Genomic DNA, 144,179 nt, shown 5'->3' on the forward strand with positions numbered 1-144,179 from the left:
TCACTTTGTCATTTTCTCTTCTCAAATGTCACCAGAAAAGACTTGCATGAGCACCCCCCAATACTTTTATTTTTCTTTTATAACCTGTGTCAAAATATGTCACAATACTACATTTATGTGCTTATCATGATTCCCTCCATTAGAATATAAGCTCCAAGACGTCAAAGATTTTATGTCTTGTTAATTGCTGATTCCACAACTTTTAGAAATGTGCCTGGAACTTAGTAATTATTTACTAGGCAAATGATGAATTAAAATTTTTTCCCTACTTGTTTATTTTTGCAGAGCTATATATGCTTTGGCTCCATGAGAGCCCACCAAAAAAAAAAAAAATTATATTTCTAATTGAGTTATCACAGAAGCTGTTGATAACCCTAACATATCTCCTTATACTTCCACTTAATTTTCCCAACAGAACTAAACTCAACATGTCAAAACCAAACTTAGCATTTTACTCATTGAAACAAGTCTTTCTGGCCTTACCATTTCCATTAGAACAATATATTCTCTCAGTAATGTGAATTTAAATATTTAAAGCCTTTCACCTTTTATTCTACTTCGTTACTGTTATTTCTTACATCAACAGATGCCAAATTTTAAATTATTACTTCTGTAAGGATTCTTTGCCTCTTTCTTTCCATTCCCTTTGCCACCACACTAGTTCAGACCTTTTTGTGTAAATTGTTTTAGTCATCTTCTAACCAGTCTCTTGGTCTTTATCTGTGAATGTCTTTTTTTGTTTGTTTGTTTGTTTAATCACATTATTCACTAATAATCACTCTAAATTGTAGCTCTCACACTCAAATCTTTAAATGTCTAACAGTGACCATATAATTTATTGTCCAAACAGGAACACTTTCAAGAGTGAAATAATGTATTATTAATTATATTGGGACAGCAAGTATGGACAGAAATCAACAGGCACAGCAGAGTATATGGTCACCATAACTTCCACAGGGACTGTTGCTTACCTACTCAACAATCATGTTTTTCTTCTTCTTTTTAAGATATTTATTTATTTATTTATTTATTTATTTATCTAAGAGAGAGAACAAAAGCAAGAGAGATCGCAGAGGGCGAGGGAAAAGCAGACTGGCTACTGAGCAGAGAGCCTGACATGGGACTTGACCCCAGCTCCCCTGGTATCATGACCTGAGCTGAAGGCAGCCGCTTAACCAACTGAGATACCCAGCTGCCCCTTTCTTCTTCTGGAAGAAAAACTTTTTTTTTTTTTTTTTTTTTATGGTGTCCACTCCATCAACATGATTCAGTGATATAAATTGAATCATCTTAGCCAATGTGAACATCCCATTCTTTTTGTCAGTAATTGCTTTAGGAAGGAGCTTGTGATCTAATTTTAGCCTATGAAACATGAGAGATAGCTGCTTCAGGGAAAACAATTTCTGGGGGCACCTGGGTGGTTCAGTGGGTTAAGTGCCTTTGGCTCAGGTCATGATATCAGGGTCCTGGGATTGAGCCCCGCATCAGGGTCTTTGCTCATCGGGGAGCCTGCTTCTCTCTCTCTGCCTGTCTCTGTGCCTACTTGTGATCTCTCTCTGTCAAATGAATAAATAAAATCTTTTTTAAAAAAAGATTTCTGAAAGAAGTTTCTATACACATATAAAGACAGTTCTTATCCTTCTGCTGACTGATGTCTTGTCTGTATTTGGTGCCTGGAACAACGGTGGGTAACATTGTCATGAGGTGGCTGATGGCGGACAAAGCTGATGTCCTAGCTTCAGAAGAGAGAAAGATGAAAAGAACTCGATTCTTGATTATGTCTTTGAGACATTGAATCAATCAAACCTGGGGTACCGTGTGTCCAGAAACAGGGTACTCTTCTGCTTATGTGAGATAATAAATTTTTCTTATTGTTTAAATGAATTAAGGCAGAATTTTCAGTCACTTGTATTCTCATTTGATGGAAGTATCTCTCTCTCTTCCTCTCTCTCTCCTTTGTTTTCATGACCTTTCAAACCTTTTGGCCTCCCTCCCCTCTCCCACCCCTGCTTACTATAACCTATTTCAGTACTCTTCACTTTTGAACCAAATGGAAAGACAAAAATCTCTTTTTGAAAATATTTTTTATTTCTCATGACCATGTCTTTCTATAGACTGCCCCACATTTCAGAAATACTCTCTGTTCCATTTCTGCGTGCTAAAATCCTTAGGACCCATTTGTCTTAGATATTATCTCTTCATGAAGGTTTCCTGATGTCTGAACTAGTCTTGTACTTCTCTTTTGGATCTATGTTGCAGTGATTTCATATGTCTTTCATCACCCACATTTGACCCCATCCTATAGTCCTACATACCATTTTAAATCTTCCCCTTATATTTGATCTTCTCTGTAAACTTTCATAAAGCATCTGACACAGGGATTTTGCATATGCAGGAAATAGTTCTTAAATTGAAATTCAAAAAATGTTTCACAATCTGTAGTTATTAGTGAGTTAAGTAATATTTTCTTATAATTTATAAGGTACCATTCTTAGAATAGTTGGGCCTCTGTCCTAAAATCACTATCTCAAAATATAGAATAGGAAAAAACTGAGTACCTACCGATTAACACATTTTTTTAATTGGCTAACCCTTGCTATAAATAATATGGTACTTCTTTTGCACACCCCTGCTCTAGGTAACTAGTTGACCAAAGTGACTATTTTATTGGCAATAGATTTCCACAATATATGTCAGATACTTTATTTCTTTTTAAGATTTAATTTATTTATTTTACACAGAGAGAGAGACCACAAGCAGGCAGAGAGAGAGAAGGAGAAGCAAGCTCCCTGCTGAGCAGAGAGCCCGATGCAGGGGCTCGATCCCATGACCCTGAGATCATGACCTGAGCCAAAGATAGAGGCCCAACCCAATGAGCCACCCAGGCGCCCCGATGTCAGATACTTTAAAGAAAATGGAGCTTTGCCCTATATGACACCAACTTCTTCACTGAATTAAAAGGGATGGAGAAAAATATAGAAACATGTATCAGTTTATGGTTCTACATCTTACTCAGATGAAACGCCTCTAATCTAGCATGTTAATATTTTAAAGAGCCTTGAAATTCCACTATATCTGTTTCAGTTCCTTCATTTGTTTGTTTGTTTGTTTGTTTACAATTAATGCATTATGTTTAGCATTTCATATGCTTAGGTCAGAAATCAGCTTTACAAGACACCAGTTCCTTTATTTTAAAATATTGAATTTAGCAAGAGAGATTGAAAGGCAGGGGGCAGGAAAGGACTCACAGTGAATGAGTGCCTAGTAGGTGCCAGGCCCTATGTGAGGACCTTTGTGTACATTTTCTTATTTTATCCTCAGAATAATCCCCAACCCCATGAGTTAGGTATTTTCACCTTTAATTCACTAATGAGAAATTGGAGGCACAAAATAGTGTCCACAAATCCAGTTGTTAAATGACAGAGCCAGGATTTGAACCCAGGTTAATTGGTTAACTAAACCCAGGTCAACTTCACCAAATATATAGGCAGCTTAATATTTTGGATTAAAAGTCAAAAGCTCTGTATAGCAATATTGAATTTTTAAGAATATAAGTTGAGGAACTCACAAGTTAGTAAAAGAGGCAAATGTTCATAAATAATATACTATCAAGAAAAACCCAGTAAAACCATAGGATTTCAACATTGAAGTGCTAAGGTGTCTGAATTTAGATTCCCCTGAAGGATTTGGGTTGGATATGTTATTTTTAAGGTGAGTACAGAAAGCACAAGTGAAAGAAGGCAAAGAGGGAGACAGGAGAGGGCAAAGCATCTGTAAATGGTGCATTAATAAACAGATACTATGAGCAACTGATGCTTAATCCCACTGGGAACGTCTGAGGAATTGTGTGGAACACACTTCAGAATTACTCTACTAGCAGATGTAGAGGCTGGAGTAGTCACCTCCCCACTCTCTTCCCTCCTTGTTTGAGGATTATCCCTGGGAGGGTGTCAAACTCCCCAATACTTCTGGGCTTCCTTACATTCTAAGCACTAGCACTGGAGAATGCCCTAAGGCAGAGAGAGTCAGAGATGCAACCACTTGAGGCAGGAAACAGACTGCATAGATGCCCTCTGGAACAACACATCCATGTGTGGGAATGTAAAGGGGACAATGTTTAAGGAATACTGCGGGAATCAGGGAGACATCACAGAGGAGATGCCTTCTGAACAGGGCATTGAAGGATGGGTAGAAATTCACTCAGCTACATATGGTGAGGAGGAGAAGCAGGAAGTACAGTTCAGTCTGGGACAATTTCAGTGGACGCTGACCACCCAGTTTAAAATTGCAACCCATCCTTCCACCATTCCTTACCAAAACCCTGACTGCCACCCTGCCCCCACCGTTTTTACTTGTTTTCCACAGTAATTGTTAACACACTATAGAAATTACTCATTTGTTATATTTATTGTTTACTGTCTGTACTACTCACTTCACTGGCATATAAATTCCAGGCAGGCAGGAATGTTTGTCTATTTTGTTCACTAATGTATCCTAAGGGCTTAGAACAGTGCCTAGCACTTCAGAGTTGTTTAATAAATATTTGTTGAATGAAAGAATGAATCTGATCATTCAACTCTTGAGCTCCTGGATGGCTATCTCTAACTTTAATGACAGTGGAGATTCTAAAAAGAGAAGGAAGCATCAGAAAAAAAATTAATGTGTTAAGTGTGGGATCCACTTGAATCCAAGGTACCCATGAGACATCCCAATCATGTTTTCCTACCTTGAGGAAGGGCAAAGGACAGGAATCAAGGCTGGCTTACCACTCTGTGACTTTGCTGTTTAACCTGATATTCAGTATCATACATTTGGTACATTTTCAAGGACTTTTTCCTCAAGAAATTATCTATATTTATAGTATTAATATGCTCTGGTAGGCACAATAATCTCACATTTTTCTGGCTTCATCTATCCTCAAAGGTCTCTAGGCTTCCATGCTAAAAAGTTATTTCTCTTATGGTTTTGCATTTACTTTTTTAAACTGAGAGCATCTGTCACAGAAGTTGATCCTATTTGGCAGCTCCCACTGGCACAGTAGTACCCTTTATATCACTACTAAACTCGGGATCCTGGCTTTCCCTGGGGGCACACTCTTCTGCCCTAGTATGTCACAGGATTCTCCTCTGACTCTAGGTGGAACTATGAGATACAAGAGCTTTAGAAGTGGACACTGTGTTTTGATTGTGTGTCATGTGCAGTCTTGCAAGCAAGATTATCTAACAGCTAGAACTGATAGATATGCTAGTTCTTGGTTGATCAGACAGACATACTAGAGGTTCAGCGATAGCCCATGTCCATTTCTGGCATCAAGCTGATACCTGCCTCACCCCAGCAAAATGAAATTCACTTATATAGCTCACCATAATTTGGAAATTTTCTTAATTAAGTTGCTGTTTACCTTTGTGCTAATGATGAAGAAATGGTTTATTAAGCAAATTAATAGAGGAAACCATTGAGAATGGAATGCTTAAAGTTTAGAACTAATTCGAAGAAGAAATTACTTTCAGGCAAACTCAAGTACTTTGGAAGCACCATTTACATGTAAATACCTGGAATAATAAGCTAATTACGATTGTTTTTATTTATTCATTGTAACTATTTTCCTAAAGCATGCTCTTAAACTACATTTTCATATTCTATCCTCTGGTTTCCTTTAAAATAAAACAAGTGTGTTTTCTTTAATATTCAATAATTTAGATTTGTCACTATTTGTGCTTCCACCCAATTAATGAGGTTTGCCAACAGTAGATTCACCTGTGATGAAACCACATCATCAGATGAAAATGTCAAAAGCTCAATGGTAAATCTCAACCCCAAGCAATTCCAGGTTGTATAGAGTCGTTTGAAAAGAAGGAAGAAGGAGCAGGTGGATTTTATTTAAGCCAACTGCTACAGGGCCCCCTTGTGGACTACAGCCTGGCAGCAGGACCCAGAGCCACGGAAAGCTCTCCTTTGATGGAAGCCTGTGACTTTAGTCGGAGAAGGAGCAAACACATAAAAAGTTACCACCCTTTGATGACCTTTTACAAGTGCCTTCTTGTCTGACCACTGATATTTCCATTGCCTATTTCACACCACCAATTCCAATATCTTTTATCTTAAAAATTACAAGTACTAAAAAGCATCTCTTAGGAATATTGGGTGGCTGTGTTCCTCCCTTCAATTATGGTTCTGCCTCTACTGCAGCCAGAAGTCCTCCCTATTTATCTACTTCACATGAAATTGTTTGAAAAAAGAATTTGAAAAACATGTCTTTAATGTTTTTCCAAGTAATCAGTGTGATGCTTTTAGTTTTTGTGTTTAACTCTATGATATGACTGTATGTAACACTACCCTTTGGTACAGAGATTCAGGGAATGTGTTTTTCTATGAATAGTTTTTCACACCAATTTTTCTTTTCTCACAATTTTTTTTTTTTCTAAAAGGAAATTTACAAAGCAAAGACAGGTGGGAAACAGATATACTGAGGACAATTACTGACTGGGACAGTGGCGAAATTAGAGGAGTGTGAATGGGCCAGGCTTACACAGGGCTGATCAGTTGTGTCTGTGCCCAAATTAGCCCTAGTATCTACTAAACAACTGAACAAAGCAATTTAGTTATTTATGCTTGGCTCAAACTCTTCTCTATTGTTAGACCTCCACACTGACCTGGAGACTCCCAGGTTCTGTTTCTTCAGGAACAGGATTTTCTTTTCTCTGCAGGGTGTGGAGGAAGCAGTAACTGCTCTTCATCTACATTTTCAAACCAGTCTCTCATTTTCATTTACCCCATCCCTTTATCCCTCCTGACATTTTGTGGTAAGTGGTGCTTCTAATTCTTCAGGCATTTCCAGAATGCTATGGCGAAAATAATCATCTTGTTCTCATAGTATTTTTCTCTGTCAGCTCTTAGATTTGACATTTTTCCTTCTATTAAGTGAGATGCTGTTCCACATCCATTTCCATGATCATATGTTATAGCTTAGAGTTACAGACATTATCTAGAATATGTGTTTAGGATATGTGTTTCTGTGTCTTACTCTCCTTGTTGCCTGTGGGTGATTTCCCACAAGGAAAGGGAATTGAAACCTCAAGTTGAGCATTGTTTCTTAGACACACCTGACGTTAAGTGAAACAGGAATGAGGGGAATGGGATTCCGGGAAAAGGGAAGAATATAGTTTCCAAAGCTACTGTAAGGTGTATGTGTGGTAGGTAGAATACTGTCATCCCCATTTTATTTATTTATTTATTTATTTATAAATTTCTCAACTTATTTTTTTCTTTTAATTCCAGTTAACTAACATACAGTGTTATATTAATTTCAGGTGTACAATGTATAATTCAAAACTTCCATACATCTCCCTGTGCTCGTCACTAACAAGTGTACTCCCTAATCCCCATCCACTATTTAACCCATCCTCCCCTCAATCATCAGTTTGTTCCCTATAATTCGGAGTCTGTTTCTTGCTATGTCTCTTCCCCTCTCTCTTTGATTATTTTCCCTTTGGGTTTGTTTGTTTATTTCTTAAATTCCACATATGAGTGAAATCATATAGTTATTTGTCTTTCTCTGACTTACTCACTTAGCATTGTATACTGTAGATCCATGTAGTTGCAAATGACAAGAGTTCATTCTTTTTTATGGCTGAATAATATTTCATTGTGTATATGTACCACATATTCTTTATCCATTCATTAATTGATGGGTACTTGGGCTGCTTCCATATCTTGGCTATTATAAATAATGCTGCTATAAACATAGGGGTGCATGTGTTTCTTTTAATTAGTGTTTTTGTATTCTTTGGATAAACCTGGATCATAAGGTAGTTCTCTTTTTAACTTTTTGAGGAACCTCCATATTGTTTTCCACAATGGCTGCACCAGTTTGCATTCCCACCAACAGTGCGATAGGGTTCCATTTTCTCCACATCCTCGCCAACACTTGCTATTTCTTGAGGTTTTTTTATTTTAGCCATTCTGATGGGCATGAGGTAATATCTCATTGTAGTTTTGATTTGTATTTCCTGCTGAGAAGTGGTGATGAGCATCTTCTCATGTGCCTGCTGACTGTCATTCCCATATCTTAATCCCCAAAATATGATACCTTACATAGCAAAAAGGACTTTGAAGATATGATTAAGTTAAGGATCTTCAGGTGAGGAGATTATCCTAGGTTAGTTAGGTAGGTCTAATCTAATCAGGCGATGGTTAAAAGGTAAAGAAGGGAGAAGGAAGGGGAAGATCAGAGAAGATGACCAGAAGCAGAGATAATCAGGATTTGAAGAAAACATATTGCTGGCTTTGAAGATGGAGGAATGGGCCATAAACCTGGTCTCTAGAAGTTAGAAAAGTCTTGATTCCCCCTTGAGCCTCTAGAAGAAATGTGCCCTGCTGACCCATTTTGAACTTCTGATCTTCAGAAATTGTAAGATGATAAATCTGTGTTATTTTAAGCCATTAAATATGTAATAATTCTTCATGGCAGCACTAGAAAACCAATTATATATACTTACTTATCGAAAAATATAAAAATATATAAATGTCAATTTATATACAATTTATATAAATATATATATAGTTTTCCCATATATATATTTTTCCATATGGAAAAAGAGGGAGGAAAGGTGAGTGTGCAGTGAGGCAGTGAAGTGTCTGGTATATCAAGCTAAGAAATTCAAACTTTATCCTGAATGACAGTAATGATCAGAGATTTGAAACAGAGACAGTAATGATCAGAGATTTGAAACAAAGAGATTTCACAATTAGCTTTGCACTTTAAGTTTTCCAGTAGAACAAAAATTGAGATTGAGGACAAATTGGAAGGGCCAAAACTAGAAGTAAGTTGATTTGGAGACTGTCTCCATAATCCAGTCAATAAATGCTGTGTTTATTAGCTAAAATAGTCGATGAAATGGAGAAAAGGCAATAAGCTGAAGATATACTAAAGAAGTAGAGCAACTTATTAAATACAGAATACTAAATAAAAAGCAAAATTCTAAGTGACTTGCAAATTCTGTGACTGGGAGGATTCTGTTATTTTTCTTGAACATAAAAAGTAGAAAAGAGAGTTTAGATTTGGCAAAGGTACAAGCTTGATTATAGATATTCTGTTTTTGAGGTGCCTTTAAGGTTTATGAGTGGAAAGATACTCAATAGCGGTTGGGTATATGAGAAATGGATTAGGTTTTTCAAAACACAAAGATAGAAAATAAATAATAAGCAGAAAGGAATTATAATGAAGACTAATTTAAAGAAGCTTCCCATTTCTTTTAACCTTATTTATATCCACGACTTTTTCTAACCTTATATACCAACAATTCTAAATTTATAGCTTTAGCTCTAGTCCTTATAATCTAATCTGAGATACCTACTTCACAGTTTTCCGGATAGCACTACCTTGACATTTAAAGGCCTATTAAATCTTATATTTTATCTTCCCGGTTAAGAGAACTACCACTCCTTGGTTTCCAAGCCAGAAACCTCATGTCCTCTTCAACAACTCCTCTTCTGTCACTCATATCAGATCCATCACGAATTCCTGTCTGTTTTACTTCTCTATTATCTCTGGGACCTATTCCATCTACTCTGTCATCACTGCCATTACTTTATTCCTTTTATTCATTAATGCATCTTTTTTCCTCTAATCCTTCCACTGCACTAGCACAGAAGAGACATACTAATATCATTGCTTCAACATGGCTTCTAGCATCAGATCCCTGCAAAACCCCTTTAAGGTAGGAAAGAGACACCTTGCCTTCTCTCATTTTATCAGGGTGCAAATTCCCTTGTAGGAGCCCTACCTTTCCAAGCCCTTTATTGGCCAGAACCAGGTCACATGTTCAATCCTTCGCCACTCACTAAGATAGGGAAATGTTTGGTGCCGACCACTGATGCTTAAGTATATGAACCTAGCATGTGACCTACCAAGTAAAATCAGGCTTCTTTAAAGGAGAAAAATGTGTATAGCTAAGGATCGTGGTTTATAGACAACCAATATCTGTTGCACCCAGAAATCAAGAAACAACAAGACAGTAGCTTTCTTCCAGATTTAAAAATAAGTAAATAAAAGGAAAGAAAAAGAAACACTTAAATACATTGGTTTAACAGTGACATGCATCTCTTTATTTTTAGGAAGGTTCTTTCAACATTCATTCTGAAAAGTTTTTTACACCACTGAAAAACATATGTATTGAATTCTCAGTAATTATATGTATATATATTTATAGAAGTAGAGGGATGGAACAAGATAGGAATACATGTTTTATGTTTAAACATGGGAAAGCACAGGTGCACACAAAGGGGTTGGATCTAAGCTCTTCAGAATAGATACCACACAGTCTCATGTCATTCATCCAAAGGTCATATAAATAATTATTTGATCTCCATACAGCTAGTACTCTTTTCTTACTCATTTTAGAAGCTTTGCCTAACACATTCTGATCTGTGCCTGTGAATAATGCTAACCTTTGCACCTGTAAGGGCAGCACAGCAATTGTGAAACAATGGTCAATGGTGTCCAAATAAAGGATAGATGGGGCCAAATGAAGAGAAGAAATTCTCACAGCCTTTTAAAACTGCAGGTTTCAAAATGCATTGTCTGTATGACACATTCTGAATGTCAGTAGACTCTGTATTATGGTTTCTTTACTTGGCCCTAAGCTGGAGCCCAATTTCTGTTTCTCAGTAATATATTGTCTTGTTAATTATTTTACTTTCATGTAAAACATTGATCATGTTAGATATCCGTGCACATATGTTATAAATAATGATAAATAACTATTATGCCAAAAGGCTTAAGTTTCTTATAGCAAGTTAACCATACAATCAACCAAATGTCCATTACCTACAGTCATTTTTCTTCACGTACATTTCTCTTGGGTCTATTCCAGAATTCATGCTGATAATGAGCTTTTGAATACTGATTCTATATGACACAAGGTCATATTTGAAAGCTTTTTATCAAAATAACTGAAGATGTAATCTTAAATACATCTCATCAATACAGCTGTCTTTAATCTCTGGGGATAAATAGTGACAAATGAGGCTTAGTTTTTGACTTGTTTAGCTGCTGCTGAAACAGAGTGGCTGTTTTAATGGAGCTTTTTAGTGGATAATAGGCATGCCGTAAGCATTCTGAGGTATGATAATGAGCTCTATGTATGGATGCAGGACTATATTTTTCACTGTGTTTCTGCACAAGAAAGTATTTGCAATTTATAAAAGAATCAGAAGTCTATTTACATGGCCACTGGGATGTGTGCTAAATTTCCTTATGCATTTAAATATCCCTATTTTCACACCCACTACAACCATTATTTAGTTTGCAGATTCATTAAACTGTATAATGTGTTCTTATTAACTGCCAAAGAAATCATGTCAAATTAGGTGTGGATTTTTATTACTTAAAAAAACAGCACACAATAATGCAACATCCCTGAAATGTTTGAATGACAAAATGGGTATGAAGAGAAAAAACTTTGGATAAAAATCTTTCATCCTAGCCTTCAAATTAATGTGTTTAATGCTATTGTACTCCAATTACAGGAAAGTACTATCTGTGATTTCAGGATTGGTTCAGTGAAAGCAAATCTAGATTCTCTAATTGCTGAACATATAAATGATTACAACCAGAATACGAGAGCCATGGAATCCTGGACATGGACAAAGAAGTAGGAACTCTTGCTCTTGCAGATATAAATATGGCTGGTATAAAACAAAGAGTAAGCAGAGGTAAAAGTAAAAGCTATGGTTGAATGCTCAGACAATAAAATATTGTAATTTCCTAATAAAGTTAACAATTGGTTTCCTGCAAATAAGATCATGTGAAAACACATACAAGAATGAAAAATTTTATAAGGCTTCATATTTCCCATTATATGTACCCTATAAAGATGGGAGTATGGTTTTTGGAAACAGCATGGACTTTGGTGCAGACAACTCTAGATATAACACTTCTAGCTATGTGGTTGTGAGCAAATTACATATCATCTTTATTCTGTTTTCTTCTTATTAAAATATAGCAAAGTGTGTACTTCTGACTCAACTGATCAGGTGACTTATATTTATAGCCCTTGAAGTCAAGATATTCTGATGGGCCTTCTAAATACTAAAGAAATATGTACTGTATATATGTATGTATGTACATGTCTTTAAAACATTACTGGATTATAAGAAATAAAAAATTTTTAATAGCCAGCCCTAAATTTTTTAAATGGAAAGCCAAAAGGTTGATTGCCTCACTACACATTCCACTATCAGAGCTGCTATCAGATGACTATTCTTTTAGACCAGCTACAAAACATGAGCATATCTAACAATATGTGAAATAGCCATAAAAATATATAAAATGATAAGACATTTTGTGCAATTAAGTGACCATATTAATAGACTAAATAAGAAAACTTATATGATTATCTCAGTAGATGTAGAAAAAAGCATTTGCCGAACTTTAGCATTTAACGAAAAAGCTAGGAATAGAAAGGAATTCCTTTAACAGAATAAACAACATCAAAATATAAACCTATAGCTACCATCATACTTAATGGTGAGAGACTGAATGCTTTTCCTCTAAGATTGAGAAGGCAAGGATGTCCTCCCTTACTACCGCTAATCAACATGGAACTATAAGTACTAATAAGTACAAAAAAAAAAAAAAAAGAAATAGAAGTAATCTACTGGTAGACTGGATAGAAAAAGTGTATTCATAGAAGGCATATTTGTTTATTTAGAAAATTCCAAAGAATCTACAAAAGTATCTCCAATAACTGACTGAACTTACCAAGGTCATAGGATACTAAATCTATATGTAGAAGTCAATTATATTTCAAAATACCAGCAATGATGGGGCAGGTATAGGATAGACATTCCCATTCCAGAAGAAAAAGGGGGGAGAAAGAAAGGGATGATAGATTTCAAGTTAGTCCCAAACACAGCAAGGCAAACTCCATTCAACCTTAAGGCTCAAAAACAATCCTCTTTGGTTTGAAGATCTGCACTCCACAGCCTCACTGGGGCGGCAGTAAGAATTTGGTTGGAAGCCATCTGGCCTGGTAAGGTGGTCACCCAGATGATCTCTGAATATTCTTGGGGTCCTTCTTCTCTTTTCTTGAAGGACAGCACAAGTTCACAGCCAAACAGCTTTATATTCCAGACCTGTAGGGCCTAAGAAGTCCAGCAACTTTCTTTCATTTCATCCCACTTTCTCTATCCTCTTAAATTCAAGCCTGTCGTGTCTTCTGGTGTCATTGCATCCTATTCTTGACTTCTGTTGAGATGACTGATAAGCTCTGTGGCTCATGCCCAAACTTAGTCTCCTTACAAAAAAGAAAAACCTTTGGTGTTCTCATTTTTTGTGATATGGACAGGCTGAGAATTTTCCAAAGCTCCAAGTTCTGATTTCTTTTTGCTAAATAATTCCATCATCATTTTGTCTCTCTCCTGTCATATTTTAATGTAAATAATCAGGAGGAGCCAAGCTGCTCCTTCAATATTTTGCTTAGAAATCTCAGCTAATGGGGCTCCTAGGTCACTCAATGGGTTAAAGCCTTTGCCTTCAGTTCAGGTCATGATCTCAGGGTCCTGGGATCGAGCCCAGCATCGGGCTTTCTGCTCAGTGGGGAGCCGGCTTCCTCCTTTCTCTCTCTGCCTGCCTCTCTGCCTACTTGTGATCTGTCAAATAAATGAATAAAATCTTAAAAAAAAAGAAATCTCAGCTAAAAATCCATTCTTTTCTTTTAATGTGTCTTCTTTTTTTAAATTTATTAATTTTTTTTATTTTTTTATAAACATAATGTATTTTTATCCCCAGGGATACAGGTCTGTGAATCGCCAGGTTTACACACTTCACAGCACTCACCATAGCACATACCCTCCCCAATGTCCATAACCCCATCCCCCTCTCCCGACGTCCCTCCCCCCAGCAACCCTCAGTTTGTTTTGTGAGATTTAGAGTCACTTATGGTTTGTCTCCCTCCTGATCCCATCTTGTTTCATTTATTCTTTTCCTACCCCCAGCCTCCCCCATGTTGCATCTCCACTTCCTCATATCAGGGAGATCATATGATAGTTGTCTTTCTCTGATTAACTTATAAAAATCCATTCTTATGACTTGCAAGTTCTATCTTCCAGAAAACACTAGGACACAAACACAATTCAACCAAGTTTTTGCAACTTTATAATGGAGATTGCCTTTTCTCCATTACTGGACTATGTTCCTTATCTCTGAGACCTCATCAGAATGGCCTTTACCATCTGTATTTCTACCAGCATTCTGTACATGATTATTAATGTATTTTTTAAGATGGAAGTTTTCTCTACAGCTGTCCTCTTTCCATTCTGAGTCCTCAACAAAGTTGCCTTTAAAAATCCTTTTACAGCAATATTGGATTTTGCTAGCATTTACCTCAAAACTCTACTAGCCACTACCCATTATCCACCTCCAAAGCCACTTGCATACTTTTAGGTATTAGTTTCAGTGGAACCCCCCTTTTCAGTACCAATTTCCATCTTAGTTTTAGCTCCCAACATGGGGTATTTACTCCTATGACCTGATGCACACCTAATGACTTCCTAAAGGACCCACCTCTAAATCCCATCATACTGGTGATTAGGAAGTCAACATGAATTTTGAGAGCACAAAAATATTCAATCCATAACACTGCCATAGTACTCTATCATAAAATGTATCAAACTGTACTATTATTGCCTGTTCACTTCTCTGCCTTTCCTGTTGGACTGTGGAATTAGATCTTTGCCATTTTTATGGTTGTATTCCATGCATCTAACACAGTGACTGTAGGCCCCAAATAAATATTTATTGATTGACTGTGGAATTATTGTGTAAAAAAAAAATAAATAAATTTTTTTCTTTTTGTAATAGAGCGTTTTCAATATTTATTAATACCTCTCTAAGGGGTAGCATAGAAAATTTTATTATTTTATATTTTTCCAGTGAATTCACAGTTCTTTTCATTAATTTATAGTTTGTTATAACCTATCCTAAGAGGCAGAGGAAAGAGAAATTACTATCAGCTTATAAATAAGATCATTGAAGTTCAAAGAGGTAATATCTCTTTCAGAAGTTAGTGCTAGCTTTCAGATTGAAATCTCCTAAAAACCAGCATTCAGCACACAAAAATGATTCTTTCAAATGTTCAATATTATGATGGTCTTTCTGTGATGTGGATAGAAAAAGAAGGAGTTCTGTCTTTCTTATAAAGAATTGTATAACAATGTGGAATGTGAATGATGTAATTAGCTAAAACTCATACAGCTATTATTACTGGGGGAAGAAAATGTTCTCATTTTTCCAAAACATAACACACAGACATTAAAAATACCATTTTCAAAAATTCATTTTTTTCTTCTCCCCAGTTCCAAGATGTAGTGAAATATTGAGGAACTGGTGAGTAATTGTTTTATCATTTATTCTAAACTCTATACAGTGGAGTCTACATAAATTCCAGGCTAGTATTCTTATAGCATTTATTTCAGGTTGATGTCAATTTATAGCTACAAGAACATTTAATTGAATCTATTGAAGAAAGGACTTGAAACATTTCTGGAAATAGGAAATTACACCAATATTAGTAAACTGCAAAGAATCAACCTGCAAGTGACTTCAAGATCCGACATACAAATAATTAGTTCCATATTATTAATTTCTAATTCTGTCTTCTGTTTGTAGCTCTAGAAACATTAGACCAATAATGAAAGAAAAAGAAAAATCTCTTACAATCCCACCTCACTACCAAATCCTTTGTTTTCACATTTTGTGTTCTCTTGATCGAAGGAAAACAATTTCATGTGTTTGGAAATATAATGTACACTTTTTCTTTTCACTTGACACTATGTCATAAACATTTTTATATGTTGCTGTTCTTCACAATAATACTTTTTAATGCTGGTTTCTAGTTTACAAATTGATATTTTATCATTTACTGAACCATTTCTCAGTTTTTAGACATTAAACTGCTTTCAAGTTCTCACTGTTATAAATAAGTTAGCAATGAGTACTTTTGCATATGATTTTTACTTTTTTCTTAAAATAATACAAAGTATCAATAATAGCAACAGCAGGTCAAAAAACTTGGCAATTTTCAAAGTTTTTGCTACTTTGTTTTCAAAAGATGACTACAATTTATACTCTCAGAAGTAGGAACTAGTGCCCTAGTTTCAACACAAACTCAGTTGCACATATTTGTTAATGGTTAGAAAAAGATACAGCATTGGATTTTACGTCTTTAATAGTCACACTAGTTTCGTTTCATATGGACTGTTGGTGTGTGGATTCATTATCCCCTTCTAGATTGCTGCTCCCTAATGGAACTCTTAAAACAATGGCAAGTTTATAAGAACAGTTGATAAACCCCTGAGGGGAAAATGATCCCACCCCTAATTAACCCCTTTCCAATTTGCTGGTTCATTCTTCAACTGTGTTTGAGAGAAATTCATTTTACACTTTATCCTTACCACAAAATCACTAACTCAATATTTTCTGGTGCTGGAACATGATATATTTCATTCTGCATTTCATCTTGTGGAGGGAGTAGGGAGTAAGATGAGTTTTTGCAGGTTCCATAATTGTAGAATAGCATAACTATTTCTATTTGACATACAATCTAAGAAATCATGGAAGTAGAATATGAAGAATCATTGCACTGAAGAACACCACTGAATTCATTCATGGTTGTATCCATCTTCAAGGTCACTAGTGAAACTTTGATTCTAAGGGGGTTTTTAAAAGTGTATTAGATGTTGATTTTGTAAAAATAGCTACTATTTACCAAATGCCTACTATGTGATGGACATTTCTATATACCTTATATCTAATTTTCCAAGCAATCCTATGAAATAGGTATTCATTGTCTCCATTCTGCAGGTTAGGAAACTAGGACTTGGAGATGTTAAGGATCTTGGCCATGTCCAGGCAGTAAATACCCAAGCTGAATTTCATATCCAGTGTTGTCTCTCTAACATTTCTGACCTTTCAGTTATATCAAGTCGTTTAAAAGGGTAAATATATTTTCTTCTTGAAACACCAACTTTTTATTATAAATTACGTTTTGACATTTGTATATTTTAATTCAAAACATGATGAAATTATAATCCAAGTAATCAAAACACTCAACCAATGACTACTTCTGCTTATGAACTAATAACAATTTCTTCCCATATAAATTTTCATTTGAATTAAAAAAAAAAACTAGTATGAATAAAAACCACTCTTGGAGCCAGATCTCCTAATGCTCTTTTCTGCCAAACGTACTTTGTGGGTAACAGCCTCATTGACCATTCTTTGAACATGATTTTCACCTTCTTGCTTTTGTACCTTAGCTCGTTTTTCAACTATAAGCCTCCTCTCTAGCTATTAAGGGCACAATCCAAAGAAAATCTTCCTTATAATAGCTTTCTTAATCATGTCAATCAAAATTATGCCTATGTCTTTGGAATAGCTTTACTTCTTTGGTCTATACACTTTTTTTTTTTTTAAGGTGCCCCTGGTCTATACACTTCTACATTATTTATATCCCATGCAAGTATGGAAAGAACATAAGCTTTGAATTTATACAGGTGTGATTCAGTAGTCACCTCTAATCTAAATTATGTCACTTTTTTGAGATCAGTCTATCACTTAACTATTGCTTTGTAACAAATCAATCCAAAATTCAGTGGCATTAAATAAGCATTATTTAAACAATAAGCATTTCTGGGGTACCTGGGTGGCTCAGTCCATTAAGCATCTGCCTTGGAGTCAGGTCATAACCTCAGGGTTCTAGAATCAAGCCTAGCATTGGACTCCATGCTCCATAGGGAGTCTGCTTCTCCTTCTTTCTCACTTTCCCCCACCTCCTGCCCCATGCTCTCTTTCTCTCTCTCCCAAATAAATGGATAAAATTTTTAGGAAAAAAATAAGCATTTCTGAAATTTTTAAGGAAATGAGAACTTTTAAGATTTACTCTTAGCAACTTTCAAATATACAATACAATATTATAAATTATAGTCTTGCTATTGGCTTAGAATCCTATTGCTCTTAAGTCTATGAGTAAGCTAGGTGTTCTTCTAGGCTTAGCTGGGCTTCCTTACACATCTGCAATGAGACTTGCATCAAGGGTGCAGCTTTACTGATCTTGGCTGGGTTCCTTCTCGTGTTTGGTAGTCGAATGGCAGTAAGATGATATAGGACAGCCTCAGTTAGTACAATCGGCTCTTAGGACAACTGGTTCTTTCCACATAATTTGTCATCCTCCAGTAAGCTAGCCTAAGCTAGAAAACCTCACATGGTAGTGAGAATGCTGAGAGAGAGCAAGTAGAAGATTTCTTAGAGCCTGAGCTCAGAAATGACAGTCAATTCTGCTGCATTCTGTTGACCAAAAATTAGTTCAGATTCAAGTCATGGGAAATAGACTCTACTTGATGGGAGGAGCTGCCAAAACCAGCATGATGGGAGGAGCTGCCAAAACCAGCATAATGGGAATATCTGCATTTCAGAGCTATTGCAAAATAAGATATGATTAAGAAGTACTTGACAGGGGCACTTGGGTGGCTCAGTGGGTTAAGCCTCTGCCTTCGGCTCAGGTCATGATCCCAGGGTCCTGGGATGGAGCCCCACATCAGGATCCTGGGTTGGAGCCCCACATCAGGCTCCCTGCTCAGCGGGAAGCCTGTTTCCCACTTTCTCTCTGCCTGCCTCTCTGCCTACTTGTGATCTCTCTCTGTCAAATAAATAAATAAAATCTTAAAAAAAAAGAAGTATTTGACAAATGCTTTGAATATATAAATTCAATATATGCTAAATTATGTGTTCCTTATACATCTTGGTCCCCCATATCCTGCATGTGGTAAGTCTACAAGAAGTACCAAATGAGTGGATTATAGAAATATATAATTTAGAAGACTTTCTGAAAAGTTTTAAAAATATTTTAATAAAAATATGCAATTAAATATACACATTATTGCCTCAAAATTATATTTAATTCCAGTTATGTAAAATATATAGCAAAATAAAAACTGATGCTAAAAGCCATGACAATTTAAACCATTTTTCTTCAAACTCTACTTTCCTAATTTATATTTTTATGTCATATAAAAAGTGGGAATTTTAAAAGGAGGTATTTGATCATTTTCAATAAATAATTTGTGCAGGACCATTATTTTTGGCAATAGATTTTCTTTTATGGAAGAAAAATAGAGTATATAAATTCTGCATCGCATGCTGGGAGAAAATCAGTATGGCTACACACTTCTCATGCTTCAAGGATTTTTACTATAATAGAAATCTACAGGAACATAACACCTTCGAACTTCACTGCCTCAATGTGTCTTAGACAGACATGGTGAGAATGCATTCCTGTGAGTTTTACTTGCTGAAATAAAGCACACATAGGGTTTAGTAGCCAAACAAATGTGCTGACTTTACTTACGATTTTAGAAGCTACCTTTTCTTGCCAAAGAGCCTGGAAACAATAATCTGGAAAAAACCAGTATGTCAATTTTAGAAATGGATAAATTACAGAAAATTGAAATACCTGTGCTTATTTATGTGGTAAAACTCAGAGCCGGAATATGAGTCATACGAATGGATAAAATTTCTCTCATTCAATAAGAGGATAAAATCCTCTACGATAATGAAACCCATAATTTCCCTAATTTATCTCCTCTTATAGGTTCATATGTTTTTACAGAATCCAGAGGTGATAATTCAATATTTCTAACATTTGGTTGGCATCTTATCTTTTATACATGTCAAAGACAATTTTTATACCCATTAAAAAATACACAAACTTGAATATGCTGTATATAATGTTTAAGCTTTTCAAATTAGTGTTTCAAGACTAAGTAGTTCAAAAAACTCAGACAACAATACTGAATACCATAATAAAAACCATGTACTCAGCATCTAGTTTTATCACACTTTCACATTATTCCATATTTGCTTTTGTTACTGTTGGGGTTCTCTCTAAAATCCTTGGTATGTCCATGACCTTTGCTCCTTCTCAGAGGTAGTCTCATTAATTTGATGTTTATCATTTATAGTTAGGTATTCTATTATTTCTACACTTGTATTTCTCTCTAAAAAAACTTATAATTTTGCAGAATTTTAAACTTTACCTAAATAGCATGAATTATAGGTATTATTTTGCAAAGTACTTTGTTGTATTTAACATTATGTTTGTGACTGTCATCCATATTACTATATGTGTTGCTCTGGTTTGTTTATTTTGACTGCTTTATATTTGTATCATTCTATTTCATGACTAAATCACACAATTTGTTTTTTCTTCTGTTGATGGACGCTTTGTTTCTAATTCTTTCCCCTTTCAACCAATGCTGCCATAAAATCTTAAACATTTCTCTTTTTATACACATGGCAGAACTTCTGGAAAAGAAGCTGCTGAATTCTAGGGAATATACACACCTTCGACATCACTAGATATTACCAATTAACAATTCATTCACTGTGGGTGAGAGTTCCCTTTATCCACAGTTGTTTGTTTGTTTGTTTGTTTGTTTGTTTGTTTAAACACCTAAAGTAAGTTACAAGCTTTCTTGTTATCATGTAATGCACTGTGATCCCTTTTTCCTCTTTGACCTCAGGGTGTACTCAACTATGTAACTGTCAGACTTTTTCTTCATCAAGATCATAGATCATCATTACACAGTAGAGAGGAACGATATCAGTTCCTCCACCATGGTTTGCAGCAAGGAAGAGGTTTCATTCTGTGGGAGGAAGAAATCAGGAATGTTGAGTAGGGGCACCTCTCTCTGCTCCCATATGGAGGGAATGTTTGGTTAAAGCCTGACTATCTCCAAGTGAGTCTTCTGCAAAGAAGCATACAAATCTCATAGAACAAGACTTCTGGTATTATGTAGCCTCGGCATCACCGAACATCCTTATCCTCCTACCTTCATATTCTCCTAGAAAGCCTTATATTGGAAATCTCATTTTGTTTTTTGGAATGAGGCACCTTTGGTATGTGTTGTGTTACTGTCCAAGAGTCAGCAAGGTTTGCCTTCTTCCCTCTATCCCCCAGAAAGTGATAAACCTACTTTGCTTACTGCTCTGATTCTGATGTTCTATGTAGCATCAAGTGTGCCTGATAGTATATTAAGACATTAACTTCTTCAATTCCTAATTGCCTCATTTATGGCAGGAGAGGCAATTGGGAATCAGAGGGAAAGTATTTTCGCAACACAGCCAGAAAGTAGCAAACCCTGAAATGTAACTTGGTCTTGCTTCTCAGAAAAGTGCTTTTCTACTGTACATTTCTTCCAGAATGATTCCCCTTGCTTTTGTTTTTCTTCTAAGGTTTTTTTGGCTTGTTTGTTTGTTTGTTTGTTTTGGTTTTTGTATTTTCTAGAGAAAATTGTTTCATATGTATTTCTAGAAATAATATTATATAAACATGAACTTTAGTCTCACCATTACATAGGTCCTCTACATGCAATATTCTGTCATCTGTCAAGTCTTACAAGCCACAGAATTTCAGAGCAAGAAGAGATCCTCAGGAGCCTGGGTGGCTCACTGGGTTAAGCCTCTGCCTTTGGCTCAGGTCATGATCTCATGGTCCTGGGATCTACGGCATTGGGCTCTCCGTTCAGCAGGGAGCCTGCTCCACCCCGCCCCCTCCTGCCTCTCTGCCTACTTGTGATCTCTCTCTGTCAAAAAAAATAAATAAAATTAAAAAAAAAGAAAATCAAATGTCTTTAAAAAAAAAAAAAGGGATCCTCAAAAAGTTCTCTCAACACTCTCAATTTCCAGATATGACAAAGATGAAAAATTAAATATAAAGAGGGTATTTGCCCAGTATTGTCCTGCTAAGACCAGGCAAAGCCACAGTCATAGTAAATTTTCCTCATTGTAACAGTAAAGAATAAAACTAAACTACAAAATCCTACCAAATATAGGTAACAACTATCAAAATATCATTGTTTCTCCAATCAAAGTATCCATTAACAGGAGAATAGATAACTTGGGTATTTATTTAATATTACAATAATTACTGTAATCCACTGGTTTTAATTTCAGTCTAGGCACTTATTAGATGTGTGACCTTGAGCAAATTACTTAATCTCCCCGAGCCTCAGTTTGCCCATCTGTAAATACAGGGAAATAGTTTTAAGGATTAGATGTAATACATGAGAAAACTGAGTACAATATCGGCCAATTTTCAGTACTTGATAAAGCATAGCTATTATTCTGAGTGAATATATAGACTGTGTGCTTCATTATAATAGGAAAAATATTTTCATATTTCATGTGTATTCTATTTGGCTATATATGCATAGTTTCTACATAGGATACTCTATATTCTTTAAATGCATGTGTTTCTCTCTCTCTCTCTCTCTTTTTTTTTTTTAAAGAGTAGCCTCCATGCCCAGTATGGGACCCAACATGGGACTTGAACTCATGACCCTGAGATCAGGAGTCGGAAGTTTACTGGCTGAGCCACCCAGGTGCCCCCTCTCTCCTTTTTTATAAAGGGATCTATCAGATCAATCAGAAATGTGAACTATGTTGACCATGATTGTATATTAGGAGTGGCACCCTAATGGGCCACACCCCAAAATTAATTATGTCCTGGAACAGACAAGCAGTTCAGTGGAAGCATTTGCATCATACACCCAACCGTCCCTTCCCCTGGAGCAGTTAGATTTATATGTGCATTACAGATCAGAAAAAAAGTGACAATGTCTAAAATATGACCTTAGCTATATATTAAAAAATTGTATATTAATATTAAGAATATGTACCTAATACACAAACATATATTTAAATTAGAAGAAAATATGCCAGGATGTTATCATGTACTTTTCTGAATTCCCAGGTTGAATTGTGGTACTTTTATAATAAGAAAATTCATAAAAGAAAAATGAAGGAATGTCTTCTCCCCTTTGTGAATTGTATATATCTGAAACCTAATACATTTTTTTAATTGAAGACAAATCTCCATATGTCCAACTTAGATTGATTTAATACTTTATGTCATGAGTTAGGCTGCTTCTTCATGGTTTTACCTGTGCTGTTCCAGCTGCCTGTATCCCTTTTTCTCCTTTTGCCTCCAACACTCCATTATCACCCTAAAGAAGAAAACTTAACCACGTCTTTGGATACAACCTGTTTCTCCTCCTGAATTAAGATCTTACAAATAATTGGCCTCGCCTATCTTTGTGACCCACTGTGGCTTGAGCATTTATATATTTGTCATGAACCTGAAATAATTTTTTTGCGCCTTTCCAAAGATATGTCTGTACCTTGGGATTACAGACTCTAATTTATCTTTGTTTCCCCAGTATTTAACAGAATGGGTGCTTTGTGAATATTTGTTAAAGATTAGCAGGAAGGAGAAAGGGGGAGAAGGAAGGAAGGAAAGACGGATTGTGTTAAATTGGAAACAGACTATTGTAATGGACAATAGGACTTCTGCCAAGAGAATTCTCTTTAAGAATGGCAGGAATTAGGGGTCCCTAGGTGGCCGCCCAGGTGCCCCAAGATCTATAAGGTTCTAAGTGTCTGCCTTCAGCTCAGGTCATGGCCCCAGGGTCCTGGGATCAAGCCCCGAATTGGGCCCCCTGCTTGGCGGGAGGCCTGCTTCTCCCTCTCCCACTCCCCCTGCATGTGTTCCCTCTCTCACTGTGTCTCTCACTGTCAAATGAATGAATAAAATCTTAAAAAAAAAAAAAAAAAAGAATGGCAGGAATTAGTCTGAAAAGAAACTGGACCCTTTCAGTGTTAAGTTTTTATTTGTATCCATCCTAACCCAGCTATGGTTGTGTCCAGGTCCAGGGAGAATAAAAGAGGCTGTGTATCAATTGAAAGGTCTGTTTCACAAGACTCAGGAATGATTTGGGACTCGAATATTTCTGCTGTGGAATACTTCTTTTTACAACTGAACATAACATACTTCACAAATGCAGTGGTATTAGCATAGCGACCGCAGTAATGCTGGCTTATGCCATCATAGGCCACTGGACATGGTGCCATTAAAAGAAGGACAAAACAGTTTCAGAGGGCACCACCTGGGAAGTCTCCATCGTATTAGTGATCCTGGTAGTGACGTCAGCAAATCTTGAGAGTGGCTGGTATTCTGTAAATAGTGGTGGTAGAGATGGCCTGATTCTAAGCCCACTAAGAGCAATCTCTGCTTAGGGTGGATGTATCTTCTTGGGGCAGGATCTCAGTAGAACAGTTGAGGCATATTTATCTAGTGCTTACTCTATGTAAATCATAGTCCCAAGTTGTTGTTTTTTTTTTTTTAAGATTTTATTTATTTGAGAGAGAGAAAATGAGAGAGAGAGAGAGAACATGAGAGGGGGGGTGGGTCAGAGGAAGAAGCAGACTCCCTGCTGAGCAGGGAGCCCAATGTGGGACTCGATCCTTCCAGAATCATGACCTGAGATGAAGGCAGTCGTTTAACCAACTGAACCACCCAGGCACCCTTAGACCTAAGTTTTTGCAGGTGTTAGACACACACTAGGGAATGGAACAAATGAATATCTATTTTCATGAAGCTGAAATTTGAGGAGGAAAGAGAAAATAAATAGATGAACAAGTAAATAATATAATTTTGGGTATTTATACCTGGAATGCAAAAGAAAGGAATCAAGGATGGTTTTGAAGCATGGTTATGACATTTACTGAAATACAGAAGCATAGGGGTTTCCGTGGGCAAAATCAGGTGTTTGGTTTTGGACAAGTAAATTTTGAGATTCTGACTTAATAATAATGGAAATGTTGATTAAGCAGTTGGGTAAAGGAGTCTCTGGATCTTGATGGATAGGTTGGATCACAGCAATGACTTTCCACGGCAGCAAGCCAGGAATTAGGGATAGGAGCACACTGGTAGTGCAGCCTGGAGCAGTAAATCAAGGCTGACAACCATTGGTCCCCTGGACAGATTTATAGTCCATATATTCCATCTAGAGGCATTCCCATACATATCCAAGGATGGTTACTCTGAAAGGAAAGGAGCTGGAATTGTTGGAGGAGTATGCGGGAGCTTGAAGCAAGCAAGATTTTATGTGATCTCATTGATACCCTCAAATTAGTAAGGTATGGCATGTTCCGGTAATAGATGTACATGCAAAGAGCTGTATAATTGCTAAAGTGTCCCAATGTGATTATATACTTTCACCGTATAATTAATTCACAATTAACATTTATTAATGTCTACAGATTAGTAATGTTATATTAGTGGAGACAGTATGGTACAATAGGAGGGTACTGGATTTGGAGCCAAAGTGAGTAATTCTCCTTTAATGAAGAACTTGCTGCCTCAGCTGCTGGGAGTCCTGTTGGCAGATGGTCTTCAGCTATCACCACCTTCAGGGATTGCTTCAGCCTCAGAGAACCGGGTTTGCTAAATTCATACCCATTCCTGGGGTGGCCCACATCTAAAGTGGAAAGACTGTGGACAGACCACAGATAGAGCTAGGCTTTAGAAGCCCCAACAGTTCTCATACAGGATGTTTGAATCTTCCCCGCCCAGGCATCAGACAATGAATGAAACTTCGAGGTGACCTCAGCCCCAGCCATCAGGTAATTGCATGATCCCAAGTGAGGACGGACTAGCTGAGCCCAGTCAGCCCTCAGAAGAGCAAAATAAATGAGTGTCATTATTTTACGCCACCATTTTAAGGTGGTTTGTTCACAGCTATAAGTAACTGCAATTGTAATTAAGTCATTTTATTTCTTTCAGCCTCACCTTCTCTATCTCTGATATGGGAATAATTTTATTAAAACTTCCCAAACGTATCTCATGAGCATGTTGTGGAAATAACTTTAATAGTATATGTAAACTTGCTTTATAAGCTGTAAGAGGCATTAGAGTTACAATTTATTATAATTATCACCATAAATCATCATTAACTTGGAAGAGAGTGTACAGAATACCAAAAAAGCATGGCTCCTGATTTCAAGGAGCAATGGTATTAGCTTTCAGTTCATTATAATTTATCCTAAGAGCATGAAGAGTTGTGGTGCTATATATGGAAAAATAATTTAAATGTAAATAGAAGGGTCTTAAATGGGAGGGGGAAATGAAAATCAAGAAGTGGGTTTAAAAACAATAGTATAGCTTCCTTATCTGGCTCTTCTATAAAACTCAAATCAGAAGAGTATTTTCTTTTCTTTCTTTCTTTCTTTTTTTTTTTTTTTTAAAGATTTTATATATTTATTTGTCAGTGAGAGGAAGAGAGCACAAGCAGGGGGAGTGGCAGACAGAGGGAGAGGGAGAAGCATGCTCTCTGTTTAACAGGGTACCTGATATGGGACTTTATCCTAGAACCCTAGGGTCATGACCTGAGCCCAAGGCAGACGCTTAACTGGCTGAGCCACCCAGGCACCCGAGAAGAGTATTTTCAAGTGTACTTGTAGAGGTTACAGTTTTGTCCTGTCCAGCCTCAAACATAAAACTTGGCACTTAACAATTTCCTCCTTTGCACTCACTTAACATTGCCTCTATCCTGTCTTTGTTCTCTTCTCCTGTATATTTCAAATGCCTATGTCTTCAATTAGATACAAATGTATTTAAAGAAACATTCCAGAAATATTTCATAGTTATGCTCCAAGACTATCAATCAGAGCACTTTTTAAATAGAAGGTACCTAACACATGTTTATAAAATAAGTGTAAAATCTAAACAGTACAGATATGATTTGAAAGATAATGAAGGATCAATGATTATTTACTACCAACCTTTCTAAAAACTTCATTGCAAATTGAGAATTCAACTACCACTTTAACCAGATTTTTATTTTTTCTTATTTTCTAGATTCCAAGATTTTCCCCCAAGTCTTCATTAATGCAGCCTGCCAATTTTTTTTTTAAGATTTTTTTTTTTTTTTTTTTTGACAGAGAGATCACAAGTGGGCAGAGAAGCAGGCAGAGATGGTGCGGGGTGGCGGGGGGGATGAAGGTGGGAAACAGTCTCCCCGCCGAGCAGAGAGTCCGATGTGGGGCTCAATCCCAGGACCTCGGGATCATGACCCGAGCCCAAGGCAGAGCCTTTAACCCACTGAGCCACCCAGGCACCCCTGCAGCCTGCCAATTATTCCAGTCCTTGCTCCTTTCTGGTAAATTGTGAGTATAAGTAATGTTATTTGGGGTAGAGCATGTTAAATTCTAGTTTTAGACCATTCCAGAACTCATGTTCCCTCTAGAAGGGATCTGTAAGTTTCTTTTTCTTTCTTTCTTTCTTTCTTTTTTTTTTTTTTTAAGATTTCATTATTTATTTTAGACGGGGGTGGGAGGTGGTGGGGGGCTGGAGAGTGAGCAAGGGAGAGGGGCAGAGAGAAAATCTCAAGCAGACTCTGCACTGATAGAGCCTGACACAGGGCTCCATCTCACAGCTATGAGACCGTGACCTGAGCTGAAACCAAGAGTCGGATGCTTAACTGACTGAGCCACCCAGGTGCCCCGACATCTATAAGGTTCTAAGGGAGGGACTTGACTACTTCATTAGACTATCTCCCATAGTGATTATAAGCAGCAGTATCTCTTCCCCCTTCTGACCTATAGTGGATATACAGCATGAACAAGAAAAGAAATAAACCACTGTTGCTTTTTAAGCCTTTGATAATTTTTGTGTGGTTTTGGTTTCGTTTTGTTTCCCTACAGCATAACTTCCTGATAACAATCTTACTGAGAGAGCCCCTAACACTTAATGATCAGAACTGATTGATGGCCTTGGCAAAGCTTGAGGACAGCCTGATCACAGCTCAAATACAATTTCTCTCCTTTCCAGTTCTTTGTCAGCAGGATATAAATTGGTTTAGTAATTCAGCACATAATTTTCAATGCCAACTTGTTACCACAGAGACCACAAGCCAGCACTTCTAGTCATATATACTATTTAGGCTTTCCCAATTCTGTGTAAATGTTATTAAAATAGCCTATTGTGTTTAAAATTATATCTGGAGTTTTCTTAGGGGGTTCCCCAGAGAATACAGTGAGACCAGAGACTGCTATGCAGAAAGTCAATCCGAGAGGGCTGTCCAGATCAACAGTTCCTGTGACCAAGTGCAAAAAACAGAACTGGCCCCAGGGAGTTGCTGAACTGTGATGCAATCACAGCGCCCCTGATGACAGTACAGGAAAATGTTTAGATGACCCCTTATATCTGTTCTGGTTGAAGCAAAGGGTTTTTGTGTCAAAGGGTTTTTGTATCAACCAGCCATTGGATGTGCTGAATCACAGAAGAGGAGGTGTAATCTCAGCTAGGCAGCTTCCTTCAGGGGAGAGCAGTGCCTGGGAAGGGGCTCGGCTCTGCGCTCTTCGCAGCCATAGCTCCTGGCAGCTGAGGGAACTTCTGCCTCTGTCCTGAAGGGTGTTGTGTGTGAGGCAACACATCATCCACGACAAGAGTAATATAAATTCTAATAAAATCACTGGAGCCTGTACCTGGTTATCATCTATGGAAACTGTCACCTCTTAATTTTTGTCCACAATGATCTATCCACTTGGACTGTTGTCTCCTGATCTCCAACTGTCAAAAGCATATTTACCTTTAAGGATTCACCTCAAAAGCCATCTAGGGAAACCATATCAGGAAATGATGCTGTGTTCAGTCCTTTTTTTTTTTTTTTTCCTCTTTTGGACTCTCTTGGCACTCTACACCAGTCCTGAGTGTAGTTTGCTTTGAATGGGGAAAAGGTCCTATAAGTCAATGACCATGAAGCTGCTCCTTAAAGCTGAGGCATAGAGAAACTAAGACGGAAGATGGTGGGAGGGGGATAACATGAGAAATTGATAGAACATTCTAGTGCCATTTGTTTCTCTGGGGACTTGCACAGAAGACCCTAAGTCTGGGAGTCCCAGAGTATCTGCTGTCCCCTGTCATGATTTGTAAGCTAGGTTTTTCTCTCTTTCACCATTTTCTATGGACTGTTTCCCCATTATTCTAAAGCTCCAGTAGAAGACTGTTTAAATGTTGCATTTTTGACCTGGCTTTGTTTCAGAGACTTAAAGGGAGAGCAGTTCATCTCAAGGCTTTCTGTCCCCATTCCTTACTCCTGATGCCATCCCATTCACGGCTGAATCCTGAATGGTGGTTGTGGTTAAGTATTGAGGAATTTTGCAGCGGGTGAGGGAAATGTCCGAGAGTAAGAATCTGAGCTGTCAGGTCTGTTCTTTTCCAAGCACAATGCCTCCCTACAGAGTGAACCTCTGATTATCTGTTTTAATTTTTATTTTGCAGGGAAGTAATTTCTTTATACTTTGAATCAAAATTATTCATATGCATGTTTTATTTCTTCATTAGACCTTAATTTACTTGAGATAAAGAGTAAATTTAGGAAAATCACTAGAAGACTTAATTTTCCCATTGGCAAAATGAGCAGCCGTAATTCTTCAAGGGCTCTTCCATCTGCAGAACTTACTAATTTTGTGTGAGTCAGCCTAAAATGATAGGATGTCACAATTCTAGAAAGGTTGAGAATACCTTATCTCTGGTTTCCATGTTAGTTTGCTGGCAGATATGCTGCCTACATCTTTTTGTTACTGTCAAGTGAAATAACTGCTCTGGAACAGAGGGTGAGAATAACACAAAGAAAGTAAAATAAAGAAATTTCACAACAGCCAATATCAGGAACTCAGGGGCAATTTGACTTAAAACAGCTTGAAATTTTTAAAGAAAAACATAAAATGCAATCTTTTCTCATCTGCTTTCTGTTTCTTCTTTAAACAAGCACACTCTACCTCCCCAAAGATTTTTTCCTAAAAACACATTGCACAGCTTGACCTGTAATTTAAATGACAATTAAGCTTCCAGTTAGAATGTATCTTCATCATAAATCTGCTGTAAATCCTAGTGTTCCCTTAAATTCCCTTACCCTCTTAAACAGCATGACCCGTTTTACTTTTGCTAGACATAAAATGTTGAATTATAGCTTATTTATGAGTTTCATGAATAAGACTAATCCGATTGCCATTTGCAGAGAAATTCTTACCAGGTTATTATACTAAACTCCTAGATCCCATTAACTAATAAAAATATTCAAAATAAAAAATGACTCCAAATTAGTCTAAGCAGAATTGTTGGCAACACTTCTTTGTATAAAAAGATGCCACTGACCAGCATGATGAAGAACATTTCCTCCTGTTGTTCCTGCTCAGCGCTTCTACTTATGCTAAATCCAATCTGCTTTTTATAAACATTTACAAATCTACCTTTCTAGACTGTCATTTATTCTTAGTGGGATATTACTTCTTCACTAAGAATCCACTCCCTGGATTCTTGGTTAAAGGTGTTCAGATTTTATGTTTTTGACCTAACCTTGGGTACCCACTCTAAATCCAAACTTGACTGAGAATGTCCAGCATCTGGTGAAACAGGTCACCTGGGGTTTCAATGACTTGAGGGCTTTGGTAGTCACATGGAAAGGAAAATTACTAGATGCATCAAGACTGCTGTCTATTTCTGGGGCAGTGTAAGATTATTGCAAAAAGTTATGCTTTGATTCTATAAAATAAGAAGATATCCACTAATCTAAGCTCCATAAGGCAGACATTATTGTTGTATTATTCACTGACATTGTAAGTATGTGAGCATTTATTGAATGGATGGCCTTTAGTCCTAGCTTTTCTCTGTGATCAAAGTCTAGTTCTGTGATCCTGCTTTTTCATCTATAAAATGGAGATAATAAAAGAATTCTTGGGGCGCCTGGGTGGCTCAGTCAGTTAAGCATCGGACTCTTCATCTCAGCTCACATCTTGATCTCAGGGTTGTGAGCTCAAGCCCCACCTTGGGCTCCACACTGGGCATGGGTGTACTTAAGAAAAAAAAAAAAATAAATAAATAAATAAATAAATAAATAAATAATTGTTGAGTTACATAAAGTAATTTAGGAAAAGTGTTTGGAACTTGACACAGCACAAGTATACAACCATATTTTAAGCAATAAAATTACATAATAATAATAAGATGACGCAAGGTAAGTCTGAAATAAGATTATTTTAAATCCTTGAAGAGCAGTGATGGGCAAAACTGTTGTTTGAAAGTTGCAAGCCCTGTTTTTTCCCCTAAAATGTGAAGGATTAAACTTTTGGAGTTAAAAAGGCTTTGTTTTTGGAGAATCATCTGAATGGATACTCAGGTTTACACAAATGTAGAGCAATGGTTCTCTGCTAGAATAAAGACTTTAGTATATAGCACCAAGAAGATAAACAGCTTTGCTTAATATTGTATTTTTAATACTGCAGGTAAAATCTGTTTCTCTTAAAAACATTTTATTATGTATGGATCTAGATTATTCTATACTGTACATTATTGCTTGTCCTTATAGAAGTCAAAAAGCAATTTCTTTTTTCCAAGCAGTGACCCATAGAAATTGGAAGAGGAGAACCGGAAATGGTAGAAAAGACTGAGACAGGATTTTCATTGCCCACGGACAGGTTTATAAGGAGAATTAGATCTTGATTGTTGAAGCCCCACATGAGCTCTGCCATGAACGTCCCACAAATTCTACATTTTGAAGGAAAAAAATCCTCCAACTCTTAGAAATGTATTGCTGTTACATTATCCTCTTCTGAAGTCCCTTGGAAAACAAAGAGCAAGAGCCCACCCTTATACGTAGGAGTGAGATTTGGGGAGAATGGAGTAGAGGGAGAGTGGAGACTAAAAGGGAATAGCCAGAGATACCGTATTTTTGATATAGAAACGTGAATATTTTGTAGAACTTGAGAGGGCAGAGACTGGTACTAATACATATTTGTTGAAATCGTAATTTAAGTCAGAATTCAAATAAGAAATACTTGTGACTCTAGAGGACTGAAGAATGATGTAGAGGACTACAGAGAAAATGTTAATTAAAGAGGCAGAGTTTGTGAAATAAAAATCCAAGAATGAAGAATCTGGTTGGATCTAATAAGAACTAATTTAGTAATAAAAGGGAACCAATTGGAGGAAGGTCAAGCAGATGTGTATGGATTTGAAATAAAAAGTAAGATACCATCATGACAAAGAGAACAATGAAATAACAATTTGAGAACAATGAATTATATTTGAGAAAGGGAAGCCAGTAATCATCACCATAAAGGAAGGGTTGTGGCAAAAGAGAAGAAGGGAGATGAGTAACTTTGGCTGTAACCCAGCATGGAAGTGATAAAAGCCAAGGAGAGCTGAAAAACTGAAATTACAAATATGAAACAAGAAGATTTTGGATTTTATGAGTACTGTGTGAAAATACTTTCTTAAGATCTAGTTGGTACCAGACTTCCGTTTTTTAGGAAAAGGTACTTTCTTTGTGGAATGTAAGAATCTGAAAGCAATGCTTGGCAGGTGCAAAACAGAGATCCCTGATGTTCTTCAAGAAATAAGTGAGAATGATGAATGAGAATGATGAGGGAACTGAAGACAAAGCACCAGCTGACATCTTGCAAACCCCCCACCCCCACTCCCAGGTGGGATCTATATGACATTCCTTAGGCACTCCTGGCAGTCCTCAAACTAAGGAAAGGGTAAATAAACAAACAAAAAACCCCTCAAAAACCAAAACTAACAAAAACAAATGGTTAACTAATAGAGATCACAGTCCCACAAGACAAGAGCTTCTATTCATTTACAAATGTCTTAGTGATTTACAAGAAAAAAGAATTCTTATCAATAGCCTAACTTACAGAGATCCAAAGACTCAATTTCCGGGAGCCCTAACATCACCTACTCATCCACAGCAGTGTGGAAAACAAAGGTAGAAGGGAATGTAAATAACATAAAATGTCCTTATAACAAACAGCCCTTGGACAAGGACTAGTGATAGGCAGAGTATAACATTGCTTCAGGAAACTCCCAGCCGTCTTTTTTTTTTTTTTTTTTAATATTTTTATTTATTTATTTATTTGACAGAGATCACAAGCAGGCAGAGAGGCAGGCAGGCATAGAGTGAGAGAGGAGGAAGCAGGTTCCCTGCAGAGCAGAGAGCCCGATGCGGGGCTCGATTCCAGGACCCTGGGATCTTGACCAGAGCCAAAGGCAGAGGCTTCAACCCACCGAGCCACCCAGGCGCCCCCTCCCAGCCGTCTTAATGCTAATGCTTTGCTAGAGGGAATAAACCACCTTAACTTGACAATGGAAAGGTCTCAGTATCTTGTAGGTCCTCTAGAGCATACAAAAGTTCTTTTAAAAACCTCCCTTCTGCCTTAACCTCCCCCTAACTCCCAAGTATATGATCAGACATTCCTCACAACCCCAGTGCAGCAACTCCTTCGGCCCACAGGTCCTGTCCCTGTGCCTTAATAAAACCACCTTTTCGCAGCAAAGAGATCTTAAGAATTCTTTCTTGGTTGCCAGCTCCAAACTTCACCCCACCAACACACCTACATTCAGAAATTACATCAAGAAGATCTCCTCTAATAAGGTTGACTGAACTTCTCTTTATATAGTAATACTGTATAAAATACAATAATAATTATTATATAAACCATATGCCAAGCTCAATGACAACAACAACAAAGACAGAAAATTCTCAGTGCCAAAAACAAACTGGAAAATTGCAGCCCTCTCCCATTTTACCCTTGGTTATATGGCTCAGGAGCCAGTGGCTGCGTTTCCGTGCACAAGTATAAAGTTACCCGGAGCCTCAGTAGAAGGAACTAAGCCTTTGGGTAAAACCTGGAGCCCTAAATAACTGCCAGTCACTGGGACTGGAAGAATTCCCCCTATGAGTCTGGGGAAGAAAAGAAGTTTGTTCTTTGCTTGGGGCTTTGGATAGGGGTTAAAAACAAAAGGTACCTGTGAGAAATAAAAACCCCAGACCTGCAAGATACAAATTTACAATATCTGCATAATTCAGGAACCACAAACTGAGAAATAATCATTCACAAATGCCCTGGGATATTTAAGAGCCAAAAAACCCTGGCAGAAACAAATACATAACTGTTCTGAAGGGACTCTTTCACAACTCAGGGCATAAGAGACTCCCATAAACAAAACAACCCCATCCCAGAACAGTAACCACAGGAGGATATAAATCACTATGAGTAAAACTCAGCAAATGTTGTAAACAGTAGAGTTAGGAATTCAAAAGCTGGAAGTTCCTGAAAGAGAATATAAAGATATTCGATTAAAAAGGCAAAATAATGGAAGTTATGATGAAAGAATATAGGCAGATTTCACAACCAAACAGAACATGTAGTACTGAAAAGTTTTGTCGCTGAAGTGAAAATGAATGGGTCTAACCAGATCCCATAGGTGAATGAATAGTCACCTCCTTTTCTATGCCTTAAATTATGCTCAGCTTTATTTCTTGTCAAACAGGTTATACTTGGTGTAGTCAAAGTGTGCTGCTATGCAATACAGTTATACAATAGGAACTTCCCATCATTATCAATTCATTCCTTTGAACCCCAAATTAATCTCTCAACAAAATGAACCAAGCTTTCCTTATGTCTGCAGGGAAGGTAAAGTCCTTTCATTATTTCTTCTGTCCTAAGTTGCAGGGAGAGATGATTCATCTAGGCCCCAAAAAGAGCTACTTTAGAATTTAAAATTAGAAATGTATGCCCAGGGAAAAACCTTGCTTCCCAGTGCTCTGGAAGAGTGGACCAAATCTTTTTCCTAGGTCCCCCTTTTTATCAGTGCCTTTGTTGGTGCCGCTGCCTTGTACATAAGGACTTAAACCCCACAAGCCTGCCAATCTTGAACCTTCCAAAAGATTTTGATCCATGGTGATGAAACAAGAACAGTACTTTATTTTTACTACTTTTACCCTATGGTTTATCTTTACTTCCAATCTTTCCCTTTCTAAATTAGGGAGTATAAGTGGCTTTGTGCCTTGACCTTCTCCATTTCCCTGTGATCTCAGGAGGCAGTTGTAAGTCAGGCATTAGTTATTTCCTCAAGTTCATCCATACTAATGGAAATTCCTTACTGTTCCTGGCATGCTGGAAGACTAAAACTGATATAGATCTCTCCTTTAATAAGTGATTTTCATTTTAGTAAATACTTTCAGTGGAAGTAGATATGTATATTCTTATAACAACTCAGAAGTGCTCATCCAGCAAAAAGTGCAGCTGCATCTGTTTTAATCCATTTCACGTAATTATATAAGCTAATTATTAATCTATTAAATAAGTGGAAAGGCTAATAGCATCTATTTTCACCCCCAAAGAAACATTTATTTCACAACTTGGTAAAACCCACTTTAGGGTTTGTTGGCAAATTAAAATATTTACTCACAAAGTGATGAAGGGGACACTGTTGAAAATAAATGTATATTAAATGTATATTAAAACTGAATAGACCATTTGCAATGGCATGGGTGGAGCTAGAGAATTATGCTAAGTAAGTCAGAGAAAGATAAATACCACATGCTTTCATTCATATGTGTAATTTAAGAAACAAAACAAGCAAATATAAAAAGAGACAAACCAAGAAACAAACTCTTAACTAGGGAAAAAAATGGATGTTTACCAGAAGAGAGGTGGGTGGGGATATGGGTTAAATAGGTGATGGGGATTCAGGAATGCACTTGTAAGCACTGGGTGCTGTATGGAAGTATTTAATCATTATATTGTACACCTGAAACTAATAAACATTGTATGTTAATGATACTGTAATTCAAATAAAAATTTTAACTAAGGAATTAAATAGAACCAATACATACGAGTTATAGAATGCAGCAGATGCAGGAATCGAAGTAGTCAAAGATAAATACTTAACTAAAAGATGTTAGGCCAGTAACCACTGACAGTACAGAAGGGGTTGGGATATGAGAGTAAATAATTCTTTAGTAAACAAATCAAGACCACCCCGAACTTATTTTATGTTATTAAGTAGAGAAAGAATTTAAAAACATAGGCCCATTCTTGGTAATTCTCAGTAGTCTGACCCCTGTCCAATGCTGCAAAGCCATTGGGGGAGGAGGGAGAAATTTTTAAATAAATGGTTTAAAGTAATATACGGTGTGCAACATCTTTTTATACATTACCTAGGGTGATAGCACCACAGCGCACTCTGAAGCGGTTCTTCCTAAAATTACTGTTACCAGTATGCTCAACCGTGAGTAAATTGGTCAGTTTTGCTTGTTAAGAACAATACACAGTAATAAATGCAGAATCTGTTATTAGTTGTCCTGGATTCTGAACATGAAGAGGAAAGGTATACAGCAATTTAAGGGTACGCGCTTTGGAGCTAAACTGCTTGGGTACAAATCCCAGCTTTTCCACTTACTACTCCAATTAAGCTCGCTCATCTATAAAATGAGAACAGTGTCACGGATTTCAGAGTTGCTGCGGATTTTAAAGCCCTTGGAACCCAGCCTGGCACACAAAGCTCAATAATTAGCTGTCGGGTTTCCAAGGAAATTCTCTTAAAATGTTAGTTCTGCCACTGCTTTATCGAAGTGCGAGGAGGGGGAACACCTATTTGTCCATCTCCTGCTGCCAGCCCCACGCAATTCCTCCTCTGGGATCAGCACAGCTGCGGGGGGCGGCCCAGAGAACTAACGTCCCTCCCCATCGGAAATTTGAGATGAAAAAGCCCGCCAGGGTCCGGAGCCGGGAAGGGCGGGGTCAGAACGCGCCCCACTGTCCTCCCAAGTTCCGCGCCTCTCCAGCCCGGACAAAGCGCAGCCTCCTTTTTTTTGATAAATTTGAGCCAAATCGGGTAAATTCTGAGGCTCCTGGAGTACAACGAAGACACCGGCAACAAATCTTCCACCTCTCTACCTCCACGACTCTTAAAACTACCGCAGTCCCCTCAAAGCCCGCGAGACTCTGCACGGGGCGGGGCCTCCGGGAGAGCCCGAGGCCCAAGGGGCCTAGGATGGGGCGGGGCCGGCGAAGCGCGAGGCCCCGAGGCCGCGGTCCGTGGCTGCCCAAGGAGTGCCGGACGCGGAGCTCACCACACACCACTTGTTCCTTTAGTCCTCGGGCCCCAGCCGTCGCATTCCTGGAGCTGCCCCTGTCGTGACGCTCTTTCCTATCTCCCTGTCACTTTTATTGTACGATGGGAGGGGAAAATGGAGCCTTTAAGTCAGGCATCTCCTAGGCACCGGCCAATGAAATAGGCCGTGGTGGTGGGGTCCTTTGCTCGCGCCGAAATTCAAAGGTATAAATATTTCCGGCCTGGGTGCCGATCGTGGGACGAGTGTTGCAGCCGCTGTGCTAGAGTCTTCTTGGTAGCTCCCGAAACCCGGCAAAGTGGGCCGGCTTTCTGCTCTTGTAACCGAGAGTAGCTTCTAAGGCGCCTCAAGCCCGGACGGCCTGGCGCAGCGGTGAGGCTGGTGCGTGCTCGCGGCAGGTTGGGCCTAGTCTGGCATTCCTTGGCTAGAGAGGAATGTTTGTGTGTTCCTGGGGAGAGCGGGTTTAGCAAGAAGGGACCTCAAACTAAAATCACTCCTAATGGTTTTTCTGACAGCGTGGCTACTTCCTATAGAAGCCTTGGAGAAGGGCAAACAAGTGTTGATAGAGAATCCTGGTAGGGGGAGGGAACAGGCCGAGTGACAACAAGCTGGAGAGTATATGGGATTCATCTCTTTAGTGAATATTGATGACACTCCCCTTTCCCGGCGCCCTGGAGTCAAGCACTATTCGGGCATGAGCGGTGCACGCAGGCAAAGATTCTACAGGAACTTGTATTACGACAGTCTGGATAGACGAATAAATAAATATTGTTTAGTGTCATCTTTAAGTACGATGAAGGAAAAGGTGAGGGGGCGGGGACAGGTGCATTTGTAAATAGGGAAGTCAGGAAAGACCCCATTAAGGTGACGTTTCAACAAAGACTTGATTGTAGTAAGGAGAGCGAGTCAAGTCAGTTTTGGGGAGCAGGACATTATGAGCAAAAGGGGTGGGTTATGAAATAATCAGTTTCTGTTAGAGTATGATAAAGATGGAAGGTAAGCCTAGAAAAATAAGTCGTTGACTTCTCGGTTGAATTAATGGTTAAATTAACTTCCAATTAAGTTGGAAAAGGTGTCTTTACATCAGAGGAAGTAGCTGGGCAAGTGGCTGTTTTATTTCTATTAAGCTGTCATTCTTATGTTTTAGTCATTTACCGATATGATTACAGATTTCTGTCCCACTTGTATATTTCTGTTTTGTACAGAGCTCCTTTGTGGACTGTTTGATTCCTAGCAGTTTACCTGTCCAAGTCCCTAGTGAAAATGCATGTTAAGTCAATCATCCTTGAAGGATTTAAGTCCTATGCTCAGAGGACTGAAGTCAATGGTTTTGACCCCCTCTTCAACGCTATCACTGGTTTAAATGGTAGTGGGAAATCCAACATATTGGACTCCATCTGCTTTTTGCTGGGCATCTCCAACCTGTCTCAGGTAAACTTTATGATTTATGTGAATTAAAAGTTTGGGAGCCTCAAGGGACTCCATATTGAACTTAGAGACTATTGCCAGTATTCTCTTCATTTGCAGTTTTGTTTATGTAAATTATCTTAGACCACAGTCCTTTAGAGGTAGATATTATTACTCCATTTTTCAAATGAAAAAAACAGAAACTTGGGATTGCATAAGGTTTATCCCTTTAAAATGTTGGGAGCAATACTCAAAGTCAGGTGTTCTTTAAGGCAGTCTTCTTCCAGAGTCTGTATTCCTACCCACTCACACTGCATTATAATGCTTTTTCAGGATCAAAAGGAATTGGATGAACACTGAAATTCTTAGATGCTGTCTTCCTAAGTTTTTCAAATGAACTTCAGTTAAGAACTGAGTAGGAAACAATTTGCAGGGGTGGAAAAGTCCTGTGGAGAAAAGCACTCATTTTAGGTGGTTTCCTGTTTTCCTTGCTTTTCTTGCATTTTTCCTTGCTTCTGAATGCAACTATCTGTCCTTGGCTACTTAATGGACACTACAAGGATAGTTTTCCAACAGCAAGAAACCCATTTTTAGTGCCATTTTGTGCAGTAGGGGGTTTTGTAATTGATAAACTTTTCTTTTGTTTTAGGTTCGGGCTTCTAATTTACAAGATTTAGTTTACAAAAATGGGCAGGCTGGTATTACCAAAGCCTCAGTGTCAATCACATTTGATAATTCTGACAAAAAGCAAAGCCCTTTAGGATTTGAGGTTCATGATGAAATTACAGTAACGAGGCAGGTGAGTGGCTTTAAAATATTTGGATATCTAAGAACTTAAGTCCAAGATGTTTTTTGGCAATACATCTTTCGTGGAGAGAGAGTTTATGAGCAGAATTGATCAAATACTGACTTGATTTCTTCTTCTTTTTTTTTTTTTTTTAAAAGATTTTATTTATTTATTTGACACAGAGAGAGATCAGAAGTAGGCAGAGAGAGAGGAGGAAGCAGGCTTCCTGCCTAGCAGAGAGCCCGATGCGAGGCTCGACCCCAGGACCCTGAGTTCATGACCTGAGCCGAAGGAAGAGGCTTAAGCCACTGAGCCACCCAGGTGCCCAACACTCTGTATTTTATTAAATGTTTGCTGTGTGCTGGGCGTTCTTGAAGGCACTGGGAAATACAGAGAGAAGAATGAGAAACATTTTTTAAGGACCTCAGAATACATGGGTGAGATGATTATGCCCATTAGGTGACAATATAAGTTCTATAGTAAAGTATTAACAAGCTGGTATCTCATTGAAGCTCAGTGATTAACTCTTTTTCTTTCTCGAAGTCACAAGTCATGTCTTTATTAACCCCTTTTAGAATCTTGTCAAGGATTGTTATCAAACTGCTTGTTTTTGGGACACCTGGGTGACTTAGTTTGTTAAGCCTCTGACTCTTGATTTTGGCTCAGGTCATGATCTCCTGAATCTCCATGCTGGGCATGAAACCTGCTTAAGATTCTCTCTCTTCCTTTCCCTCTTAAAAAATGAAAAAAAACAAAACTGCTTGTTTTAGTTTTTAGTATCTGACTTCTGTTCTTTGGAAATTATAAAGTGGAGGAAAGGGGCCAACCTATGAGGGTGGAAAAATTTCAGGAAGAGTGATGAGGGATCTAATATGTTTTACACATACTTGGAAACAAAGTCAAAAGTGACCTAGAGATCTAGTCCAATGCAGGGGAGGTTAGGAGGATTGTGCATGGTTATATGACTAGTTAGCAAAAGTCATTGGATTAAGTCCCGACAGTTGACTAATAATCTATATTGTTGTTGACCATCTCATACTTCCTCCATTATTTATTTACTCAGAATTGGTTTTATTTACCATTAGTTGGATAGAACAAACAAGGGAAACATATTTGGGAATTTATCATCTTAGTTCAAAATATGTATGTTCATTTATATATGTATATGTATGTGTAGATATATATATATATATATTTTTTTTTTAATTATGTTAGTCACCATATAGTACATCATTAATTGTTGATGTAGTGTTCCATGATTTATTGTTTGCGTATAACAACCAGTGCTCCATGCAATCCCTGCCCTCTTTAATATAGATCACCAAGCTCACCCATCCCCCCACCCTCCTCCTCTCTAAAACCCTCCATTTGTTTCCCAGAGCCAATAGTCTCTCATGGTTCGTCTTCCACTCTGATTTCTCCCCCTTCCTTTTTCCTTTTTCCTAATATCCTCCATGTTATTCCTTATGTTCCACAAATAAGTGAAACCGTATGATAATTGACTTTGTCTATTTGGCTTATTTCACTTAGCATAATCTCTATTTTTTAAAATACTTCTTTTTTAGGTGGTTATTGGTGGTAGAAATAAATATTTAATCAATGGAGTAAATGCAAACAATACCAGAGTACAAGATCTCTTCTGTTCTGTTGGCCTTAATGTTAACAACCCTCACTTTCTCATCATGCAGGTATTTTGTTTATGGTCTCTATATAAATGATTTTGACATCATTTATTTTTAAGTTATTATAATAGGAGAAGTGCTTATTTTTGGGTTTTCCATTTTTTGTTTTCTATTATACTGGTATTTGGGTACCTGTTAAGAGTTTAGGTTGGTTATATGTACTGGTATGTTCTAACATACACATTTGAAGTTTAAAGAATGTGTAGAAGTAATTTTCCTTGACCTATTTTGTTATTATAAGAATAATGGTCACTATAAAAATTTTTAAGACTATATTGTCATAGTGTATCCTTTTAAAGTACTGGGTTCAAGCATTTTATTATTTCAAATATATGTTAAATTTTAAGTTATTTCTTCCTTAGACACTTATTCAAATGAAAAATAAGTGCTAATATTGTCTTGTCCTTATGTTATCTCACTTGACTCATCCATCTGTCCTCTTAGTCACAGCAAGGCCAATGGCAGGATCCTGAAGCAACCAAAATAACATTGTTTTTACTACATCCCAGCCTCAAAGCTGAAATGAATCTAAATCCTAAGCAATATGATGCCCTGAGGGTTGGGTAGCGGGGTTTGGTTTTGTTTTTTGATAGTGATATTCTGGCATTGAAATAAAAGATGTTACTGTTTTATTTGAGGCCCAGAAGTGTGCAGTATATTTCTAGAAATTATCTTGGAGCACAGCCATTAAAAAAAAAAAATCAAGTGTTCAATAATTATGCCAACACTTATATATTTATATACTTGTTGGAGACTTTTGTATCATTGTCTCAGAAATATGGTCTGAGTTAACTTGGTATTATTTAATAACTGTATATCACTGGTAAGTGAAAAGGTAAATAGCAAAATTCTGGAATTATAAGGTACCTTTGTTCTCAAATGCAATGGAGATAAAAGAAAGAATTAAAAGACTGGTATATTAGGATGGAACAACTTCAGTGCAGATAAACATGTATGCCTTTAGGTGACTCTAATTTATCATTATAGTAACTGCCATTTTATTTTTCAGGGCCGAATTACAAAAGTATTGAATATGAAACCTCCAGAGGTAAGAATACTCTTTATGGACAGTAAAAATTATAATTATAGATATTGGCTTTTTTTTTTTAAAGTCAGTTTTTTAAACATAATCTCTTCCATTTAAATTCTTGGGAACATTACTAAGAGTAATTAGTAAAGAACGTCATGTTTTTTTTTTTTCCCCCACTGTTTGGCACTATGTCACCCCACCTTTTTAAAGCTATGTAACATAACACTTCTGAGCCTTTGTTTCCCCATGTGTAAATTAGAGTCAAAAGTCCTTACTTCAGGTATTTTGAGGATTAAATGAGAAAGTTTAAGAAAAGGCATGGGACATTGTTGAGCAGATTTTTTGTTAATGGAGTTGTAAGTGACATATTAGTTTCAGGTATGCAGCATAGTGATTAAATATATGTAGTCATTGCAAAATGATGGATGTTAAAAAGTCATTTGTCATCCATCACCACAGTTAACAATTTTTTCTTATGATATCTTCAAGAGTTATTCTCTTAGTAACTTTCAAATATACAATGCAGTATTATTAACTACAGTCACCATACTGTACCTTGTATCGCCGGGACTTCTGTAACTGGAAGGTTGTACCTTTGATCACCTGTACCCATTTTGCTCACCTAGTAACCGCTATCTCTGGTAACCACTGATATGTTCTCTGTGAGCTCAGTTTTGTTTTGTTTTGTTTTTTTCTTTTTAGATTCCACTTACAAGTAAGATTATATGGTATTTGTCTTTCTCTAACTTATTTCACTTAGTTTAATGCCCTCAAGTTCCATCCATGTTGTCACAAGTGGCAAGATTGTATTTTTTAATAGCTGAATAATATTCCATTGTACATATATATATTTATATATCATATTTTTTTATCCATTCATCTACCAGTGGACACTTTGTTTCCATGTCTTGATATTAATAAATGAAGGTGCAGATACATTTTCAAGTTAGTGTCTTTGTATTCTTTGGATAAATAACCTAGAAGTGAAGTTGTTGGATTATATATGGTAGTTCTATTTTTAATTTTTTAAGGAACCTTCATAGTTTTCCATACTGACTGCTCCCAATTTACATTCCTACCAATAATATATAATGTTTCCCTTTTCTCCACAGCATCACCAATACTTGTTATTTCTTGTCTCTTTTTTTTTTTTTTAAAGATTTTATTTATTTATTAGAGAGAGAGTGAGAGCAGGAACACAAGCAGGGGTGGGAGAGGGAGAAGCAGGCCTCCCGCGGAGCAGGGAGCCAGATGCCAGGCTCAATTTCAGGACCCTGGGATCATGACCTGAGCCAAAGGCAGATGCTTGAAGACTGGACCACCTAGGCGACCCTCTTGTCTTTGTGTTGATAGCCATTCTAACAGAACTAGTAGCTCATGGTTTTAATTTGCATTTCCCAGATGGTTAGTGATGTTGAGTACCTTTCATATACATATTGGCCATCTGTGTGTCTTTTGTGAAAAATGTTTTTTCCCATACACACGTTCCTTATGTATTTGGGTATTAACCCCTTAGCAGATTGATGACTTACAACTGTTTTCTTCCCATTCTGTAAGTACCCTTTTCATTTTGTTTATGGTTTCCTTTGCTGTGCAGTTTTTCAGATTGATATAATCCCACTTGTTTATTTTTGCCTTTGTTGTCTTTGCTTTTGGTGTTAAATCCAAAAAAATCCTCACTATGAGTAACGTCAAGGAGCTTAACCTGTGTTTTCTTTTAAGAGTTTTGTGTATCCAATATTAAAAGAAATTTGGCTATATCAAGCAGCCTTTCTCAACCAGTGTTCCATCTCAGAGTTAAACCCTACAGAAAAAGAGTTGAGTGAAACTGATTCATTGCATGCAGTGAATTGCTTTAGGGTATGGAATATTAAGACTTAGTTTTAATTTTTTTCTTGGAGCCCCCTTGAAAAGAGTTGATATAAAGGAATGAATAATTTGTACAGGAACAAAGGCTCTGTAGTTACTCTTTTCTACCGAGAAGAACTAAGAAAACTGATAATTGGTATCAGCAGTCTGGTTTGAACAGAGGTCATGCATATCTTCTTTAGATAACATCTTAAGGGAAACTTCTAATTTGAAACCTGCCGAATACTAGAAATCAGTGGTTTCGAGAGAAATAATTCTGTTGAAATAAGGATTGATGGTGAGTAGAAGCTTCTGAAAAAGGAGTGCTGGCAAAATTCTTCCACTTTTAAATTGTAATTGATTAGTGTTTGCCTTTTTCAGGGTGCTTTTCACATGAATTACTTTGTGTAATTCTCAAGTATTGTGAGATATTAAGTACGCTGTGGATGAAGAAACTGGCACAAAAAATTAAGTTACTTGCCTAAATTCTTAAAGTATGTGCCATGGTTGAAATGCTTGCATGTGTTATATCATGCTTCATCCTGGCAAAAAATGACTGAAATCTCTTGGAACAATTTTAATTAGAAACTTCTAAAGTGACAACTGAGTGTTAGTCCTTACTTTTTTAATACTTATTATTATTTTTTTAAAAAAATATTTTATTTATTTGACACAGAAAGACACAGTGAGAGAGGGAACACAAGCAAGGGGAGTGTGAGAGGGAGAAGCAGGCTTCCCGCCGAGCAGGGAGCCTGATGCAGGGCTCGATCCCAGCACCCTGGGACCACAACCCTAGCCAAAGGCAGATGCTTAACCGCTGAGTCACCCAGGCACCCCTATACTTGAAGGTAAAAGAGGAGGGACGAGTACTGGCTTCAATTTTTTTATTTTTAAATTTTTATTTTTAGGTAATTTATATACCCAACATGGGGCTCAAACCCACAACCCCAAGAATCAAGAGTCACATGCTCAGCCGACTGAGCCAGCCAGACACCCCTGGCTTCAATTTTAAAAGAGATTTACTCTGCAACCTCAGTGTAGCATGAAGTTTGATTTCAGGATTGGAGTAAAGGCGAGAAATATTCAATGTTAGGGCTGTGGGTAATACATGTATTTTCTATGTACTTAACTTCCCTAATCCATTTGGGACATAATTTGGTAAGATGCTTAGTGAAGTTAAGACCTTAAATTATATACTTTTTGTAAACTCCAATGAAGTTCTTCATCTTGGATTCTTAAAACATTTATATAATGTTTCTGTCTTTCCAGATTTTGTCCATGATAGAAGAAGCAGCTGGAACCAGGATGTATGAATACAAAAAAATAGCTGCCCAGAAAACTATAGAAAAAAAAGAAGCTAAGCTGAAAGAAATTAAGACGGTGATTAAATTTACATAAAATATTTTTAAAGACGAGAGTAATTGTAGGGTTTCTCTGCTGTAAAGAGGAAATTCCACCTCCCCAGTTTTCCTAGACTTCATGTTTCTTTTCAGTTTTTTTAATGGTACTTTACATATTGAAAAATTTGGTTTTCCTTTGTTTTCCAGATACTTGAAGAAGAGATTACTCCAACAATTCAAAAACTAAAAGAGGTATATACTAAATAGAGAATAGCCACCTAGAACATCTCTCAAAAATGGTGATGTATTCAGTATCATACAAATAGAAATGAAATGTATACACGTCACAGGAATTTTTCTGTGGGATAGATAGGAGTTAAGAGTTGGTACTTAATCATCTGCTTTCTGCTCATAGAGGACATGTCCTTCATATCTATTAATCATAATGATTTTGAAGACTGCTCTTCATAGTTTCAGAAAATGATATGTCAGATTGAAATACGTTGTTGAAGAGAAGTCTAGATTTTCCTGAGTAATTAGAATTGAGGGGAACATTTTCTTGAGGATATCACATACCTAGTAAGTAACCCTATTGGTAGAGTGAATAACTTCTAATATAATAGGGACTATCACTGAAATTACTGCTATCAAGACCAGTGGTAAGTGAAGGGTACTGAAACAGCTGTCCAGATTTTTTCTATTTCTATGAAGTTTGAGTTATACTTTACTGGTGATTTCTTTTCTAGGAAAGATCTTCCTACTTGGAGTACCAAAAAGTAATGAGGGAAATAGAACATTTGAGTCGTTTATATATTGCCTATCAGTTTTTGCTGGCTGAAGATACAAAAGAACGCTCAGCTGAGGAATTAAAAGAAATGCAAGATAAAGTTGTAAAGCTTCAAGAAAAATTGTCTGAGAATGACAAAAAAATACAAGCACTTAGTCGTGAAATAGAAGAGTTGGAAAAAGGAAAAGATAAGGTCAGGCATATACGTAAGAATAAATAATATACTGTGAAGAAATTTTAAACAATATTCACTGGGCATAGTCTTCCATATTGATTTATTAATTTTAATGCATGATAACAAAATAGCTCATAAAAAGTAAGTCTTCTAGAAGTCATATAAGAAAATAATGACATGAGTAAATTGTAAGTACTTTGAATTGGGTGCATTTGATTATAGGAAATTGGAGGTAGACTTCGATCTTTAGAAGATGCGCTTGCAGAAGCTCAGCGAGTTAACACTAAATCTCAAAGTGCCTTTGATCTCAAGAAAAAAAATCTGGCAAGTGAAGAGAACAAACGCAAAGAGCTAGAAAAAAATATGATTGAGGTGGGTAAATATTTGTCCATTACATTCCTATTTATTGAGTGTGTGCTCTGGACCTAGTATAAGTTGTTTGAGCTAGGAATATAGCAGTGGATTTTTGTCTTTGACAATTGGAAATATTGTTACTATTAGCTTAGTAGAGAATAGAAACAAGTACAATGTGAACATAATAGGTTTGAGGTGCCTGTTAGACATCTAAGTAGAGATTAGGTAGTTGAATATGGGAATACTGAATACAGTCTAGACAGACAAATCAATACGTGAGATGTTGGCATGCCCCAGGGCTAGTGCTCAGACTTCTTTTATATGCACTCATTTCTTAGGTAATCCCACCCAGCCTGATAGCCCTTAAATACCATTTGCAGGGTGATGTTCAGATCTATACTCAACCTTGACTCCTTCCCTTCTTTGTCCAGCTATTGGATTGACATTTTTACATAGATGATTAACAAAAAGTCTAAAACTTAATGTATACAAAATAGAACTCTTAACATTTCCCTACCTACCCAAACCTCGTTGAGTTGCTAAATTTTCCCCATGTTAGAAAATGGCACTGCTATTAAACTTGCTATTAATTGTTCAGTCCAGAAATCCTTGAGTCCTCCTGCATTCCACCATTTTTCTCAAACTCCATATCTAATCCATCAGCAAATTCTCTTGACTTTAAAAGTACATTCTGAATACAGCCACTTTTCATCACCTCATCACTGCTAATCTGCAGGCCATCACTGCCCATGAGGGATGCTGTAATAGTGTCCTTATTAGTTGCCCTGCTTTTACTCTTGCTGCTCTACGGTCTGCTCTTTACAGAAGCTAAAATATAAATTGGATCACATCACTCTTGAGCTTAAAATCCTTTAATGGTTTCAAAGTCACATGTGTAATTAAATTCAGCCTTTACCATGGTCTACAAGACCCTACCTGATAGGATTCCTGGCTCCTTTCCACTTGCTCACTGTGCTCCAACCACAGTTCCTCAAACACCGAAGCATATTCTGCAGAGTTTGCCTGGTGTGTGTCCCCCTAATATCAGCCTGATCATTCCTTTTATTTCATGTAGGTTTCTGCTCAAAATGTCATAAAAAAGGCCTTCCCTTATTGTCCTTAAAATAGTAATTCCCATCACTTTCTATCCCTTTACCTTGCTTTATTTTTTACTGTGTTTTCCACTGTAGAGTATAGGGTCCCTGAGGAGCCTGTCTTTAATGTCTAGAACAATGCCTGGTATGTGGTAAACATCTAATAAATATTTAGTGAATCGTGAGGTAAACAGGTAGGCCAAAATTTCTGGTCACTTTTGTGTAAATAATATAGCTGGATTTTTTTTTTTTTTCCCCCTGTGCTGGTATCTCAGTGTATAATGGTGTTCTAGTGCATATAACTTTAAAGATGTTAAGTATTAGTAATGCTGTCCCCACAAGTATTTAATATTTAAATTTTATGGCCTTTGATAGTTTATAAATTTTCATGTACATGCTCTTAATCCTATAACTTCTACTTTGAAGCTTAGAGTAGAATGGTTATTACTTCAATTTTAAAGCTCTAGAAAGTGATTTTTAGTTTCTTCAAATGGTTAGTTTGCACTATAATGTAGCTAATTTCTAGATTAGACTATAACATATGGAATGAAAGTATTTCTGGTAGTATAAGGAGACATTTATCTTAAAAACAGGGTAATTCAAAATGGAAATAAAGTATTTAAAGTTATGATGGTTAGGGGTGCCTGGGTGGCTCAGTGGATTAAAGCCTTGGTCTTTGGCTCAGGTCATGATTCCAGGGTCCTGGGATTGAGCCCCACATCGGGCTTTCTGCTTAGCGGGGAGCCGGTTTCCCCCCCTCTCTGCCTGCCTCTCTGCCTACTTGTGATCTCTGTCAAATAAATAAATAAAATCTTAAAAAAATAAAGTTATGATCATTAAATTATTTTCCTTTTAACCATGCCTACTTCAAAATGCTATGAAATTTGATGACAAAGGTGTAGGCCCATAAGAAAAAAAATGGGAGTCTTTCCTAACAAATGATATTTTCCTATCTGAAACTCTTCCTGAAGGATTCTAGAACTTTAGCAGCAAAGGAAAAAGAGGTTAAAAAGATAACAGATGGGCTGAACGCACTTCAAGAAGCAAGTAATAAAGATGCTGAAGCTTTGGCCGCCGCACAGCAGCACTTCAATGCTGTGTCCGCTGGACTGTCGAGTAATGAAGACGGAGCAGAAGCAACTTTGGCTGGTCAAATGATGGCTTGTAAAAATGACATAAGTAAAGCTCAGACAGAAGCCAAACAGGTAAATACAGACATTAACTATTTGACTGTTTTCTTTTCTTTTTTTTTTTTTTGAGAAGCTGCTTCACATTATACTTTGGCAGTTGTTATAAAACGTTGACAATAATCAGATCACTGAGAAGGAATTTGTTATTCTGCCACTCTATAGCACCTAATAAATACACTGAAATTCAAATATGTTAGCTGCTAAATATTGATGACAGTAATTTAAGATGCTATAAAACATTAAATAACTTCATAAGTTAACTGAAATTGTAAATGCAATAAATGCTTTATTTGTAGTATTGTATGCACTATTTGAGGTTAATTTTTTTTTTTTTTTTTGTTGGCATCATAAAGTTGCAATCTTAAGCCTTAACAGGAAAGTGAATATCCTGTCCATTTCTTTTGCCCACCACACTTAGTCCTTACCTTTAGTCCTTGGAAGTACCTCTCCCTTCCTCTTAACCCCCATTCTAGTCTTCCATTTCCATACACGATTTCATAATCTTCAAGACTTGTCAGTCAGGGCTTTCAAATTTGTTTAGATGGTATGCAGCTTTTAAAGTGCTATGGACGCAAAAGTTTTGAGAGCAGAAAGAAAAAATATATATTTTTTTCCACCCATTTTAAAATTTTTTAAAAAGAGAACTCCTTTAAAAATAAATACAGATGGTTGTGTCTGTGTTGGTATTAATCCTGTTCAGCATTTTCTCTTACATGTTTACCACTTCATTCAAAGATGATGGTCATGAAAAAATCTGTAAGAAATCAATAGCAAAAAAACTTTCAGGTCCTCTCAGTTTTTCCTGTTACCTTATTATATATTGGGAAAAATCCACGATTATTCAGTTTTAGATGGAAGTGATACCCAGCTAGATCTCAGCAAGCATACTGGTTCATGCTTTTAAGGAACAGTGTACTCAGTTATATAAATTAGCATTTGAATATCCAACTCTTAGCATTGAAATTTCCCATCTCAGTTTATAATTTCCCATTCCAGTGTAATTTTCTTAGTGCTCAGTACAGTTTCTCTACTGTTAATTGAGCACTGAAAAATAAAAATAAATATAAATATATTTATAAATTTAATAAATATAAATATAAAATACATAATATGAATATAAAATATAAATATAAATAGAATATTAAATTTAGTAAATATAAATATATAAGTATAAATATAAATATATTTATATTTATATATATACACATACCTAAATGGAAAGGAAGAGAAACTAGAGTTCTGATTACTAGCTTACTATTGTGTTTTTAATTTAACCATCTAATGACGGTTATTCTTTGATATAATTTTCTAACTCAGTAATATCATCTTTTATAAGTATTTCAAATATGGACTTAAATTACAAATTACTTGATTTATGTTAAGCATATATTTGTTTAGACTCTGAATAGTTTTCTGAGAAAATACTGGGAAATGATTCATCTCTTGAGATATTAATGCAAGTGACCTAACAGTTATATTTTCAAGGCTGATGTTTCTTAAACCAATCTGCATCTATGGCCACTTAATCATTAGCACTGTCTGCCTCACGTAGTCTATTAAATTTTCAATAACAGGCTCAGATGAAGTTGAAACATGCCCAACAAGAATTAAAGACTAAACAGGCTGAAGTTAAGAAGATGGATAGTGGCTATAGGAAGGATCAAGAAGCTTTAGAAGCCGTGAAGAAACTTAAAGAAAAACTTGAAGCTGAAATGAAAAAGCTAAATTATGAAGGTTTGTGTTTAAACACTTGATGATAGAAACTAAATTAAGGAAATAGCAAATAGGAATTTTTTTTTTTACTCAGTTAATGGGTGTTTGTGTAAGAAATCTTTATAAGTACAGTTGACCCCTAAACATAAGCTTGAACAGCTTATGGGTCTACTTACTTGAGGCTCTTTTTGTTTTGATAAAAACAATTTAGTACTATAAATATATTTTCCTCACAATTTTCTTTAGCTTACTTAATTGTAAGAACACAATGTATAATACATAAAACATACAAAATATGAAATATGTGTTAACCATTTATCTTCTCCATAAAGCTTTTTGTCAACATTTGGCTATTAAGTTTGAGGGTCAAAAGTTAAACACAGATTTAGGGGTGTCTGGTTCAGTGGGTAGACCATAAAACTCTTGATCTCAGGGTCTTGAGTTCAGACCCTATATTGGGCATGGAGGTTACTTAAAAACAAACAAACAAACAAAAAACAAATGTTAATCATGGATTTAGAACTGTGGGGCATGAGTGTCAGTGCCCCAACCTCACCCCATCCGCTCCCACCACCCACTCCATTGTTTAAGGGTCAACTAAGTATAAAACAGCTATTGTTTTTTTGTTTTTGTTTTAATCCCAATATAGTTAAGACACTGTTATTTTAGTTTCAGATGTACAGTATAGTGATTCAGCAATTGTATACATTATGCTGTGCTCATCATGATAAGTGTACTTTTAATCTACTTTACCTGTTTCATTTTACCCATCCCCCTACCACCTTGCCCATCAATTTAACTATAGTTTAAGAGTGGTTTTTTGGTTTAACTCTTTTTTTACTTATTTGCTTTTGCTTCGTAAATTCCACATGACTGAAATCGTGATAATTGTCTTTTTCTGACTGAGCTTATTTCACTTAGTGTTATACTCAGTAGATCCATCTATGTTGCAGAGGCAAGATTTCATTCTTTTTTGTGGCTGAGTAATATTCCTTCTATATCTATACCACATCTTTATCCATTCATCTATTGATAGGTACATGGGCTGCTTCCATACTTTGGCTATTGCAAATAATACTGCAATAAACAGAGGGGTGTGTATTTTTTGAAATTAGTGTTCTCATTTTTTTGGATAAATACCCAGTATTGGAATTACTGGGTTATGTGGTAATCATATTTTTAATTTTTTGAGGAACCTCCATACTGTTCTCCATGGTGGGCTACCCCAGTTTGCCTTCCCACCAACAGTGCACAAGGGTTCCTTTTTCTCCACATCCTTGCCAACACTTGTTGTCTCTTGTGTTTTTGATTATAGCTCTTCTGACAGGTGTGAAGTAATATCTCACTGTGGTCTGGATTTGCATTTCCCTAGTGATTAGTGATGTTGAGCATCTTTTCATGTGTCTGTTGGCCATCTGTATGTTTTTGCAGAAATGTCTGTTCACGTCTTATGCCCATTTTTAATTGGATTATTTGTTTCTTTTTAGTGTTCAGTTGTATAAGTTCTTTGTATTTTGGAAACTAACCCTTAACGAATTTGCAAGTACCTTCTCCCATTCTATAGGTTGTCTTAATTTTGTTGGTTGTTTCCTTTGCTGTGCAGAAGCTTTTTATTTTGACATAGTCCCAATAGTTTATTTCTGCTTTTGCTTCCCATGCCTCAGATCTATCTAGAAAAATGTTGGTATTGCTGATGTCAGAGAAATTATTGCCTGTGCATTCTTCTAGGATTTTTATGGTTTCAAGTTTCATGTTTAGGTCTTAATTCCTTTTGACTTTATTTTTGTGTATGGTATAAGAAAGTGTCCAGTTTCATTCTTTTGCATAGAGCTGTCCAGTTTCCCAACACCAATTGTTGAAGAGACTTTTTCCTATTGTATATTCTTTCTGCTTGATGAAAGATTAATTGACCGTATAATCATAGGTCTGTTTTGGGGTGCTCTGTTCCATTGACCTATGTGTCTACTTCTGTGCCTATATCATACTGTTTTGGTTACTGCGACTTTATAATGTATCTTGAAATGTAGGATTATGATACCTCCAGCTTTGTTCTTTTTCAAGATTGCTTTGGCTCTTTAGGGTCTTTTGTGGTTCCATGCAAATTTTGGGATTGTTTGTTATAGTTCTGTGAAAAATTATACTGGTATTTTGATAGAGATTGCATTAAATCTGTAGATTGCTTTAGGTAGTATGGAGAGTTTAACAATACTTGTTCTTCCAGTCCATGAACTGGGAGTATCTTCCATTGTTGTCTATGATTTTATTCATCAGTGTTTTATAGTTTTCAGAGTACAAGTCTCTTACCCCCTTGGTTAAGTTTATTTCTAGGTGTTTTATTATTTTTCTGCAATTTTAAGTAGGAGTAGTTTCTTAATTTTTCTTTCTGCTGTTTCATTATTGGTGTATAGATCTTTCTGCTGTTTGAGTATTGGTGTATAGAAGGCAACAGATTTCTGTATTTTGTGTATCCTGCACCTATACTGAATTCATTTATCAGTTCTAGCAGTTTTTTGGTGGATCTTTTGACTTTTCTATATATGTCATGTCATCTGGAAATTGTGAAAGTTTTATTTCCTCCTTACCAATCTGGATGCCTTTTATTTCTTTTTGTTGGCTGATTGCTGTGGCTAGGACTTTAGTATCATGTTGGATACAGCTGGTGAGAGTGAACATCCTTGTCTTGTTCCTGATCATAGGGGAAAAGCTCTGTTTTTCTCCATTGAGTGTGTTGTTAGCTGTGGGTTATTCATATAGGGCCTTTATTAAGTTAAGATATATATCCTCTAAACCTAGCTTGTTGAGGGCTTGTATCATGAATAGGTGTTGTACTTTATCAAATGCTTTTTTTTCCGTCTGTTGAAATGATTGTGTGGTTTTTATCCCTTACTTTGTTAATGCGATATATCACATTGAATGATTTGCGAATATTTAACCACCTTTACAACCCAGGAGTAAGTCACACTTGATTGTGGTGAATGATTTCTTTTAATTTATTGTTGGATTTGGTTTGCTAATGTTTTGTTGAGGATTTTTGCATTCATATTCAACAAAGATTCTGCCTGTGGTCTCTTTTTTTAGAGTCTTTATCTGTTTTGTTTTGTTTTTTGTTTTTTTAATCAGTATAGTGCTGGGTTCATAGAATAAATTTGGAAGTTCTCCTTCCTTTTCTGTTTTTTTGGAGTAGTTAGAGAAGAATAGGTATTAACTGTTTTTTTAATGTTTAATAGAATTTGGCTGTGAAACCGTCTGGTCTTGGACTTTGGCTTTTTTGACTTTTTATATTATTGATTCAGTTTCATTTCTGGTAGTCAGTTTGTTAAACTGAAACAGGAAGAAATATATTTTTGTTAGGTTATATGTTTCTAGGAATTTATCCATTCCAGGTTGTGCACTTTGTTGGTATATATTTCTTCATAATACTGTCTTACAGTTGTATTTCTGTGGTGTTGGTTATTATTTCTTCTCATTTCTGATTTCATTTATTTGAGTCCTCTTTTTTTCTTATTGAGTCTGGCTAAAAGTTTATCAATTTTGTTGATCTTTTTGAAAAACCAACTCCTATTTTCTTTTATATTTGTTCTGTTCGTTTAGTTTCTCTTTCATTTGTTTCTACTCTATATTATTTCTTTCTGCTGGGGTTTTGTTTTTTCTTTTTCTAGCTCCTTTAGGTATAATGTTAGTATGTTTGAGTTATTTCTTGCTTTTTGAGGTAGGCCTGTCTGGCTATAAACTTCCCTCTTAGAACAGCTTACTGCACCATTGTGTTTCCATTTTCCCTTTTTTTTTTTTTCTTTCTTGGTTGACCCATTCATTCCTCAGTAGCAATTCTTTTTTTTTTTTTTAAGATTTTATTTATTTGACAGAGAGAGACACAGCAAGAGAGGGAACACAAGTAGGGGGACTAGGAGAGGGAAAGCAGGCTTCCTGCTGAGCAGGGAGCCTGATGTGGGGCTCGATCCCAGGACCCTCAGGACCATGACCTGAGCCGAAGGCAGATGCTTAATGACTGAGCCACCCAGGTGCCCCAGTAGCATTTTTTTTTTTAACACTAACATATAATGTATTATTTGTTTCAGGGGTATAGGTCTGTGAATTATCAGTCTTACAAAATTCACAGCATTCACCATAGCATATACCCTCCCCAATGTCCATCCTTCATCTGTTTATGCTCTTTGCAGACTTTTTTTTTTGCGGCTGATTTCAAGTTTCTTAATATTGTGGTTAGAAAAGACACATGGTATGAATTTGTTGAGACTTCTTTTGTGGCCCAATTTGTGAACTATTCTTTAAAATGTTCCATGTGCCCTTGAAAAGAATGATGGCCTTGCTGGATAGAATACTCTTGGCTATAGGTTTTTTTCTTTCAGCACTTGAATATGGCATGCCATACGGGTTTGTGTTTTGTTTTGTTTTTCCCCTCCCTTCTGGCTTGCAAGGTTTGCACTGAAAAATCAACTGATATTGTAACTGTTTTCTCTTGATGCTTTTAAAATTCTCCTTAGCAGTACTTTTTGCTGTTTTAATAACTATATGTTTTGGTTTGGACTCCCTTGTGTTGATTTTGTTGGGGCTCTCTTTCCCTTCTGGATTGAGATTTGTTTCCTTCCCTAGAATCAAGATGTTTTCAGCTATTATTTCTTCTAATTTTCTGCCCCCTTTTCTTTTTCTTCTTCTGGAATTTCTGTAATGGGAAAGTTAATACTATTGCTGAGTTCCCTAAGTCTTTTCTCATTTTTTGTTATTTTTTCTCTCACCTGTTCAGCTCGATTGCCTTCTGTTACTGTCTGTCAGGTTGGGGATCTGTTCTTCTACTTCTTCGAGTCTACTGTTTGTTCCATTTTGTGTATTTTTAGTTTCAGTTATTGAGTTCTTCATCTCTGATTGGTTCTTTATGTTTTCTGTCTCTTTGTTAAGGGTCTTACTGAAGTTCACTTTTTTCCAAGTCCAGTGAGTATCTTTATGATCATTACTTTTAAATTTTTTATCAGGCCTATTACTGCTCTCTGTTTTATTTAGCTCTCTTGCTGTGGTTTTTCCTCTTTCCTTTGGGATATATCCCTGTGTCTCCTCATTTTTTCTCTTTGTGTCTGTTTCTGTGTGTTAAAGAACATTAGCTGCGTCTCCTGCTCTTCAAAGTAATGATCTTATTGAAGAAGAGATCCTGTAGAGCCCTGCAGTGCAATGTCCCCTGTTCACCAGAACCTGATGCTTTTGTAATATCTCCTATGTGATGCATGTTTCCTACTGTTGTGGCTAAGCCGCTTTTGCCTTCAGTCTAGTCGTCTGGAATGTCTCTTTGCTGGTCATGGACAGGGTTTGGACCCTGTATTGTTAGTGGGCCAGTCTGGGGCTGCCTTGGGCTTGAGTTGAATCAGACCAGGCGTTTGCCAGAGCTGTGGTAGCATAGAACTATTGTTTTCCCCTCAGAAACTCCTTGGTGAGTGACGCTTAGAGTCAGACCAGAGACCTGACCCCAGCCTCCTGCTGAGGCCACAATGGGACTGGTATATATAGTTATCTTCCCCTCTCTGCAGTGTAGGGAGTTTATTTTAGAGCGGTGCTGGTCCCTGTCGGGGCTGCTTGTACCATGCCTGGCTGGTGGTACTGCTTTGGATGGGCTCTGACTCAGGGCTTATTGGAGGGGGCAGGTCCACAGGAGAAGGCAGAGTGGGGCAGCAGTTTTATCAAGGTTTGTAGAGGTCAGTTGTGGGAAGGGACATGTCTGCAGAACTTGGGTGAGATACACTGTTAGCAGGCTAGGTGGAGAGCTCTGCTGATTCCTGCAATTGTCTGTGTGTCTAGGATGGGGACAGAGGATAAAAATAGTCCCTGCCAGCTCTTTAGTTCCCAGAGAAGGCTCCCAAGGATCCCTGCCCCTCCAGCACATGCTCTGAAATTGGTAAACAAATCTCCCACCAGAATACTCCAGGCAATTTTTCAAACTGCTGCTTTTATGCTGTGTCTCTGTGGGGCTGTTTGTCATGCTATCTCTTTAAGGGCTGGGAGTCTGTCTGCTCTCACCCTCTTGGCTCTCTTAGAGCTGAACCTGCTGAGTTTTAAAGTTCCAGGTTTTAGGCCCTGCAGATCATGAGAATGTGCAAAATTATGTCCCACTGGTTTTCTTTTTCTTTTTCTTTTCTTTTTTTTTTTTTCCCCCCTCTGGTTTTCTAAGGCAAAATTTTTTTTGGTTTGTTTTTTAAGATATGACTTATTTATTTGAGAGCAAGAGCATGTGCAAGAGAGAGCACAAGAAGGCAGAGGGAGAAGCAAACTCTCCACTGAGCTGCTAGCCCACTGTGGGGCTCAATCCCAGGACCCTGGGATCATGACCTGAGCCAAAGGCAGACACTTAACTGACTGAGAGCCACACAGGTGCTCCTCAATGGGGATTTGTCTTCCCCTTGTGGTTTGCTGTGTTTGGAGTGCTTGGTGTGACTACAGTCCATTTCTCTCTCCTATCTGTGTCCTTGGTGTCCCTCCCTCCCATTCACAATCCCACAGGTCTGCTTGGCTCGTGACTGTATCTCTGTCCTTCCTACCCTCATTGATGTGGTCTCTTCTCTACATTTAGCTGTGGAGAGTGTTCTGCCAATCTTTGGGCCATTTTCAGGGTGACTTACACTGATGTAGGTGTTATCTAGTTGAATCCATGGGACATGGTGAGGTTTCCCATGTCCCAGCTCTTTGAATTTTTGAAAACTCACTATTAACAGTTTCTTGCTTCGGTCACCAAAGTGCCACTTGAAAACTCCCAAAATGTCCTTTGTATATTTATTTCCACATTCATCATTACTCAATTCATATGTTGTTTTTGGAATGGAAATTTGTTATTTGTTGGTAATAGTGTCTACTTGATCTTTCCTGTTAAGTTTGCTTTTTATTTAATGCCAGAAATTTGTGTTTTGCTTCTAGGAATGCTTTGGAAATAGAAGTTACTGATAGCTTCTTTAAAACTATAATATTTGCATTTTTAAAACTCTGTTTCAATTTACCTGTGATTTACTATCCAGAAAACAAGGAGGAAGGACTTCTGGAAAAGCGCAGGCAGCTATCTCGTGATATCAGTAGATTGAAAGAAACATATGAAGCTCTCTTAGCCAGATTTCCTAATATTCAATTTGCCTACAGGTAAGAGATTTAAACCTTAAATTTTAACATGGTAATAGCCAAGATAACATTCTTATTTAAGCTGGAAGACAGTCTGAAAATTTCATTAACATCAAGATTTCTGTATGAAAAGTATTATAAGCTACTTTCCTTAATTGGTATTTTTTCCCCTGAACACTTCCTGAAATGTTAACCAGGATACATTTTCATTTAAGCTGGAAGACAATCTGAAAATTTTGTTAACATTAAGATTTTTGTATGAAAAATATTGTCAGCTGCTTTTCCTTAATTGGCATTTTTTTTCTTAAATGTTTATTGAAATGTTTCAAGTGTTGGCAGTGGGAATTCTTAAGACCAAAATGAGGGAAATTAAATCTCAGTCCAAAGTTTCTTTAAATATCTACATTAACATTTTACAGTTTTCAGATTTACATGTTTTTTTTTTCATGGAATACTTAGAGTAATATATGTATTAAAGATTATAGCCTCAGGGGTTCCTGGGTGGCTCAGTTGGTTGAGGGTCTGACTCTTGGTTTCAGCTCAGGTCATGATCTTGGGCTTCTGAGATTGAGCCCTGTGTGGGGCTCTGCAGTCAGCAGCGAGTCTCCTTCCCTTCTACTTCTCTCTCCCTGATTCTTACCCTGTTACCCTGTTTGTGTTCCCTTTCCTTCTCTCTGAAATAAATCTTTTTAAAAAAATTATATCAAAGTTATTTTTGTTTCACTGAAAATAATATATACTGAAAGATCTTTTGATTGACTTAAAACAATAGTTGGGTAGTCATCTGAACATTAAATTTTTGTTTTTCTTAAAAGTGTATATGTTTGTCTTTTAATGCGTTGTTAGGAAGAGCTCTGGATTAGTAAAATACAACTTTTTCTGTTTTATTTTTTCAGATTAATTTTTGTCAACTGTTCTATTTTAGGGATCCAGAGAAGAACTGGAATAGAAATTGCGTGAAAGGACTTGTAGCTTCTCTGATTAGTGTGAAAGATACTTCTGCAACCACAGCTTTAGAATTGGTGGCCGGGGAACGGCTCTACAATGTTGTTGTGGACACGGAGGTAAATTAATTCTAATTAAAGAATAATAATAATAATAATAATTCCTCCATAGCTGGAAAAACCATGAGCTGCTAGAATTGAGTACTTTCTTGATGTTTTAAGCTATTCCTAAAGTTGCTTATCTTTACAGGTATAGCTCGTCAGTTAATGACTTTTTATTATATTATTGATTATATCATATTTGATTAACTATATTCCCAAAGAAGTCTCATGCTAACTCAGGAATCCAGAACATATATTATCAAGTTTTAGACTTTCCATTGTTCAGGATACTAGGCACTAAACAGTTGTGGATTCCTAAAGTTGTACTCTTTACCTCTGATTGGTTTCTGTCATTAATATTATATTTACTTATTTCAAATGCACAATTTTTTAGGTTACTGGAAAAAAGTTACTAGAAAAGGGGGAATTGAAACGTCGATACACTATAATTCCACTCAATAAAATTTCAGCCAGATGTATTGCTCCAGAAACTCTGAGGGTTGCTCAGAATCTTGTAAGTTGTCTTTATATGATTTATCTACACCTTACTTTTCTCTTTTGTTTTGCTTTGTTTTAGTTAGAGGACATTAACTTGGGGGACGTAATCACATGTAGAACCGCAAAATTTTGTTGTTACACATTTAAGCTACAAAAAAAAAAAGTTGGCTTTTATGAAAACAGATGGAAGGAGATTAGAAATGGTGCAAAACTAAAACTACCTTTGGTATTTCAAAGTTACAGTGTTAAAATGTCTTTAAACCTTCAGTCAGGTCATATGATTATCATATGCTAGTAGGAAATTTCCAATCTCTGAATTACTAGAATTACAGAGCTTATAAATACCAGATTTCTCTAGTTTTTTTTTCATGCTAGACACTGTTAAACTGCCCATAGTGACAACTGTTATGGGATTTTTCTATCAGTCTTAAAGAGATGCTTCTCTATTAGAGTTTCTCTATTGCCTTCCAACCTCTGAACGTGAAAAGCAGGGGACCCGGATACCCATTCAGCTGCTGAGGTGGATCTAAAGTGATATAGCTATTAGTAAAAAAATAAAAAATAAAAACAAACCCCAAAGGAATACAAGGCAGTACATTTAAAAGGCAATTATAGTTGTGTAACATTGGATAATAGCATGAAGCCAGCCCTAATGTTCAGCAGTATTACCAGTTTTTTATTGAGCAGGCATTCCAAGTGCATCAGTTGAAAGGACAGTTCTGTGAAACCTGGAAAAGCATGTATAATTAAGCTACAAAATGGATACTCAGTGTTCTTGCTGATATTGAGAAGTCTTTAATGAATTATTTCGAAATGCGGTTGTATTGACCTGTATACTCTCAGCAGAAGGAAAATGAGTGTGGAGTAATTGAAAGGTGGTATTTCTGGTTAGTGCTTTGTTTACTTTGAAAAATCACCATTGGGTCTGGAAGGTTTTGGAAGTTACTTCAGCTTTTAGACAAGTCCCAGTGTAAGAAGTAAATTGTGGTTTCAGGTAACAGCAAAAATACTTCTACCCAGGTCCCTTATTCAAACCTTTTTAATGGCTGCTGCTGTGTCAGAAGGCAATGCTGAATATGTGTTATACAGAGCTGCTTTCATTTTGATTTCTCTTGGTGCTACTAAGCTCCTTAAAGTATGCTTAGTTGTTTTAAAAAGATGAGCAGAAGTACACATCAACAAAGGTTGAGAAGAGGCAGTTGGATCAAAATAAAACACTGAGGGATTTAAAATTTTTTTTGCCCTTAAAATTGTTAGTTGTGTTTTTCTATAACTGACAGGTGGCTGCTATAGCATGTTTAATTTGAGTGAAAAAGTATTTACTATAGAGTAAATAAATTAATACTTGAAATAAAACATTTTATATAATTGTGTTGCTCTAGCAATTGCTGTATTTTAACTAAGAGAATGTGTCCAAATAGTCCATTTTGGATTTAGAAACTTGGTAGTGGTTCTTGCTTGATAGACACTGTCATAATGCCTGGTGCTTAAAATATTTTACTTAGCCATAGAAGTTACAATGTTTAAACTTCAATTTTTTCCTAAAACTCTTGAGTTTTCCATAGTATTTTAGAAAGTTCAGAAGGAGCTGTAGTGCTAGGTGAGCAGTACTTAAATTTCTAGTATACTGGTTCTGTTTTGTAAAATAATATTTGAAAGGAAAGGGGTAGTATGTACTGTGACATATCTGTTGTTTTCCCACAGGTTGGTCCTAACAATGTTCATGTGGCTCTTTCCCTGGTTGAATACAAGCCAGAACTTCAGAAAGCAATGGAATTTGTCTTTGGAACAACGTTTGTTTGTAATAATATGGATAATGCAAAAAAAGTGGCCTTTGATAAAAGGATAATGACTAGAACTGTAACTCTTGGAGGTGAAATATTTGATCCTCATGGGACATTGAGTGGAGGTAGGTTGCTTTTTTATTTATTTACAAAGAATAAAAATTGGTAATGTTTAATTCATTCTATGTCAGGTGCTATACATATTTGCTTTTTTTTTCCTTGTTCATTCCTTACAACTCTTCCATAAAGGTAGTTTTATTACTTTTCCCATTCTTTTAGGGAATGAAATTGAAATTAGAAGAAATTTAGTAATTCATTTAATAGCAAACAGTGTTAGAACTAGTATTTTAACTCAGAGTTGGACTTCAGAGCTAATGTTGAACCACTACTAAATATTCTTTCCACTGTATGTTTATCGAGAACTTAGGATATGCCAGAAACCATACCATTAGTTTATTGAATGGTTCAGTAGTTCTAGGAGATAGGTACGATTGTAAAAAGGAGAATCAGAAAACAGTTCTTAAGCGTATCAGTTTACTAGTGATTTAAATATCTCTAGTAAACTGATACGCTTAAGAACTGTTTTCTGGAAAGATTTATGGAGTTGACTTTTTATTTACTTTTAGGGCTGGTTGTGGTTTTTTTGGGCTTAAACCTAAATGATGAAAAAAGGTAAAGATAAATAACTAGAAAGATACACAAGATATGAGACAAACAGCAACAAAAGGAAAAGCCTAGAAAATAAGATTAATGCTCTAATGTACTGCATGTATTAAAAGTAAAAGGGAACTGGAACTTTCTTGTACAATACACTAAAATAAACTCTAAATGGTTGAAAGACCTAAATGTGAGACAGGAATTCATCAAAATCCTAGAGGAAAACACAGGCAGCAACCTCTTTGACCTCGGCCACAGCAACAACTTCCAAAACACATCTCCAAAGGCAAGGGAAACAAAAGCAAAAATGAACTATTGGGACTTCATCAAGATAAAAAGCCTTTACACAGCAAAGGAAACAGTCAACGAAATTAAAAGGCAACGTACAGAATGGGAGAAGATATTTGCAAATGTCTTATTAGATAAAGGGCTAGTATCCAAAAATCTATAAAGAACTTGTTAAACTCAACATCAAAAAAAAACCAAAAAATCCAGTCAAGAACCAGGCAGAAGAAAAGAACAGACATTTCTCCAAAGAGGACATACAAATGGACAAGAGACACATGAAAGAAAAAATTCTCTACATCACTTGGCATCAGGGCAATAAAATCAAAACTAAATGAGATACCACCTCACGCTGGTCAGAATGGCTATACTTAACAACTCAGGAAATAACAGATGTTGGCAAAGAGGTGGGAAAAGGGAAACTGTCTTATACTATTGGTGGAAATGCAAACTGGTACAGCTGCTCTGGAAAATAGTATGAAGGTTCCTCAAAAATTTAAAAATAGAGCTACCCTACAAACCAGCAATTGCACTACTGGGTTATTTACCTCAAAGATACAAACAGAGTGATCCAAAGGGGCACATGCACCCCAATGTTTATAGCAGCAATGTCCACAATAGCCAAACTATGGAAAGACCCCATATGTCCATTGACAGATGAATGGATAAAGATGTGTTATATGTGTATGTACACACACGTGCACGTGCGCACACACACGTGCGACTTTACTCAGCCACCAGAAAGAATGAAATCTTGCCATTTGAGATGATACAGAACTAGAAATTATTATGTAGAGCAAAATAAGTCAGAGAAAGATGAAAATTATGATTTCACTCGTGGAATTTAAGAAACAAACCAATGAACATAAGGGAAGGGAAGGAAAAATAAGGGAAATAGAGAAAGGCAAACCATACGAGACTTAACCCTAGGAAAAAATGGGGTTTGCTGGAGGGAAAGTGGGGTTGTTGGGATAACTGGGTGATGGGCATTAAGGAGGCACTTGATGGAATGAGCACTGGGTGTTATATGCAACTGGTGAATCACTAAATTCTACCTCTGAAAGTAATAATACAGTATATGTTAGTTAAACTGAGTTTAAATAAACAAATAACAAAAAAGTAAAAAGAATCATGCAATATTGATTGTATTTTTCTTTTTTATTAAATTTTATTTATATTAAATTTTAATTCCAGTATAGTTAAAATACAATGATATATTAATTTCAGATGTGCAATTTATTGATTCAACAATTTCATGCAATACCTGGTGCTCATCCCAACAACTACTCTCCTTAATCCCTGTAATGCATTTCACCGGTCACCTTAGCAACCCTCTATCTGGTAACATCAGTTTGTTCGCTATAGTTTAGAGCCTTTCTCGGCTTATCTCTCTTTCTCTCCTTTGTTTCTTAAATTCCACATACGAGCGAAAGCATATGGTATTTCTCTAACTGACTTATTTCACTTAGCTTTATATTTCCTAGTTCTATCCATGTCTTTGCAAATGGCAAGATTTCCTTCTTTCTTATAGCTGAATAATATTCCATTGTGTGTGTATGTGTGTATATGTATGCACACATACATACACCACCTCTTCTTTAGCCATTCTTCAGTTAATGGAGAAGTGGGCTGGTTCCATAATTTGGATATTGTAAATAATGCTGCAGTAGACATAAGGGTGCATGTATCCCCTTGAATTAGTGTTTTTGTATTTTTTGTGTAAATATCCAATGGTGTGATTGATAGATCATAGGGTGGTTCCATTTTTAACCTTTTGAGGAACCTCCACACTGCTTTCCACAGGGGTTGCACTAGTCTGCCATTCCCACCAACAGTGCAAAAAGAGTTCCTGTTTCTTTACATCCTCTGCCGCTCTTGTCTCTTACGTTTTTCATTTTAGCCATTCTGACAGATATGAGGTGATACCTCGTAGTTTCGATTTGCCTTTCCCTGCAGAGTATGTTACGCATCTTTTCATTTGTCTATTGGTCTTCTGTATTTCTTATTTGGAAAATGTCTCTTCATGTCTTCTGCTCATTTTTAATTGGATTTTTTGGGTTTGGGGTGTTGAGTTTTATTAGTTTTTTATATATTTTGGATACTAATCCTTTATCAGATATGTCAGGTGCAAATATCTTCTCCCATTCTGTAGGCTTTTTGTGTTGTTGATTGTTTATTTGCTGTATGGAAGCTTTTTGTTTTCATGTAGTCCCAAATGTTTATTTTTGCTTCTATTTCCCTTGCCTTGAGAGATGTGTCTAGAAAAATGTTGCTATGACCTGTATCAGTGACATTACTATCTGTACTGTCTTCCAGGAATTTTTATGGTTTCAGGTCTTACATGTCCGTCTGTATAACCTTTACTCTTAGAACTGCTTTTGCTCTATCCTAAAAGTTTTGGACTGTTGTGTTTTCATTTTCATTTGCTTCTATGTATCTTTGAATTTCTTTGATTTTTCTGGCTGACCCATTCATTATTTAGTAGCGTGTTTTTATCCTCCATGTATTTGACCTCTTTGTGGACCTTTTTTCTTGTGCTTGATTTCTAGTTTCATAGTGTTGTGGTCCGAAAAGATGCATAGTAAAACTTCAGTCTTTTTGAATTTGTTGAGACTTCTTTTGTGGCCTAATATGTCATATGTTCTGGAGAATTTTCCCTGTGTACCTGAATAGAATGTGTATTCTGCTATTTAGGATGAAATGTTCTGAATATATTTGTTAAATCCATTTGTTCCAGTGTATCCTTCAAAGCCGCTGTTTCCTTGTAGATTTTCTGACCAATCTTTCCACTGATGTAAGTGGGGTATTAAAGTCCCCTACTATTATCGTATGACTGTTGATTAGTTCATTTATGCTATTAACTGTTTTATATCTTTGGTACTCCCATGTTGAGTGTGTAAATATTTACAGTTGTTCAGTTCTTTTGTTGGATAGTCCCCTTTATTATTATATAGTGTCTTTGTCTCTTATTATAGTCTTTGTTTTAAAATCTGTTTTGTCTGATATATGTTGTCTATTCTAGCTTTCTTTTGACATCCATTTGTATGATAAATGTTTCTTCATCCCCTTACTTTCAACTTCAGGTGACTTTAGGTCTGAGATGTCTCTTATAGGCAGCATACAGATGGGTCCTTCTTTTTTTTTTTTTTTCTTTTTAATGCATTCTGTCACCCTATTTCTTTTGATTGGGTGTTTAGTCCATTGGCATTCAGAATAATTATTGATAGGTATGTATTTATTGCCATTTTACTTGTTTCTGAAGTTTTTCTCGTCCTTGCTCCTCTTTCTTTCATGAATGCTGGTTTTCTGTAATGATACTATTTACATTCCTTTTTCTTCCTTTCATTTCTTTTAGTGGTTTTAAATTTTTGGCTATCTTTAGGTTTGCGTATAATATCTTTTGCATGTAGCAGTCTGTATTAGGAAACAATTTGCTTAAGTTTGAGTCCAATTTTACTGTTCCCCTCCCCACATTTAGGTATTTGGATATTTTACATCCTTGTGTTTGGGGAATTCCTTGTATTTTTTTTTTTTTTTAAGAAATATTTTTATTACTTCTGTGTTCCCCACTTTGTTGCTATCACTTTGGTCTTTCCTTGCTAGTCAGTCTCTTGCGGGTCTGGTGTAGTGGCCATGAACTGCTTTAATTTTTGTTTTTCTGTTTCTTTCTCCTTTTATCCTGAATGATAGCCTCGCTGGATAGAATATTCTTGGCAGCATCTTTTTCTCACTCACTTTCAGTATTTCATGCCACTCCCTTCTGGCCTTCAAAGATTTTGCTGAAAAATCTGCTGATAGCCTTGTGTGGTTTCCCTCATAGGTTGCTGTCTTCTTTTGTCTTGATCCTTTTAAAATTTAGACATCTTAATTACAATATGTCTTCATGTGGATCTTTTGGGGTTTTTTTGGGGGGGTTCTTCGTCTCCTGGGTCTGGTTATCTGTTTCGTTCCCCAGATTAGGGAAGTTTTTAGGTATTATTTCTTCAAACTTTCTACCCCCTTTCTCTCTCTTATTCTTCTGGGATCCCTACCATATGAATGTTACTACACTTAATGGAAATCACTGAGTTCCCTAAGTCTATTTTCTTTTTGCATAATTCTTTTTTCTCTTTTAAGGTTGATTATTTTCCATCTCTCTTCTAGGTCATTAATTTGCTTTTCTGCTTCTTCCAGCCTATTGTCTGTTGCATCACTGGTGTTTGTAAACTCATTTATTGCACTTTTCATCTCTGATTGGTTCTTTTTTTTTATTTCTGTTAAGGGTCTCATTGATGTCTTCTACTTTTTTTTCAAGTGCAATACGTTTATGATCATTACTTTAAATTCTCTTTCAGGGCACCTGGGTGGCTCAGCTGGTTAAGCATCTGTCTACAGCTCAGGTCATGATCCCAGGATCCTGGGATCAAGCCCTACATTGGGCTCACTGGGGAGTCTGCTTCTCCCTATGCCCTTCCCTTCTATTTGTGCACTCATGCGCTTGCTCTTTTTCTCAAAAATAAATAAAATCTTTAAAATTAAATAAATTCTCTTTCACTCATGTCACTTGTATTTGTTTTGCTTGGATCTGTGGCTGTGGCCTAGTTCTGTTCTTTAGGACAGATTTCTCTGTCTTCTCATTTTGTTGATGTTTGTTCCTATTTCTCTGGGTTAAGAAAGTTCTCTTCTATTCTTGATGGTAATGGCTTGATGGAGAGGAGGTCCCTCTTGTGCCCAGCAATATAGTGTCCCCTATTCTCCAAGACCATGTTTCTGGGAGTGTCTGCATTGTGTTCCGGCCTCTTTATCCTTCAAGTCTGTTGTCTGCAGAGGCTCTCTTTGCCTATTTTGGGCAGTATTTAGTCCCTGGCCTGAATGTGGAGCATTTTTAACTAGGTGTGCTCTGGTCTTTTTGTGAAATGAGACCTGTTGCCAGTGGAACTGAGGCCCTATAAATTCCCACGTTGGGAGACACAGTGTTGCCAGGGCTTTGGACCATTCTTTTGGGGGTGGGAACCTCCTATTCTGGGCCTGAGGCAAGAGTGGTTGGGCAGGCGGAATCCACCTGAGCATGGGAGTTGGAGTTTTGGTGTAAGAATGTTAGGTAGCAAGTGTCTGCTGGGTTGATTCCCACAAGTGTCCCTGTGTTTATACTGAGAGGTGGGAGAGGGAAATGATGCCTGCTCATTCCTTTGTTCTAGGAGGGGGTCTATCTGTGAATGCTGAGTCTCTGGGACATGCTTCTAGATGAGGTCACAACCTCCCCACCATGTCCCCTGGTGCTCCTCAGAAAGCTGTTACCATGCTGTTTGTTGGTGGGCTGTTTTCCCCACTCTGCCCAAAGAACAATACCCTTGGGGCTCTCCCAGAGCCAAGCATGCTGACCTTTAAAACTGTAGGTTTAAAGCTCTGCTGGTTGCCGTTAACTCATGAAATTTGGACCCTCTCACTTCTGAAGCCAGTTGTTGTTGGGGATTTGTCTTCCCTGTGTGGCCTCCCCTCTGTGCTAGTCCAGTTCTGACCACAGCTCCTTACTCTACCACGGCTGCTGTTTCTCTCCCAAATCACACCTCCATACTTCCTACCTTCTTTGGTATGGTCTCTTTTCTGCCAGTCTTCAGGTCAATTTCTGGGGCATTTTGGATGATTTCATAGTTATCTAGTTGTATTCATGGTATGAGGTCAGCCTAGGGTCCTTCTATTCTGCTTCCATCTTCTGTGCAAATCTTGGAGGTAGGTTTTATATCATTGTTTTCTCAAAACTTTGGTAAATAGGATGGGACTTTTTTGTTTTGTTTTTTAAAAGCGGAAATTGTGGGTTCAGAATGACTTGATCCAGAGTTTTATTTCTAATTTAAGAATTGGGTTTTCTTTTGAATACCTGCCATGTCACAGCTATTTAATTAAATACGGAGAAATTAGGGGCGCCTGGCTGGCTCAGTTGGTTAAGCGACTGCTTTGGCTCAGGTTCTGGTCCTGGAGCCCAGAATTGAGTCCTGCATTGGGTTCCCAGCTATGCAGGGAGTCTGCTTCTCCCTCTGACCTTCTCCCCTCTCATACTCTCTCTCACTCTCTCTGTCTCTCAAATAAATAAATAAAATCTTTTAAAATAAATACGGAGAAATTATAAAATGTCTCAGCCCTCAAGGAGCTCATACTATAATAATGAGTCCTGTTGTCCTGTTGCTTTTTTAAAATTTTTCTCAAGTCTCTAAGTCTAGGTTTTTTTTCTTTTTTTCTTTTTTTTCCCTCTTGCATTTTGTCCTATTAGGATATTCTAGCCACTGGAAATTTTTTTTTAAATTCAATACATTTTTACCCTTGTTCAGGAAATGTTAAGTTCTAATTTGGGTGTATGCCACTACATCTGTGAAAAGTAAATCAAAAAAATTAAATCTGTCCTTGAGAATAAGATAATGATCATTTTCTTCTTATTCTAACATTTGCCACATTGAGTTTCCTGATCTATGTTGAGTGATTAAGTAACTAACCCTAAATAATACTTCCTATGTAACAGGCAACATTGTGAGACTCTGCCATCCAGTACAGTAACAATATGCGGCTCTTACACTTAATTACGATAATTAAAGTTAAATGAAAATAATTTCCTCGATTGTCTAGTCACATTTCAAGGACTCTGTGACCACAGATAGTTAATGGGTAACTGGGCAATGCAGATACACAACATTTCTATTACTTTATGAAAACGTATTCTCAGAGCTTTAAGTAATGAACTCCTTTCATTCTTATAGCAGCTATGTGGTAGGTATATTACTATCATCTGCAGTATACAGTTGTGGGAACTAGTGTACAGAGTGGTTAAATAACTGTGGGTAACTGGCAAAGCCCAGGATTTGAATTCAGGTTATCTGTTTTCACTGTTTATGCTTTTAACCAAATCAAGAGACTGTATAATGCCTGTGACTTAATTTCTTTCTAGGCCAAGGAAACAATAGCTGTGAAATGAGTTCCAGTATATACAATAAGAGGATTAGTATCTATAATTGGAGGATAAAGAGAGATGATATATTTTTAAATATGTAAAATATAAGAAACATTATAGATTTCATTGATTTGGATGTTCTTGAAGTTCCTACTTTAGGGATGGCAAAAATATCCCTGTATCGTATTACCAAAGTGCTCATATAGCATTGCTAATTGACCTTTGCATTCTCCCATCAAACCTAGAGTTTTCTTGCCAACATAACTCAACTTATTATTGTCAGATAATTATAGTTGCTTGTAAAGTGAAACCAATTTCCTCTGCTTCCTCTGCTATATCAAAGTTTAGGCCAGATTAGAATGTGGTAAAAAATAGCACCCAAATCTCAGTCACTTATAATGAGTACCATAATTATGCTACTTTACCTGTAGGTCATTTATCTCTTTGTTCATTGTTATTCTCTTTCTGGAACCCAGGCTGAGGGAAAAATAGTCCCTACTTTGAACATGCTTTTCTTAGGGGAGAGGGAAAACAAATGGTGGATTATGTTCTGTCTTTTAAAGCTTACTTTCAAAAGAGGCACATTTTCCATTTCATTGGTCAGAGCAAACCACATGGCTCAGCCGATATTGGAGAGGAAAATGGCCCTGAGAGGAATGGGCCCAGTAGGAAGGGGCAGTGATTATTTTGAATAAACAATCTATCACATCTGCTTACAAGTATTTTCTTATCAAGTATGTATGTCCCAAGATTCTAATGATAAAATCAATTCTGTATCAACTCTGCTTAGAAGTATCTTCTTATCAAGTATGTATGCCCTGAGATTCTAATGATAAAATGAGTTCTGTATCTTTACTATAAAAGATTGACTATTGAATCTTTTCAAGTATAATTCTTAGAAAGTTTTGTCTACTAAATATGCAGTAACTTAATGTCTAAGGCCTGTTACAATTTATTTCTGTCAGGTGCTCGATCCCAGGCAGCTTCTATTTTAACCAAGTTTCAAGAACTCAAAGATGTTCAAGATGAACTGAGAATCAAGGAGAATAAGCTACAGACTCTAGATGAGGAATTAGCAGGTCTTAAAAATACAGCTGAAAAGTAAGACTTTTGTTAGATTAAGTTTTATTTCTGTGTTCTTTTTGGTCAAAGACTCCCGTGGTAGAAAATGAAAGAATTTTATCTAAAGGAATACAACTTCTGCCTTTTTTCATAATATCCTTGCTTTTATTTGAATAAATTATGAGTTGATAACTTGATATCAGTTTTTTACTTTTTCTGATAAAAATAATGTCTTTCTTGTAAGGAAATAGGGAAAGCTAATTAAACAAAAGGAAGAAAAAAAACCAGCCATATATTTTTCTTTCCCTGTTGAGATATACTGTTTGCATTTTACTGGGATTGGTGGAAAAATCCATAGATACTCTGGAGATTGATACCAGAGGATACTGGAGTCCTTGGTTTATTTTTTTTTTTATTTTTTTTTTTAAGATTTTATTTATTTATTTGACAGAGATCACAAGTAGGCAGAGAGGCAGGCAGAAAGAGGGGGAAGCAGGCTCCCCGCTGAACAGAGAGCCTGATGCGGGGCTCGATCCCAAGACCCTGGGCTCGTGACCTGAGCCGAAGGCAGGGGCTTAACCCACTGAGCCACCCAGGCGCCCCTGTCCTTGGTTTAAATTATGAACAGTATAGCATCATTTCGTATGCCAACATTAAATTTAGCAGCTTGTGGCAGTCCTATAGATAATAAAGATCGCTGGGTTGCCTACTGAGGAAGTAAATAAGTTCATGTCAGAAAGACACTGTTAAAATTAACGTATTTCCTTACAGTGTTTCTTCTGTATGGTGTGGATATGGGTATGCATGTGTGCTTCTCAACATTACTTCCGTTTGTGTATGGTATGGGTAGATACATATTTTTATTTTTTTGCAATTGGGATCATGCTATTTAATGTAACCTTTTTTTTTTTGGTCAGTTAATATTTTTTACTACTGAGTGCCTCCTGTTTGCCAAGTACTCTTCTAGGAGTGGGAATGTAGCAGTAAACCAAACATAAATCTCTTCCTTCTTGTTTTCATATATATATCTGGGAAAACAATAAAAAGAGTTAAATTGGTAAAACATTAGATAATGCTAACTCCAAAGAGAGGAAAAATGCCACAAACTTAAGAAGTACATTATTTGAATGTTTCTAAGTTTTTCTAGTCTCTCTGAAGATGACAAATGGGAACAGTTAAAACCAAAGATTTTATTCAGAATTCACAATACTGAATAAAGGTTAAAATATATATGCTAACAAACTAGAAATATATATATATATATATATATATTTGTACATTTTAAGCATTCATCTTCTGAATTACCAAAGCTTGGAATAGTGCCAAAACTTTTTTGGACTACTATACATATGGAAGAGATGGTCATAATCATTCTAAGATAGAAATTTTATCAAAATGCCCACTTTCAAACTTATACATATAAAGTCTGCTTTTACCTTCATTAACATAAATTACCAAGAAGTGAATGAACTTTTCTCTGTGAAAAAGATGGGAAGAAGATTACTGAGATCTGTGGAAGCTTTGGCAAAGCAGTGAGTTTGTAGTTGTATTTGGCTTGGGACTGTTAAATGATCCAATACTGGTGGATAAAGTTATTTTGCAGAATTGTCTTTTGGACTGATTGTGGCATTGAGGTCAAGGAAAAGAAAGATTCTTAAAAATAATGAGAGTGGGAGGCACCTGGGTACCTGAGTCAGTTAAGCATCTGACTTGATTTCAGCTCAGGTCTTGATCTGAAGATTTTGAGTTCAAGCCCTGAGTTGAGCCTACTTTTTTAAAATATGAAAGTGGAAAGGTCTTAAAGCCATTCTTTCATGGACCATATTAGGAAAATAGCTTCTAACTTCTTTTAAATTTCTGCACTCCACGTTTTTAAAATGAATTGAGAAATGGCTTGAAAATTATGGCTTTAATTGCTGTCAAGCATTCTCAGGCAAGAATACTCTAGGGAGTATTTATGTTTTATAAGTTGCTTCCTTCCTTTTTCCTCAGACCTCATGAATTTCTAGTGCCAAACTTCTTTGTGAATTTATTACAGCTTGAAATTTCACTGCAGCTGAATTAGCTAAATACCTTCCAAAGAAAGAATTTTTTAGCAGCTAGAAATAGGCTAGAATTTTAGGATTTGCAAGAAGAGTGCACTGTAATGTTTAAGTTAAGTACTGTACCTTTTTGAACTGTTGGTCTCATTATAAAATTTAGGGGAACTATGTGTAATAATTGAAAATGGGAATTGATAACCAGATTTTTGAAATTTTGTGTGGTGGTTACATTTTAATGTGTTTTTTTGGTGGGGAGCTAGGGTGGAGTTTTTCTTGGTAAGGATCAGTAGGAGAGACCATTTTTAAGGGAACATATTTATTCCAAGGTTATTTTTAGTGTTTTCTAAAATTAAGAGTATTTCTGTAAATAGTTATTATCAATATTGGTCAGAGTGCTTTACCTTCAGTGACCAAATCAGACTTGAATTTGATGCCTCAAAAACATGAGTCATCAAAGCTATTCTTGTAACCAGTGGTATCTTATATTATTTATATTGTGAGCTTATTTTAGGTAGGCGCCTGTAGTTTAAATGCATATCTCAAATATCAGAAAAGTTGTGATCATTTATTGTAAATTTCTCTGTTTCTAAGGTATCGCCAACTAAAACAGCAGTGGGAGCTGAAAACTGAGGAGGCAGATTTATTACAAACCAAGCTCCAGCAAAGTTCGTATCATCAGCAACAAGAAGAATTAGATGCTCTTAAAAAAATCATTGGTAAGATAAAAACATTCTGTGCTTAACCTTACTTGAGATATTTTAGATCTCTTTATTATATGTGTATTTGAATTAATCACTCTAAATACGTTTATTATTAGATATTATTATTATATTGCCAAGTTCTGCCCATTTGCAGCAGTGTACATTTCCACCAGTGGCCTATGAAAGTTCTCATTTCTCCAAATCCTTTCTTTTCTCAAAAGACTAAAATATCTCCAATCTGATTGTTCTGAAGAGATAGCTCATTAGTATTTTAACTTGCAGATCCTTGATTCGCTGGTGAAGCTTGGGATCTCTGTATGTTCCTTGGACCTTGGACCTTTTGGTTTCTACTTCTCTGAATTTTCTCTTTCTTTTCCCCATTTTTCTTTTGAGTTGTTATGGTTTGTTTCTATCATGCTTGTATTTAAGAGTTCTGATTTCCTGTAGATTATCTGCATTACGAAAATCTTTTGGTTTATGTGCTTGTCTTTTAACTTTATTTATAGTATTTTTGTTAAACGGAAATTTTAAATGTTTGACGTAATTCACTTTATAGCCGTCTCTACCCCTAATTTTAAGAACTTGTCTTATACTTAATTAGAACTTAATTGTATATGGTAGTTTTAGTTTTGCTCATTCTTTAGGTCAATGTTCCCACTAATAGATTTCTTCCCTTTTTATAAAAGTAAAAATTAGCCCATTTTGTCCCACCCCCCCCAACCTCTGCCAACCTTTCATCTGTTCTCTGTATGCGTTAGCTAGGCTTTTTAAAAATTGGTTAAGATTCCATATGTAAGTGATTTTGTACTTCTCTTTTTTTCACTTAGCACAATGCCTTCAAGGTCCATCCATATTGTTGCAAATGGCAAGGTTTTCTTTTTTATGGCTGAGTAACATTCTATTGTATATTACATGCATACATTATCTTGATCCGTTCATCCATGGGTGGATGCTTAGGTTGTTTCCATATCTTGGCTGTTAAAAATAATGCTGCAGTGACCACCGGGGTGCATATATATATTTTTTTTGAGTTAGTGTTTTGTTTTCTTCAAATACCCAGAAGTGGAACTTTTATTTAGATCATACCTATTTTTTAATTATTTGAAGAACCTCCATACTGTTTTCCGTTGTTGCCGCACCAATTTGCATTCCCACTAGCAGTGCGTGAGTGTTCCTTTTTCTCCATGTCCTCTCCAACCCTTGTTATTTCTTGTGGTTTGTTTTTTTTTTTAAGATTTTATTTATTTATTTGACAGAGAAAGAGAGATCATGAGTAGGCAGAGAGGGGGAGCAGAGCAGAGAGCCCGATGTGGGGCTTGCTCCCAGGACCCTGAGATCATGACCTGAGCTGAAGGCAGAGGCTTAACCCACTGAGCCACCCAGGCAGCCCTATTTCTTGTTTTTTTGATAATAGCCCTTCTAATAGGTATGAGATGGTATCTCATTATAGTTAGGATTTTTATTTCCCTGATGCTTAGTGATGTTAGTATCTTTTCATGCGACTATTGACTATGTCTTCTGTAGAAAAGTGTGTATTCAGATACTGTACCCATTTTTTAATCAGACTTTGACTTTTTCTTTTGAGTTGTATGGGTTCTTTATGTATTTGGGATATTAACCCCTTATCGATAAGTGATGTGCACATATTTTCTCTCATTCATTAGGTTGCCTTTTATTGATGGGTTTTTTTACTCTTGCTTTTTAGTTTGATATTGTCCACTTACCTTTGCTTCTGTTGTGTTTGCTTTTAGCATGAAATCCAAAGAAAATCACTGCTAAGACCAATGCCAGGGAGCTTATCACTTATATTTTCTTCTAGGATTTTTATGGTTTCAGGTATTACATTCAAATCTTTAATCTATTTTGAGTAAAATTTTATGTGTAGTATAAGGAAGTGGTCCAGTTTCATTCTTTTGCATGTAGCTGTCCAGTTTTCCTAGCACCATTTATTGAAGAAAGTGCCCCTTCTTCATTGTATATTCTTGGCTCCTTTGTCATAAATTAATTGACCATACATGCATGGGTTTATTCCTGGGCTCTGTTTTGTTCATTGACTGATGTGTCTGTTTTTAATGCTAATTCCATACTGTTTTGATTACTATAGCTTTGTATTATAGTTTAAATCAGGAAGTATGATGTCTCCACCCTTATTTTTTCTCAAGATAGCTTTGGCTACTCAGAATCTTTTATGATTCCATACAGATTTTAGGATTGTTTGAAAAAATGCCATTAAAATTTTGATAGGGATTTCAACAAATCTGCGGATTGCTTTAGGTAATAACAGACGTTTTAACAGTATCCTCCCAATCCATGAGTACAGCATATCTTTCCATTTATTTGTGTCTTCTTCAATTTCTTTTATCAGTGAGTTATAGTTTCTGTGTATGTGTCTTTCTACCTCCTAGATTAAATTTATTCCTAGGTACTTTTTTCTTTTTGATGTAATTATAAGTAGGATTGTTCTCTTAATTTCTCTGACAGTTCATTATTAGTACATAAAAACAGATTTTTGTACATTGATTTTTGTATCCTACAACTTTTTTGAATATGTCTATTCTGACAGTTTTTTATTGGAGTCTAGGATTTTCTGTATATAATATGTCATCTGCAAATAGAGATAGTTAACTCCTTTCTAATATGGATGCCTTTGTTTGTTTCTTTCACTTTATTGCTCTGAGTAAGTCTTCTAGTACTATGTTGATGAAAAATGGCAAGAGTCTTTCTTGTCTTGTTTCTGATCTTAGAAGAAAAACTTTCAGCTTCTCAGTATTCAGTACAATGTTAGCTGTGGGCTTGTTTTGATGGCTTTTTTTATGTTGAGATACATTTCATTTATAACCACTTTGTTGAGTTTTGTCATAAATGGATGTTGAAATTGGTCTAATGCTTTTTCTGCATCTGTTGAAAACATGCTCTTTATCCTTCATTTGATTAATATGGTGTAGCACATTGACTGCAAATGTTAAACCAGCCTTGCATCCTTGGGATATATTCCAGTTCATCATGGTGTATTATCCTTTTAATGTATCGTTTAATTCAGTTTGCTAATATTTGCTGAAGGTTTTTGTGTCTGGGTTCATCACGGTTTATTAGGCTGTAATTCCCCACCTCAGTATTCTTGTCTGGTTTTGATATCAGGGTAATAGTGGCCTTATGAGTTTCGAAGTGTGCCCTCCTCTTCTGTTTTTTCAAAGACTTCAAGGGTAGGTATTAAATCTTTGAATGTTTGGTAGAATTCACCAGTAAAGCCATCTGATCCTGGACCAGATAGGATCTGTATTTCAACATAATATTTCTAGAATAAGGTTGGAACAGTTAATTTTTTAAAATTTTAACCTCCAGTTTTTCAGGCCATTTCTCCTATTAAGAGGTGAATTTATAAGGCTTTTATAAACCATTATCTATAACTTCTAATAGTTGAAGGACCTTATTTAGCCACATTTGCCTACTTTATGATGCAGAGGAAAGTGAGGAGACCTTAAAAAACACCAAAGAAATCCAGAAAAAAGCAGAAGAAAAATATGAAGTATTGGAGAATAAAATGAAAAATGCAGAGGCTGAAAGAGAGCGAGAGCTGAAGGATGCTCAGGAAAAACTGGATTTTGCCAAAACGAAAGCGGATGCTTCTAGTAAGAAAATGAAAGAAAAACAACAGGTAATAAACTTTCTTGAAGTGGAACCAATCTTTTATTGTTAATATAGACCTGAAGGTGGTAGAGCTTCTTTGCTGGCCTTACTCATCAGTATTCACCACAACATCTAAAGGCACACTGTGCTTCTTTGGGAAATAAATTATTCATCTTCTAAGTCAAAAGACATTTTGCTGAAAGACTTGTAATGTAGGGTCCAAATTGTAAGGATGGGGTGTATTGTCTTGCTAATTTTAGAGAAAGAGCAAAATTGCCTTTTTGTAAATGCTTCACTTAAGAGTGGACCAAAAGCTTGTATCCTGTAGTAGAGCTAAGTCATGTTGGCTTGAGTGGTGACCTTTCTAATTTGGTGATCATCTCTGAATGGATACTGTGAAAGATGGATACAATACAAAGCATGTTACATTTACAAAGTGCCATTCAGTTGTAGATGGGGGTGATAACTGCTTTTATCTTTTGGATAGTGCCAAAGCTGGAACTTGAACCTAGCCTTTTCTATCTCTGAAGGCTGTGTCTGAATCACTTTTCTAGACACTTTTATTTAAATCTACTTTTCCTCCTATTCTGTCACTAAATACCTGCACAGAGTATCTTCTAACAAACTAAAGGGTATAATGGAAAAGAAGAAAATTGAGAAACTTTTTTTTTTCCGACATTGAGTAATTATGTTTTAAAAAAGGCTTTTCCTCTGCTAATTTATCTCTTATGTAGAATTCTGTATTTATCTCTGTAGGACTAAAAGGATAAAGGAAATAGTTTATGCTAAGTTCTTTGACCCTGTAAATACTATATACATTTGTCGTTTTTTTTTTTTTTTTTTTTGTAGGAAAATAAATTCCCTTTCTCCTTCCTTCTTTAGGGAAAACAGTTTACATGTGTTTTGATAGTTGAATAATAAGCTGTGGGTCTTACCTGCATGAGAATCTTACTGATTTTATTGACATGTATATATTCATTTTTCAGTAATAGCCTGTTGAATGTGTAGGTAATGGTTTCTTACAGGAAGTTGAAGCTATCACTCTGGAGCTGGAAGAGCTCAAGAGAGAGCATGCATCCTATAAGCAACAACTTGAAGCTGTAAATGAAGCTATCAAATCCTATGAAGTACAGATTGAAGTAATGGCAGCTGAGGTGGCTAAAAACAAGGTAAAGTTTACTTACCATATTGGAGAAATAGCAAGACAAAAACTACGTGGTAATTCAAATAGGCAAAGTGTAAATAAAAAAATGACTACCGTAGGAGTTTGGAATGGTGTGGGATTGATCACTAAAGAGTAGGGAGAATGCTAAGTGATCATAGAAACAGCAAATATGGGGACTAGCCATTACCACCCAAAGGGCTGAGCAAGTGCATCCATCGAAGGAACAAATTTGGCAAGGAGCCTCATTGTATTTGTAGGGCTGAAAACCGGATCTAGTTAGAGAAGACAAAACTGTGGCCCCCTGATGAAGTTTGCTGACGCGGTGAAGCCATCCATAGGGAAATGCCACATGGGATGTCAGGGGAAGTTGGCCATGTGAACATGCTGCAGAGCCCTGCTCTCCTTTTCCCCTCTGCTGGTTGTCAGGGCAGCCATGGGAGCTGCTGGCCCTGGCACTGACAAACTTACCTTTGAGAAAAGCATGCCAGAACTGGGATGTAAAGCCTCTTTCTCCAGTTTCCCTACAGTATCCTTTATTGGTGAGGCTTACTACAGTTGATGCTGGTGGGGGAGAAATGTTCTGATATCAGAAGCAGGGAAGTAAAGGTTGGATTTAGGGCTGAGGGGATTTCACATGATATTCTGTCACCCGCAAATTCATAGTGGGTAGGTCTTTATTAGAGATTGTCCGTCATGAATATTGTCTACTCTCTTGTCCCCCTTTCTTTTATTTTGACTTTGAATTGTTTTGTTTCATATTGAGGTATAATTGATAGGTATTAGTTTCAAGGATACAGCCTAATGATTTATTTGTATATATTGCAAAATGACCACCCCAGTGAGTGTAGTTGACATCCACCACCACACAGTTAGGAGTTTTTTCCCTTCTGATGAGAACTTTTACGATATACTCTCTCAGCAACTTTTTTTTTTTTTTTTAAGATTTATTTATTTATTTGACAGACGGCGATCACAGGCAGGCAGAGAGAGGAAGGCAGAGAGGGGAAGGGAAGCGGGCTCCCTGCTGAGCGGAGAGCCTGATGCGGGGCTTGATCCCAGGACCCTGGGATCATGATCTGAGCCGAAGGCAGAGGCTTTAACCCACTGAGCCACCCAGGAGCCCCTCTCAGCAACTTTTAAACGTACAGTACAGTATTACTGACGGTAGTCACCATGTTGCTGGATTTTTCAATTATGTTGCTGTTGATACTATTGGTAAATGATATCCTTGATTTTCATGTTAGATTTTCATGTAGATAGTTTTCAAAAAGGGAGTTTCATTCAGTTGATCTTCACTGTGGGGTTTTTGCCTGCCTTGTGTCGTCTACTTCTATATTTTCTTGTATGTTTTTCCTTTGAAATTATTGTTTTAATTGCAGCATATGGTGTTTTGGAAAGTAGGCCTTTCCTCTTCATTTTCTTCATGACTAAATTCAACACCTTGTCAAATCAATAGAATAACAGTTTTTATTCTTTTTTGAAATTAAGAGATCAAAATGCTTCTCAGCTTTGTGTTTTTGTGTTGCTTATTAAATTTTCTAGTTTCTCTTCAGTTTCTATTTTCCCTCCAAAGTAAATTTTAGTTTTTAAAAGTATCTAGTTTTTTTCTGATTTGTCTTAATCTCATATTTTTCATTTTATCCCTCCATATTTTCTGCTGTATTTCATGGACATCATGTTACAGAATTTTTTTTAAAAATTAGATACATGTTCTAAAGATAAATGTGAAAATAAATTAGCTACTCCATTCTCAATCTAAATAAAGTCAGTCAGAACATGTACCTATTTCCATTTCTCTTTATGGAAAAGTATAAAATGGTGGTTCTTTCAGGCTCTGCATTCTAAATTGTTTCCTTTCATTGATAAGAGTATCAAAGGACACTCCCAGGAGGCTATGTAAAGAAATTGCCTGCTAACTAATTAGACAAAACGAAAATTTCATTTCTGTTCAACCTTAGTGACAGATTTCTTATAAAAAAAAGACTAAACTAGTCAAAACTGCAATGCAATTTTTTTTTAAGATTTATTATTTGAGAGAGAGCAAGCATAAGCAGGGGTAGCTGCAGAGGAGAGGGAAAAGCAGGGCTCCCCACGGCTCCCCATTGAGTGGGAAGTCCAGAGCAGGCCTTGATCCCAGGACCCTGAGATCAAGACCTGAGCTGAAGGCAGACGCTTAACCTACTTAGCCATTCAGATACCCCTGCAATGCAATTTTTAACCTGTAGGCATGAGAGAATCTTCATAAACATGTTTTTTTAGATATGGTGTTAGTTGATAAACCCGTGTCTATTATTTTTCCCTTTGGTTAATATCACCAGTGTATTTTTCACTTTCTTTTGTTGTTCTTCAAAGGTTTCAAAAAGCTAAAATACCTTTAGGTTTTTATATGAATGCCATGATTTATTTTCCTTCCTCAAAAGACCTCTAATGACACAGATTAAACATTATAAGGAAATTAAAGCACTTTGAGCACATTCAATAACCTAAGCATAACATTATTTTTGTTGCTCAAAATGATCATTTCCTAATGAGCATGAATAACAAGTCACTAAATTTTTTATTTGTGTGTGTGTGTGTGTGTGGGTGTTTTTTAAGATTTTACTTATTTATTTGACAGAGAGAGATCACAAGTAGGCAGAGAGGCAGGCAGAGAAAGAGGGGAAAGCAGGCTCCCGCTGAGCAGAGAAGCCAATGTGGGGCTTGATCCCAGGACCCTGAGATCATGACCTGAGCCGAAGGCAGAGGCTTAACCCACTGAGCCACCCAGGTGCCCTTATTTGTGCATTTCATCTTGAATAACCATTCTTCCTTAGAGGCATGTAGCAGATTGTCCTACTTAGGTTTTTACCTATATATGAGTTGAACTAGGTTTTTTTGGTTTAGACATTTCTGAGAGTTCTTTTAAGATCTAGAATGAAGCAAAGGGGTTCCTGGGGGAAGGGTTTGGTGACAGACTGAATTGCAGTTATAATTACCACTTTGGAGATAGAATAGCTTCAACCTTGGAAAGTAGGGGGATAATAAAAGTCAAAGCAAAAAAGTTTTTCTTTGTGCTACAGACCTATCTGTTCAAAAAAGTTTCTCTCTTATTTTTCTCTTTTGACCACTGTGCTAGAACCAAACATTATTATCTTCAATTGTCACTGGTAAATATGGCTTATATCTATTGAAGGGAAAGGTAGAAAGCCCCAGCCAACATTCTCCCCCTCCTGGTAAATGATGTATGGGGATCTGTCATATCTTCTTGTTAACTACCAAAAAATGCCACTTTTCTGAGACTTCAAAAGTTAGATTCCTATAGTCCCTCCTCCCCCCTGCAAGTTGATCCCAACTAAGCTGTATTCAGTAGAAACTTTTTTGCTTCCAGAATGAACACTGCATCACACCTTATTACTACTGGTGGAACAAGTTTTCTCCCGTATGTAAATTAGTCATTTTAACAGGGATATAATATGTAGAGGGTTAGGTGACCATCTGCCTGTAATCACAATCGCAATTGCCCAAAAGTTTGTTAGATGATCTCTTAATAAAGTAAAAATACGTCCATGTTATTTTGCTATATGTTGTCTTCAAATTATGTTTCAGGAGTCTGTAAATAAAGCTCAAGAAGAGGTGACCAAGCAAAAAGAAGTGATAACAGCCCAAGACAACGTAATTAAAGCTAAATATGCTGAAGTGGCAACACATAAGGAACAAAACAATGATTCTCAGCTTAAAATTAAGGAACTGGACCACAACATCAGCAAGCATAAACGGGAAGCTGAAGATGCTGCTGCAAAGGCATGTTGTGTTGTTTATTTTTACCCATAATCAGATTTTTGCTTCTGAGTTGTTGAAATATTCTGGTAAACTGCTCCATGAAGAATTCAGTGTAAATGGCAGAACTGCTTTGTAACAGAATTTTGATGCTTACAGCTATTTAAACAGCTTCTCAGCAATGTTCATTTTCACCAAATGGCATAAATATTTTATTTCTAAATTTCAGGTACTTATCCCTACCTGCAAGATGTTTTTACCAAATAGTGGTCTCCCATGGAACTGACTGTTTTTTAATTCCCAAATATTCATAGAACTATTACTGTATTAGTAGTGATAATATATATTATTTACCTTATTTCAAAATGAATTAAAAACTCACCAGAATATATATACAGGCAACTTCTAAAATGAGGACTTAATTGGCTTCCGGATGTCCTTGTGAGGATCAGTATTGTCAGTTTTGCAGCCTCATCTGAAATCTGATGTTTTGCTAAGCAGCTATCTTTTTAAGGTTATCTCCATTTTTTTGGTCACTCTTTAAAAGTTTCTTCCTTCTATGTAACACAGTGTCTTAAATACTTTAAAGAGAATACATGTTTTTGCAGAAACTCATTACTTGATTAAGAGGCTGCACCCATGAAATCTTAGTAATTCACCTTTCATGTTTGTGAATGTTGAACAGTTTGTTGCCTTTTAAATCTTCTTTAGCACCTTAAAAGTAGAAGAGATTTAACTTCAAAAAAGTCAGAAATATAGAACAGTCACCCCACCCTCTGAAAAAGCCATGTGTGCCTGGTCAGGTTCATGACTTAGTATATTTTTCAAATTTTTACTAAAGATTTTATGTATATGACAGAAAGGGATACAGCAAGAGAGGGAACACAAGCAGGGGAGCAGGAGAGGGAGAGACAGGCTCCCTGCTGAGCAGGCAGCTCAATGTGGGGCTCGATCCCAGGACCCTCGGATCAAAACCTGAGCTGAAGGCAGACACTTAACGATTGTGCCATCCAGCCACCCCTCATGACTTAGTTTAAAAAATATGTATTTTTTCATAGTCACATCATTAATATCCTAATATTTTGTTATTACTGATTTCCATTAGCCTGGTAGCCTGGTATTAGTGGATTCATTGAAATATTACCAATGTTCATATTACTGTTAATAATTTTTTATAATTGAAAATGCCAGTAGTGGTGATTGTTGGGGGATTTTATTTATATAGTTAAGGAAGTGAAAAGGAGATTCACAAGTGGAACTGCTAAAAAGTTAAGGAATTTTTGCAGTATGTAGTTTACTAAGTATTGCATACCAATTAGTATCAGATAGTAGGCCAGGCACTAAAGATAAGGATAAGCAACACGTACCCAGAATGCCTTCATAGAGCTTACGGATCAGCAGGGAAGGCAGATTGGAAATGATCATCTTTGGAGCCTGGAGGTGAGACTACTGTACCCATGGAATTAGTAAGGATAAATAAATTGACAAGGATTAGATTCTACCAACCAACCTTAAACAATTTTAGTAGAAGAAAGTCTTCCTTAAGCACTATAATTTAAAAGTTTTAACTATTTATAGTATATAAAGTACATTTCTATGCCTTGTCAAAAGAGAGTGGCTAAGGGAATAGAGTCAATGTTTAGGGCGGTTTTTTATTTAATAATTCTCAGAATTGCCAGTCAGAATTAGGCTTTCACAAATTTACCAAATCTAAGACTTAAGTATTTCTATAAGAATTTTAACTTTCACAAGTTGTTTTTGAAGCAATTGATTGAGTTTAGTAAAATCTGAAGGAGTCTTATCTGGGTTATATTTCATTGTAATGGAGGTATTTTACATATGCTTTTTATAAATATGTGTGAGCTGCTGGCTCTTCTTCTGAGGCTTAAGTAATAGGAAGATCTTTTTTTTTAGCCTATCCTCCAGGTAAAAAATTTCATACTTAGTATAGTATTTACTGTTAATAGTAAACCTCAGTTTTATAAATGAGTCATTAATTTAAAATTACTAAGTACTTAAGCTTTTTTTAAAGATTTATGTGAGAGCATGAGCACAGGGAGGGGTGAGGGAAAGGGAGAGAATCCTCAAGCCGACTCCCTGCTGAGTTTGGAGCCCAAGACCCTGAGATCATGACCTGAGTCAAAACCAAGAGTCAGAGGCTCAATCAACTGAGCCAGCCAGGCACCCCCAAGAAACTGGTTTTTAAATATCTATTTGTAAACAATGATAGATGCTTCTATTAACCTCTGTGGCTAGGTCTCTAAAATGCTGAAAGACTATGACTGGATTAATACAGAGAAACACCTCTTTGGGCAACCTAATAGTGCCTATGATTTCAAAACCAACAACCCCAAAGAAGCTGGTCAGAGACTTCAGAAGTTGCAAGAAATGAAGGAGAAACTGGGGAGAAATGTCAACATGAGAGCTATGAATGTTCTGACAGAAGCTGAAGAGCGGGTAAGTCCTTTTCCTTTGACTATCTGGCCATCTGAGTAGCTTTGATGGCTCTCTCTGACCCCAGCAGTAGTTACTGGAGGAACTCTTTTTCTTGATGCCCTTCATACTAAATTAATTTCTGTTTTCCCCTTTCCATTTCTTTTCTTATTTCATTGTTTGGCATCATCAATTATTTATATATTCTGTTGTATATAACTTTTCTATTGGTTTTGCCATGAACATATTCTACCCTTTTCTTATTCTTGGTGTAAATAAAAACTATACTTTCTGTTCTGGTTAACTTCTCACTTTCTAACCTTTCTTTCACTTGCCTTGAAAGGGCTTTGAAAAATAAGGTGTACTCTGCTATCTGCCTCCTTACCAGTCATTCCATAGCTGTTGTCTTCCTTTTGACTCTAGGGAATAATAGAATCATTACATAAGTAATGACTAATAGTGTTATATGCATAAGCACTCCTCTACTAATCTGTATGTCCAGCAGCATCTTCTCTTTTTAATGCTCACTTACTTGATAATGTTATCCATGTCTCCACCCCTGACAAAACCTCTCTAGTCTGCCATGTTAAAAGAAAAATCCACAGGGGAAAGCTGTCTGTATTCTTGGCAGCTCTATAGGAAAGCCCTCTGAGTAATTTTATATTATGCCCGTATTCTTGGCAGCTCTATAGGAAAGCCCTCTGAGTAATTTTATATTATGCCCTATACCTTCTTTAATTTTGCAAAATTCTGTTTGAGTTTGTATCACAGAGTTATGAGAGGTCTCTAAAAGTGGTAATGCTTATGAACTCAATTACTTTTAAGAAGTTTTGCCATAGTGGGGTTTTTTTGGTAATTGTTATTGACATTAGTATCTACAAAGAATCTATATTGTGTTAGATACCAAATAGGCTAATAATGCTCATGTTGTGATCTATCTATAAAATGTTCCAGCTGATTTTTATTTCTCCATTAAAGCTTTGCAATATATGCCATATTTGTGGGAGAAAATCTTCGGTCTGAATTTGAACTGCCTATCATCATGAAACTTATTCACTTGTTTGCTTTTATTAGATAAGGATAACTGGTCTAATATTTTTTAAAAGAATTCTCCAACTGCCATTTCCTTACCAGAGGAAAAGCTTTATTGTTAAGTAAGATGGCCTTTTTTTGTTGTATTTTGTGTCTGTCCAAATAAGAAACTACATGGAATTATGCAAGGAATAAGAGAAAATTGTAGAGAGGTTTTAGGAGCTTGGGCATAAAGCAGAGAGGAAGCAAGGGAGCTAGCAGGACTGACTGGAATTTTTAAGGAAGAATTTGGAGCCTCCTTTTAGGCTCTGAGGAGAAATGAGTTAAGAAGACTTTTAGAAAGTTCTGCTGCTACTCAAGGTGTAATTATCCCTCTGCAGCCTCCCTCAATTTTTTTTTTTCAGTGAGTTACTACATTAACCAGGAAAAGACCACTCTGAAGATGTGATGTTCGAGCTGAAATTTGAGGCACCTATTAAGTCAGATACAGAGAAAGATCATTCTGGGAAGAGAGAACAATGCATGGGCTAGAAGGCTGTAATGAGCTTATTATGTTCAAGGAACTGAAAAAAAGACCAGGATCAGGGCTGGATCAGGGCGAGGAGTGGGATTGCAAGAAGTCAGATATAAGGGCTGAATTATGTAGGACTCATATATCATGATGAGGAATTGAACTTACGTGTCACTGCTTAGACTGACCTTAAGAGGAAAGCATGCTAGGGCTACTTTTGAGTTTATACATATGACACACTTCCTTTTTTACCTTGGCTGCTAGAAAGATCTGGTGGAAGTATTAGAGGAATCAAAATATTTAGCTTGTCCTATACATTCTCAATAATAGCAACTAAATTTTACCTATTGGTGATATATTTATTACTTTCTTCATGATTTGGTTTACATTATGAGTCTTAATACAGTTTATTTTTCTGGTAAACAGGAGTATATATTAATATATAAAAATTAAACCTCTTTTCCTGACTGAATTCTAGAATGTAAAGAAAATTTTATATTTTTCTTTTAAGTATGCTTTTTATCTTACTAGTATAATGACTTGATGAAGAAGAAGAGAATTGTAGAAAATGACAAATCCAAAATCCTTGCAACTATAGAAGACCTTGACCAGAAGAAAAACCAAGCCCTAAATATTGCTTGGCAAAAGGTATTTGAACCAAAAATATTATCATTTATTTTATATGAGGCAAGGATGAAGAATATTGTCAGGTTTATATACAGAGATGAATTTAAAATGGCTGATTTATGTTTGATTGAGGTACGCACTCATGCCTTAGTTAAAACCTTCTAGACTTTTAAATCCATCTGTCCTTTTGGACTTGACTGGTACCGATTTGCAAAGGTAAGTTTGTGTTCCTCCATCATACTCTTACTCTGACAGTCTACTTCAGAGTAGACTGGTTCCTAGGTTAAATTTCTAACTTTCTAGATTTCTTTATTTTTCATTCTTAACCTTGTTTCCATGTCTATGTTACTGTCAAAGGAGATACCATTTGTCTGAAACCTTAGATTTTGTCCAATATCTGCCATACCCCACTGCTTGAAGCTGGAAGCAGTTTCAGTTTTGCACTGGGGAAGCTCTAATTGTTGGAAAGCACCTCCTAAGGACTGCCCCCTTTGGTTCTAACTTCCTTGGTTTCTCTTGCCCAGGCTGACAGAGGTCAAATACTCCTTCTCAGAACATTTCTCTAACAAGATTGGCATATTTACCAATTAAAAGTTATTAATTACATTTCAGAATTTGTAATTATGCATTCCATACATTTTTAGCAAAGCATTTTGTATGTTAATAATCCTGTAACTGATAGTTAACCATCCATGTTTTACAGATGAAAAAAATCAAAGCTTAGGAAGTTGAAAAGCCTAAGATCATATAGCCCAAGGTGGAAAAACTGGAATTCTCTTTTCCTAAAATAGAATCAAAATTAAAATTGCCTTTAGTTTCTAACTGCTGTCGCCCTTGTTGCCCTTAAAAAATTGGGCAGTAAGCAAGGAAGTTTAGAATTCTTTCACTGGACTATCATTCAGCAAAATCCCAAGTACCTTTTTTATTTTGTATTATGACAACTTTGGCAGATTTCAAGATTCTAGACTATTATTTCTGCTTCCCTGGCTGCATGTATTTGTCTCCTTTAGGATAATTCCTTAGCCTCTTATGTGGAAGTTTTCCTGTATCTATCGTAGCAAAAGACTCAGCCAAGAGATTCCAAACATAGTTACTGTGCTGTTTGGTACTTTAACAATTCCGTGCCTCTACGATTTAATTGGGCATCTTGCTTTTTTGCTTTTTTAATTCTGTAATTATCAGAATTCTGAAAACTTCATTTTCAGTAATGGCAGCACAATTATCCTTTTTAGTCACCTTGTTGTTACTACTTTATAACTTAATTTTCCGAGTTCCATCTCCTTTGGTGGTTGCTTTTTTAAAATGCATGCAAAAAGTTGGTCCCATTATTCTTGTATAAATGTGCATTTAACACTGGATCTGAAAGGTTTTATCTCTTGTTTTTTTCCCCATGGTTCCTGGATTTAGTACAAATACTAATTTATCCTTTAAATTGATGTTCCCCCAATTTCCAAGGTTCTGTCAAAGCAGGTACATTTATTGAGTGCTTATTATATGTCAGGTACTATTCTCATATTTTCTCATTTAATCCTCATAATAACCTATTGAGGTAAGTAGTGTTATTATCAGCATCTTATATTTCCTTCTGGCTTCTAGCACACTGGATTCAGAAAGCCAGAGTAGTTACAGCATTGGCTGTGTTTATTTTTCTATTTCCTTCTTAACCATACTGGATTTTCAGAATTTGATTACATTTCACCTTTATATCTATCAATGAATGTAGTGTATTTTTTGTCTTGTATAGGGCTGTATTAATCTCTGCCCATTAACTGATATGTTTCTCTTACCCTTTGGAGGAATTTGCCCATGGGATCCATAGTCATGTTCAGGGTTTGGTACTAGTCCACTGTTTGAATCCTCTGTTTAGTGCTTTTCTATTGCCTGGCCAAAAAATTAAAGAAAAAGAACCAAAGGTATTCATAAATACTTTGCTGTCTTTATCATCCCAAAAAAGACAGTGGTCCTCTCCATTGTGATGAACCTCACCTAACTTTAGAAATCTACCCCAGATAAAACTACAACCTGTTAACTTGGTGTAGGATGTTACTCAGCATGTATGCAATTGCTCTTAAAACTATATTCCTTAATAAATCTGTATATTCTGATTTTATGTATCTAGATCTCTTCATTAGCACAAATATTCAGGTACTTGAATTTGGAGATTTCTCTAGAGAACATGGCGGTCAGATCCTCATGGGTTTGTGCCTGCATATGCACACATTCAAATTTGCTGAATTCCAAGATTATCAGTTGTATATTCAAAGACAAATGACCAAATTCTTAAATCATTGATCAAATGTGTATGCACAAAAATTACCCAGTTACAATTAAATATTGACCCTAAATCTCTAGGTAATCTACTGTGGCTTGATGGAGATAAGTCAAACAGCTTCTTTAGCCTTTTTCTATTGGGGTCCAGTCCTGTTCCTGTCTTTTGACAACAACTTTGGCTGAGAAGAGGCCTACAGAAAAGGACCATTTGACACCTTGACATATCTGGTGGTTTGATTTCATGCCTCTTTTTTTCCTAGACTTCGCCTTGATCTTAGGCTTTTTAAGGTTAACTGAAACAGGTTTTATAAGAGAAAGTGTTAATGCCAAAAAGAACTTTTTATTTCTGCCTCTCCCAACTGCAGCTTGAGTCTCCTGTCATATAGTTGTGTGTCTCTGAAGATTCCTATAATACAGCTTACAAAAGTCAGAATTTCAGGGTAGAGTTAGAAGTATAGCCTTTAGTTCCCATTGAAAGTTAGAGCAGAGTTTAGTAAATTTTTTCTGTAAAGGGGCAGGTAATAAATATTTCTGGCTTTGTGAGCCGTATAGTCTCTGCTGTAATTACTAGACTACTATTTTAGTGCTTACAGCCATAGACAACGTATAAATGAATGGGCATGGCCAGATTTGTCATATGGGCTATAATATGTCAAAACCTGAGTTAGTAACAGAGATTGAAGATCCACTTGCCAACATTTGATTAAAATATTTTAGAAGGCTTTCCAAGAATAATCTTTTTTTTTTTTTTTTTTAAATCCAGGTGAACAAGGACTTTGGGTCTATTTTTTCTACTCTTTTGCCTGGTGCTAATGCTATGCTTGCACCACCAGAGGGGCAAACTGTATTGGATGGTCTGGAGTTCAAGGTTGCTTTAGGAAATACTTGGAAGGAAAACCTAACTGAACTTAGTGGTGGTCAGAGGTGAGTAATCCCTTTGCAGCATTACAATTTCTCATTCCTCTTACTTTATTATAATCCATCCGCTCAGAGTTAAGCTAAACAAAATTGAAAATTGGTAGGTAATCGTTACATGTAGGACTTAAGAGCTTAATTTGTAAGAATGCACGTTTTTTGTTTGTTTGCTTATTTGTTTTTAAGAACTTTTGATTAATATAGTAGGCAACGGGGCACCTGGATGGCTCAGTTGGTTGAGCGTCCAACTCTTGATTTTGGCTCAGGTCACGATCTCGGGGTCATGGGATTGAGCCTCGAGTTGGGCTCCATGCTCAGCGGGAAGTCGGCTTGAGATTCGCTCCCTCTTCCCCTGCTTGCGTGCATGTGCATGCTCTCTCTGACACAAATAAACCTTTAAGATAATAGGCAACAAAGGAGTAATAAGGATAAGTGATTAGAAAACTAGATAAAATATATGAAAAACAGTTGTTTTTAGACTTTGGGAAATGAATATGATAACCTGAGTGCAGTGAAACAAAAGTGCTGAGCTCAGTGTTCATCCCAGCTTTCTCTATAGGAGAAGTTTCGGTTTGCAAGTGCACTGAAGGGAATCCACACAAAACCTCACTAAAGTGGTCTCACTAAATTAAAGAAACAGTTTGGGGAGGCCCCAACTTAGCATTCAGTTTGTACTGTCCCTGAGGTGAAAGGAACACTGCACACAGCAGAGTGCATCACATACCTTGAAGAGAGCAAGCTGATCCTCATGTACCTTGAGACTAACATAACACAGTATCTGGCATCTGATAAAAAGTACTGGACAGAAATCAAGAAAATGTGGTTCATAGCCTAAAGAAAAAGTATTCGATGGAAAGAGACCTAGAAATGACAGGTGATAAAAAGAGAAGACAAGGAAGTTACAGAATTATGTTAATTATTTCCAAGAATTAACAGGGAAAAAAGAACCTATTAGAATTTCTGGAGATAAAAAATATGCCCAGAAGTCAAAGTTCACCACATGACATTAACAGATTAGACAGTGTAAAAGAAACCTAAATGACTTTGAAGACACAGAAAATAGAAATATTAAAGCCAAAGTGAGAAACAGAAAACTCTAAAAATAGAGCCTCACTGACCATCAAGCCAACTAACATACATGTATTTGGAGCTCAAAAAAAAGAGGAAGAGGCAAAACAGAAAAATACTTGAAATAGTTACCCCAGATTTTCCCAATTTGATGAGTTCTATAAACCCACAGTCTTCGTTTCTGTGAATTCTTAGTAGGATAAACACATCCCCTGCCCCTCCCCTCCTCCACACACATACAATAATATAGCAGAGTATATTATATGAAATTGTGGTTTTTATATGCCAGTGATTAGAAAAATCTTAAAACAGCCAGAAGCAAAGAGACATATTACATGGCAAGGAACAAAGATAAAAATAACTTCAGGCTTATTGTCAAAAATTATGCAAGCCAGAAATCCGGAACAACATCTAGAAAATGCTAAAAGAGAAACATGTCAACCAAGAATTCTGTCTGATCAAAATATTCTTTAAATTGAAGTCAGTATATTTTTTTCAGAAAAACAAAAGCTGGAGGAGTTTGATCCCAGCAGAACTGTGCAAGTTAAAGTTTTCAGGTGAAAGGAAAAGGATACCAGAAGAAAACTTGGATCTACATAAAGGAATGAATAGTGTTGAAAATAGCATGTTCTAGGCTTTAGGGAAGTTTTTCCAAGCCTTGCACAGTGATTCAGAAACTTAGGTCATGTGGCCTAACTCCTCACCTTGCTGCACAGAGCCAAATAATTAAAACCTCCTGAGAGAGAAAGTGTGGGTATTCACATAATTAAAGATGGTTAGTTACTTTGTATTTTTCCCCTTGAGGATGTACAATTCTAGTCCTTAAATTATTCTCACGTGCCCTATGATGCCATCACGTAACTCTTTATGTAGAAAATACTAAGACCTGTTCATTTTTCTTATGAAAACCTTTGTCATTTTTATGATTAGAATAGTGGTCCCTTGATTTATTTCATTATGATTAAGATTCCTAAATATTTTAACAGCATAAAACACCTTCTGGTGACTGTTAAAATTGAATTCCGTAGTTCAGATCCCAGTATCTAACTTTTTTTTTTTGCTGAAGTCCTAGAAAATGTTTAGAGGAACACCTAAAATGTATGCTTATTTTATTGGGACCTGAAAATTATTTCCATAATTATGATGATATGAAATTATTTCTACATATATACCATTATTTTAGATGAATATCCAGCACAGTAGTTTAACTCTTGTGAGTTTTTTGTTTTTTTTTCCCCTGAAAGATAAGTTTGAAAGGAAACTCAGCATCTTAAGCATTTGGCACAGAGAAAGCCAAGGAAAAATAATTTTAGGTTGGTTGAATGACCTCAGCTCCCCTCTATGGTGGTAGATGTCAGTCTCACTATTTTTTATTGCACTGTTTCTTTCGTTGCCTTTGCTAGAAATTTTGGTTTCACCTTAAACATTGAAAAAAACTTTAAAAAATACAAGAATTATGATTTTTTGTGCCAGATTAGAACAAAACCAGGTGCAGTTACAGGGGATGGTTAGCTAGAAGAGAACTGAAGAGGACCTATAGAATCTGACTAACTACAAATTTTTTTTTTTTAAGATTTTATTTATTTATTTGACAGAGAGAGAGATCACAAGTAGGCAAAGAGGCAGGCAGAGAGAGAGGAGGAAACAGGCTCCCTGCAGAGCAGAGAGCCCGATGCGGGCCTCGATCCCAGGACCCTGGGACCATGACCTGAGCTGAAGGCAGAGGCTTTAACCAACTGAGCCACCCAGGCGCCCTGACTAACTAAAGATTTTAAGTAAGGTGTATTATTAGGGTTCTCCGGAGAGACAGAACCAGTAGTGTGTGTATGTGTGTGAAGAGATTCTTTTTTAATAAGGAATTGGCTAATCTTACTGTGGAGGCTGAAAAGTCCCACAATTTGTTGTCTGCAAGCTGGAAACCCAGGAGGGCCAGTGGTGTAATTCAGTCTGGGTGTGAAGGCCTGAGAACCAGGAACACTGAGGCTGAATATCCATGTCCCAGCTCAAGTAATGAGGCAGGAAAGAACTAATTCTTTCCTCTGCCTTTCTTACTATTGAGTCCTTTGGCAGGGAGTGTGGTGTCCACCCACATTGGAGAGGGTAAACTGCTTTACTGTGTATTCCAGTTCACATGCAGATTTCACCGAGAAATACCCTCGCAGACAAACTGAGAAATAAAGTTTAGTCAAATATTTGAGTACTTCGTGATCCAGCTAAGTTGACATACAGAATTAAGCATCACTTAGTAATTGTTTGAACTTCTCACACTGGGAAGTAATGGGCCATAATCTATACAACTTACTCTTAAATGGTGCCAATAGAAAATGGATATTGGTTTGTGCATGTGTGTATATGTATACTCCTAACTGCTTGCATAGTGAAAGTTTGAAAGAGGCACCTACACCCGTTACAGTTTCACCAAGACCATAGCTGTTGTCTTAACCAGTAAGTACATAGCCTTCACTCCCCTGCTACCTAGGCATCTAACAGCAATTGGGGAAGGAAAGAAAATACCATCTTTCCTTAAGGAGAAGTGCCATTTATCCCGATTCTTTGATTGGAAAGAATATAAACCTGTTCAAAATAAAACTCTTTGAAGAGAAGAAAGCTAAAATAAAAGAACCAGTTTAAAAAACTTAAGTGTTGACGTTTGAAACTTCAGTTAAGCCTGCACTATTCAATAATAAGAGGAGAGCAAATTTGCTTCAGTGTTTTGGTAAAGAGTGGTAAAGTCACGTTTTGATGACTTCTCTTTTGGTCTTTCTTTGCAGGTCGTTAGTAGCTTTGTCATTAATATTGTCCATGCTCCTCTTCAAACCTGCTCCAATTTATATCCTGGATGAAGTGGATGCAGCCTTGGATCTTTCTCACACCCAGAATATTGGACAGATGCTGCGTACTCATTTCACACATTCCCAGGTAAGAACCAGAAAAAATGTCTCTGTCACAGTTTTAGTATTTGTTCTTCTAAAACTGTTCTTTAGTAATGGCCAACACTAAGATATTTAGGGTTGAGAAATATTAAAGCATTGTGTATCTCTTTAAATATATACTGAATATTTACATATACTTCCATTCAAGTGGATACTGAAGGAAAAAAAGGTTTGGTTTTCTATTAAAGAGGGAGCCAGGCATTACCATTGTTGACTGTACCATGAGGGAGAATCTAAGTTTTTCATAATTTGGAATTAATTTATGGTTAATATTATTTTCTCTAGCTAACTGTCCTAGGATACACAATCAAAGCAAGACTGTTTTAGGAAGTCAAAATCTTGTGGCACTTGATGGGAGTACTCAGCATTTTTCCTGATGAAATAGAAGAAAAGAAATAGAGAAAAGCCCCTTTAGGAATAGTTTGTTTTTATGGAATCGTTGCTGCAGGCACTGGGGCCTGCCACATATGGTTATACAGATAATACAACGTACAACTCGGGGAGGGGGGCTCCACTTATCATAGTTATCACAGACTATAGTATTATGGTAGTCTTTTTAACAGGTAACAGTGAATGGTACCTTTTCTTAATTTTGTAAATGTTCCATTTGAGCTAGTGGTAGTACTTGTAGGAACTTGTAGCCTTCTTTGATATTCTTAAAATATCACAGAGAAAGATATTTCACCAGGGCATTTAGAGTTAGCAACAAAACAGTGATGCCAGCTGCAGAGGACAGCAACAAGCAGTCACCAGTAGGAAGTAGTAAACCTGGGTAATGAAACACTCAAAGTCAAATTAAGAGATTCTTAAAACCCAGATATAGAAAGCTAGAATTCATCTAGGTGCCCAGTATTAGAACTATTTTTCACTTGCAGTTGAGGATGGTACATTTGCTTTGAGCTAAGCTTTGTAAGAAATAACAAAATCAGAATATCTCCAGAAAGTTCTTAACCCCAGAATAAAAATAAGAGTGCATTTCTTCACATTACAAAAAGTATCTTTTATGCTTTTTTTCCCCCTTTTTCCCTTAAGTTCATTGTGGTGTCACTAAAGGAGGGTATGTTCAACAATGCAAATGTCCTTTTCAAAACCAAGTTTGTGGATGGTGTTTCTACAGTAACCAGATTTACTCAATGTCAAAATGGAAAGATTCCAAAGGAAACCACATCCAAGGCAAAAGGACCCAAATGACCACATCTGGAAGTTAAAAGAACAAATTTACTCCTTCACCTTGACCTATATTTTAAACATAAAGAACTTGGGCTTATTTATGTAAAAATGTAATGTTGTTACTTAACCCATATCTTCTCTTTCTTTATGTAATCACTTATAAATACGCAGATTCCTCTCAATTAGTTTAACTATTGTCCAATTACTGGTGATTGTGATTTTATGCATGTCCTCAAAGGCTTTTTTATTACAGAATTCTTTTATATATATACATATATAAGAGATAACCTGGTTGGTGGTAAATTCTGTTTGCAAAATCAAAAATACAAAGCAACAGATGAAATTAGAGGATAAATATAGCTGATAGTCAGCTTTTAATTAGTTAATTCCTACGGTAATATTAGTGTGTTTTCTGTTGTTAAGAAAGTAATTTAGGTGAGGAAGACTTATAAAAGCAAGTATCTGGACCAACAGAGGGAACATAAAAGAAGCTATTAGGCATGCACGAGCTGTTTGTGGCTCTTTGAAGGTACAATGCCAGAGCCCTGATTTAGACTCAGTGATTTAGACTTAGCGATGTTTGGTTATCATGTTTCTATATGCTTAATAGCTGGTGTGTGCAATCTTAAGTTTTTAAAGTCTTTACCACTTTTTAATAGAAGCCTGGGAGAAGGTCTTTTGCATGCTGCCCTCCACCTTTATCTGAAGTCTCCTCATGTTTTCAAAGTCCAAACAGTAACAATCTATTGGTGAATGAGAATGTATTTATTTTTCCTTCATTCTGATACATTTATAAATAGATCCATCTGTTTTACCAAAAGAACTCAAAATTTGTTGATTATGTCTTAGTGTCTTCTGCTTTTTAATTCAAAAGGTTGAATTTCCTTTAAGAGCTCAAAAGAATCACTACCAATCACCGTAAGATTTCTGTACATAGTTCCTGTTATCTCTAGGTACATCACCAGAATAGTGTCTCTAAACTTTGAGTCTTGAAAGCTCTCACATGATCTAGTCTGATCTTGAGTATGTTATTTTGCCTCACATCCTTCTTTGATACTTGAGTCTTAGTTCCTCTAGTTATCCTTCACCTATATATGCTTTTAGTTCTTGGCCTTGGCTTTAACATTTCTCATCCTTCCTTCTCATGTCAGATAACATCCAGGTAACTGATAGAATGGGAAACATAGGAAAGGATTGAATCTGGAATTAGTTCTTGTCCACTGTGGGAGGAGAGGGAGACAAAGCTATAAATGCCTAATTATAGGAAGTCTAATACCACATGTAAGAGACAGGAGTTTTTTTTAGTTACTCTCAAATGTATTGCAGACTGTCTGCCAGGACATTTCTCTCATTTCACACTTTCAGCAAGGTCACGTACATGTTGACCACAGCCTAATCAGCACTAGCTATTAGTTTTAGTATTTCTGATTTGCTACTTACAAAATGGTACTTCATTGCTGTTTTAACTAGGACTTTATAAATAACGTGTGAGGTTGAATATTTTGCCATATTAACTAATTTCCTTTACTACAAAGTTTGTTTGCTTGCTTCCCTAAGTTTTGTCATATGTAATCTTGCTCTTGGATGAAATTCCTCAAACATTGAATTTTTGTGTCATGTTGTTCATATTCTTTGATTAGAAGAAGACATGAAGGGGAACCGGAGACATTTATTTCTCACATCCGCAATAATAGGAGTAACTAACATTTACTGAGCTCTTTTATACATCAGATGCGATTCTCATTTGCACATGTTTTCACATTTTAGGTAGGTACTGTTGATCAGCATTATATAATTGAGGAAATTGAATTGAGCAGAGAAATTAAGAAACTTGTCCACAGTGACAGTACAGTTAGCTCAAAGCAGAGCCAAGATACCAATCTTGGCAGCTGGTCTCCAGAATATACAGTATTTACCCTTCTGATAGTTTGAACATTTGTGTTTATTGTACATAATAAAGTTAAGACATATCTGGATGAGCAGTATGCATGATGTGAGGAAATTATTTTAGGAAGAATGTCAAACATTTAAAAAGGATTCCTTTTTTTGTTTGGTTTGTTTGGGCATTTCAGGTACACTAACAACAGCAAAAGCAAAAACTCGAGATTCCCTCTTCCGATACGGTGAAGTAATCAAATAGTCCATCTGCTTCCACAATCATGTCACCTGCAATTTGGGGCGAGTTTTCTTCCTTTTTGATTTGTGTGTGTTTTATTTACTTTTCTTAACTGCACGGTCTTGAAGTTCCAGCCTCATGTTGTTTAAGAGTAATAATGAGGGGGCACCTGGGTGGCTCAGTGGGTTAAGCCGCTGCCTTCGGCTCAGGTCATGATCTCAGGGTCCTGGGATCAAGCCCCGCATCGGGCTCTCTGCTCAGCGGGGAGCCTGCTTCATCCTCTCTCTCTGCCTGCCTCTCTGCCTGCTTGTGATCTCTCTCTCTGTCAAATAAATAAATAAAATCTTCAAAAAAAAAAAAAAAAGAGTAATAATGAGAGCCGGCATATTTGCCTTTTCTGTAGAACTCGGAGGAAAGCATTCTGTCTTTCACTACCTAAATAAAATGTTAGCTATAGGCTTTTGGTTTATATTCTTTATCAAGGTAAAGACTTTTCCATCTATTCCTAGTTTGATCAGTTTTGTCACGGATGGGTTATTGCATTTTCATTCCTTTTTTTTACATTGATGATACGATCATGTAACTATGTGTTATGAATTATATTACTTGATTTTTGAATATTACACCTATTTAATCTGGTATTCCTAGATTAAACCCCGTTTGGTCATGGTCTATAATTCTTTTTATGTACAGGTGTACCTTGTTTTTTGATTTATGGGTAACTGCGTGGTTTTTGTTTTTTTATACAAATTGAAGGTTTGTGGCACCCATGCTGCAAGTAAGTCTCCCAGCACCATTTTCCAATAGCATTTGTTCCGTGTGAGTCTGTCAGTTTGGTAATTCCGCGATAATTTCAAATTTTTTCATTATTATATTTGTTATGGTGATCCATGATAAGTGATTACAACTCACTGAAAGCTCAGATGATGGTTAGCATTTTTTAGCAATAAAGTATTTAAGGTATGTACTTTTAGACATGCTGTCGCACACTTAATAGACTATTATAAATTTTATGTGCACTGGGAAACCCAAAATTTTGCTTTGTGATAACATGCTTTATTATGGCCATATGGAACAGAACCCAAAATATCTCTAGGGTATGCCTTTATTATAGGATTCTGTTTGCTAAGAGTTTGGTCATGATTTTTGTGTATGTTCATGAAGGTTTTTGGTAATTTTTTTTGTTTGTTTTCCTACTGGCTTTGTTCGGTTTTAGGGTAATACTACTTTTATAAAATGAATTGGCAGGGGCACCTGGGTGGCTCAGTGGGTTAAAGCCTCTGCCTTCAGCTCAGGTCATGATCCCAGGGTCCTAGGATCAAGCCCCGCATCAGGCTCTCTGTTCATTGGGGATCCTGCTTTCCCCTCTTTCTCTCTGCCTCCCTCTGTGCCTACTTGTGATCTGTCAAATAAATAAAATATTAAAAAAATAAACAAAATGAATTGGGAAATGTCCCTCCTTCCATTTTCCTGTAGAACTATATAGAATTTGTCTCAATTCTTTAAATATTAGAATTTTCCTGTGAAAGTAGGCCTAGAGAATGGGAGGTTGGATGAGGAGAATATAAAGTAAGTACAATTGCTTTAATAGTTATGGGTCTACTTACCTATTTTATAATGGGTGACTTGTGATCCTTTGTGTTTTTTGTTGAATTGTTGCATCTAAATTGTCAAATTTGTAATTTGTGTGGAGAGGTCATGGTATTTCCTCATGATCCTTTTGATGTCTTCAGACTCTGAAGTGGTAATTTGTGCTTTTTTTCCTCTTTATCAGTCTTCCTGAAGTTTGTTGATTTTATGGTCTTTCAGTTTTCAGTTCTTTGATTTCTGCTTTTTTTTTTTTTTTTTTTTGGCTTACTTTGCTCTTTTCTAATGTTATGGTAGAAGTTTAGATTACTGATTTGAGACCTTTTTTTTTCTAGCAAGCAATACCATTTAGCTTCATCTCACAGATTTTGATATGTTGCATTTTCATGTTATTGTTTTTTTAAGATTTTTTTTTTTTAATTTATTTGACAAAGAGGAACATAAGTAGGGGGAGCGGGAGAGGGAGAAGCAGGCTTCCCGCAGAGCAAGGAGCCAAATGCAGGGCTCTATCCCAGGACCCTGGGATCATGATCTGAGGTAAAGGCAGGTGCTTAACAACTGAGCCATCCAGGGGCCCCGCATTTTCATCTTTCGGTTCAAAATATATTTTAATTTGCTTTGACATTTCTTCTGACTGTTGGATTCTTTTGGAATGTATTTAATTTCCAGATAGTTGGAGATATTTCAGGTAGTATTTTCTTACTGATTTCTAGTTTATTCTGTTATGGTCAGGAAACCTTTTTTTTTTTTAATTTTTTTTTTTTTTTAAATGATAGATTTAGAAAAAAAAAAGTGCAAATTCAATGGTCTAAGGTTCTATCTTAATCTGTACTCTAGGTAAATAAGAACAAAGTAAACCCAGATTAAATAGAAAGGTGGAGAAGTCAGCATATATAGGACTGATAAACAGTGGAGAAAAAAATTAGTGAAACTGATAATTGGTTCTCAACAGAACAATAAAATCATTCTATCTATAATTAGACCAATCAGGTAAACCAGAGAAATTGCAAGTCACTAATATCAGGAAGGAAAGAAGAGTTACTACTATGGCTCTTAACTAAAAAGGATACCTAAAGTTATTATGATTTTTATGCCATAAGTGCAGCAACTTAAGACAAGATGGAAAATTGGAAACATAAAACTCAACCAAAATTGACAAGAATAGACGATACCAGAATAGCCTCACCTCTATTAATACAATTTAAATGATTAAATATCCTCCCACAAGGAACACTTTAGTTCCATGTGGTTTTACTTGTAAATTTCACCATTCAAGGAAGAAGTAATACCAGTCTTAACATTCTTACAGAAAAAAGAGGGGGATGGGAACACTTACAACTTGTTTTATGAGACCAGGGTTTAAAACTTGACAAAGACCTTACAAGACAAAATTACAGTATGGTAGTCCTCATGAACATAGGAGCAGAAAATATTAGCAGACTGAATCTAATGACATCCATAAAAGATAATAAACCATTTTCATGTTTACCAGATGGTACTGACAGCTAGATATTTATACAGAAAAACGCTGCCCTTTACAACATACACAAAAAGTAACTAAAGATGAGTCCTAGACCTAAAAGCAGTAGTTTTAACACTTCTAGAAGAAAGAAAATCTTTGTGACCTTAGATTAAGCAAAGATTTCCTAGAATGCAAAAAAACACAAATTAAAAAAATATATATAAAATTAAATTTAAAATATTTTCAAAGGCTCTTAAGAAAATGGAAAGACAAAGTACAGAATAGGAGAAATATATTTACAATGTAGGGAGCTGACAGAATTATGTGCAGAATGTGTAAAGAACTTGGAACTCCCATGTCAACATTTGCATAAAGGGTGGGTAAAACTGGTTACCTTAGCATAAACCAAGGCAGGACAGTGCACTGTATTCACAATACCGACTGCAATTTTCACTGCCACACATTTGAATGTTTTAATGGCAGGCTCTTTGGCTCTGGTCATAATCCCAGGGTCCTGGGATTGAGTCCTGTGTCGGGCTCTCTGCTCAACAGGGAGCCTGCTTCCCTTCCTCTCTCTGCCTGCCTCTCCGCCCACTTGTGATCTCTGTCTGTCAAATAAATAAAATCTTAAGAAAAAAAAAAAAAGGCAGGCTCACTTAAGGGTATCGTTGATGAAGCTGTAAAAATTATTTTTTTATCCCCTCCTCCCTCTTTTGTAATCTGAGTGATAAAAATGGCAAGTAGGTAAAAAGCACTTCTGCATACCAAAACATAGTTTTGCAGAAATGCAGTTATTTCAGTTGGCGTGTGAAGTAACTGCTTTTTTTTCTGGAATACCATTTAGATGGAATACCATTAGATGGCTAAGAACAAACTATGGTTAAGTCTGTGGTATTTGGTAGACATATCTTAAAAATAAGCAAAATGAGCCTGTCATATTAACCTGAAATTTGTTGCAAATAATAAAATTGTAACTTTCAAAGGAAAATTAGAATTTTGCCAAACTTGTATTTCTCATTATGAGCTGGACATCTTTTCAATGAAGACTCTTCTGATAATGTTGATGGTTATATAAACAAGCAGGATTTTTTTTATGTCATATTATGAAATGTGTTAACATTTTAAAGATTTGCATAACTCAATAAGTAGTATTTTCCCATGATGAATGTGTGAGGCTACAAAATCCTACATGGGTACCGATTATAATGTTACAGAGTACAATAACTTTATTGATAGGGTTTCAGATGCCACATGGCAACTATTAAGAAGTGATCACTTGTTGCATTGTGTTGTTAATGTCAAGAAAGACTATCTACATCATCTAATATACCTCACTTTCCAGCTACATACTTATTCTCAACTCTAGGTATGAAACTTGGATAACTTGTCCAGTGTTACACAGCTAGAAAGTGAAGGGTGGGAGAAGGGAGCCAGGATTTAAACTTGGAGTATCCAGCTAAAGACCCTATCCATACTCTCGGCCATTATAATATAACAAGAGAGTTAGGTATACTCCTGTGTTTGTGCCTAGAGCTGAAATAACACTCCCATTCTGCCTTGCATAGACAAGATTCTCTTGTTACTTGCCTTGCATGGGTGGGAGCAAGGAGAGATACATTTACATCCATTGTAGAGAACAAGGATTACAATTTAATACTAAAGCTCATGCCACTAATCATTTTATAGCAATCTAGTGAGATAATGTGGCTGCCCCTTTTCTTGCTACTGGTTAAGGACCAGTTTTCTTTGATGGGTTAAGGCTTTACATATTACCCAAGACAACTTTTCTTAGGTGGGTTTGTAGGATGGGCTCTGTTACTCGATGATCTAAGTGTCTTCTAAAGTTGACCTCAAGGCTCATTGCTCCTTTCTGCTTGTTGTTCCTTGTGTACCTTACTAGCTTATTTACAAGTTTGGCATTCTATGCCTCTAACCGCCCACTTTATGGAGTTCCAGCCTATCCTCACTGCCGTTATGAACCCCACATGGCACCCATTCTGCAACAGCTGCCGCTCCTGGACACAGCTTACTGCTTTGTTTTGGCTCATGCTTTTGTCAGTGTGGAACAGTCATTCTATACCATTCCTGTCAACAGCATACCCACCTTTAAAGGTTCTACTCCGAAAACACCACCTCTGTGGATCATTCTCTGTACCCATCTTCCTTTCATAAGGCATCAAAAATATTGCCCAATAGTAGTAACTGAACACACCTTAGTTATAGTAGATCGTAAACTGCTAAGTGCAATTCTTTGGAACCCATAACCTATTCAATGACTTGATCTCAAAGATGATTAACTTAATGAAAGAGTATAAGAACTCATAAAAGTTAAAGGCAAAATAGACCATAGTATTTAGCTTATGTACCACACTACGGATTAGCAAACACTGATCCATATTCATTATGAAAAATTACTGTTAGGGGTATGACATACAATCGTACGTCTAATGAAGTCTCACAGTAAAACTTTATGAGAAAAGATTTCATGCTAGAGACTTTTCCTCTGAGGAATTCAAAGAATCTATAGTATCAGTCCTTTTATATGTTGTATCTATTACTTCCTACTCTATTTTTCATAGGTGTGGGAAGTATATATAAATTGTCTAAACTCTTGTGTTCCAAAGTTGAAAGGTTTTTATTTCACATCTGTCTGCTTTCATGAAAACCTGAAGATGACACACAAAAATGGAAGTATGTTTCATGCTTATGGATTGGAAGAATTTTGTTAAAATGTCCATACGACCCAAAGGAATCTATAGATTCAGTACAATCCCTATCATACCAACAGCAATTCTCAAATAACTAGAACAAATGTACTAAAATTTGTATGGAGCCACCAAAGTGATTTTAAAGAACAAAGCTGGAAGTATCACAGTCCCTAGCATCAAGAAACACCACAAAGCTATAGTAATGAGAATAGTATGGTACTGACATAAAAGTCAACCCATAGACCAATGGAAAAGGATAAAGTGCTCAGAAATAAAACTACTTATTTGGTCATTAGTCTGCCACAAAGGAGACAAGAGTATACAAAACTTTAAATTGCTTAGTAATTTAGATCTAGAAGTTTGCTTTTGTGCTAATTAGGATTAACAATTCAGGGCATGTTAATTTGAAGAAGAGGGGGAAAAAAATACCTAACAAAATGTTTCTCCTGAGATTGCTTCCAGCTCAGCAGAAGGAAGCAGGTATTAAACAGATCCTGATGACCTCTGCTTGGGGGGACCAGAAAGAGCATTAGTTAATTAACTTTTATAAATAATTCCAATACTTTAAGCCATATTTTCTACTCCCTCTCATAATTTCTATCACAGCTAAATGGACCAGAAATGCACTGTGCTGCTAATCTATGGCCCATGCTATTCCTGGTTGCTGCTGAAAAAATTTTAGATGGCAAAATGTAGATTTAGGATAAAGAGAAAAGAAAACAAGCATACAGTGCACCTAGTTTCATCTATGACCTTATTTTAGCAGCTCAACAAAGTTGCTATTATTCTCACAGATGAGAAAACAGGCTCAGAGAAGTTACTTTCCTTGCTCAGTTAAGGTGCAGCCAATCAGAATTTGATTTCATCTCTAATTCCAAAGTTCATGCTCTTTCAACTACACAATTGTTTCCAACACATTATTTAGTAATGTAAAAACTATTTAAAGGAAAAACTTTTCAAGGGAGATTTAAATATGTATGAGCATAAACTTTGAAATGAACTCCTTTTGCCTCCAGTCTCATAAAACAAATAACAGATAAATACAAAATAAATACAAACCACCACAGAAACAAAAGTTTAGCTCAGCATTTATCTAATTACGTAGATAAAGGTGAAATAAATTGGTGCTTAGCGTGAGCCTATGCTATCTGCTACAGAGCAAATTCTTTTAATTTTCACATATTAATGTGAACCATGACTAATTTTTCCCACCACTGCCCTCACTTTGCACTACAGTAAAACCTTGCACAGTGTGCATTTGGTCATCACCTACTAGGAATACACCATATACAGATTAAGAATAACTCTATTCTCTCCTCAGGCTAGGGAAACAAAAGCAAAAATAAGACAACACAAAAATAAAAAGCTTTTGTATAGAAAATGGAACCATCAGCAAAACCAAAAGGCAATCTACTGAGTGGGAAAAGATATCTGCCAATGACATATCCAATAAGGAGTTAATATCCAAAAATATATAAAGAATTTAAGCAATCCAACACACACACACACACACACACACACACACCAAAAATAACAAAACTTGGCAAAGGACTTGAATAGACATTTCTTTAAAGAAGACCTACAGATGGCAAACAGACACATGAAAAGATGCTCAACATCTTTCATCAGGGAAATACAAACCAACACAATGACATCACCTTACTCTTGTCAAAATGGTTAAAATAAAAAATAAAAGTGTTTGTGAGAGGCACCTGGATGGCTCAGTCGTTAAGCATCTGCCTGCAGCTCAGGTCATGATCCCAGGGTCCTGGAATCAGGTCCCGTACCGGGGTCCTGCATCAGGCTCCCTGCTCTGGGAGAAGCCTGCTTCTACCTCTCCCACTCACCCTGCTTTGTTCCCTGTCTTGGTGTGTCTCTGTCAAACAAATAAATCTTTAAAAACAAAACAAAACAAAGATCGTGCAGCTATGGAGAAAAAGGAACCCTCGTGCACTATTTGGGAATGTAGATTGGTGCAGCCACTGTGGAAAAATAGCATGGAGGTTCCTCAAGGAATTAAAAATAGAATTAGTATATGATCCAGCATTCCACTACTAGGCATTTACTCAAAGAAGACAAAAACACTAATTTGAAAAGATAGATGTGTCACTATTATTATTTTTTAAAGATTTTATTTATTTATTTGAGAGAGAGGCAGTGAGAGAGAGCATGAGTGAGGAGAAGGTCAGAGGGAGAAGCGGATTCCCCATGGAGCTGGGAACCCGATGCGGGACTCGATCCCGGGACTCCGGGATCATGACCTGAGCCGAAGGCAGTCGTCCAACCAACTGAGCCACCCAGGCGTCCCAGATGTGTCACTATTATTAAGGAATTTTTTTTGATGCCTTATGAAAGGGGGATGGGAATAGAGAAGGATCCACAGATGCAGTGTCTTAAATAGCACGTTGAAGAATGGGTATGCTGTTGATACGAATGTCAGAGTAACTGCTCTAGAGGAGCATGAGCGAAAACAGACTGGAAACAAAAGGCGAGAGGGAAGAACATGCATGCATAAGTCGTGACAACATGACACTGAATGTTCGGGAAATAAAATTTTTTTCTATATGCATGGATTATAGACTATATAAATGGAATCAAGAAATGAAGCTGAAGGATAAGGAGAAAGGAACCCTTGGCTTTGTTGGTGGGAATGTCAATTGGTGTGGGAACTACAGAAAATAGTTTGGAAGTTCCTCAAAAAATTAAAAGTAGAACTGCCATATGATCCAGCAATTCTACTTGTGTGTATTTATCTGACAAAAACACGAACTTGAAAAGATACCCCTATGTTCACTCCAGAGTTATTTACAATAGCCAAAATATGAAAACAGCCTATGTATCCATCAATGGAAGGATAAAATGTGGTATGTAGAAATTTAGTGGAATATTATCCAGCCATAGAAAAGAGAAGGGAATCTTGCCGTATTTGACAGTATTGATGGAGTTTCAGGGCATTCTGCAAAGTGAGGTAAGTCAGAAAGACACATTGCAGTACAGGTGGAATATAAAATAAACCAACAAACTCCAAGCTTATAGATACAGAAAACATTGGTGGTTGCCAGAAGCAGGGGGTATGCAGATGGGTGAAGGGGGTCAAAGATACAAACATCAAAAGGTACAAACATCTAGTGATGGGGATGTACAGCATGGGGACCGTAGTTAATAATACTGTTTTGTATATTTGAAAGTTCTTAAAGGTATCTTAAAAGCTCCCATCACAAGAAAAGAATTTGTAACAACTTATGGTGACAGAAATTAACTAGACTTACTGTGGTGATTATTTTGCACTATATACAAATATTGAATCATGTATACCAGAAACTAATATAATGTTACAGGTCAGTAGAAGAAAATGAAGCTGGAAAGCAGCCAAGGACTGGACTGAGAAAACTGACTTTAAACTGCCCTCTTAACAAGTCTGATGTGAATGGAAAATTGGTGCTAGAAACTCTAATCAGAAATCAGAATAAAAATGGAACTCCCTCCTAAAATATAAAAAAAGGAAAATGGTCAAGGGTACCTGTGTGGCTCAGTTGATTAAGCGTCTATCTCTTGGTTTCAGCTCAGGTCATGGTGTCAAGGTCCTGGGATGGAGGCCCGAACTGGGCTCTGCATTCAGCACAGATTCTGCTGGAGATTGTCTCCTTCTCCTGCCCCCACTCCCACTCCCTCTGCTCCTCTTCTGCTCACCCTCTAAAATAGATAAAATCTTTAAAAAAATTAAAAAGGAAAATGGTCAAATAGAAGAAAAACAATATGACAAAAGTCAATAATATGTGGATATGGCCCCAAGATCCAACCTTGAAAATTTAACACAATTCTATCAAAAGCAGTAACCGGAGCCGTGATTAAAATCTTCTCAATGGGAAAAAACACTGCAGAGGCAGGTAAAAGATATTCATGTATTTTCTGGCAAAATCAATGGAAAAGAGTGCAGTGTCTTAAATAGCACGTTGAAGAATGGGTATGCTGTTGATACGAATGTCAGAGTAACTGCTCTAGAGGAGCATGAGCGAAAACAGGAGAGGCAAGATGGGGGAGGAGTAGCAGACTGAAATGACATCAGATCCCAGGAGTTCAGCTAGCTAGGTATCAAACCATTGCGAACACCTACAAACCCAATAGGAGATAGAAGAGCAGCAATTCTAGGAACAGAAAATTGACCACTTTCTGAAAGGTGGTACGTGCGGAAAAGTGAATCTGAAGTGACGGAAAGATAGACTGCGGTGGGTGGGGGGCGGCTCCCAGCAAGTGGTGGAGCAGTGGAGCCCAAAATCAGAACTTTTAGAAGTCTACTCCACTGAGGGGCATCACTCCAGAGGCTAAGCAGGGCTGGAGCCCTCACAGGGACAGTGTGGTCTCAGGACCCATGGGGTCACAGAAAGACCAGGGGTGTCTGAGTGTGGCAGAGCTGCCAGGTATTGGAGCGGGAAAGCTGGCTACAGAGGTGGAGCCGAGGAGTGAGCTCTTAGCTTGGGCCTTATCTTAAAAGGTGATCTGAGGCACAGTTAGGGTACTGCTTTTCGAGCAGGGACCCCACAAGTGGCAGATCTGGGGAGACAGCCCACTTCCTCCTCCAGGAGAAGCAGTGCGGGCAGGGATCTCCGTGGGCCATGGCTCCAAATGGGGCCATGCACCAGATAGAAACACTCTGTCACAGGCCTGGTGAGCTTGGAGCAGGGCTGGGGACCGGGGAGACAGGAGTGTTGGACTGCTTTTCTCCGAGGACACACTGAGGAGTAGGGCCCTGAACTCTCGGTTCCTCCGGGCTGGGGATTGAGAAGCTGCCGTTTTCATTCCTGTCCTCCAAAGTGGTACAGGAAGTGTTCAGGAAACAAAAGCTACCGAGAGGGAAGCCGAGCAGATTACTTAGCCCAGTCCCTGGCAAGGGTGGTGCAATTCCTCCTCGGGCAAAGGCATTTGAGAATCACTGCAACAGGCCCTTCCCCCAGAAGATCAGCAAGAACATCCAGCCAGGACCAAGCTCACAGATCAAGGAGAACAGCAGAACTCCAAAGCTAGGGAAAAGCAACATATAGAATTCATGGCTTTCTCCCCATGATCATTTAGTTTTGCAAAGTTAAAATTTTTTTTCCTTATTTTGCTTTTCCCTCTCCTCTTTTAACATTTTTAAACAATTTTTAAACAATACCTTTCTAAAAAAATATTTTAAATCTTCATTGTTATATTTTATCCCTTTATTGTATTTAACCTATTTTAATATACATATAGGTGTTTGTTTTTTTTCCTAAAAAATTTTGGGATACAATTTCTTCTCATAGGTCAAAATATACCCTAATCTAGCACATGGCTTTGTTCTACTCTCCAGCCTGAGCACATTCCCTCCTCTTTTTTTTTTTTTCCAACCAACTTATCAATTCCTTTTTTAGAATTTAAAAAAAATTTTTCATCTTTACAGCCATATGCCATGCCTTTATTGTGTTTACCCTTGTTTTTGTGTATATATATAAGTTTTTCTTTTGTTAAAATTTTGGGAGGTAGTTTCCTCTAAGAGGCCAAAATACATCCAAAATCAACTGGGTGGCTCTGGTCTATTCACCAGTCAAATATATATAAATATAAATAAATATAAATATAAATGTGTGTGTATATATATATATGTACACACATATATATACACTTTATAATTTTTATCTATTTTTTCCCCTTTCTTATGCCCCCAGTTTTGGATCTCTTCTGATTTGGCTAGTGTCCATTTTTCTGGGGTCTTTGCCACCCTTTTAGTATTTTAATTCTCTCGTTCATATATTCTTATCTGGATTAAATGACAAAGTGGAAAAACTCACCACAAAAAAATGAACAAGAGGCAGTACCAATGGCTAGGGACCTAATCAATATGGACATTGGTAATATGTCAGAACTAGAGTTTGAACGACGATTCTCAAGGTGCTAGCTGGGCTTGAAAAAACCATGGAAGATATTAGAAAATCCCTTTCTGGAGAAATAAAATCCCTTTCTGGAGAAATAAAAGAACTAAAATCTAACCAAGTTGAAATCAGAGAAGCTACTACTGAGGTGAAATTAAAAAATGCAGGCTCTTACTGCGAGGGTAAATGAGGCAGAAGAGAGAATTAGTGATATAGAAGACCAAATGACAGAGAATAAAGAAGCTGAGCAAAAGAGAAAAAAAAATACTGGACCACGAGGAGAGAATTCGAGAGATAAGTGATACCATAAGACGAAAAGATATTAGAATAATTGGGATTCCAGAAGAAGAAGAGAGGGGCAGAAGGTATATTGGAGCGAATTACAGTAGAGAATTTCCCTAATATGGCAAAGGGAAGAATCGTCAAAATCCAGGAGGCACGGAAAAAAACCCACAAAAATCAATAAAAATAGGTCCACATCCTGTCATCTAATAGTAAAACTTACAAGTCTTAGTGATAAAAAGAAAATCCTGAAAGCAACTCTGGACATGTAGTCTAACATACAATGGTAGAAATACTGGATTGGCAAGAGACTTCTCCACAGAGACCTGGCAGGCCAGAAAGAACTGGCATAATATATTCAGAGCACTAAATGAGAAAAATACGCAGCCAAGTATACTGTATCCAGCAAGGCTACAATTGAAAATAGAAGGAGAGATAAAAAGCTTCCAGGACAAACAAAAATTAAAAGAATTTGCAAACACCAAACCAGCCCTACAGGAAATATCGAAAGGGGTCCTCTATGCAAAGAGAGAGCCTAAGAATAGTAGATCAGAAAGGATCAGAGACAGTCTACAGTAACAGTCACTGTATAGGCAATAAAATGGCACTAAAGTCATATCTTTCAATAGTTATCCTGAATGTAAATGGGCTAAATGCTGCAATCAAAAGACACAGGATATCAGAATGGATTAAAAAAAAAAAAACACAAGATGCATCAATGTGCTATCTACAGGAAACTCATTTTAGACCTAAAGACACCTCCAGATTTAAAGTGAGGGGGTGGAAAACAATTTTCCATGCTAATGGATATCAAAAGAAATCTGGGGTGGCAATCCTTATATCAGACAAACTAGATTTTAAGCCAAAGATACAATAAGAGATGAGGAAGAACACTATATCATACTTAAAGAGTCTGTCCAACAAGAAGATCTAAGAATTTTAAATATCTATGCCCCTAACATGGGAGCAGCCAACTATATAAACCAATTAATAACAAAATCAAAGGAATACATTGATAATAAAATAATAATTGTAGGGGACTTTAACAGCCCCTCTTACTGAAATGGACAGATCATCCAAGCAAAAGATCAGCAAGGAAATAAAGGCCTTAAATGACACACTGGACCAGATGGACATCACAGATACATTCAGAACATTCCATCCCAAAGCAACGGAACACATTTTTCTCTAGTGCACATGGAAGAGTCTCCAGAACAGATCACATCCTGGGTCACAAATCAGGTCTCAACTGGTACCAAAAGATTGGGATCATTCCCTGTGTATTTTCAGACCACAATGCTCTGAAGCTAGAACTCAGTCACAAGAGGGAAGTTGGAAATAACTCAAATACATGGAAACTAAAGAGTAACCTACTAAAGAATGAATGGGTCAATCAGGAAATTAAAGAATAATTGAAAAAAAATCACGGAAATAAATGAAAATGAAAATATCAAAATCTTTCTTCAAAATTTTTTGTTCAACATCTTTGGGACGTAGCAAAGGCAGTCCTGAGAAGAAAGTATATAGCAATACAAGCCTTTCTCAAGAAACAAGAAAGGTCTCAAATATACAACGTAACCCTACATCTAAAGGATCTGGAGAAAAAAACAGCAAAGAAAGCCTAAACCCAGCAGAAGAGAAATCATAGAGATCAGAGCAAAAATCAATGAAATAGAAACCAAAAGAACAATCAAGGAAACTAGGAGCTGACTCTTTGAAAGAATTAATAAGATTGATAAACCCCTGGCCAAAATAATCAAAAAGAGAAAAGACCTAAGTAAATAAAGTCATGAATGAAAGAGGTGAGATTACAACCAACGCCAAAGAAATACAAACAATTATAAGAACATATTATGAGCAACTATATGCCAGCAAATTTGACAATCTGAAAGAAATAGATACATTCCTAGAGATGTATAAACTACCAAAACTGAACCAGGAAGAAATAGAAATTCTGAAGAGACCCATAAGTAAGGAGATTGAAGCAGTCACCAACAGTCTCCCAAAAAACAAGAGCCCAGGGCCAGACAGCTTTCCAGGGGAATTCTACCAAACATTTAAAGAGGAATTAATACCTATTCTTCTGAAACTGTTCCAAAAACTAGAAATGGAAGGAAAACTTCCAAACTCATTTTATGAGACCAGCATTACTTTGATCTCCAAACCAGACAAAGACCTCATCAAAGGAGAATTACAGACCAATATCTCTGATGAACATGGATGCAAAGCAAGATTGGTTTAACACTGCAAATCAATCAACGTGATACAATACATTAATAAAAGGAAGAACAAGAACCATATAATTCTCTCAATAAATGCTGAAAAAGCATTTGACAAAGTACAGCTTCCTTTCCTGATCAAAACTCTTCAAAGTGTAGGGATAGAGGAAACATACCTCAATACCATAGAAGCCATCTATGAAAAACCCATGGTGAATATCAATCTCAATGGGGAAAAACTGCTACTTTTCCCCCAAGGTCAAGAACATGGCAAGTCTGTCCACTATCACCATTGCTATTCAACATAGTACTAGAAGTCCTAGCCTCAGCAATCAGAGAACAAAAAGAAATAAAAGGCATCCAAATCAGCAAAGAAGTCAAACTATCACTCTTTGCAGATTATATGATACTTTATGTGAAAACCCCTAAAGACTCCACTTCAAAACTGCTAGAACCTATTCAGTAATTCAGTAAGGGGTCAGGATATAAAATCAATGCACAGAAGTCAGTTGCACCAACAGCAGGACAGAAGAAAGAGAAATTAAGGAGTTGATCCCATTTACAATTGTACCCAAAATCATAAGATACTTAGGAATAAGCCTAACAAAAGGGGCAAAGGATCTGTACTCAGAAAACTATAAAGTGCTTATGAAAGAAATTGAGTTAGACACAAAGAAATGGAAAAACATTCCATGCTCATGGATTAGAACAACAAATATTGTGAAAATGTCTATTCTACCTAAAGCAATCTACACATTTAATGCAATCTCTATCAAAATACCATCATTTTTTCAAGGAAATGAAACAAATAATCCTAAAATTTATGTGGAACCAGAAAAGACCCTGAGTAGCCAGAGGAGTGTTGAAAAAGAAAGCGAAAGTTGGTGGCATCACAATTCCAGACTTCAAGCTCTATTACAAAGCTGTTATCATCAAGACAGTACAGTACTGGCACAAAAACAGACACATAGATCAATGGAACAGAATAGAGAGCCCAGAAATAGACCCTCAACTCTATGGTCAACTAATCTTTGACAAAGCAGGAAAGAATGTCCAATGGAAAAAAGACAGTCTCTTCAACTAATGGTGTTGGGAGAATTGGACAGCCACATGCAGAAGAATTAAAGTGGACCATTTCCTTACACCACACACAATAATAGACTCAAAATGGACGAAAGACATCGATGTGAGATAGGAATCTATCAAAATCCTTGAGGAGAACACATGAAGCAACCTTTTCAACCTCAGCCACAGGACCTTCTTCCTAGAAACATCACCAAAGGCAAGGGAAGCAAGGGCAAAAATGAACTATTGGGACTTCATCAAGATCAAAAGCTTTTGCCCAGCAAAGGAAACAGTCAACAAAACCAAAAGACAACTGACAGAATGGGAAAAGATATTCACAAATGATATATCAGATAAAGGGCTAGTGTCCAAAATCTATAAAGAACTTATCAACCTCAACACCCAAAGAACAAATAATCCCATCACGAAATGGGCAGAGGACATGAACAGACATTTCTGCAAAGAAGACATCCAGATGGCCAACAGACACATGAAAAAGTGCTCCACATCACTCAGCACCAGGGAAATACGAATCAAAACTACAGTGAGATACCACCTCACACCAGTCAGAATGGCTAAAATTAACAAGACAGGAAACAACAGATGTTGCAGAGGATACAGAGAAAGGGGAACCCTCTTACAGTGATGGTGGGAACCCAAGCTGGTGCAGTCACTCTGGAGAACAGCACAGAGGTTCCTCAAAAAGTTGAAAATAGAGCTACCCTACAACCCAGCAATTGCACTGCTGGGTATTTACCCTAAAGATAAAAATGTAGTGATCCAAAGGGGTATGTGCACCCAAGTGTTTATAGCAGCAATGTCCACAATAGCCAAACTGTGGAAAGAACCTAGATGTCCATCAACAGATGAATGGATAAATAACAGTGATGTATATATACAATGGAATACTATGCAGCCATGAAAAGAAATGAAATCTTCGCATTTGCAACTACATGAATGGAACTACAGGGTATTATGCTGAGTGAAAAAAATCAATCAAAGACAATTATAGGATCTCCCTTATATGAGGAATTTGAGAGACATAGTGGGGGAGGTTGGGAGGTAGGGAAGGAGAAAATGAAACAAGATGGGATCGGGTGGGAGTCAAACCATAAGAGATTCTTTATCTCACAAAACAAACTGATGGTTGCTGGGGGAGGAGGGGTGTGGGGAGGGTGGTGGGGTTATGGACATTGGGGAAGGTATATGATACGGTGAGTGCTGTGAAGTGTGTAAGCCTGAAGTTTATAGACATGTACCCCTGGGGCAAATAATACATATGTTAATAAAAATAATTTTAAAAATTAGTGGAAAAGAAAACACACAAAACCTATCCACTTCTGATTTGCTTTTGCTTTTGTCACGAAAGCATCATCCATAACTAAATTGAAGTTTGATATATTCAAACTTGAATCCATGGTGTGTCAATTGTCAGTTCACTAACTCTTCAATTCCAGGCGCACTATGAAAAACACTACATTTTTGCTGCCACTTGCTTTGTCTAAACTACAGACACAATGATAGACCTAACTTAGTAACAAGGATGTGAATCAGGTTTGACCAATATTAGGTGCTTAATCCTTAGAGTCTGCAAGACAGTATCAGAATCCAGTGTCTTTAACCCACCTCAGGCACCCCATCCCCTTCCTTCCTCCTTTACCTACCCAGTCAAGTCTTGCTGACAAACCTGATCTCATTTTCACACAGCGTCCTTTCGGTCTTTAATCACTGACAAGCTCTTGTAGGTCCCATACAAGAATTTCTGCAGGACAATTTTCCCCTCAAACCAGTTTTTTCCCCAAAGCCCGGTTCCTACCAGAATCCCAGGTCCAGCCTTTGCTTCTAGAACAATAGCCCAGGCTAGGCTAAGCCTTGGATCCCCTGCTTGTCTGGAAAGGAAGTTTGGACCCTTGTAATATTTTTAGTTACAAATATATGAAAGAGCAATGTAAGCCATTACATTTTTTTCTTTCTCTAAAAGCACATCAAAAGTTTGAGATTGGGGCACCTGGATGGCTCAGGCAGTTAAGCATCTGCCTTCAGCTCAGGTCATGATCCCCAGGGTCCTGGGATCGAGTCCCTCATTGGGCTCCCTGTTTAGCAGGGAGCTTGCTTCTTCCTCTCTCTCTGCTGCTCTCCCTGCTTGTCCTCTCTCTGTCAAATAAATTCTTAAAAAGAAAAAAATTTTGAGAGTAATGCCAACTAATCTAAGCAAACATAGTTATGCAGAATCCCTTAAATCAATGATGTGCTCTCGCATACCACTGGGAACATTAGCAAATAATCCAGATAAAAAGTCTTGTTGCATGTTTATATATGTAGCAACTGCTACAAATGGAACAATTTCTTAGCACTGTATCATTCAGAGTGGAAAACATCAGGTTAATGTGTTTGTACAAAAGCCTGTTTTAGGCATGTGCAGTTTGTTACAGATTCCTTTGAAACTGCAATTAGTAGTCTTTGTGTTTTTACATCTTTCCTGAGAACACATGCTCATAGCTTTTCAGTCCTAGTTTTTAACCTATCACCCAAATTGCCATTCTTAATTTGAATTCCTGTTTGCAGGAAGCACCATTTCAATTGGTATGTTCTTACAGCATGTATAGATTACTCAATGTTAAAAGGTTTCAGGATGGGGATGCCTGGGTGGCTCAGTGGGTTAAGCCTCTGCCTTTGGCTCAGGTCATGATTTCAGGGATCTGGGATCAAACCCCGCATTGGACTCTCTGCTCAGCGGGGAGCCTGCATCCCCCTCTCTCTCTGCCTGCATCTCTGCCTACTTGTGATCTCTGTCAAATAAATAAATAAAATCTTTTTTTAAAAAAGTTTCAGGATGAGTTTTTTTTTTTATTTTTAAAACCTATATCTTTTTGATTACTGTTATTCAGGATATAAAATAAGTAGGCAGCAATTATTTTGAAAGAAAATATGGAGGCAAGCTATATGCTGAACACTCCTCTCTGACATTTCTTAAGAAAGCAAAACAGCCTCAAGCAACATACAAGTTTTCCATTCCCTATGCATATGGAACAAAATTAAAACATACTAATAGGGGCGCCTGGGTGGCTCAGTGGGTTAAGGCCTCTGCCTTCTGTTCAGGTCATGATCCCAGCGTCCTGGGATCGAGCCCCACATCGGGCTCTCTGCTCGGCAGGGAGCCTGCTTCCTCCTCTCTCTCTGCCTGCCTCTCTGCCTACTTGTGATCTCTGTCAAATAAATAAATAAAATATTAAACAAACAAACAAACAAACAAAAAACATACTAATAGTAGCGCTAGGATTTTAGAATTATTCTGGGGTAGTCCTACTCTTTTCAAACTTTAAATTACATCATTAAAATCACTGGATTTTAAAAAATTTATTATGAGTTATAAGAAAAATGTATTTTCACAGCAAAAAAGTGCAAAATTGATGTCCGTAAATTAAAAACTAAATTATTTCTGCCCCTCTCCACCCATATTCCTATTTCCAGACTAACCCCTTTAGATTACTTCTGTTTCAGTCTTTCTTTTCTAATTAATATTCCCATCCGACTGTGATACTAACGTGTCAGTATCACCAAGTTCCAAGGTTTTATTTGGGGAAGTTTCTCTTTTGATCTAGGAGATATAGAAGTGACCTTCGTATTTAATTGGCTTTGAGCAGAAATTCCATCATGTTCTTTTTTTTTTAATTAAGATTAAAAAATATATATTTGACAGCGGGAGCACAAGCAGGGGGAGTGGCAGGCAGAGGGAGAGGGAGGAGCAGGCTTCCCGCTGAGCAAGGAGCCATGTGTAGGGTTCAATCCCAGAACCCTGGGATCATGACTTGAGCTGAAGGCAGACATTTAACCGACTGAGCCACCCAGGTGCCCATGTGTTCTACTTCTTATTTGCATTCTCAATTAAATATTGTCATCTGACTAGTCCTTGTTGGGTATTAGACTTCTCACAAGCTAGACATGGCAAATCAACTGTAGCCTAAGACCTAGATTTGAATGCTATAAAATTTGTTCATTCTTACTCTAACGTAGAACATGAGTCTGTCTCTGACCCCATTCAGTTAGTTTTATAGAAGAATTCAAGATAATGTTTTATGTCAGGTTTTCTGCTGCTCCTTGTATATCTAGTTATTTATGCATCATCAGTGAATGTTATAATTTCTGTATAGTTTGAATTTTGTTTAGATAATGTTGAGTCACTTTACCATGGTTCACTGAACTTCCTCACTCCTCTCTGGGTAGAAAGAAAATTATATCCCAAGGGGGGAACAAACTTTCTAGGCCCCAGTGTCTTACAAAGGTTTTCTTGGTCCAAACAAGTATGAATTTTTCCTTATTTATTCCTAATTTTTTTCTTTTTTTATAAATGTGATTGATTTTAGGGAACTACTACATATTTTTACTCTTTTTCCTTATATCAAGTGGTAAAAGATTACATAAAAGGCTTGGAAGATGATACGCAAAAAATGAAATCACAGGATAATGTATGAACTCTTTATATTTGAATAATTCATCCATATGATTGTTATAGTAGTATACCTCCTGTTTTAAAAATGTTTTTCAGGATAACATTGTGGAAAAAGGCTAGGAATAACCATAGTTTATATCTGAGTTAGATGCTGGGACACAAAGGAAGTTAAAACAGATTCAGGGTAGAAGAAGCCTGGTGACTAATATGAAATTTCCCTACTTGAACTATCCTTAACTCTATTTTGTTTCCAAAGAAGGCTAGTCTGAGCTGATCATACGTATTTATAGCCATTGTCTTAGGAAGATTCTAACAGCAGTGAGAGTTGATAGAATATCTAAGAAATAGCCACCTCTATATGAGGAAGCACTAGGCTGTCAGAAGCTTCTAGTAGTTAAACAAATTAACCAAAACAAAACAAAACAAAAATTAAAAAACCCACCTAGAATATTGCATATGATATGATTCTGCAATATAAAGAATAAAATATTCCCATTACAGAGAAAATATGCCTTAAAACTTTTAAAACTGTATTAAAAAAATTGGGAATTAGGTACTTCCTTTCCCAATATTATGAAACAAGATAAAATATATAAGACAATACTTGATCAATGAAACAAGAGCCTGAAATAAAATAGTGCTGAGAGGCAATGAAAAGAAACAGCATAAGATGAGGAAATTTATGGTGATATGAAAAAGCAAGTAGAATTAAAATATACATTACTAACAGTTAAGATCAGTCTGAAAAATCAAATCAATATTACAGAAAAAATGTAGGGTATTCTCTCAGTTACAGAAGGAGAACAGAGAAGAATTAAAGTAACAACCTAGAGTTTAGCCAAAAGACACAATACACAGTAATTACTTCTTGAAGAAGAATCCAGAGCAAATGGACAAACAAAAATAAAGATATAAGAAAAGAATATTTTCCTAAGGTGAAGAAAGATTTCAGCTGACAAGGTCTGAGTGGGAAAAAATTCTAACAGATGAATTCTATATTCAGCCAATTTGTTAAATCAGTTGAGAAAGCAATAGAATAGCATCTCAGACATGCAACGTTAGAAGAAAAAAAAGTATCACCTACTTAGTCTTCCTGGGAAAGCAAAACAAATCAACAACAAAAAAACCTCCAATAAATAGTCCAGCTACACAAGGGATGAATCAAAATACAGAATCAAATACGGAGGGTGCAATTTAAGATGTTTAATGGTAATCATCGGCATGAAATCGGCATTGTTGAAATTATTTTTTTTAAAGATTTATTTATTTATTTATTTATTTATTTATTTATTTATTTATTTGACAGAGCGAGAGAGATCACAAGTAGGCCGAGAGGCAGGCAGAGAGTGAGGGGAAAGCAGGTTTCCCTGCTGAGCAGAGAGCCCAATGTGGGGCTCTGAGATCATGAGATCATGACCTGAGCCGAAGGCAGAGGCTTAACCCACTGAGCCACCCAGGCACCCCTGTTGAAATGATTTTTAAATAACATTATAAAATAATGCAAATGTGAACATAATTACTAAAAGAAAACAATCAACTGACCATGAGATGTACCTGGACAACAAATGGAGCGCTGTAGGCAGAATCAATCTTAGAAGTGTGCCAAAATATCACACACTTCCATTACAAAATAATCAGGAATGTATAGTTGGATATTGCAAGGGAAAAGGCTTTAATCCTGCTTCCATAGATGTACATTAACAAGTACTGATGTCCTGTTTGTCCATTGGAAATGGGATAAAGTGGATAGAAAACAGTTGTTTTAGTTCATATTTGTGTAATATTTCTACTAGGCTACTGGGTGCTATTTTTGCATGCTTAATTCTTACAACATGTTGAAAGGTAATGTCATCAAGTCTATGGTACAGAAGTGAACAGTAAGAATCAGGCTGTTTAATGTGTTCAAGATTGTATGGATAATAAAGAAGAGAAATGAGATTTAAATACAGGTCATGTCATTCCAAAGCCTGGGCATGCCCTGTCCAAATTATACCATTCCCATCAATGTCCAATTAAATGGTTTCACCAATCACTTAAGGTTGAAACTTTATTTTCATCTCATCCTAGGCTAAGCTTAGCATTTTACATTGAGTGGCCTCCCTTTTTTCAATAGACAATGTGAACTGTATAAAACATTCTAAGATTATATAAGATTACACCTGTTTGACCAGTTTTAAAATCCATGATGATTTGTCTCACAAGTCATCACAGAACACCATAACCATATAAATCACCTTTTAAAACAGAAAAACCTCATGATAAACATGTCCTCTTTGTGAATTCACACAGCAAAATAATTCCAAAGCAAGGTTTCCATTTAAAATTTCATATAGTCTGCAATGTAGAGATATAATGTATTCCCTATCAAAATACCAACAGCATTTTTCACAGAACTAGAACAAACAATCCTAAAATTTGTATGAAGCCTCAAAAGAACCAAAATAATCGAAGCAATCTTGAAAAATGAACAAAACTGGAGGTATCACAATCTCAGATTTCAACATATACTACAAAGCTGTAGTAGTCAAAACAGTATGGTACTAGCACAAAAACAGACACATTGATCAAGAGAATGGAACAAGGAGCCCAGAAATAGACCCATGGTTATATGGTAAATTTATCTTTGATAAAGGAGGCAAGAGTATGCAATAGGCAAAAGACAGTCTGTTCAACAGTGTTGAGAAAACTGGATAGCTACATGCAAAAGAATGAAACTGGGCCCCCTTTTTTGGGTTGTTTTAGTTTTTGTTTTTGTTTTGTTTGTTGTTGTAGTTTTTTTACACCTTACACACAAAAATAAACTCAAAATGGGATAAGGACCTAAATGTGAAACCTGAAACTAAAAAAGTCCTAGATGAGAGCACAGACATTAATTTCTCTGACATCAGCCATGGTAACACTTTCTAGATATGTTTCCTGAGGCAAGGGAAACAAAAGCAAAAATAAACTATTGGGACTACATCAAAAATTAAAGCTTCTCCACAGTGAAGGAAACAGTTAACAAAACTAAGAGACAGCCTACTGAATGGGAGAAGGTATTTGTAAATGACATATCCAGTAAAGGATTAGTATCCAAATTATATAAAGAACTTATACAACTCAACACCAAAAAAACCCCCCAAATAATCCAATTAAAAATGGGCAGAAGATATGAACAGACATTTCTCCAAAGAAGACACACAGATGGCCAAAAGACACATGAAAAGATGCTCAGCATTACTTATAATCAGGGAAATGCAAATCAAAACCACAATGAGATCACCTCACACTTGTCAGAAAGGTTAAAATCAAAAACACAAGAGACAGCAAGTGCTGATGACAATGCAAAGAAAAAGGAATCTTCATGCACCGTTGGTGGGAATGCCAAGTTGGTATAGCCACTATGGAAAATAGTAAGGAGGCTCCTCAAATAATTAAAAAATAGTACTATAATATGGTCCAGGATTTCCACTACTGGGTATTTACCCAAAGATTATGAAAACACTAATTTGAAAAGACATGCAACCCATCTTTATTGCGGCATTATTTACAATAATCAAATCATGGAAGCAGCCCAAGTATCCACTGATAGATGAAAGGATAAAGAACACACACACACACACACACACACACACACACCCCAGAATATTACTCAGCTATAAAAAAGAATGAAATCTTGCTATTTGCAACAATATGGATGGGGCTAGAGAGTATAATGCTAAGTGAAATAAGTCTGAGAAAAACAATAACATACGATTTCCCTCACGTGTAATTTAAGACATGAACAGACAGAAAAAAAGACAAACCAAAAAACACATTTTTTGACTATAGGAAACAAACTGCTAGTCACCAGAAGCAAAGCAGATGGGGGGATGGGTGAATCAGGTGAAGGGGATTAAGAGTACACATATCATGATGAGCACGGAGTAATGTATAGAATTGTTGAATGGCTGTATTGTACATCTGAAACTAATATAGCCCTGTATGTTAACTATACCACAATTATTTTTTTAAATTACAAGTAGTCTTTATTATATCCCAGTGGTGCCCAACTTAAATGCTTTTCCTTTTGATTTTTAAATTTAACAAACTACCTGAACAGAATTCAAATAGGTTAGATTTACAATCTAACGGAGTTTCATAAAACAGAGAAGCTGTACAGCATAGTGATGTTTACCACATTTCCATTAGAAGTCTACATTCTAATTATTAAGTGGTCACAAATCTATATTTCATGAAAATGAAAAATTTTTATAATCATAATATATTATAATTATGCTGCCAATTTATTGGGACTTTAAATTTTATTAGAAGCATTAAAATGAAATTAGAAACAATTTAGCTCCCAATATACTGACATACTGTTAAAGAAAAAGTCAACCTCACAGGCCAAATTAACTCCATGTGTACATTTAGACATTAATTAAGGGCATTTGGTTCAGATTTTGGTTCAGATTGGTGCCCATGGCTCTGGATTTAGGATGAATACTTCTATGCCATGAACTTGAAGGACGGTCATAACCTGGTGTAAGCCACTCTGGTCTAAAGGTAACATTCAGAAATGCAGAAAAAGGGGCGCCTGGGTGGCTCAGTGGGTTAGGCCGCTGCCTTCGGCTCAGGTCATGCTCTCAGGGTCCTGGAATCGAGTCCCACATCGGGCTCTCTGCTCAGTGGGGAGCCTGCTTCCCTTTCACTCTCTCTGCCTGTCTCTCTGCCTACTTGTGATCGCTCTCTGTCAAATAAATAAATAAAATCTTTAAAAAAAAAAAGAAATGCAGGAAAAGCATGACAGAACTAATACTCAGATACTGATACTTAAATTAAAAAAATTTATAAGTAACCATCATGTGCAGTCCCCAATTCAAACACAGGCAAACATATTCACCTTCTATCTTACATACATAGGTCATAAAATAGATGGTACAAAATTTTATTAGCCTTTGCAACCTCATAAGAAGGACAAGTTTAGACTATTTTTAAACAAGTTTTTTCTCTTAACAAAAATATGTGGTTCACTATTGAAAACACATGAAAAACAACAGAAATCACTTGTAGTGTCATTACCTAGTTATGACCAGTCCAAATGGTCATGTTTTGGTACTTCTATTATATGTAAGGCATATACTTTCTTTTTTTTTTCTTTTAAAGGAACGTGTTCTTACAATGTAATTTTTTCTTTAACATATGAACAAAACTTGCATATCTTTAAATATTCTTTTGCTACATAATTTTAAATGATATTATAATTAAACATATCCCATCAGTTATGGCATTTTTTATACACAACATTTTACTATACACACATATTACAGACCACATCTAGGCTGTAACTTTTGTAACAGCACTCAACTGGTCTTAAGGGTTAACTTGCTTCAAGTGCATGCACTCCTTGCTTATTGACCTAAGTCTCTTGATCTGTAGCAGAACTTAAGTTTCTTTGAAATTTGCAGACCACTGGTCTTTGAGGAGTGGAGGAACAAACTTCTCCGGAAGATAAGTCCTGCCTCCATTCTCAAACACTGCCACAGATGTCAGCAAGTCTGTTCAGGGTCATGTCTACATTCACCACTGGGTACCTGCTTGTCCTGCATGTAGTCCCTTCCCTTTTCCCCATGTCTTCCCCTTTAAAACTCTCTAGCTTTGCCTGGACAGGGAAGATGGACTTTGAGACATAGTCCACCATCTTCTCAGGTTGCCAATTTCCTGAATAAAGCAATCTTTTCTTTCCCACCATCACTTGTTTCTTGAGTATTGATTTTCAAGCAGCAAGCAGCTGAACCCGAGTTTGCTCCCAATTCTCCATCTGGTAACATTATGATGGAATGCATTTATATTTAAATGACAAATAATTATGGAAATTGTTCATATTTTGTTAAAAAAGTACAAAATCATGTCTTTTAAAAAAGAAATTGTATATATACATATTAATATAGTGTATATGTATAAAATAGGAAGATATTTTAGGCAATCTAATAATTGTGGGTCCTTTGAGTATTTGCAGATTATTTAGTTTAAATAACATCACAATGAACAGTGCTGTAATTAAATCTTTGCACACATCCTATATATCTGCTTTTTCAATGCTTGATACATGATAGGTATTTAACAAGTGTTTATTAAATGAATAATTTTCAAAGCCTTTACAGATGCAATTTCAAACATATAAATCTGCTTTTGGTAAGATCTTTCCAACACTTAAAATATGTTATATATGATAGTTTTATTTCAAGATTTTTGCCAGGGCCCTGTAACAGGTCTCAGGTCTTGGTCTGTTTTTTTTCATGAGACCATTTCTCATGCTACTTCTGGTATTCTTCTAAAATGCAGATCTAGTCATCTCATTCTCTTAAAACTCTCTATTTATTCCCCATGAGCCACAGACTAAGTATACAAGAGGAGTCATATTTAAACTATGGTCTGCGCTGCCAGGCCAGCCTCTACCACAGGACTCCTTGGCTCCTGCTCACCTAGCTCTGGGTGCAGCATGAGGCACACGCTCATTCTTGCCCCACACCTCAGGCAGCATTTCTTCCAGCTGAACCCTCATTCTTGAAAGCCCAATGTAAGCATGACTGTCTTGGCACCATGCATTTCTCCATGCACCTAGGCTTCCAAGAGGCTAGTTCTTCCATTAGAGCCCTCACGACTCTGAACTGTATCTGTTTATACTTCTGTATCCTAAATGAGACCATCAGCTGCTTGAGTTCAAGAAGATTTTCACCTATGCTTCCCTAGCACCTTCATGACAATTAGTGAATAATCCATTTGCCCCAGTGTGAGTTCAGAATAAAGGGAGCAACTACAAGGCTTCACACACTATTGATGATTTTTGGCACCTCACTTTCAGTAGTCAAAGTGACCAAATGCTGTTATACCTTGCAAAGCAGAGCTGGTTGTCTCAGGAACTTGGCATTTACACAGTCCATTTTTTGACAAAGAACAGACACTACAACTGACTTCCAGAGTTCGCCTACCTCCAGTTTCAAACAAAATGAATTTAAAATATAACCTCTCTAATACGGTTTCATTTATTCTTTGCTCAAGCTCTGTATTCCTCTGTGTGACTAGGAGAGAAGTCCACAAACAAAACTCCACAATATTTAGAAAGTATGTCTACAGCAACCTCAGAGTGTCCCAAAGGAAAAAGAATTAAAGTTTTATCCAGGGTAACACAGTTCAGGTAGTTTAGGGTTATTCAGTCTTGTCATAATATAACTTATCTGTAGACAATTTTTACTCTTGTCCTCTAGATTTATCACTTAGACGAGCTTTCCTGATTCATGGACACTAGTAACCTTTTCAAGCTCTGAATTTTCTCACCCCAGTCAACCAGGGAGCCAGGTCAAAATGAACTTTAAATAACGGTGCTGGATATGTTTCACGACCTGCCTCAACATTAGAGAACAGGAACATTTATACTATGTGTGAAAACATGTGATGTGGCTATAAAAGGCTGTTGTGGGCATACTGGGGTCACTACAAGATGCACGTTCCGGAGGGCACAGGCAGTGGGTTGGAGCCTACAGAAACAGACCCTGAAACAGGCTGATGCTTGAGAAGGCACTGGGGTGGAAGAGTCCTTGTTCTGTCACCTGGAGATGCCACTTAGGCAGTTAGGGACAAAGCAAGGAAAAGCCAGGAAGACCTGGAGTCACCAAACATGATGGAGTCACTGGAAACATCTCGGCAGAGAAGCACGGGGTAGCCGGTTTATAAAAAGCATTGCTGGGTTTAACTAAAAGGCAAGACTCCTCAATCTTTGGGGGCTTTTCTAGCTGCTGGCCTTCCTTGCACACACATACCCCTCTCCATGCCAGAGATCACTTCATCCACCCACCTGGAGCGGCTTTTATGAGTCCCCTCAACCATGCAGACAGAATTTCTCTTCCCAAATCTTATTTCCTCTAAGATATATAACACTTTTTCCACATCCTTGGTGTTTTGTACTCAGCCCTTTTGTTTTCTGTTTGTATTTTTTACTTTAATACACATCTTGTTAAATACAACATGGTCCAGAAAAGTATACAAATCACAAGAGTATGGCTTGATGAATTAGAATGAATGCACCTATCCAAGTGGCTGGGGACATCTTTCCAGAGTATCTGTACAGGAGCAGTTAGGACTGGAAATATTATTGGAAAGGGAGGTAGTCCTGGGTTGAATTTATATAGTTGCATTTCCAGGAAAGCAGAACATGAATAGTAAATAAGAAACACAGTCCTAAGATCTGGACCAAGGGGGGAGTGAATTAAGTGTGTTACATTTCAGCATCTAAGGGACCACCAGGGTTTATCCCTGATGCACTAAGGTATTCTGGCTACCAGTGAAGCCTCAGAGAAGATCAGTGCTGGTAGTTGTTGGGAGGGGGGATGTGGAGGGGGGAATCAATGGTGGAAAAGGAGGTTCTGGAAAGTGGGGATTGAAGAAACAGAGGAACAAAGAGAAAAGGAAGTGCTCAAATGAATTAGAAATGGTAAGTAATAAGCTTTTTCTGTTTCTACACTAGTCTTATTACCAGTCTCACAGGGAGAGAATAAAAAGATTAAAACAGTTTTAGTTTTCCAGGCTTACGGAGATATAACTGGCATCCAACATTGTATAATTTTAATGTATACAATGCGATCATTTGCTATATATTGCAAAATGATTACCACAGTACAGTTAGCATGTCCATCAAGCCATCTGTGTGGGTGCGGTGAGCCATTTAAAATCGACTCTCTCAGTACATAATACAGTACCATTAAATACAGTCACCATGCTATACATCAGATCCCCAGAACTACTCACCTGTAGCTATAAGTTTATACACTTTGAACAACATCCTACTGCATTTGAGGCTATGATCTCCTCCAGCTTTTACAGGTTTGCTTAGATAGGGAAAGACCTTCTCTGGGATGCATCCCGTAGTTGGGTGGATCCACAGTCTGGGTTTGCTGAATGGGCAGGCAGCTTGGACATGCTGGACATGCATTTGGACATGCTTTCTGCCTGGGCTCTCTATTCAGATGGGGCCTCTAGCTATACCATGCAGTTTAGTGGGGATGGAAACTGTGCTTTATCATTGGGTGGGGTCAGTGGCTGGACTCCCTGCCTGACAGAGGCCATAGGCTGGGCTTTGCATGTGGGCAGGGCCTTAGCCTGCACTGGCTGCTGGGGGGAGCTGTAGGCTGGGCTCTCCAAAGAGTGGGTGTCTGTAATATTGTGATTATAGGACATCTGTAGTTGGCCTAGTCCTAGAGGTCAGCAGGGAGCCCCTAAAACTCCTAGAATTTGCTAAGTGATAAAAATGATCGGTTATGTTAATGATATACTATTTAACCACCCTCAGGTAACCTAAGTTTTGGGGCTGGTTGCTAGGGGGAGCCAATTGCCTGATTAGAGGGTTGGAACTTTCAGCCCTCACACCCCTCTCCCTCCCCAACCTCTTAAGAATGAAGAGAAGTTGGAGATTGAGTTCAGTTACTAATGGCCAATGATTTAATTAATCATGAAGCCTTGATAGAAGTCCAAAAGGCTGGGCTTGGGCAGGCTTACAGGTTGGTGAATTGTGGAGGTACTGGGATAGTGTCACAAGGGAGTACGCATGGGTGCTCCGGGCCCCTTCCCCATACCTTGATCTATGGATCTCTCCATATGGCTATTCATTAATATCCTTTAATACCTTTTGTAATAAACCCATAATCTAATAAGTAAACTGGTTTCCTGAGTTTGGTGAGCTGCTTTAGCAAATTAATGAAACCCAAGGAGAAACTTGTGGGATCTTTCTAGCCAGTGGTCAAAAACACAGGTAACAGTCTGGACCTGAAATTGATATCCAAAGTTCGGGCAGTCTTCTGGGACTGAGGCTTTAACCTATGGAATCTGACACCATCCCCAGGTAGATAGCATCAGAATGGAGTTTAATTTGTGGGACATGGGGTCAGTGTCTGCCGAGAATTGAGTCAATTGCTTGGTGGTGCTGGAAAAAATACACATTGAAGTGTGGGCCCCACGGCTGCCTGGAGTCATTTTTCAGGCCCCCCTGGTCAGGTGGAGCTGGAATCTATGCTGCACAGAGGGGCAGGGCTCCTGCCTTGGTTCACGCAGTAGTACCTAAGGGCTGTAGGGCAGACATGTCTGCCTGGGGTCTCTGACCAGCCTTCCCGGTCAGGCAGGGCTGTGCTGTGGCTGTGCTCAGCACTTTATAACACATTTAAATATGGAATATATTTTCATCAACATTCTTATTTCAAACTCAATTATTTCTCACTTATCCCCTTAAAAACAGGCTTAACTTGCTCTGACTCTATATTTATATTTGTTCCTATAGAGCACTTAGAGATGAGAATTCAGAGCTATATGGATTAAAATGAGGAATTGGAGAGAGAATAGATGTGCCTGGGATTTACAGTATCTCACTGAAACACACTTACAGAAGCAAGCCGAGAGGCTTAAGCAAATCCGCCATAGAAGTGTGTCCTTCCCCGTGGTCCGTGAGACTGGAGGAGCTGCTAGGCCTGCCAGAGCTTTCAGGGCAAGAGAGCATCCTCCATTCTTTTCTTATTCCATGGCCGGCCTCTGACTCTCACTGTTTTAACGAAAATGTAACAATGAATAGAATTTGTGATTTCCTGCTCAGTGCAATGATAGTGCGTTGTTCTGCCAAGATTTTTACATAAGAGAGAACAGGAGGCGCGGAGGAAGGAATACATTGCACAAACCCCACTCAGAGAAGCCGCAGCCCAGACAGATGAAGAAACTTGCTTAGAGTGCTTGTTAGTAAGAGGCGAACAGAAAAAAGTTTTTTATTTTTTAATTTAAATGTCATGACCAAGTCTAAAATATTTATGGGAATTTGATAAGTTAGGCATTTTTAGGAGGCACGGCAATTATTAGAAGCTAAGTTGTTCCTTTTTATTATGAAAACTATTTAATTTAGTGTATCACCAAAGCATACTATTATGGTCAACATTCTTGCTCGTTATGCTGCATTTTAAAAAGTTTTAGTTGTGCAAAGAGCATGGAGATGCTATTATATAATTTATTGTGATGTAGATGTTAAAGTCATTTTTGTAATAAAACAATTTATTCTCAAAAATGACTAAAATCCTTAACACTTAAGAAGTCATTTCACTTAGGAAGAAAAACAGAAAAATTAAGAGATCTTTACTCTTTGTACTAGAAATGTCAAACAACTTCAGTCATCTATAACTAGGTCAAATGAGCCATTTGTCGAACAAACACTTAAAGTCCTTATTATGTCAAGGAGTGGTGAAATCATTTAATGCATGAGAAGAACTAAAGCTACAGGATAATTCAAAAACCAACCAACTAAGGAAAAATGGTCTGATCAGAAAATAACTACTGATTGTTCCTTACTGTTATTTTGTTTAGGTTTCTTAAATGTCAAGAGCCTAATTTATCAGAACAGTAATGACTAAGCAATGCTTAACATTCTTTTCTGAGATTCACAATATTTCTATACTTTTTAGACTGGCTTTTGGGGTTCAAATTCCAATTAGGATGGAGTAAACACACTCCATCCTACTTCTCCCATTTATTAAGACTTATTAAAAACTCTGGACCAAATACATGAAGACACTAACTGAGAACTCTGAAAAGTAAATAACAGCAAGCAGAATTCAGAGAGAAATTAAAACTCAAAGAATAACTAATAGAGCCTTGAGTCTTTTGTTTTGTTTTTTTCTCACATGACTCCTACCTTAGGTCTTAGGGTACCCCAAAACTATGGGAATGGACACAAAAATCACCAAGAATTCTCTCTCCTTTTCTGGCCAAAGGTTGAGGACAGGGAGTCCCATCATAGTTGTAAAGGAAATTCCATTAAAAAAAAAAAAAAAAGTTCTCCCAGTCCAGCCCTAAGCAAAGTTCCACCCATGAAGCTGCTCTTGCTTAGCAAGGGCAACAGTGATGACCAATCAGACACCTATAACTGAGATAAAAACCCTTCTTTCTGACCAAAAGAACCCACAAAATAAGTGCCCATGGTCCAAAGAGTGTGGGATTCAGGCTATTTTTCCTCCTATTTCTCACACCATTTTGCCACTGAGGTAGACCCAATTCTAGGAAGTGTGTGATAGCACAAGACACTAAACCTTGGCCAGAGGATCAACAAGAAGGATCTCCTGAAGACACAGTGTGTGTGCGGTGGGAGGAGGGGGAAACATGGAAATGATTTATAGTAGGAGATCTCTAAATCTCTGTATGATATCCAGATTCACCCTCTGATCTGCACAAGCAAAAAACTGACCTGAGGTGTAAACCAATGACAAGTTCCCATATTGGCACCCATAGCACTGCATAAACTTTGAAAACTAACTTGATATCTAAACTACAGCCCACGAAATACAGGTTAAGACTTGCATCTCAACCTAATAGGATTGGTTGCTGCTAAAATAAAATATCAATATCTTCTGAAGAAATTAACAAGCTCACAACATAACATCTAAAAGTTCTGGATAAAGTTGAAAAGTACTTGATGCAAAGTACCAGTAAAATCTCAATAAGGCTCACAGATACTAGAAAATTCACAGATGCTAACACTGAAATGACCCAGATGCTGGAATTACCAAACAACTTAGAGCAGGAATAACCACGTTTTATGAAATAAGGGTAAATATTCTTGAAATGAATAGGAAGATAGATGCTCTTAGCAAAGAAATAGAAGCTTTATAGGAAAAAAATGGACATTTTAGAATTGAAGAATACAATAATGGAATTTAAAAATATTGCCTAAATAGCTCACTTGCAAACTGGATATGACAGAGGAAAGTTGAACTTTGAACTTGCAGACAGACCAACTGAAATTTTCCAATCTGAAGAAAGAAAAAGACTGGGGAAAAAAAAATGAACAAAGCCTCAAGGACCTTGTGGGGCAATATTAAAAATATTAATAAATATTCATGTCTTTGGAGTCCCAGAAGGAGGAGGGAAAATCAATGCAGAGAATTTATTTTAAGAAACAATGATTTAAAATTCCCCAAATTTGGTGAAATGAGAAGATAGGAGCAGATATGAGAAATTTGGTGACATCTAACCAGGATAAATGTAAAAATAAGAACACAAAAACAAACTATATCCCAATAATATATAACAAACTACTAAAAACTGAAAATGACAGGGAAAAGTCTTGAAATCAGCCAAAGGAAAATAACATAGGATATACAGGCAAACATCAATTTGAACGACCTTAGATTTTTCTTATCAGAAACCTTGAGGAGCAGAAAACAGTGGAGAAGTATTTTTGAAGTCCTAAGATAAAAAATTATCTGTCCAGAATTCTCTATCCAGAGAAAACAGCCTTCAGAAATGAAGGAAAGGGGCACCCAGGTGGCTTAGTCAGTTAAGGGGCTAACTTCAGCTCAGGTCATGACCCCAGAATCCTGGGATTAAGCCCTATCAGAATCCTCACTTGTTTGGGTGGTGGGGTACAGAAGTTTGCTTCTCCATCTCCCTCTGACCTCCCCTTGCTCATGCTTTCCTTCTCACTATCTCAAATAAATAAAAATCTTTCACAAACAAAGAAATAAAGGAAAAATAAGGACATTCTAGATGAAATAAAATGAAGAAAATTTGTCTTCAGCCAGTCTTCTCCAAAAGAAGGAAGTTGTGTACTGTAGGCAGAAGGATGATTCCAGAGGGAAACATGGAACTTCAGAATTAAGGAAGAAACACAGAAACAATAAAAACAAACTTTTTCCTTTTGCAGTTCTTTAAATAATTCCTTTTTGCAGTTCTTTTGCAAGTTCTTTAAAACTTTTTCCTTTTGCAGTTCTATAGGAAGCAAAAGTTTATAAGTTTGTCTGACAGGGTTGTCAGTGGGTCTTTCTGACCTTAAATATACATATCTTCTCCAAAGTACCACCTCTGCCCCACGTTGGCAGCTTCCAAGCTTTTCTTAGCCATCACCAAAATTATAAAAGAGGCATACTGACAAAGAAATAAGGAGCATGTTTAGCTGGAATATTGTTACATTTGATAGGAGGAATGAAAATAAGAATTTTTAATGTTATTCAAAATGTTAGTATTTTAAAAATAAGTTGAATTAGTCTTTTAATAGAATGTATAAATATCAAGAGTCTAGGTACTTTTTCACTGCTCCTTTTGCATAATCTTTCTTCTTTAGTTCATTACTTTCTGATTCATGTCCTCTTCCTTTTCCCTCTCTTTCTCTCCTCCTAGTATATATTATATATATGTATTATATGTATATATGCCTATATACATATAATATATAAAATCCCTATAGCCATCACTAAAAACCCTAAAGACATAAAAATCCAACAGCTATGTAGATAAATTAAAATGAAATCTAAAACATGCTCAAATAACCTATAACAAATCAGGCAAGAGAGAAAGAAAAATGAAAAACAGAAGGATGAAGGGAAAACAAATAAGAATGTGTTAGGCCAAAGTCCAAGTATATTAATAATTACACTAAATGAAAATGATGCAAACACATAAATTAAAAGGCAGATTTTCAGATTAAATTCACAAAGGTGACCTAGTTTTATGCTAGGATAATTGTGCCTTAGGGAAAAGTAAATATCCAAACACTTCATGGAATAATAAGTAAAGAATCGGAGTTGAACTGATACCAGGAGGCTTGGAGTTTCATCGTGATCTGTTAGAGTGGGGGCATAAGGAGGCTAGATGATAAATGAAAACTGGCTCACGTGTGGACACTGAGAGCATGGACCAACCTAGTGGTGATTTTCCTTTCCAAATGTAGTCAGAATAGACATCATTGATAATGACACACCATCTACATTGAGTCCTTGGCCTGTGAGTTGAAAGCCATTCTAGTGTGAAATTCTATGTGAGCTTCTAACACTGCCAAACTCCTTTCCCAAACAGCAAATCAAAAATGCCATATCCCATGAAACTGGTGGCAATTAGTGCCAGTCTTAATCTACAGGATGTAGAGTTGGTGGTCCAGCCCTTTCTCTACTTATTTAACTAGTCTGGCTCCAGCAAAAACCAGATGGATCCTAGACACTGGCATTAGACTACGGCAAACTCAACCAAAGAGTGGTCCTAACCACAGCCACCACACCAGGTGGAATATCTTTGCTTAAGCAGATTAAAATAGCCAGCGATGGTTACATGAAATGTAGCCACTGATTTATCAAATCACTATCAGATTAGGGGATCAGAAATGATTTGAGTTCAGATCATAGTCAACAGTACATATTTACCATTTAGTTCCAGGATTATTTTAAGTTTTCCTTCTGCAAACATGATATACTGTGAAGAGGTCTGGACCACCTACGTATCTTGCAAAATACATCAATCTACTGTTATCAATGACATCCCATGTATTATGCTAGAGGAGCAAGAAGAGCTAATGTATTAGGGAAACATGTTATGATCCATGTACTCCAGAGCATGGAAGATAAACTTGATGACTCCAGTATGCCACATTAGTAAAATTTTAGTGGTTTAGTGGACATAAGTATTCCAGGACATCCCATACAAAGTGAAAGATAAATTCATGCATCTCCACCTTCTAAGACAAAGAACAACCGTGATTAATAGGCCTCTTTCAGATTCTGAAGGCAGTATGTTCAACAACTAGGAATAGTTGTTGTGTTGACCCAGATACCAAGTGATATAGAAGCTTTGAGTGGGGACCCAGACAGAAAAGCTCTTTAGTAAGGCCAGTCTATGATGGAAGCAGCTTTGCCACTTGGAACATATAACCAGGAAGACCCTGTATTACCAGCTATGAGACAAAACAGCATATTGGAACTCACACAAGCTCCAGTGAGATATTAACAAGACAGAGGGCAGGGCCAAGCCACCTGCAGCAGAAACTCCAATATCTTCTGAAAAACAACTCCTGGCATGCTACTGAGCCCTTGTAGAGAGGGAGTACCAAGCCTGGGGTGCCAACTGACCATACAGACCCAAGTGCCCATCATTAGCTTGGTTTCGTCAGATCTACCAAATCATAAAGTCAGGTGTGCTCAGCAACAGTCCATGTTAAGATAAAATTGCAACATCGAGAATCAAGCACAAGTCCCTTATCAGATAGCCCACAAGCCCCACATAATTTACCACTGCTACACTCCTGTCCTTGTATACATCTAGTCAATCTCATCCTCACCCATTCAATATTAGGAGACCACATCAAAGTGATTTCCACACACCAAACTTCCCCTAACCCAATGGTCAGAGTCACACCGTAATAGTGGCTTATTCCGGGGTCCTTGGTGGCCAAAGTCCCAGGATACAGCACAGGCTCTAGGCGTGAAAAGCTTACCTCTGGCAAGGTCAAAGTCTGTAGCAACATGATCACACAGTTACACTGTCCTTGGGGTCAGTTTTTCCTCCCAGCAGCTGCAAGATGTCTTGAATTCATTACAGGAGACTGTGGTGGTCTGCTCCTCTGGCCTTCTCCAGAACAGCATCAACACACTGCTCCCTTTCTACCCAGCTCAAGTTCCAACACCCTGAGATCGGGGAGCTGGCCCTTCCACCCAAGCACCTCCACCAGGAAAGGTTATCTTTTGAATACCATGAGTGACACCAGAAAGCCAGAACCAGGAAAGGGATGGGAATATGAGGTTTACCAGAAAGGCAAACAGGAGCCCAAAGTGTGGACTGTGGTTTAAGGTATGTGGGGGAGTAAGTATGGGTCCAGTGGAGGCTCGGGGAGAGGATGGGCTGGGATGGTTGCACACCAGCTCCCAGAATGGTAGAATAAGACAGGAGAGCATTCTGCCTTGACCATTCTTCACACAAAAAAAGCCCAATCTTGTGGAATCTTGGGAAATATAAGGGAGTTAGGAAGGCATGGCAAGGGAGTCCTAGGATGAGAAACACCTGGGTGCCCCAGGTGCCAGAGATCCCTTGTCCCAGACTCCTCCTTTAAGCCTGGGTCTTCCCAGCTGACACAATAGGACAGAGTACAGAGGGGTCCATGCTTATGCCCAGTAGTAAGGACTTTCATTAACACTGCTGATTGAGCTAATATTGCCACAGCGGGGTATCTAGAATGGAGAGTGCTGGTCCACTGGTGAAGGGAGACAATGAGTATCACTTGCAGCTCTGAGACCCGCTGAAGAGGCTGTTGTTTTTCCCACCAACTTTCCTCCCCAGTGAAGTTCATTCAAGAAGAGAGGTCTACTAGAAACTTATAGAAGTTGCTCCCAAATCGTACATTAAGAAGTAGATACAACTTGCACAAGGGGTGATTTGTAGACACTATGATATAGCACCCAGACATCCCTTCAGTGAAGGACTTACTACCCCAATTGCTGGAAATGTTGCTGATAGACAGCTGAAAGCTATCTCAGGGTCTGGCTCAGCTGCCAGGAGTCAACTTGCCCAAGATGGCATCACTTACTGGGGGAGTCTACATCTAGAGAATGATTGCTAGAAGTAAATAAAGGCCTGTCCATCTTGAACCAACTCAGGACAACTCTTAAGGGGTGTTTTAGTTCCAGAGCACTCTGGGAGTAAGCTGAGGCAGCCATTGGTCCTAGATACCTCATAGTTTGACGTCCTTCTCCGGTCAGTCCTACTTCCTTCTCTTCTCTTCCCTAGGAATGTCTCTAAGTGAGCTCCATAATTAGCATTTGGCAAACTAACTCGGTCTTAGAATCAGCTTCTGGAGGAACCCAACCTGTGCCAATACTTCACACTCAGTTGGAATTTTTATTTTTTGTATTTGTTAATTTCTGTCATTTTCTTTTAAAATTATTCTTGGGTAATTTCTTCTCTGTGTCTTATTCTCTAGACCAGAGAAACTTAGGACTGAAAGAAACATTACTGACCATCTACCTAGTTTTCTTCTTGTGTACAATACATCTTTCCCCTATGAGGTTCTCAACCTCAATCTGTTAAATATTTTCAATGGTTTCTAGATTAAACAGTAAGGCACAGCTTTAATGTATATAAAGTCTCCTATGAGGAGTAGAAATCTGCCTTCTTGAGTCTGCTACTCATTTGCCTTTGTTTTATTAATCAACTTCCATATGACAGTTTCAAATAAAGGAAAACATCTAGCATGTTCTCTGCTGTATCTTCTTGAGGCTAAATAAATCCAGTTTCCTCAGCCATTCCTTTCATGTTCCCATCATAGTTCCACCTCTCCTGCAAACTTGGTAAGCTATGCGTTCTTTCACATAGAGACAACTTTTTGTACTGTTCTGTCATCCTCTTATCAGAAACATCTTATCCAGGGTGGGTATTCACACACACACACACACACACACACACGGGCAGATAAGTTATTATATATATATTTTAATCCTTTTCAAGTACTAATATACTTTAAAAAATGCCCAAACCTTTTGATTGAATCCACTTCATAAATACAATGACTTGCGCATAAACGTTATGGCAGGAATTCTGGTCCCTTTGTAGGGCCAATATGATTTATTAATAGTAGCCTTACTCCATGGAATAATTTGGCAAATCAGAGGTAATTCAGTTTTTCACTCTTTTAGTTAAAAGTGAGTGATTCTTATTCTGATTGGCATCACTATTGATAGTGTGAGATTCAGCATTCTGTGCTCTGCTTCAAGGACAGCAAAAGGGTGAACTAGCTGCCAACTTGACTGACATTTTATGCAAGTGACATGAACCAATATATCCCTTGTACATGGCTCATTGAAAATTATAATTGTGTATTTAAAAATGTATACAAGCCATATTTTATATTGGTTTTGCGAAGCAGGCAACACATGACAAGAAGCAAACATCCCTTAAATTGTTAAGGAAATCAGACTGCTATCTATGTTAACACCCCTTTCTTTTGAGAATGAGAAGTGTCCACTTCAGTGAGAAATTCCAATTATTAAATTCTGTTTTTAACTCGGAGTTCCACAGAGGGCTGAAATCCACAGCTTTTGATAACTTAAATGGCAATTTGCCTTGGAAACTACAATGATATGAGGCTTATGTCATTAGGAAGAAAAACTCATTAAGTTAATTCCCAGTTCCTAATTTACTTTAGAAATTATTAATGTTGAAATGATTAGTTGGGAAGAAGATTGATGAGTTTAGTTTTCTCACGGAACACTGAGGTTATAAAAAAAAAGTCAACTGATTTATCATTTTTATATTGTGTGTACTTCCTATCTTAATGAACAAGTTGACATTTTGTTCACTTGATTTTTATTATTTCATAGTTCGCTAAGAGAATAAGCTTTCTAAGAGTTTCCATCTTTGACAAGGAGATGTATGGCATAACAGTTATGAGCATAGGCTTCAGAGTCAGACAGAAGTTTAATTCCCACCTGTGCTGCCTATTAGCTATGTGACCTTGGTCCAGGTTTTTTTTACCTTTATCAGCCAAATTTTTCTCATCTGTAAAATCAGAATGGCAGTAATAATCACTTAATAAAACTGTAAGCATTGAATGAGATAGTATACCTATACACCGTAAGTGTTCTCAAATGGTCATTATATTTTGGATGGAGTAAGATTCAGAAGCTCTGGCACAGTTAATGCTTTCTGTGGTGGAGTAAGATTCAGGAGCTCTGGCACAGTTAATGCTTTCTATTATTTAATTTTTTCTATATTAATAAGAGAAAAATGACACTAACACAAACATTCATTAATATTTGGAGAATGGTTAAAGAGGAAAAACCCAGGTATTCTGACTCCAAAGGTCATTGTTTCCCACATCTTAGCACAAAACACTAGAGTGTCTTATGGAGAGAAGATTAGTGTGGTAACTCTTGAGAGAAAGACATGGTACGTTTTTCTCTAGGGTACCAGGGAGAAAAGCTAAAGGTAGACAACACTATAAATATTTGACATAAAGAAATCTCAAGAAGGAAGCAAAGTGAATATTAATTTTTTACTGTGTGCCAAACTCTGTGATAAGTATTTGTTTAAACATCAGTACCACCATCATCATCTCATCATCACCCTAACAGTGAAGACAGCTGCCATTAACTAAGAACCTATTATACAGCAAGGACTTTACATATACTATTAAATCTGATCCCTACAATGACTTTATAAGGTATACATTATTTTGTCTAATTTATTTATGAGGAAGGCAAGGCTTAGAAAGTTGAAGGAACTTGGCCCAAATCATATTGCTGGTTAATGTTGGCACTAGGATCGGAATCTACCTCTGTCCAACAAGGACCAAAAAGAAGCCATGACTATTCTGTTTCAGTTTGCTTTACTTTGGGTTGCATCAACACAAGATTCTCCCGTATATTTTGTATTATCTCTTAAAGGTGTGACCTTTTGATAGCATTTCCGGGAGCATAGTGAGGGCCTGGGTGAGCTCCAGGCTGAATGCCAACAATTGTCAGGACCATCTCCATGATTTTACAACTCCCTTGAATTTTGCTCAGTGTCCGTTGAACATCACCCTCCAACCACATAGGCATGTCTCCCACCTAGGCTTGCACTTAGTACCTCTGTTGCTAGACCAAGGCATCAAGGTTGTCCCAATCACTGCTGCAACCTCAGCCACTTCCAGGGAGCCCCCAGTCTTGCTGGAACCTCTGTTATTCATAAAAATCTTCGTTAGTTAGCAAGAGTTCTGCTTTATATTTTATATAAAGTTAGCAAGAGCTCTGCCTCCAAAGAATGGCTCGAGAGCACTTATATATAGATAGCAGAAGCTATACCTTATGATTTATTCAGGTGCCTGTCCCCCAAGTAGTAGACCCACAGCTGTCTTGGGTTTCTTCTCTTAAAATATATGCCATGCAAGCTTCCCTAGAAATGAGAAGTTTCAATGTTCAATGGTTTACACAGGGCTTTCTCTGACACTCTCTAGAACTCATAGAACCCAGATCCAACCTTTAGCTTAAAAGCCAAATAGATTATTTCCTCCTTACCAAGTTACCTCTTAAATGAATTACGGAAATTCTGTTGTGAAATAAATATTGAAAAGAAAATATTGGCCTCATAATGAAAAGGTAACATTTTATACATTTTAGGTACCAGTTAAATTTACGTACATGGCATTTTTTTTTAAGATTTATTTATTTATTTATTTATTTATTTATTTATTTGACAGAGAGAGAGAGATCACAAGTAGGCAGAGAGGCAGATGGGGGAGGGGGTCTGGGGGTGGGGAAAGCAGGCTCCCTGCCAAGCAGAGACCCTGATGTGGGGCTCTATCCCAGGATCCTGAGATCATGACTTGAGCTGAAGGCAGAGGCTTAACCCACTGAGCCACCCAGTTGCCCCTACATACATGGTCTTTAAAATAATTTGGACTTTTGGCACAGACTATCAGTATCATCTGTTGTATTAAATCCATAATGCTGCTATTCAAGTTCAGAAATAATTTTTTTAAGAGTATGATGATTTTGTATTTTTAAGGATTTTATTTAATTATTTGACAGAGAGAGACACAGAGAGAGGGAACACAAGTGGGGGGAGTGGCAGAGGGAGAAGCAGGCCTCCTGTTGAGCGGAGGGCTCCACATGGGGCTTAATCCCAGGACCCTGGGATCATGACCTGAGCCAAAGGCAGATGCTTAACAACTGAGCCACCCAGGTGCCCCTCAAGATCAGGAATAATTAGAGGCCTCAAAAGATACACAGGGTCTCAGAAGGGAAATTCTGTTGAAAAAAACTAACAAACAACATATTATGGCAATAATATCTTTTCAAGGTACAGAAAAATGGCCCAAGATAACCTTAACTGGTTTCTTATCTGAGGCTCTGAGAGTTCAATTGTGAAAGATACTTTACCATGGAGGATATAAAGAAAACATTCCGGAAGCTCCAGTGAGTGAAAGAGAAAGGTCACTAAGGCAATCAAGGTGAATGATGCCTGTGTGATGCCTACGGTCCAGACTGAGAAGGAGAAGGACCCAAGGTTTATGGACTTCAATGCAAACCTAACAGCTTAGCTAGTGGGCTGGAAGGTCAGTGGAGAGGGGTAGTAAATCAAGTGCAGTTAGTTCCAGATGTAGGACTGTGTTACTAAGGAGAGCAAGTTCCACTTGGCAATGGCTTCCTTCATTAGTAATTTAAGTTACATTTGTATCACAATACTCCCGGTCTCTCTTTGAACTTTTATTACATTCTCAGGGCTGAGCTGTGACTACAATGTTTAAAGCTACTTGGAAAGGGATGCTGTTTTATGGGAAATGGGAGAACCATAAGGGTTCAAGCTCGATTCACAAGGAAAGTTTGTATGGAAAAATTGAAAAAAATAAGAACATATAATTTTGTAACTTGCAGGGACCTTGAAGAGTCATCTTTCCTTGTATTAGTTATAGTCATCATAGCCTAAGAGTGTTACTCCAGATCATAGGTTCAGAGCTTGGACTGAAACCCAAGTCTCTTTTATTCCTATTGCAAAATTTTTTCCACTCAAAAAAATGCTAAGGAAAATTTAAAAAAAAAGGGGGGTTGCATTGTAAAGGAAAATGGCCAGGAGCTCACTGGACATGCTGGAGAATTTTCCTGTGGTCAGGTATATTTTTTGCTAGCATATTCTTATTTTAGCAAATATTTACTATGAGCCAGGCACTTTCTTATTTAATCCTCACGATATTCTTATGAGGTAGGAATTACTAAATTTTTTGAATAATGAATTTTTGAATTAATGAATAATAATAAGTGTCATTATTCAAAATTCAAAAAGCTCCAAGAGGTTAAATAACTTTGTTCAAGAGGATAAAGCAATGATCCAGCCAGGTTCCAGCCCCCATGTCTTTTGATAAGCAAGTCAGTGTGCTTTTCCTGAATATTGAAAAATTGGGTTTATGTATTTTAGGTATGACCTGGCTCCAGCACACTGATGCCCCAGTCAGTTTCACAGGGAACTCTACAGTTTAAAAAGCAATTCAGAGATTTTTATAAATTGAGGCAAGTGTTTCAGACATTTGTCAGCAAATGTCTGGCATCAACCAACTATTGGGTGTCAGCTACAGCCTTTGGCCAGGATTATTCCCTGGAACATTAATACATGGAAGCAATATTTCTATATTTGCACTGCTACTGAGACATTTTCAATAATTCAAACTAAACCAGAGGGCTGATGACTTATAACTGTAGAAGAAAATAAATATAGATATTAAACTAAATAGCTAAAAAAAGGACTTTAGCAGAAATTGCTTTAGATAATTGAAATGGGAAGTGATTTTTTTTTTTTTTTCAAAAACCTGATCATTATGGCAATGTGGGTAAATGGTCCTCTTTTTACTTCCTGAATATTGGCTTTGACCACACCCTCCCTCTGATTCTGGAGAAAAAAGTCTTACATAAAGGTGGAATTATTCATGTTAGTCATCTTGGTCTGCCAACTGCCTATAAACAAGGCCCATTCTCAGATCAGAAACTGGAATTCTCCCATTCTGTCAGTTGTCTTTTGGTTTTGTTGACTGTTTCCTTTGCTGGGCAAAAGCTTTTGATCTTGATGAAGTCCCAATAGTTCATTTTTGCCCTTGCTTCCCTTGCCTTTGGTGATGTTTCTAGGAAGAAGTTGCTGTGGCTGAGGTTGAAAAGGTTGCTTCATGTATTCTCAAGGATTTTGATGGATTCCTGTCTCACATTGATGTCTTTCATCCATTTTGAGTCTATTATTATGTGTGGTGTAAGGAAATGGTCCACTTTAATTCTTCTGCATGTGGCTGTCCAATTCTCCCAACACCATTTGTTGAAGAGGCTGTCTTTTTTCCATTGGACATTCTTTCCTGCTTTGTCGAAGATTAGTTGACCATAGAGTTGAGGGTCTATTTCTGGGCTCTCTATTCTGTTCCATTGATCTATGTGTCTGTTTTTGTGCCAGTACCATACTGTCTTGATGATGACAGCTTTGTAATGGAGCTTGAAGTCTGGAATTGTGATGCCACCAACTTTCGCTTTCTTTTTCAACATTCCTCTGGCTAATCAGGGTCTTTTCTTGTTCTATATAAATTTTAGTGTTATTTGTTCCATTTCTTTGAATAGAACTGATGGTATGTTGATAGGGATTGCATTAAATGTGTAGATTGCTTTAGGTAGCATAGACATTTTCACAATATTTGTTCTTCCAATCCATGAGCATGGAATGTTTTTCCATTTCTTTATGTCTAACTCAATTTGTTTCATGAGTACTTTATAGTTTTCTGAGTGCAGATTTTTTGCCTCTTTGATTAGGTTTATTCCTAGGTATCTTATGGTTTTGGGTGCAATTGTAAATGGGATCGACTCCTTAATTTCTTTCTCTTCTATCTTGCTGTTCGTATATAGAAATGCAGCTGATTTCTGTGCATTAATTTTTTATCCTGACACTTTACTAAACTCCTGTATATGTTCTAGCAGTTTTGGAGTGGCATCTTTTGGGTTTTCCGCATAAAGTACCATATCATCTTCAAAGAGTGAGAGTTTGACTTCTTCTTTGCCAATTTGGAAGCCTTTAATTTCTTTTTGTTGTCTGATTGTTGAGGCTAGGACTTCTAGTACTATGCTGAATAGGAGTGGTGATAATGGACATCCCTGCCATGTTCCTGACCTTAGTGGAAAAGTTCTCAGTTTTTCTCCATTGAGAATGATATTCGCAGTGGGTTTTTCATAGATGACTTTGATGATATTGAGGTATGTACCCTCTATCCCTACACTTTGAAGAGTTTTGATCAGGAAGGGATGCTGTACTTTGTCAAATGCTTTTTCAGCATCTATTGAGAGAATTATATGGTTCTTGTTCTTTCTTTTATTAATGTATCAAATTGATTGATTTGAGTATGCTGAACCAACCTTGCAGCCGTGAAATAAATCCCACTTGGTCGTGGTGAATAATCCTTTTAATGTACTGTTGGATCCTATTGGCTAGTATTTTGGTGAGAATTTGCCCATCTGTGTTCCTCAAGGATATTGGTCTGCAATTCTCTTTTTTGATGGGATCTTTGTCTGGTTTTGGGATCAAGGTAATGCTGGTCTCATAAAATGAGTTTGGAAGTTTTCCTTCCATTTCTAGTTTTTGGAACAGTTTCAGGAGACTAGGAATTAATTCTTCTTTAGATGTTTGGTAGAATTCCCCTGGGAAGTCATCTGGCCCTGGGCTCTGGTTTGTTTGGAGATTTTTGATGACTGCTTCAATCTCCTTACTGGTTATGGGCCTGTTCAGGTTTTCTATTTCTTCTTGGGTCAGTTGTGGTAGTTTTTATGTCTCTAGGAATGCATCCATTTTTTCCAGATTGTCAAATTTGCTGGTGTACAGTAGCTCTGAATATGTTCTTATAATTGTCTGTATTTCTTTGGTGTTGGTTGTGATCTCACCTCGTTCATTCATGATTTTATTAATTTGGGTCCTTTCTCTTTTCTTTTTGATAAGTCTGGCCAGGGTTTATCAATCTTATTAATTCTTTCAAAGACTCAGTGCCTGGTTTTGTTGATTCGTTCTACTGGTTTTTTTTGTTTGTTTGTTTCTATTTCATTGATTTCTGCTCTGATCTTTATTATTTCTCTTCTCCTGCTGGGTTTAGGCTTTCTTTCTTGTTCTTTCTCCAGCTCCTTTAGGTGTAGGGTTAGGTTGTGTATTTGTGACCTTTCTTGTTTCTTGAGAAAGTCTTGTATTGCTATATATTTTCCTCTCAGGACTGCCTTTGTTGTGTCCCACAGATTTTGAATCGTTGTGTTTTCATTATCATTTGTTTCCATGAATTTTTTTCAATTCTTCTTTAAGTTTCTGGTTGACCCATTCATTCTTTAGAAGGATGCTGTTTAGTCTCCATGTATTTGAGTTCTTTCCAAATTTCCTCTTTTAATTGAGTTCTAGTTTCAGATCATTGTAGGTCTGACAATATGCAGGGAATGATCCCAATCTTTTGGTACCAGTTGAGACCTGATTTGTGACCTAGGATGTGATCTGTTCTGGAGAATGTTCCATGTGCACTAGAGAAGGATGTGTATTCTGTTGCTTTGGGATGGAAAGTTCTTGAATATATCTGTGATGTCCATCTGGTCCAGTATGTCATTTAAGGCCTTTATTTCCTTGTTGATCTTTTGCTTGGATGATCTGTCCATTTCAGTGAGGGGGGTGTTAATGTCCCCTACTATTACTGTATTATTGTCAATGTGTTTCTTTGATTTTGTTATTAAGCGGTTTATATAGTTGGCTGTTCCCATGTTAGGGGCATAGATATTTTAAACTGTTAGATCCTCTTGTTGGACAGACCCTTTGATTATGATATAGTGTCCTTCCTCATCTATTATAGTCTTTGGCTTAAAATCTAATTTATCTGATATAAGGATTGCCACCCCAGCTTTCTTTTGATATCCATTAGCATGGAAAATTGTTTTCTACCCCCTCACTTTAAATCTGGATGTGTCTTTGGGTCTAAAATGAGTTTCTTGTCAACTGCATATTGATGGGTTTTTGTTTTTTTATCCATTCTGATACCCTATGTCTTTTGATTGGGGCATTTAGCCCATTTACATTCAGGATAACTATTGAGAGATATGAATTTAGTGCCATTGTATTGCCTGTAAGGTGACTGTTACTGTTTATTGTCTCTGTTACTTTCTGGCCTATTACTTTTAGTCTCTCTCTTCGCTTAGAAGACCCCTTTCAATATTTCCTGTAGGGCTGGTTTGGTGTTTGCAAATTCTTTTAGTTTTTGTTTGTCCTGGAAGCTTTTTATCTCTCCTTCTATTTTCAATGCTAGCATAGCTGGATATAGTATTCCTGGCTGCATATTTTTCTTGTTCAGTGCTATGAATATATCATGCCAGTTCTTTCTGGCCTGCCAGGTCTCTGTGAATAAGTCTGCTGCTAATCTAATATTTTACCATTGTGTGTTACAGACTTCTTGTCCCGGGCTGCTTTCAGGATTTTCTCTTTGTCACTAAGACTTGTAAGTTTTACTATTAGATGATGGGGTGTGGACCTATTTTTATTGATTTTGAGGAGGGGGTTCTCTGTATCTCCTGGATTTTGATGCTTGTTCCCTTTGCTATATTAGGGAAATTCTCTACTATAATTTGCTCCAATATACCTTCTGCTCCCTTCCCCTTTTCTTCTTTTACTGGAATCCCAATTATTCTAATATTGTTTCCTCTTATGGTATCACTTCTCTCTCAAATTCTCCCCTTGGGATCCAGTAGTTGTCTCTCTTTTGCTCAGCTTCTTTATTCTCTGTCATTTGGTCTTCTATATCACTAATTCTCTCTTCTGCTTCATTTATCCTAGCAGTAAAAGCCTCCATTTTTGATTGCACCTCATTTAATAGCCTTTTTGGTTTCAACTTGGTTAGATTTTAGTTCTTTTATTTCTCCAGAAAGGGCTTTTATTTCTCTAGACAGGGTTTCTCTAATAGATATTAGAGATAGCAACATTAGCCTTTTTGAGCCCAGCTAGCCTCTTGAGGATTGTCATTCTGAACTCTAGATCTGACATATTACCAATGTCCATATTGATTAGGTCCCTAGCTTTTGGTACTTCCTCTTGTTCTTTTCTTTGTGATGAGTTTTTCCGTTTTGTCATTTTATCCAGATAAGAATATCTGAATGAGAGAATAAAATACTAAAAGGGTGGCAAAGACCCCAGGAAAATGTGCATTAACCAAATCAGAAGAGACCCCAAATCATGGGGGGAAGGAAGGGGGTAAAAAGTTTAGAAAAAAAAAATTAAAAAAAAGAAAAATGATAAGAAGAAAAGAAAAAAGAAAAAAATATATATTAGACTGGTGAATAGAGCAGAGCCATCCACTTAATTTTGGGAGTATTTTGGTGTCTTTGAAAAAATTACCTCCCCAAATTTTAAAGAAAGAAAGAAATATATATACATACACACATACATACACACACACACACATACATATATGGGTAAACACAATGAAGGGATGGAATATGACTATAAAGATGGAAATTTTAAAAATATTCTAAAAAAGGAGTTGGTAAGTTGGTTGGGAAAAGAAAGAAAAAGAAATGGAGAGAATTTGCTCAGGCTGGAGACTAGAACAAAGCACTGTGCTAGATTTAGGGTATATTTTGATCTTTTAGTAGAAGTTGTTTCCCAAATTTTTTTAGAAGAAAAAACCCTATGAATATACAAAAAATAAAGTTAGATACAAAGAAGGGTAAAATATGATTATAATAATGAAGTTTCAAAGAGTTTTTTTAATGAAAGGTAATGTTAAAATAAACTAGTTAAGAAATGTCAAAAGAGGAAAGAGTAAAAGTTTAAAAAAAAAGTAGAATAAGAAAAAAAATAAAATAAAAAAAAAATAGTTAACTTTGCAAGACTAAAGAATCATGGGGAGAAAGCCATGAACTCCAAGCTTTGCTTTCTCCTCTGGAACTCTGCTGTTCTTCTTGATAAGTGAACTTGGTCTTGGCTGGATTTCTTGCTAATATTCTGGGGGAGAGGCCTGCTGTAGTGATTCTCAAGTGTCTTAGCCCAAGGCGGAACTGCATTGCCCTTACCAGGGACCAGGCTAAGTAATCTGCTCTGGTTCACTTTCAGAAGCTTTTGTTCCCTGAATGTTTTCCATGGAGTTCCGGAGGATGAGAATGAAAATGGTAGCCTCCCAATCTTTATCCCAGAGGACCTGAGAGCTCGGGGCCCCACTCTTCAGTGCGCCCTCGGAGAAAAGCGCTCAATCCCTCCCATCTCCTTGGCCTCTGGCCATGCTCTGAGCTCACCCAGCCTGTGGCCAAGTGTCTCT

The 144,179-nt window shown here is 37.0% G+C and overlaps 1 protein-coding gene across 1 annotated transcript; it reads left to right on the forward strand.

Annotated features, from left to right (window-relative positions):
• Positions 1-37,026: 37,026 nt before the first annotated feature.
• On the forward strand, positions 37,027-94,088 carry SMC2 (structural maintenance of chromosomes 2). Its single transcript, XM_032860751.1, has 25 exons — positions 37,027-37,203; positions 38,028-38,253; positions 38,879-39,028; positions 40,582-40,704; positions 41,708-41,746; positions 44,846-44,956; positions 45,124-45,168; positions 45,663-45,896; positions 46,101-46,250; positions 48,298-48,531; positions 50,091-50,250; positions 57,240-57,357; positions 58,262-58,400; positions 58,777-58,896; positions 60,585-60,789; positions 69,491-69,626; positions 72,221-72,345; positions 75,792-75,985; positions 76,983-77,126; positions 80,708-80,902; positions 83,135-83,335; positions 85,386-85,502; positions 88,516-88,676; positions 92,507-92,654; positions 93,701-94,088. The coding sequence occupies exons 2-25, from the start codon at positions 38,086-38,088 to the stop codon at positions 93,857-93,859; spliced, it is 3,576 nt and encodes a 1,191-aa protein (XP_032716642.1). The 5' UTR covers positions 37,027-37,203; positions 38,028-38,085; the 3' UTR covers positions 93,860-94,088.
• The last annotated feature ends 50,091 nt before the right edge of the window (positions 94,089-144,179 follow it).

The sequence above is a fragment of the Lontra canadensis genome, unplaced genomic scaffold (genome assembly GCF_010015895.1).
Source record: "Lontra canadensis isolate GAN:19392208 unplaced genomic scaffold, GSC_riverotter_1.0 scaffold19, whole genome shotgun sequence".
NCBI classification, from domain to species: domain Eukaryota; kingdom Metazoa; phylum Chordata; class Mammalia; order Carnivora; family Mustelidae; genus Lontra; species Lontra canadensis.

Bases quoted from the DNA above. Each gene is read 5' to 3' on its own strand.
- SMC2 (XM_032860751.1), top strand. From the start codon at position 38,086: ATGCATGTTAAGTCAATCATCCTTGAAGGATTTAAGTCCTATGCTCAG. The intron at 77,127-80,707 runs GTAAAGTTTACT...ATTATGTTTCAG, and splicing joins CTGAGGTGGCTAAAAACAAG to GAGTCTGTAAATAAAGCTCA. The intron at 92,655-93,700 runs GTAAGAACCAGA...TTTTCCCTTAAG, and splicing joins CTCATTTCACACATTCCCAG to TTCATTGTGGTGTCACTAAA.